The sequence below is a fragment of the Urocampus carinirostris genome, chromosome 2 (genome assembly GCF_059441175.1).
Source record: "Urocampus carinirostris isolate Australia breed hairy pipefish chromosome 2, RoL_Ucar_1.0, whole genome shotgun sequence".
Classification (NCBI taxonomy): domain Eukaryota; kingdom Metazoa; phylum Chordata; class Actinopteri; order Syngnathiformes; family Syngnathidae; genus Urocampus; species Urocampus carinirostris.
Window position 1 is genome coordinate 69493709 of NC_142350.1, and position 144179 is coordinate 69637887.

The 144179-nt window shown below is 42.8% G+C and overlaps 4 protein-coding genes across 12 annotated transcripts in view; 3 read left to right on the forward strand and 1 right to left on the reverse strand.

Moving 5' to 3' along the window:
• Positions 1–697: 697 nt before the first annotated feature.
• Positions 698–66159, reverse strand: LOC148373154 (copine-4-like). Its single transcript, XM_088327653.1, has 16 exons — positions 66012–66159; positions 55685–55875; positions 51916–52098; positions 50298–50369; positions 45856–45930; positions 42966–43049; positions 42805–42894; positions 36272–36370; positions 29377–29463; positions 17736–17795; positions 15772–15905; positions 15630–15684; positions 11921–11972; positions 7948–8081; positions 6108–6344; positions 698–1522 (listed from the first exon to the last, which is right to left on the reverse strand). Exons 2-16 carry the CDS (start codon positions 55856–55858, stop codon positions 1391–1393), a joined length of 1668 nt encoding a protein of 555 aa, XP_088183779.1. The 5' UTR covers positions 55859–55875; positions 66012–66159; the 3' UTR covers positions 698–1390.
• Positions 66160–68405: 2246 nt separating this feature from the next.
• On the forward strand, positions 68406–89961 carry cmtm6 (CKLF-like MARVEL transmembrane domain containing 6). Its single transcript, XM_088327658.1, has 6 exons — positions 68406–68450; positions 72811–72934; positions 80154–80330; positions 82726–82824; positions 84810–84981; positions 88947–89961. Exons 2-6 carry the CDS (start codon positions 72818–72820, stop codon positions 89009–89011), a joined length of 630 nt encoding a protein of 209 aa, XP_088183784.1. The 5' UTR covers positions 68406–68450; positions 72811–72817; the 3' UTR covers positions 89012–89961.
• Positions 89962–97324: 7363 nt separating this feature from the next.
• Positions 97325–125633, forward strand: smarcc1a (SWI/SNF related BAF chromatin remodeling complex subunit C1a). Of its 3 annotated transcripts, none has more exons than XM_088327660.1 (28): positions 97325–97555; positions 99560–99679; positions 99762–99847; positions 99928–100009; positions 100679–100771; positions 100851–100920; positions 101003–101072; positions 101149–101224; positions 102382–102507; positions 103771–103892; positions 104913–105043; positions 105119–105178; positions 105253–105290; positions 106274–106395; positions 106475–106546; positions 107670–107783; positions 108776–108929; positions 109008–109115; positions 110181–110240; positions 110318–110576; positions 110655–110816; positions 113689–113744; positions 114536–114689; positions 115230–115408; positions 116589–116723; positions 119437–119728; positions 121388–121513; positions 123668–125633. In XM_088327660.1, the coding sequence occupies exons 1-28, from the start codon at positions 97382–97384 to the stop codon at positions 123757–123759; spliced, it is 3333 nt and encodes a 1110-aa protein (XP_088183786.1). In that variant the 5' UTR covers positions 97325–97381; the 3' UTR covers positions 123760–125633. The 3 variants fall into 3 exon arrangements, with proteins under 3 accessions (XP_088183786.1, XP_088183787.1, XP_088183788.1); XM_088327661.1 differs by having other exon boundaries at positions 106277–106395; XM_088327662.1 differs by having other exon boundaries at positions 103798–103892.
• Positions 125634–133379: 7746 nt separating this feature from the next.
• Positions 133380–144179, forward strand: part of LOC148373157 (chondroitin sulfate proteoglycan 5-like) — a 63709-nt gene continuing 52909 nt past the window's right edge. For 3 of the 7 annotated variants that reach the window (XM_088327672.1, XM_088327676.1, XM_088327677.1), the window contains exon 1: positions 133381–133715. In XM_088327672.1, the coding sequence (XP_088183798.1) occupies positions 133529–133715 (187 nt within the window). In that variant the 5' untranslated portion in view covers positions 133381–133528. Of the gene's footprint in view, positions 133716–144179 lie in introns of all 7 variants that reach the window. The other 4 variants (XM_088327670.1, XM_088327674.1, XM_088327671.1 and 1 more) reach the window with 3 other exon arrangements.

Here is a 144179-nt window from a genome sequence, read left to right on the forward strand (position 1 = left end):
TTGAATTTGTTGGAGTGAGTAAAGGGGGCGGGGCTTAGCAACAATGTTCCCTGTCATTTTCCGTACGGGTCTGAGTGTTCACACAAAGTCGGTGAGCAACGCTTGAAACAACAGTGAGCAACGGCAATCCCAAGTGTGGCGACTAAGTCATTATCCAACATGTCCAAAACTTGACATCAAGTTACATTTTGCTGAGTTTCCGGCAATGCAAAAAAAAATTCTCTTTTGAATGAATTGATTCATGTATTATTGCAAAGGTTGTACGGCCGACAAACGTCATTTGATTTTACAAGAATTCTTTCACAAGATTTCCTTTTCTTTTTATTTCCTGATATATTTTGTCGCATAATATTAACATTTTGGGGGGCTTATTTAGTCAGTTGTAAGATACAGAACTATACTTAATCACATTTTTGAGTGGAAGTACAATGTTGGCAACAAGATTGACTTGTTATCATTGGAAATGAGTTGAATGCAACACAAACTTTTTCTTCTTTTTTCCGTGTTTTCTTTCTACCTTTTTTAAAATTCCTTTAAAAAAAATCTCATTGTGTTTATTTTTCCCGAGCTGTTACTTTTTTCTTTTTGTCCTCTATTTACTTTTTTTCCTACATTTCTTTCTTTTCTTTTTTTCTGGCTTTTTTCAAAGTTTTTCCTTCTTTTCTTCCCTTCCTTTTGTTTCTTTTTTTCTCAGCTTTTCAATCCTTTTTCATTTTGGTATTTTTTCTTTTTTGTTCTATTCCCCCCTTCCTTTAAGTCAATTTGTGCATCATTTTACTTAATATTTGGTCATGTTGGGATGAAAGAAGCAAAAAACAACAAGAGCCGTTTAGGACCCAAAAGAGCCGGTTCCTTTTAGTGAGCCGCGCCGAAGAAGCCGGTTCTCGACAAACTCTACTAACTTTACTCAACTTCGTTCTACTTTGACTCGACTTCCAAATACCGCATTTAGGACACAACGTCAGGGCAACTCTTGTATTTTGACCTTCATGCACCGTAACATTGACTTAATTGGCTTCTTAATTAGCAATTTGGAGCCCTGATTTTTGTGAGCTGGCTAGATTTTCTTGTGCGCTGAGAACGTGCGGGCAGTGCGCAATTGCGCACGCGCAAAGCTTAGTTGTGAGTGGTTGTTATTCATTTGCAGTCCAGAGAAGTCATGAGTGTTAGCTGTCGCTCAGATAAAAGAAAAAAACGAAACATATTTTCTGTCCATTCGAAGTGTTTAAAAAATGTGCATCACAGGGAGGGGGCGCTACCGTTCTCGACGAGTTAGGCTAACACACAAGCTAACCGATCACATGCTCCACCCTTTTGTTTATAAACATAAACCAAACAACGAAACCAAACAAGTTGTGCTTTTCGGGTACGTGACGTTGAGTCGAGCCACTCAAGGTCCAAAGGTCCTGGAGGTGTGGAACTGGCTGGCCACTTTGGGTTTGATGCCCCTGCTGTTGTAATAGTCCACCACCTGGTTGGGAACCTCCGCCAGCACGCTTTTAGCGAGCGCTGCCGGAGATGCCTAAGGGCGGGAAAAAAGCCGGAGGTTATTATCGCGGACTATTATAAGTGCGCTGCAAAAAAAGGCCTGATGATGACGGTCATTTTGTTCATGGCCCCTGAAAATGGGTCCTCCACCGCATTACTGTGCTTATTGCCATTCTTAGCATCACTTCACAGCGGCATCCAGAGTGATATCATTCCCGTGTGCAGGTCTCTTCCCTTATTCAGGTACTTTGCATGCTGTGATGAATAAAGTATCTATCTATCTATCTATCTAGACATCTATCTATCTATCCATCTATCTAGACATCTATCTATCTAGACATCTATCTGTCCATCTAGACATCTATCTAGACATCTATCTATCTCTATCTAGACATCTATTTAGACATCTCTCTAGACATTTATCTAGAGATTTAACTAGACATTTCTCTAGGCATTTCCCTAGACATCTCCCTAGACATCTATCTAGACATCTATTTAGACATTTCTCTAGACATTTATCTAGACATCTATCTAGGCATTTCCCTAGACATTTCTCTAGACATCTCTCTAGACATCTATCTAGACATCTATCTAGACATTTATCTAGACATCTCTCTAGACATCTCTCTAGAAATCTATTTAGACATTTATCTAGACATCTATCTAGACATCTATCTAGACATCTATCTATCTAGACATCTATCTATCTCTATCTAGACATCTATCTAGACATCTCTCTAGACAACTCTCTATACATCTCTCTAGACATCTATTTAGACATTTATCTAGACATTTATCTAGAGATTTAACTAGACATTTCTCTAGGCATTTCCCTAGACATCTCCCTAGAAATCTATCTAGACATCTATCTAGACATCTATTTAGACATTTCTCTAGACATTTATCTAGACATCTATCTAGGCATTTCCCTAGGCATTTCTCTAGACATCTCTCTAGACATCTATCTAGACATCTATCTAGACATTTATCTAGACATCTCTCTAGACATCTCTCCAGAAATCTATTTAGACATTTATCTAGACATCTATCTAGACATTTATCTAGACATTTATCTAGACATTTATCTAGACATCTCTCTAGAAATCTATTTAGACATTTATCTAGACATCTCTCTAGAAATCTATTTAGACATTTATCTAGACATTTATCTAGCCATTTATCTAGACAATTATCTAGACATTTATCTAGGCATGTATCTAGACATTTATCTAGACATTTATCTAGACATTTATCTAGATATGTATCTAGACATTTATCTAGACATTTATCTAGATATTTATCTAGACATCTATCCAGACATTTATCTAGACATTTATCTAGACATCTATTATCGTGTAAATTATAACTATAACCTTATCCTCCGTTTTATAACCTTATCTTCTCTGTTCCTTTATCTTCTTGTTTTATTTTATCCTCACTGTTAATATGTGGACCTGGAGTGCCATGCCCTATTTCGTTGTCACAATATGTTCAACCCATTTTCTAACAATGACAATAAAGGGATATTCTATTCTATTCTATTCTATTCTATCTAGACATCGATCTAGACCTCTATCTCTTGCGTGGACTGAAATTGTTAGTCTTATTCTAGTCATGCTTGAAGGTCCCGAATGGCACAAACTGTACTTGTTTTTAAATGAAAAGGCAGCTCAATTATAGGTCAAATATTGTGACATCCATTCTTTGATCTCAGTGAGGCAGGCCTCCAAATTCCCACAGTCTAGTGTGGCGGATTCCTCCATCGGAAGATATAGTTGAGTGTCATCTCCATCGCAATGGAAACTGATATAATAATGCATGTAAATGGTGAAAAGAAGGGGGCCAAGTACGGAACCCTGCGGAACACCACAGGTAACACTAAAAGGCTCAGATGTCATTTCACCATATTTAACACAGTGTGTCCTATCTGAGAGGTAGGATCTGAACTATAAGAGGACAGTTCCTGAGAGACCGATCCATTTTTCCAACCGTTCTAGTAAGATATTATGGTCCACAGTGTCAAAGGCCGCACTAAGGTCCAGCAGTAGCAAGAGTGATAAAGCGCCGGAGTCCATTGCCCGTAGAAGATCATTGGTTACCTTAATCAGGGCTGTTTCAGTAGAGTGGTGAGCCCTGAATCCTGATTGCATTGATTCAAAAAGATTGTTCTCGGATATAAAATCATTCAGCTGCTGTGCCACAACTTTTTCAGGTACTTTAGAAAGAAACGGTAAAATGATTAGTAAAATGATTAATACACAGGCAAAACTCCGTTATACCAAAAAAAGTCCATGCAAAAAAAATAGACTGGATTTCTTGCTATTACAATCGCAAATTTTATCGTTCAAGAAGGAGGAATGCGCTAAATCTGAATCCTTAGTCTCACTTTCGCCCTCTGGCATGAGCCAAAATAATTGCGTGCCTCACTATGCCTTTGCAGACGCACAGCGCAGTAATACAGACTAATTGGATTATAATATTCAGAATGTAATAAAAAATTCAGCGATTTTGAAAAAGAAAATTTAATGTCAAGTTAAATGAAAAACAATTTAATACAGTCCTATTGGCTGTTGGACTCTTTTTAAACTCCCATCTTCCGAAAAAAAAAAAAAAACCTCAGACCATCTGCGAACCTATGCTCTCAGCTAGGCAAGCTTTTGTACTCTCCGGCATTATCCTGCCCTGTTTTCCTGCCTGATACCTGTTGCCAACCTTTTTTGGGGACCCGTTTCTGCCTTTGCTCCTCCGTCCCAGCCATCGACCTGTTTTTGCCCTGTATCCTGCCTGATACCTGTTGCAGACCCTTTTCTGGACCCGTTTCTGCTTTTGCTCCTCCGTCCCGGCCATCGACCTGCTTTGCCCTGTTTCATGTCTGATACCTGTTGCCCGCCTTTTTTCTGGACCCGTTTCTGCTTTTGCTCCTTCGTCCCGGCCATCGACCTGTTTTTGCCGTTTCCTGTCCGATACCTGTTGCCGACCTTTTTCGGACCCGTTTCTGCTTTTGCTCCTCCGTCCTGGCCGTTGACCTGTTTTTGCCCTGGATGCAAGCACTGCTCTCTTTCTTAATAAGAACTGAGTAAAACGAACGCTATGAAATACAACCATTTCATATATTTTGAGATTTCGATTGGCATGTCCACTCCATGTCATTGTTGTGGATTTTTAATTGATTGTAAACTTTATTAGAATATTATAATATGTCACTTTATATATGGAGTCATAATTGTATTGAGTTTTCCAGTACTTACTGCCCCTTTCATGACTTTTATATTCCCATTATTATGGTAATTCTTAGGGTCTGGCGCGCCTCTGTCCACCAGAGGGCGCCTAAATGGTTTGTAATTGGGAGGTGTGTCCAATCACCTCACATTTGTCCTTTATTAGCCTGACCCATCATAAACAGGGTTGGGTAGGGTTACTTTAACTTGATTACTTTCAACTACTTTTGGATTACTTATCTTTTTATGAAATTCTTTTTCAGGAAATACAACAAACTAAAACCGAAATTATGGGTTTTTATAAAGCAAATTGTCATGAACCAGAACAGGATCAGGACCCAAACGTGTGACATTTCTCACGCAAACCTATTATTTTACAGGCAATGGGGAGTCATGCATGTTAGGCAGCAGTCTGGTGTGAAATGATAGGAAGCCAGAGACCGACAAGATCGATACCAATTGCCCGAGTTGATATCGGACAGATGGGGTCGATACCAGACAGGACGGGACAGACAGGATAGATAATGAAACAGGATATCGAAAATAAACAGGATAAACTAGACGGGAACAAAAACTGGAGAAAATAATCAACAGGAAAAAAATAGATGGAATAAAAACTAGAAACTGAAATTAAACAGGACAAGAAAAGGACGGGGCGGCAGTAGCTCAGGAGGTAGAGCGCTCGTTTTGGATCAAGGGATCCCAGTTCGAATCCCGGCTCGTCCGTGTTACATGTGGAAGTGTCCTTGGGTAAGACACTGAACCCCTAATACCCCCAATAAGCAGGTTAGCACCTTACATGGCTGCAATACAAGGCCGCTATTGGGAAATGTGAAGCACATTGTAAAGAGCTTTGGGAGGTCATTGACTTAAAAAGCGCTATATTAAAAAAAAAGCAAAAGTAATTGAAAGTAATCAAGTTAAAGTAACCCTACCCAACCCTGATCATAAAGACATATTGGACAGCACCCAGTGTCGGATGGTTTTCGTTTTCCACCATCAGCATTTTCCAGTTGCATCCTGGTTTGTGAGGTTGGTTTTTTAGTGGATAATTTTGTTATTGAATGCCACCTGTTTTTAAACACCTTGGCTTTTCCTGCTTCCTGCATTTGGGTCCATTTATAAATATAGTTATAATTCATGCCTCTTGTCCATATATTAGAAAAAGGTATTTACTTCTTGGTGAAGGGGAGGGATGACGTTTTGAAAGACCACCTCCTAATTCCAGGCGAGCAATAAATAAGGTCGTGGGGACTTTCCACTCATCAGGAGATTTGTTCTTTCCAAACCACACCCATTTCTTATTAATAGTTTGGCCTGCCATCGTCTTACTCGTCTAGTCTCGCAACCCGAATGTCGATTTGAGCATGCGAAGTCTGAGAAAAAGTAGTCGAAACTCACGTGCTTGAAGTTCCTGAAGGGCACAAACTGTACGATGTCTCTGAAGACGGGTTCTCCTCGGGGTGACCTGAGGATCCCGTCGTCCCCGTCCAGCATCTGCATGTCTCCGAAGTCAGCGTTCCCGACGCCGACGATGATGACCGACATGGGAAGGTGGGACGCCTGCACGATGGCCTCGCGAGTGTCCGCCATGTCCGTGATCACGCCGTCCGTCAGGATCAAGAGGATGAAGTATTGCTACCGTGAGAAGGCACAACAAAATACTTCAGAGTAAGGGTGGCCGAACGTTTTGAGTCGCTGGCCACAAGGGGGCCTAGGGAAAATATGGGCTGGTTGATTTAATTTTTAGGGCTAGACTGGAAATTGTCATAAATATGCGGCATTATGGGTATAAAAGACAACTGTCCACAACCTCAGTCAGTCCCACTCCAAACCCAACTGTAGCCAAGAGCTGCCGAAGGACACCAGAGACCAAATTCTAGACCTGAACAAGGCTAGGGAAACTAAATCTACAATAGGTAAAACACTTGGTGTTAAGAAATCAACCGTGGGAGAAATTATTAGAAAAAGCAAGACACGCAAGGCCACTGATCATCTCCCTTGATCTGGGGCTCCATGCAAGATCTCATCCCGTGGTGTCAAAATGAGAAGAAGAACAGTGAGCCACACAGGGGGGACCTAGTAGATGACCTACAAAAAGCTGGGACCTCAGTAACAAATGCTACTATCAGTAACAGAATGTGCCATCAGTGACTCAAATCTTTAAAAGCCAGACGTGTCTCCCTGATGAAGCCAGTACATGTCCAGTCCTGTTCGCGGTTTGCTGGAGACCATTGATGATCCAGAAGAGGATTAGGAGAATGTGTTATAGTTGGATAAAACCAAATTGAAATTTTTCGGTAGAAGCACAGGCTCTTGCTTTTGATGGAGAAAGAATACTGAATTGCATCCGAAGAACACCATACCTACTGTAAAACATGGGGGTGGAAATATCATGTGTTGTGGCTGTTTTTCTGCAATAGGACTAGGACGACTGAACTGCGTAAAGGGGAGAAAGAATGGGGCCATGTATCGAAAGATTTTGAGAGAAAATCTCCTGCCACCAGCAAAGGCATTGAAGATGAGATGTGGCTAGGTCTTTCAGTATGACAGTGAACACAAACAAAAGTCAGGGCAACAAAGGAATGGCTTCATAAGAAGCACTTTTGAGGTCCTGGAGTGATCTAGCCGGTCTCCAGATCTCAACCCTATAGACAATCTGTGGAGTGGGGTTGAAAGTCCATGTTGCTCAACGACAGCTCGAAAGCATTACTCCTCTAAAGGAGACCTGCATGGAGGAATGGGCCAAAATACTGTGTGTGAATAGGTTGTGGAGAGTTACAGAAAAAGTTTGGCTTCTGTTATTGCCAACAATGGATACAGTCTAAGAAAATCTTTTGGAATTGACCTAGTACTTATTTTCCTCTATGATTTGCAAATAATTTTTTTCTTAAATTCTAAACGATTTAAGAGTCTTTAAAAGGCACCCAAACTGCATGTCCGTGACTTCTATTCTAAGTAACATCAGAATATTTCCTCACGTGTTCTCTGGTTGATCAATGCTACTCGGCAAATACAGCATACCTAGCTGTGGCGACGTCCAGTGGACACATTTAAAACTGCAGGTCATGGTTTGATATCAAAGGGTCTTATTTTGCTTTTGGGCTTCTCTCAGGTCTGTGCCAGATTAAATCAGTTGGCGGGCCTGATTCGGATAGCGGGCCGTAGTTTGCCAAATCGAGCTTTAGAGTGAAATATGGGTACGTGTTAGCGGAGTCAGGTTTACAAAAACGATGCGTACCATGGCTTCTTTGGTGTGAACCTCCTGGGAAGCAGAGTTGGCCACTTTGTTTATGATGGGAGCAATATTGGTGGGTCCGTAGAGTTGCAGTTTGGGAAGACAGGCCTGGTAAGCCTCTACCACACCTTGGATTCCTGCAAAAACAGGAAAAAACACATACCGTAAATTCCGGACTATAAACCGCTACTTTTTTCCCAAATGTTCAGCCCCGCGGCTTATTCGGTGAAGCGGCTTATTTAAGTCATTTTTCTAACGCACACCAGCGGCACTCGAGGATAAAAGGTAAGATTTAGTCAGTAACCATGTAAAATATGAATTTGCAACTGTATATTTTTGTCATGTATTTATTTGTATTTATTTTGGACACTTGTTCTGATAAATCTTGCATTGACCAATTAAAAAGAAGGGGCGTAACAGACGCGGGGGATTATGGGAAGTAGGGAACAGTAAAGGTGAGTGTGGACACCGCAGACAAAGGTGCATATATATTTTTCCCACCCTTACCTTTGGAAATATACACTTTTTTTTCCTTGGAGTACTTTTAACGTGCAACTGGACTTTGCAGGTCAGCATCAAATGATAAGCACCGGTATCATTTTCCGTACAATCAGCCCACTGTAACATCCTAGATGTATCGGCATGTGCGGATCAGGTTCAGTCCCATCGCTGAAAACAGGTGTATTAACCTCATGGCTTAGAGGTGTAATATGATACATCTGAAAATTAGCAAGCAGCAGAGAAACAACCTATCTATACAGATTCTCCCATTATAATTGTTTAGTTAAAAAGTACTTCTGTCCTCAATGTGGTTGCATGCGGCTTATATACCTGTGCGGCTTGTGTATGTAATAAATCTGTTTTCCTCCCGAAATGTGGGGGGTGCGGCTTATAATCAGGTGCGCCTTATAATCCGGAATTTACGGTACATTATTTAGCCAACCACTAAAGTTCTCACACCTGAAATTATTACAGAGGTCAGTTATTGTCAACGTGGATAAACCTAAATCATGAGACAGAAAATCACTACGTTTTATTTCTAAAGATTTTTTTTTTTCATCTCAATACTTTGTTATGTACCCTTTGTTGACAATATCACACTGGCAACATATTTCTGTAGCTCTACACAAGTTTTTCACACACTGTATTTTGGCCCATTCCTCCATGCAGATCTCCTTTCGAGCAGTAATGCTTTGGAGCTGTTGTTGAGCAACACGGACATTTATCCCCCCTCCAGAGATTTTCTATAGGGTTGAGATCTGGAGAACCCTCAAAGACCTTGAACTTGCTTCTTATGAAGCCACTCCTTTGCTACCCTGGCTGTGTGTTTGAGATCATTGTCATGCTGAAAGACCCAGCCACGTCTCATCTTCAATGCCCTTGCTGACGGCAGGAGATTTTCTCTTAAAATATTTCGATGCATGGACCCATTCATTCTCCCCTTTACACAGTTCAGTCGTCCTTTTGCAGAAAAACAGCCACAAAACATGATGTTTCCACCCCCATGTTTTACAGTGGGTATGGTGTTCTTTGGATGTGATTCAGTATTCTTTCTCCTCCAAACACGAGAACTTGTGTTTCTACCAAAAAGTTCTATTTTGGTTTTACCAGACCATAAAACATTCTCCCAGTCCTCTTCTGGATCATTCAAATGCTCTTTTATGAAGCGGGCGTGGATTTGTGCTGGCTTCACCTGGGGGACATGTCTGGTAGTGCAGGATTTGAGTCCCTGGCTGCACATTGTTTGACTGATAGTATCTGTTGGTGTTCCCTGCTCTCTGTAGGTCATTCACCAGGTCCCCCCATATGGTTCTGGGATTTTTGCTCACTGTTCTTGTTCTCATTTTGAAACCACGGGATGAGATCTTGCATGGAGCTCCTTATCAAGGGAGATGATCTGTCCTCTTGTGTGTCTTGCTTTTTCTAATACTTGCTCACACTGTTGATTTCTTGACACCAAGTGTTTTACCCACTGCAGATTCAGTCTTCCCAGCCTGGTTTGTTGTGGATTAACTGTAAGGCCTTGTTGTTGTGTGCAAACATCTGGCAGGATGTTATGAGTCATGAGAAAATGTTGATATAAGAAGTTACAAGTTGTTGACTGAGCCAGTCGGGGTTGGAAAAAACACTTTCGATTCCGGGAAAAACAACACGAGAACACAGTGTATAGGCCAGCGTCTCTTGGACGAATTTCGAATGTGGCTTGAATGAATGAACGGATGCAATAAAGTACGTTCCCTTTCCGCCATATTCTGTCTCTGCGTATATTTTGGGACGACGTCGTCCTTCAACAGCTCTTCTCTCTTGGCCATGGTGGAGTTTAGGGTGTGACTGACTGAGTTTGTGAACAGGTATCCTTAACAGTGCTAATGCTAAAACAGGTGCCATTAATACAGGTAAGGTGCAGAGCCTCGTCAGAAGAAGTTAGACCACAGCTGCAATCTTGCTTGTTTGTAGGTGACCGAATTTTTGGAAATCATTTCTTTAAAAAATGTCCGTTTTTCCACATTCTGTCTCTCGGGGTTGAGGTTTACCCATGTTGACAATTTCAGGCCTCTCTAAGGGAGAACTTGCCCAATGGCTGCTTGACCAAATACCGATTTGGCCCACCGTACAAACACCTGAACATCTCCTGGGAAAAATGCTGTTCCTCACTCGTGACCCAGAGAAAGTCAGTGGATGAAAAATTCTGCATTTCCTGTCCGTCACCGAGGGAACGCTCGCTATCTTAATTAGCACATCAGCGCGCGACCTTTAGCGCCAGGACGGCGCTAGCTGTTAGCTTGCGGGCGGTTCTGACAACCTCACATTAGCGCTCGAATCCGTCAACAACTTAACAGGAAATCAGCCTCGGTGGGATTTTTATGTTCACATAAATGATAATTCAATGTAAGAGGGGCGAGTGGTTTGAGGTGTCCTTAAAAATGTTGAACCTTAAAATAAACTCTCGATGGAGTACGTGTTAACGGTGTGTTCACAGAGCCCTTATGTTCTTTTCCACTTCGTCTTTTATCATATTTTTAGCAAAGCTGTCCGAGGGGTGGAACACTGGAGTATGGAAGAAGTGCATTTTATGTACGTTTTATGTGTTTAGGTATGTTTTCGTCCCTTTTACTTCATTTTAGTTAGTTGTAACCTGTTTGTCACAGTTGCCATGGCGCCCAATTGAGTAGATGCTAACACGTCATGCTAATGGCTACATGCTAATGACCACATGCTGATGAAACATGCCAATGGCTGGATGATAACAAACAGATGCTAACGAATCTTTCTAATTATGGTCTTTCAAACCCAAGATCTGGTTCATCTCTGAAGAACGGAATTATGCTTTAGTTTCCTCATTTTTCTTTGCCCTCATGTAGGTTTTAGATCAGGGGATGGTGAATTAACAGTCTGTAGTCTGTACGTCCCTTTGAGACTTCTTGTGATTAAGGGCATCACAAATAAACATGACTTGACATGCTAACAAGTAGATGCTAATGACTCATCCTAACGAGTCATGTCAAGGGCCACATGCTAACAAATAGATACTAACCAGTCATGCTAACGGCTATATGCCAACACGTAGATGCTAACGAGTCATGCTAATGGATACATGCTAATGACTACATGCTGATGAGAGATGCCAACGGCTGGATGATAACAAACAGATGCTAACGAGTCTTGCTAATTATGGTCTTTCAGACGGAAGAACGGAATTATGCTTTATTTTCCTCATGCTGAGGTTTTGAATTTTTCCTTGCCCTCATGTGTGTTTTAGATCAGGGAGGGGATGCTGTCATCATAGTCTGTAGTCTGCACGTCCCTTTGAGACTTCTTGTGATTAAGGGCCAAACAAATAAACATGAGTTGACTTGACGACGAGTAGATGCTAATGACTCACGCTAACGCTAAGTTTATCCTCCTCATCATTGTCATCCCAGCCTTCAGACTTCGCTTTTCGGAAAGGAAGTGAAGCGAACTTCAAGGTACTTACCTGCACACTCGGGGTTCTCCTCGTTAAAATTCACTGCAAAGTCATGCGAGACCTGGAGTGAGGAAAGATGAGATCAAGGAGAAGTAAGGTGATTTGATGGACACTGTGTTTTTGAAGTTCGCTTCAAATAAAAAAAAGGAAATACCCGTATAACACCAATGTCAACGTTCAATTTTTTCATCTCCCCTGTATATATTGCTCTCCTAGTTAATTTCAGTTTAGGATTTCCATAAGTCAGGGGGGTCCGGACTTTTACAAACTGAAAATGTGTGAGGGCCGACTATTCAGCCTGTCTTTGATAAATTCACCCTCTTTGAAAGACTTAGAGTGCTCAAATAGCAGCGTGACCTTGTTGCTCGCCTTTGTCACATTTTCATTCGAATCGCAGGATTCCTTGAAAAAGCGCTGCCTTACAGTTAAAACAGCTTCCAGTCGCTTGACCTTTTCACAGCGTTTGTTTCCAGTTGGCTTTTTGTAGTCGGCATGTTTGGTCTTTTGTTTTGTTTTACTTCGTTTTGTGGTCTATGTAGCTTCCTTATTTTTCTTTTTTCCATTTTTACATGTTGTCATTTTCCGAAATTTTTTGACCATGATCAAAAAGCCTTGCACTGCTTGAAATCCATATTCAGAATAAATAAAAGACAACAACAATATTAGCTCATTTCATCTCATCAGCTGCACCGCTCATCCTCAGTAGGGTCGCGAAGTGCTGGAGCCCATCCCAGCAATCATCGGGCAGTGGGCAGGGGACACCCTGAACTGGTTGCCAGCCAATCGCAGGGCACACGGGGACACTCGCCCAGTCACACCTAGGGACAATTTGGACCGGCCAATCCACCTGACATGCATGTTTTTGGAATGCGGGAGGAAACCAGAGTGCCCGGAGGAAACCCACGCAAGCACGGGGAGAACATACAAACTCCGCACAGGAAGTCCGGTAGCTGGATTTGAACCCACACAGGAGGTTCTCAAGACCTTAGAACTGTGCTGCACACGCGCTAACCACTGCGCCATTAGGTAGAAGCAGTTGTTTCGGATTTTGTTGGGAAAAAAAAAATCAAATTTCCACTTTTACTGGAACCTGTGGTCCTCACAGTCAACTTTCCTTTTTGATGTACAGTCTGCATGTCTGAAATGGGGTGGTGCTAAAATCCTCACAGAGAGTCAAAGGTAACGTTGCCAAAGGGCTACTGCCATCATCTGGTGAAATGGTGAAATATCTTTTAGTAGAAATGTCTTTTATACTGAGGTTAACATTCCTGGCAGGTCGCATATCACTCATTTTAGAGGTTCTGTCATCCTGTTTTGTGAGGTTTGTTTTTTTTGTTTCTGTCTGTTTTATTGTTGTTAGTTTGTTGAGGAGTTTGTTATTAAATGCCATTGGTTTTTGAGCACCTGGCCTTTCCTGCTTTCTGCATTTGGGTTCACAGCATGACTGAAACAAATGCTATCGTTGGAGCGGTTTCTTCACACACAAAGATTTACTCCTGCTTCAAAATAAAACAGCCGTAGACTCAAATACTCGTTTTGAGTCAAGAATTTGCTGTTTTTTAGATTTTTTTAAAGATCTGTAGGGGAGAAATGTGTGTGTCTCAAGCATCAAGGTGTAGTGTTGCTAGGAATATATTTATCTTAAAATTATTTTCCTTTTTTATTTTTCTCTAATAAAGTTGTTATTGCGTGTTTATGGTACATCCTCCTTTTTCATATGATAGATTGAATTTAAGTTCTATTTTCTATTCATGATGACAGATTTGAATCATCTGTGCCCGCAAATTTGGCGCCAACTGCCGCGGGTTTTGATTGGCTCCCTGTCACTATCTGAACCCAGTCCTGTCAGTCCCCTGTTGTCAGTCCGTCTGCAAACCTCTGTGTATACTAGGCAAGCCTTTTTCGACTCTGACTCCCGCCTGTCCCGTTTTTGCTCCTGTTTGTCTCCGACTACGACCTGGTTTGATCCTGACTACGTCTGCTCTCCCGTCCCGGCTTACGACCTTTTTGTCCCCGACTACGTCTACTTTCCCGTTCTGGTTTACAACTCGTTTCCGATCCCGACCACATTTTTTCTCTCTTGTCCCAGCTACCGACCAGTTTTTCCGTCCCTGACAGCGCCATCGATCCACTATCGTGTTCGGATCCCAATCCGAGTACGAGAGCGACTTGTTTCCTGCGTCCAGTGAGGATCGGATCCCGGGCGCTGCCCTTCCTCTTTCTTTCAAGAAAATTGTGAGAAAAGGTTACGCGATTGGGTCTGTGTGCTGGTCCTGACAAAGTTCAAATGTCAGAAGCCACTTCTGTTCGTCGGGGAATGCGTGATACCCTTGAAATGAGTGGGAGAACCTTATTTGATTTAGAGAAGGCCAGCGCTTTATTTTGAAGGTATGGAACACAATTTCTGGTGTTTTATCTATATATTTACCGCGTGAACCACATCCTCCCAAATCCTCCCAAATCCGATCGATGAATGGATTCAAAAAGAGCGGTTCACACAGCCTCATTCCGACACACAAGCTCTTTGTTTTACAGAAACCCCGTGGGTGAGGTCTAGGCCACTTTAAATCAATCCCTTTACACGATACTTGAGGTAATCTGGGACCCGTGTCACTTATCCCGGTTTGCCATGACTAATTCCGTCAACAATCTTTACTACATTGTTATAAATGACAAGAGAGAAGATTGGAATTTTGGTTTTCATTCTAATAACATCCCTGCTAAAACATTAGCCAGTTCAAGTATCCCTTAACCGAGTCAGGACCAGAACGGAAACAGGACCCAGTCGCGTAACATTTACCAGTTTTATTGAAGGAACGAGGAAGGGCTGCACCCACGATATTCGTTCGCTAGGAAGCAAGTCGCTCCCGTACTCAGTTTGTGATCCGAACACAAGTGGATCTTCCGTAGCGGGCAATGGTAGTGTCCAGGATGGAAAAACAGGTCGATAGACAGGACAGGAGAGGAAAAACGTGGTCGGTGTCAGAAATGGGTCGTAAGCTGGGACAGGAGAGCAGACGTGGTCGGGATTGAAAACGGGTCGTAAGTTGGGACGGGAAAGCAGACGTGGTCAGAATTAAAACAGGGTCATAACCGGAGACAGACGGGAAGAAAAAACGGGACAGGTGGGAGTCAGGGTCAAAAAAGGCTTGTCTTGTATGAACAGAGGTTTGCCTACGGACTGACAAAAGGGGACAGATAGACGAGGGTTTGAATAGGGACCGGTAGCCAATCAGAGTCCGAGGCAGTTGGCGCTAAAGGGGCGGGCACAGGTGATTCACATCTGTAATCATGACAATAAGTATAAGAAATGAGACTATAGTCAAAGCGTTATCATGGACCGTTTTGAAGATACAGCCGTTTGAATGACAACCTTCCTGGATGGAAAAACAGGTCGATAGCCGGGACAGGAGAGCAAAAACGTGGTCGGAGTCAGAAACAGGTCGTAAGCCAGGATGGGAGAGCACACATGGTCAGGATTAAAAACGGGTCGAAGCCGGACAGACGGGAGCAAAAAACAGGTGGGAGTCAGGGTCGAAAAAGGCTTGCCTAGTATACACTGAAGTTCGCAGAGGGACTGACAACAGGGGACAGATAGGAGTGGGTTTAAATAGGGACAGGGAGCCAATCAGAGGAGCGGGCACAGGTAAATCATGACAAACCGACGTCCCAGTATCTGGCATTATACGTTAGCATCGAGATAAGACCTTAACTTTACCGTAAAGTCAGGCGGGATGCGAGCTCCGAAGCCAAAAGCCGGAAACATTTTGTCACTGGAGAAAAAAACAGGATCAAATAAGCTCAAATCAGGTTCCCAAACAAAAAGAACTAAAAAGCTCAGGTATGAAGCGGAGGCCTACCTGTCGTAATCCTGGCAGATCTCGCCGACAGCGACGAGCGCCTTTAGATACTCGTTGGGTCGGTACGGGTGGATGTAGTGCAAAGAGCAACTGTTGCGAGGGTCGCCATTGGACGCCGTAAAGTCGATGGCCACCTGATGGAGGGGATAGATGTGTTAGGGTCCGACGCACCTCCTAACACCAGAGGGCCCCGACCGGGGCTCGAACTGAGCATTTCTATTTTTACTGTGTGGACGGCAAAGTAAGAATTTCGTTGTGCGTGGAAATGTGGTTCTTTACTGTGCATATGACCAGGGTTCTTTTGTCTTTTATGAGCATATTTGGTGTTGGAGTAATCCTAAAGTCATTGAAAGTAATCCAGTTAAAGTAACCTCTCCTTTACACTTTAAGCCGACCATATAAGTTATTTTTGGGAGATGCGCTTCAAGAGTTTCTCCTCTGTGGTAAAAAGTGGCTGAAAAAAAAGCATTCTGAGCATTTTCTCAACCGCATCAAGCTTTCTTATTCCACTTTCGTTTCAAAAGAAACGCCTCGCCTCCCCTTTGCACTTTACACCGACCATATAAGTTATTTTTGGGAGATGCGCTTCAAGAGGTTCTCCTCTGTGGTAAAAAGTGGCTGGAAAAAAAAGCATTTTGAGCATTTTCTCAACCGCATCAAGCTTTCTTATTCCACTTTCGTTTCAAAAGAAACGGCTCGCCTCCCCTTTACACTTTACACCGACCATATAAGTTATTTTTGGGAGATGCGCGTCAAGAGGTTCTCCTCCGTGGTAAAAAGTGGCTGAAAGTTTTAGCTTGATGAAGCCCGCGACCCAAAAACTTTGCCCACCCGTGCTTCAACTTACGTTCGAATATTTTCCTGTTTTACTTTGAAAAGCCTTCCCCACGTCAACTGTCATGGTTGCCGTGGATCCCAATTGGCCCCGCCCATGTGTGTCACGGTTGCCATGGTGCCCAATTGGCCCCGCCCGTGTGGCGCCAGCTGCGGCTTGTTGAGAGATTGACTTTCTGTTTATATAAAGCTCAGCACTCTTCGGTTGTCAGCCCGTCAAACGAACTTCTGCCCCACAACACGTGGGTTCTGACTCGGTCCTGTTTTCCTGTGATATCTCCAGTCCAATTTCGGGTTCCAGTTTTGTTTCCACCTGTTTTTGTCCTGTTTGTTAGTTACTTCAGTTTTTGTTCCAGTCTAGTTTCTAGTTTATTTTCGTTATCCTGATTTGTTATCGATCTCGTCTGTCTCTGGCTTCCCGTCTGTCATGTCCTGCACAGTTGTCATGGCGCCCAGCTGGCCCCGCCCCTTGACACCGGCTGAGACATATTGGACTGATTGCTCTTGGAGTACTTAAGCGCGCTCCTTTGTACTGTGCATTGCTGGAACATTTGTTAAACCTGGTTAAACTCCGTGAGACTTCTGTGAGACTTCTGTTAAAACCTGTTCTGTGAATCTGCTCGTATTTGATCCCGTTTGTTTGTTTTTGACAACTTTTCTTTTGTTGGGATTTCTAATCCACTCCACGACTGCTGCCTAACGACTGCTGCCTAACGTGCATGACTCCCCATTTCCCGTAAAATAAAGACTTGTGTGAGAACGTCACGCGATTGGGTCCTGTATCTGTTCAGGTACCTGACAGTCAACCAATTTAACTAATCACGGGCACTTCCTGTTTTGTGCGTTGCCATGACAACGAGCGGCCCCTATCCCGGTCTCACCATCATGGGGACCGGCGGGACCGGGGCGACCGCAAGGAGGGTCCGCCCGCGGTCGCTAAGTGGGACACCGGGGCGGCGGGTTGGTGTTGCCCTGGTTACGGTTACCGTGGCAACATCATCAGGACCACTCGGAGAACCCCGGCCCCGTTTCCTCCTCGATTGAATAAGAAGCAGGACTCTGACCTGGATGCGACTTGAGGTGTGTGTGTGAGGATGTGTGTGTGGGGAGGGGGGGGGGGGGGTCCTCACGGTAAATTGGATCTGGCAGCCCCCCATGATGTAATCCAGGAAGGAATGCATCTTGATGATCTGTGGACACAATTAATATTTCAATTTAAAAGGAACAAAACAACTTTCATCGCTGGCCATTCTTTCATCGATGGACTCGTTTGATGAGGATCTCTGGGGTGAATTCTGGAATTTTTTTGTATCATTTTTTTTTTTACACGTAAAATATTCAAGTGGCGTCTGATCCCTGTGCGTGCCACTTCCATGTAAATTTCATGACAAAACGAGTATGAAAAAGATGGAAATAAGTGGGAGCGGTATCCATAGGGGCGGGTAGGGGAGGGTTTGTTTCTCGGGTGGGGGGGTGGGGGGGGGACCGCAACCCTCCTGACTGCTCTGACATATTTGGCTGGACCGGAGCCGGGAGGAGAGAAAAAAAAAATGAAGAATCACTCGAGCAAATATCATCTCGGAGTCAGAGGAGGAAAAGAATGGAATTTATAGTGGGGCAAATACGTAGCAGAGAAGCCTGTCATTGTCAACCGTGAGAGGCAGAATGTGATATTATTATTGTCACGAACCGGGACAGGAAACAGGAAGCAGAACCCACTCGCGTAACGTTACTCACAGTTTATTGGGGAGAAGAGGAATGACCGCACGCTCCATCCGGGGATCGTTGGTCATGGAAGTAGAATGATCGGAACGAGGAAGTGGTCAAAATCAAACGGATCGGGCGAGAACGAAACAGGAGCAAAACACGGATAAAAATGGAGATTCACAGGGCTTGGTAAAACTAGAGCAAAAACACAGGGAAAACGGGGAATCACAGGGCTTGACGTATCACAACAGAGTTTAGCAGGAGTTTCGCAGACGCTCCGACAAAAGGTGACTCACAGGACAGTGTTTAGGTAGTCAGGGAGCTGGTGTCCATGGGCGGGGCCAATTGGGCGCCACGGCAACCGTGACAATTATTTGATTTCCAAAGAATTGATTTCCAAATTACAGTGGAAAATAAGTATTTGGTCACCTACTCACCACCAAGGTTTCTGGCTGTCTGAGAGATACAACTTCTAACGAGGTCTAACAAAGCTCCACCAGTTACCTGTAATAATGGCACCTGTTTTAACTCGGCATTTGAGGTATTAAAGACACTTGTCCCTCCATCTGGGGCTCCATGCGAGATCTCAACCCGTGGTGTGAAAATGATAACAAGAACTGTGAGCAAAAATCCCACACAGTGGGACTTGAATGACCACTATCAGTAAAATCATGTGTCGCCAGGGTCTTAAAACCTGCACTACGAGACGTGTCCCCCTGCTGAAGCCAGGCACTTCCAGCCTTGTCTGCGGTTCACTAGAGAGCATTTGGATGATTCAGAATAGGACTGGGAGAATGTGTTATGGTCAGATGAGACCACTTTTCACAAAGCGTTTTGCTTGAAACGCAGGTTCTTGTGTATGGAGGAGAAAGAATACCGAATTGCATCCGGAGAACACCCTGCCTAGTGTGAAGCATGGGGGTGTGAAGTCTCTCTATATATATTTTGTGCATTTCTCTGAACATTCCCCTAATATTCACTGTCTATATATCTTTTGCTGTTTTAGTCTCATGACTACCCAACGATGTGTCAGTCTAAAGTCCACCATACTCGTACTGAATAGAACCGGCTGCAGAGTGGAGGAGGAGGAGGACGATTGTGGAGCCGAGAACACATCCGCTGTGTTTCTCCCCGATTCTCCCCCGCTGCAGCGGAACGAAAATGTACATTGTCTCTGCCTGAATTTCCTTTTATATCTGATGACCGGCCACACGGGGTTTACCCACAATTTGGACCCCACAGGGGTGAAAATTTCAGAGCAGACCGTGTATCCGCCTCATTCCAAAAATATGCACAAAAGAGCAGAGAAGTTTGACGGAGAGGGAGACGTCCTTTATTGATATTTGTCAGCGTTCAAACAGCGTTCTCATTCGTCTAAGAGACAATCAGCTTTCTTATACCCTCAGAAGAAACATCACGTCAGCCATATCACGTGTTGTTTTTATCTTACTGGGCGCATACTTCCCGGAATTGACAATGTTTTTCTCAGAATCTTTTCGTCCTCTTTCGATTCTCCAAAATGACGCTACTTCCAAGACAATAGTTGGAGTCACCCTGACCGAGCCAAATGACTGTGAGCTTCGCAAGCTGTTCCAAACCAAGCCAAGTGTTATTGCTTCGCTGACATTTAAAAAAAGCCAGGAATTTCCTGTCCCAACAAGTGTGTCCTCATTATGTCGATAAGCTCTGACTTCATTATTCCACAACAAAAATATCATTTTTTGAGGCTGTTTATCAGCAAAAAGACCAGGACGACTGATCTGTGTAAAGGAAAGAACAAACGGGTTCATGAATCGAAAGATTTTGAGTGAACATGTCCTTCCATCCGCAAGGGCATCGAAGATGAGACGTGGCTGGGTATTTTAGGATGACATTGCTCCCAAACACACAGCTAGGGCAACAAAAGAGTGACTTTATAGGAAATATTTCAAGGTCCTGCAGTGGCCTAACCGGTCTCCAGATCTCAACCCTGTTAAAAATCTGTGGAGGGAGTTGAAAGTCCACGTTGCCGAATGATAGCCCGTTCTGACTCGGTCCTGTTTTCCTGTGACATCTCCAGTCCAGTATTGTTTCCGTTTATTGTTGTCCTGTTTAATTTCGGTTTCCAGTTTTGTTTCCGTCTATTTTTGTCCTGTTTATTATTTTCTCCAGTTTTCTTTCCTGTCTAGTTTCTCCTGTTTATTTTCGATATCCCGATTCATTATCTATCCTGTCTGTCCCGTCCTGTCCGGTATCGACCCCATCTGTCCGATATCAACTCGGGCAATGAGTATAGATCTCTTCAGCCTCTGGTTTCCTATTATTTCTCGCCTGACTGCTGCCTAACGTGGATGACTCCCCATTTCCTGTAAAATAAAGGCTTGTATGAGAACCTCACGCGTTTGGGTCCTGATCCTGTTCTGGTTCTTGACAGTTTTTATTTGGTATTTATCACTTTTTTTTTTTTTTTAGTATTGCTTTAATGTTGTTCGGTATTCTGCGTACAGAGGCTTTGGGTGTCCTGAAAGGCGTTTTGAAGTAGAATGTATTATTGTTATTAGTAGTAGTAGTAGTAGCAGAGGTAGTATTTGTTTATTGTATTATTGTTATTAACACCATAATTACATTATACAGTCATTTAAAGTATACATTTACGAAAACTGATGTCAATAGGGAAAACATGTGGAGTGAAAGAGAAGAGAAACGCAGTAGCCTGGTTTGTAAAAATGAAAAAAGAGACGGACACAAAAAGGAAGGGGGAAAAAAAAGGACTGAATGAATAGGCGGTAATCAAAAAGTAAGCAGGGGGGGAAAGAACAGCAAAAGTCATGAACAAGTAGAAAGAAGAACCAAATTGACGTAAAATGGAACAAGGAGTGAACAGAAATGTGCAGAAGTCTGGGGCAATATTGACAAAAGTTCACTTTGGCCCCTTTTTATCCTCCAAAAACGTGCAATGAGAACCATACACAGGGTAGGATATCGAGATCATACTCATTTTTTATTCCTGCAGTCCCAATTATTAAAATTGGATGATTTAGTCAAATTTTTCACTTCACAACTGCCAGAAAACATCCATCAATTATTCATTCGGAAAGAGGGAAATTATAACTTAAGGGGCTGTGGTAAATGCCTAATCCCAAAGGTGAGAACCACCAGGAAAAGTATGTGTGTGTCTGTGTGCGGGGTCAAACTTTTTTTTTTTTTTTTTTTTTTTTCTGCATTTCTACAGCGCTTTTCAAGTCAATGACTTCCCAAAGCGCTTTACAGTGTGCTTCACATTTCCCAATAGCGGTCTTGCAGCCATGTAAGGCGCTAACCTGCTTATTGGGGGTATTAGGGGTTCAGTGTCTTACCCAAGGACACTTCCACATGTAACACGGACGAGCCGGGATTCGAACTGGGATCCCTTGATCCCAAGACGACCTCCTGAGCTACTGCCGCCCCATCAAACTTCAAACAATTGACAAGACGAGATCAAACAATGTCCATCTATTCACTTGTTCAAATTTAAATACCAAAAAAATGGGGTATGAGTGATACGAGAGACTGGAAATAGTGCGTCTAGTTAACTTTGTGTTATTGTTGCTGTTATATCATAACTGTTATTATTAACATTATTACTATTTTTGTTATTATCATTGGTGTATTTAATAGGGAAAATGAAGGTGTATTTGCTTCTTACTGCCCCTTTTCGAACATATTATGCAACATTATTTTGTTGTTGAGTTCTTGTTTTTGTCCTTTTTTTATTTTAATGTTCGAATAAAGTTTTCATTCATTCATTCTGAAATCGGGGAAATGGATGAGGCGAGAAAAGTGCATCAAAAAAGGCGCTCCGTGTTCTCTATTGGGCGTTTCTGACGGAAGGAAAAGGTGACTCGGGTCAGCGAGCTCCGATAATAACGAGGTAAGATCGGTGTCAGGAGAGATGAAAAAGAGACGGAAGCCGAGAAAATAAAGCCTTAAGAACCCCTTCAGAGTGATTAGGGAGAAAGGATTCGGTCAATCATTCTGAACGCGGCCGATTATACTAATGACTCGAACCTTTAGCAGGAAAGTATATGGATTGTTTATGAAGCTATACGGTCGGCTCTAATGGAATCCCTGACCAAGTTGTTGTCTCCTCGGACTCATTAAGGAGGGCGGTTGCTCTCATTCTGTCTCCCGACTCCGCCCAGCGAGCTCCGGCTCATCCATCATACTTATTTACCTGCTCATTTAGAACAGCGAGCGTTCAGGCTCACATTCACTGTCATGGAACAGAACAAGGACTCGGATCCAATAGCGTCAGTTAAAGGCTTTATTGTGACAAGATTCGGTGGAGCAGGCTTGGGACGTCGAGCCTTGGCAGTGGAAAGCCTCTTGGGACGATATGGCAACTCCGTGGTGATAACGCGTGGCGAAACGTAGCAGGTAAGTCGGTGGCCGGGACGGAAGAGTAGATCGTAAACTTTTAACAGACAGGGGTCAGGCAACGAGAATCAGACTTGGAATATACATGGACTTGTGGTACCTTGAATGTTGGAGGTTAACTCAGGAAATGAGGAAGACACTCGAACGTCCATCTCTGGACGCTGACAGCTTATGTAGTAGACTTCCACCAATCAAGAGATCGCGTTCCAGCACACCAGCTGATTACCTCAGGTGACTCCGGTTAGGTAATCACGACAGAACCCCCCCCTCAAGGGACGGCTCCAGAAGTCCCCCAGGGAAAAATAAAAATAAATCCAAACACGTCACATGGCAACACCAGTAATCCAAGGGAAAAAAAATCACAGGCCAGTTACAAATAATTCCCCAAAACCCAAAATACATCACCAATAATCCAAAAATCGAGGGCCCAGAGGTCGTCCGATGAACCCTCAGAATTCTTCCGAGTGGATAGAGGCCCCTTCGTCCGCATCTGAAGGGGTGGTAGCGGGTGGGTCTGCCGGTGGAAGAGCAGCAGCGTCGGACCTACGACGACGACCACGGCGTGGTGCTGGTTGGTCAGGATGCAGTTGATGGAATTCTGCCACAAGAGATCGGTCCAGGATCTGCCTGCTGGGAATCCATGATCTCTCCTCCGGACCATATCCCTCCCAATCGACCAAGTACTGGAAACCCCGACCCCTGCGTCGGGAGCGGAGCAGGCGGCGCACTGTATAGATAGGCTCCCCGTCCAAGGAGCGTGGAGCTGGGGGAGGAGGTGGAATGGGTGCCAACGGACTCTGGCTGACGGGCTTGATTCGGGAAACATGAAACGTGGGGTGCACTCTCATAGATCTTGGTAGACGGAGACGGACTGCTGAGGAGTTGATAATTTTTACTATAGGAAATGGGCCAAGATACCGAGGAGCCAGTTTCCTCGACTCAACCTTCAGTGGAAGATCAGCTGATGCGAGCCACACCTTCTGGCCCACCTGGTACTTCGGAGCAGGACTCCTCCGTCGGTTAGCCCCAACGGCATGAGTCTTGCTTGCCCGAAGGAGTGTGGCCCGAGCACGAGCCCAAGTTCGCCGACAGCGACGTGCATTCGCCGTAGCTGACGGGCAGTTTACTTCCTCTTCTTGACTAGGGAACATAGGGGGTTGGTACCCATACACACACTGGAAGGGGGACATTCCAGTGGATGAGCTAACCAAGGAATTGTGAGCATATTCCACCCATGCCAATTGCCGAGCCCAGGACAACGGTTCACTAGAGACCATGCAGCGAAGTGCCGTTTCCAAATCTTGGTTCACTCGTTCAGACTGACCATTGGATTGAGGGTGGAACCCTGATGAGAGGCTGACAGAGGCACCCAACAGACGACAGAACTCCTTCCAAAACGCGGATGAGAACTGGGGACCACGGTCAGAAACAATGTCCAGAGGGATGCCATGGAGGCGGAACACATGCTGCTGGACTATCAATGCAGTTTCCTTGGCGGAGGGGAGCTTCGGTAGTGCCACGAAATGGACCATCTTACTGAACCGGTCCACGATAGTTAGTACAGTCGTCATCCCCTCGGATACTGGCAACCCCGTCACAAAGTCCAAGGAGATGTGGGACCATGGGCGGCGGGGAACCGGAAGTGGATGTAACAGACCGGCCGGACGTTGGTGGGATGTTTTGTTCTGGGCGCACACTTGACAGGCGGAGACGTATTCCCTAACGTCCTTGGCCATGGTAGGCCACCAGAAGCGTCGGGACAAGAAACTGTGAGTCCGAGCCGACCCCGGATGGCAAGAAAAGTGAGAATTGTGCCCCCATTGGAGGACCTCGGACCGTAAGGGTTCGGAGACGAATAGTCGACCCTCGGGACAGGAGCTGGGACCCGCCTGATCGGGTATCGCCTCTCTGACTCGGGACTCGATATCCCAGGAGACTGCTGCCACCATACAGGAAGCTGGAAGGACCGTTGCGGGACCCTGAGGTGTGTCATTGGAACTCTGGAATTGTCGGGACAGCGCGTCGGGTTTCACATTCCGAGATCCGGGTCTGTAGGACAGAGTGAAGTTAAAGCGGGTGAAAAACAGGGCCCAACGTGACTGGCGAGGATTGAGCCGCTTGGCCGATCTAATATATTCTAAGTTCTTGTGGTCAGTCCAAACTATGAACGGCACCGTTACCCCCTCCAACCAATGCCGCCATTCCTCCAGGGCTAGCTTGACGGCCAACAACTCACGATCCCCCACGTCGTAGTTGCGTTCGGCCGGGGACAACCGCCGGGAAAAGAAGGCGCACGGGTGCATTTTCTGGTCCTTGTCCGACCGCTGGGACAGGACAGCACCCACTCCCACATCTGAGGCGTCCACCTCCACTACCAGTTGGCGTGCAGGGTCCGGTACCTGGAGTATGGGGGCCGTAGAGAAATGGGTTTTTAGACGGTTGAAAGCTGCATTAGCCTCGGAAGACCACCGAAATGGCTCTCTAGGACTGGTAAGAAGCGTGAGGGGAGCTGCCACCGAACTGTAGTTCCTGATGAACCTCCGGTAGAAATTGGCAAAACCAAGGAATTGTTGGAGTTTTTTCCGAGACTCAGGGACAGGCCAAGAGGTGACTGCTGATACCTTGGCAGGATCCATCTGAAGGGTCCCCTCCGCCACGATGTAGCCCAGGAACGAGACTGTCTTGGCGTGAAACTCGCACTTCTCTGCCTTAACAAATAAAGAGTTCTCTAGGAGACGACGGAGAACCAGCTGGACATGTTTTCGGTGTTCATCGAGGGACTTTGAGAAAATCAAGATATCGTCCAGATACACAAAAACAAAACGATTAAGCACATCTCGTAAAATGTCATTTACCAAAGATTGGAAAACAGCTGGAGCATTGGTTAATCCGAACGGCATTACCAGATACTCGTAGTGACCGTTGGGTGTGTTGAATGCCGTCTTCCATTCATCACCCTCCCGGATTCGGACTAAGTGGTAGGCGTTGCGCAGATCAAGTTTAGTGAAGACCGTGGCCCCCTGTAGAAGCTCAAATGCAGAGGCAAGCAGAGGCAGGGGATAGCGATTTTTAACCGTGATTTCATTAAGGCCCCGATAATCTATACAGGGCCGGAGTGACCCGTCCTTTTTTCCCACAAAGAAGAACCCCGCCCCAGCAGGAGAAGAGGAGGGTCGAATGATACCAGCCGCCAAGGCATCGGAAATGTACTCCTCCATGGCCTTCCTCTCGGGAATGGACAAGGAGTAGAGGCGGCCCCGAGGAGGAGCAGACCCCGGCAGGAGATCAATTGCGCAGTCATAAGGTCTATGAGGGGGCAAGGAAGAGGCCTTAGCTTTACTGAAGACCTCCCGTAGGTGGTGGTAACAGGCTGGGACCTTGGACAGATTGGGTGGAGCCCTCGTGGAAACAGGATGATTTGGGTAAGGAGCGGCTTGCAGACAGGTTTGGTGACAGTCCATGCCCCATTCAAGTATCGACCCAGTGCGCCAGTCGAAATGGGGGTTGTGTTGCACCAACCAAGGATGACCCAGGACAAGGGGTTGGTTAGGGGAGTGGAGTAAGTGAAATCGGATCTTCTCTCTGTGATTTCCAGACAACTGTAGTTCAATGGGTTCCGTTATTTGAGATACGGTGCCTAATAGGTGGCCATCCAAAGCCCGAGCTGATACCGGGTTAGGAAGGGTTTCAACAGGTATCCCCATCTTGTGTGCGAGTGACAAATCCAGGATATTTGTTTCGGCGCCAGAATCGATGAGGGCATGGAAGGGTTGAGATGTACCGGAAATAATGAGATTTGCCCGGAGAACAGGTCTATCAGTCTTGGGGGACGATAATAAAGCCGAGCTCAATCGGATGTCCCCTATATCCGACGAGCGTTGGCTTTTAACGGGCAATTGACCACCCTATGTCCCTGGCCGCCGCAGTAATAACATAGCCGTTCGGTACGCCTTCGCTGGCGTTCTTCGACGGAGAGAAAGGTGCGGTCCACCTCCATCATCTCATGAGGTGCGGTAGAATTGGTTGGGGGGTTCGGTATCTTACTAATGTCTTGACTTTGCCGGGTGATGGGTTGTCTGGGATCTTCTCTCTCTCTGCGTCTTGCCTGAACCCTACGGTCAATCCGGGCGGTCAGTTCGATAGCATTGTCAAGAGTTACCGGAGGAGCGTGGGAAACCAATTCGTCTTTGATATAACCGGACAAGCTATGGAGGTAGGCGTCGACCAGCGCCTCTTCGTTCCAGTGACTCTGGGCTGCTAGTGTGCGAAAGTCAATGGCATAGTCGGCAATGGAGCGTCTCCCCTGGCGAATGTTCAAGATTGAACGAGCAGCATCGACTGATGAGGCTCCAGAATCAAAAACTTTAATCATTTCCTGGCTAAGCAAATTAAAAGAGGTGCATGCTGTCGCCCCTCGTTCGTATTCTGCCGTTCCCCAAAGGCGGGCTCTGCCAGTCAGATGATTTATCACAAAAGCCACCTTCGCCTTTTCGTTCACAAAGGCTCGCGGTTGTAGATCAAAAATTAGTCGGCAATTTATAAGAAAGGGGCGGATCTGGGCGGGCTCTCCACTGAATCTCTCTGGCGAACCTACTCGTGGTTCAACACTGCCGACCTGATCAGAAAGGGGCGGAACTGGATCTCGTGCTCGTGTTGCCGGGGAAGCTTCGTACTGTTCAAAAAAATCTTGGTGACGTTGTACTTGCCGGACTAGTGTGGATACGTCGTGGACGATTTGTTGTATTGCGCCTTCGGTGTGTTGTAGGCGCTGTAGCGCGGATTCCTGTTCGGCATTTCCGCATCTCTCAGAGGTGGGACGAACTGTCGCTGGATCCATGCTTTGGTTCGAGTGTTCTGTCATGGAACAGAACAAGGACTCGGATCCAATAGCGTCAGTTAAAGGCTTTATTGTGACAAGATTCGGTGGAGCAGGCTTGGGACGTCGAGCCTTGGCAGTGGAAAGCCTCTTGGGACGATATGGCAACTCCGTGGTGATAACGCGTGGCGAAACGTAGCAGGTAAGTCGGTGGCCGGGACGGAAGAGTAGATCGTAAACTTTTAACAGACAGGGGTCAGGCAACGAGAATCAGACTTGGAATATACATGGACTTGTGGTACCTTGAATGTTGGAGGTTAACTCAGGAAATGAGGAAGACACTCGAACGTCCATCTCTGGACGCTGACAGCTTATGTAGTAGACTTCCACCAATCAAGAGATCGCGTTCCAGCACACCAGCTGATTACCTCAGGTGACTCCGGTTAGGTAATCACGACATTCACGGTGACTGACACTGGCGTCGATCCGGGGTTACTCAATTATTTTCTCTCATGCCGGACAAAATAACCCTTTGGAAAGACTTTTGTTTATCTCCTTACCCTGTCTTTGTGTCGGCATCCGATGTAAATCTATTTTTTCATGGGGTCACTTGCTGCTACACTTCCCGTCTGTGCGAGCGGCAGCCTTTCCAGCAGCTCCGTGTTATTTTGCGCTTTTTGTGATTTATTGTTTTAAGTGTCTGCTTCTATCTTCAGGGTTTTTGGTCCCGTTTGACAACGACACTTTGGATGACTTTCTATCCTATGGTTATGGGTTTTAACGCACAAAAATGCGTTTATTCGAGGAATCGACTCCTCGCCCTGAAGAATTCTCGTGACCGCGTGATGAGTTGGCCCTATCGTGGATGGAGAGCCGGAGATAGCTAAGCGGCTAGCTGCGTTAGAAGTCTTCTGTACCGTCCATAATCATGGTACCAAATAAGACCGACCAACTAGCTGTGCTAGTGAAAAATATCAAAGCGTACAGGGAGTGCAGTTTGCTGTGTTTTACGTAAACCTGGCTCACGTCTAACGCTATCTGAGCTACCCAGCCTCAGCACTTTTAGGGCAGACAGAGACACACAAGCCTGCGGGAAGCGGAGAGGAGGCACACTCGCTATCTACGTGAACATGAGGTGGTGTAACCCTGGGCAAAAGGATTTCCATCTGCTGTAGGGACGTCGAACTTTTGGCCTAGCGTGTGACGCCATCCACTCCGCTGTTGCTAAACTACAACACAGCACCCCGAGGCCATCCTGTTAATAAACAACAAAGGATACTGCTAGAAGTGTGAAGTTCCCTACGGGGATGAATAAAGTATCTATCTATCTATCTATCGATCGAAAGGTTTACGTTTTCCAGTGTTATGATCACCTGTACCCGCTCCTTTGGCGCCAACTTCCTCAGACTCTGATTGGCTCTCTGTCCCTAATTATACCCTCTCCTATCTGTCCCCTTTTGTCAGTCCATCTGCCTTTTTCGACCCTGACTCCCACCTGTTTTTTTGCTCCCGTTTGTCCCCCGGCTTTGACCCGTTTTTTTTTTATCTTCACCACGTCTGCTCTCCCGTCCCAGCTTACGATCCGTTTTTGACCCCACCGCGTTTTTGCTCTCCTGTCCCGGCTTTCGACCTGTTTTTCTGTCCCTGACACCACCATCGCCCGCTACGGAAGATCGTCTTCCGTATTCGGATCACAATCCGATTGCAAGAGCGACTTGCTTCCCGCGTCTGTCCTTCCTCTTTCTTTCAATAAACTTGTGAAAAACGTTTCGCGATTGGGTCCTGTTTCCGTTCTGGTCCTGACATCCAGAAGAGAAGGAGAAAATAAAACAAGAGGGAAGAGCGTTTCTGACCTTGCACTGGTTGAGGATGACGATCCCGGAGTTCTTGTAACCTTTCTTCTTGACTTTGTACTTGGAGTTGATGCAAGGCCACTGCACCTACACACAAAGCGCAGACACACACACGCTGGTGAGTATATGCAAACCGGAGGAGGCAAACCAATAGCAAGAATAGGAGAAGCGGGAAGAGGCCGGGCGACCAATTGAGAGGGACGGCACAGAGGAGTCAAGTAGAGAAGGAGGGGAGAGAGGTGGAGGAACCGGAGATTTTTATTTGGAGGATTCAATAAATGACAAAAGGAGAGCATGCCTTTATAAAAAGGAAATAACAATCGTTATTATTCTCTTAATGGGACGCGGCCCCTTTAAAAGGGGCGGGGCTCGGACCTCACAGTCGCCTCTCACACAGGAGACACGGAAGAGGGGCCGAGGAGATCTGCGCCTGAAACAGCTCACGGTTAAAACCTTAGTCTGTCAAGATTACCGATGTGAGTCACCGGTTCCTGCTCCTTTGGCGCCAACTGCCTCGGACTCCAAATGGCTCCTGGTCACTACTTAAACCCACTCCTTTCTGTCCTCTTTTGTCCGTCTGTCTGCAAACCTCAGTTAACACTAGGCACGCCTTTTTTCGACCCTGACTCCCACCTGTTTTTGCTCCCGTCCGTCCCCCGACTTCGACCCGTTTTTGTCCCCGACCACGTCTACTCTCCTTTCCTGGCTTACGACTCGTTTCCGACCACGTTTTTGCTCTCCTGTCCCAGAAAACGTGTATTGTCTTTGTCCTTCGACAAGAAGCGTATGAAAACTAAAATATATTTCCCTCGGCCATCGTTTCCAATGCGTAGACATTTTTGAAAAAAGGCCAGGGAGCCCCTCGCATGCCCCAAAGCGTGGTTTAAAGAGCTGTATCGTTACGGGATCCGTTCAGCAGCCATGAAACAATTTATTAGGTTTTAAAGAGCACCCCGGTTATGACACTGTGGTGCTTAGAGGCAATTAAACTACGATTACAGGCAATCAAACCAAGAACCATCACGTTGGGATCATTGAAGGAACCCTGAGACACCGCGCTGCGATGAAACCATAAACGCGAGCGTAATACCGAGACCCCTGCGCTACTCCGTCCTTGGGTTATCGTGGGTTCGCTCCTTCATAGATGTGGATCAAAATTTATTTTGTCTTTGTTGTCCTTGATATCCTTGTATCGTGCATTGTGTTTTGACAGTGTCGTAGAATAGTTGTGGGTCAGAGCTTGCCAACAGAATGAGGACACACTTGTTTAGACAGGAAATTTGCTGAGAGTTTAGAAAAACAAGTGTCATTGAAATAATAACACCTGGCTTGATTTAGAAAAACAAACGTCATTGACAGGGTTGGGTAGGGTTACTTTAACTGGATTACTTTCAATGACTTTTGGATGACTCCATTACCAAATATGCTCATAAAAGACAAAAGAAACTAAATAGGAATAAAATTACTAAATAATGTGCAGGCTTGGGGAGTAACAGAATACATGGAACGGCAAAAATGATGTTGGCAAGCTGTTTGGATTGATTTTCATTTTGTTTCTGACGCATTTGATGTTCGTTTTGCTGGAGATCAAAGAGATCAAAGCCAGGAGAGAAAGCTTACCACGTGTTGTGAGTCATCATTTGATTCCTATTTAGTTTCTTTTGTCTTTTATTAGCATATTTGCTATCGGAGTCATCCAAAAGTCATTGAAAGTAATCCAGTTAAAGGAACCCTACCCAACCCTGCATTTGAGGTTCGTTTTGCTGGAGATCAAAGAGATCAAAGCCAGGAGAGAAAGCTTACCACGTGTTGTGAGTCATCATTTTAATCCTATTTAGTTTATTTTGTCTTTTATAAGCATATTTGGTATTGGAGTCATCCAAAAGTCATTGAAAGTAATCCAGTTCAAGTAACCCTACCCAACCCTGGTCATTGAGGGGATAAGACTGTGGCTTTTACGAAACGGACAGCACGCACAGTTCAGGAAAAACAACACGTGATATTTCTGACAGAGGGTATAAAAACGGATCTGTATCTGTATCTGAGTGAAGAATGAGAAACACTGTGGAGATTCGATGAATGTTAAAAAACGGCTTTCTCCCTTCTTGCCATTATTGTCTGCATATGTTTTGGGGCGAGGCCCGTTTACGTTCTTCTCCAAAAACAGCAGGGACAGATTGGGGCGGGCGCTACGTGTTAGGTGACCTTGATAGGCTGGTGCGTGCCGTCAGTCAAAAATCCGACCTACTGCTAACAGTTTGACGGAAAAATTTCCTGAGCCACGGCTGCAGAGGTAGTATCTCGCCTATGGGTCTGTTAGCCATGAAATGGATGACCTGGAGCGACACCCACTACATTTGGACGGTTGCAGGTTGAAATATGTCCACTTGATGTTGTCAAAGCCAGGTGCCTCCAACAAAGACACTCTACTTGTATTTATTTCTCGCTCTCTGTCTCTTGGTCTCCCTCTCTCTCTCTCTCTCTCTCTCTCTCTCTCTCTCTCTCTCTCTCTCTCTCTCTCTCTCTCTCTCTCTCTCTTTCTTCCACACCTTTTCTCCCGCTCTCTGTCTCTGTCTCTTTCACTCTGTGTATCTCTTTTTCTCTTCCTTTGTTACTCTTTGTCTCTTTCTCTGTGTCTTTTTAACTTCTTTTGCTCTAACTTCTTTTTCTCTCTTTTCTCTTTCTCTCTTCCTACCCTTTGCGCTTTCTTTTCTCTTTTCTCTCCTTCTGTCTTTCTATTTCCCTTTGGATTTCTTCTTTCCTCTCCCTTTATTTCCCCCTCTCTCACGACTTCTCTTTTTATCTCCTTTGTTTTGTCATGCTCTCTCCCTCTCTTTCATTCTTTGTCCCACCCTCTCTCTTCTTTTCCCTCCTTCTTTCTTTCTGCCTGTTTTTCTTTCTCTTGAATCTACCTGTCCGGCCCCCAACAGAATGTTTGTTCTATGGTGTGGCCCCCGAGTTCAAATGAGTCTGACACCCCTGGTGTAGAATAATAGATTTGAAAAACTAAATGTGTTTATTGTATGCGCCATAATACATTATTAATAGTAATATAATGACCAAAACCTGTATATACTTTGCTTTTTCTTTTCTTGTTTTTTTTTTTTGCTCTATTCTCATTTTCTCCCCGTTTTTTTCTCCCTTCTTCTTTTCTTCTTTTGTTTCTTCTTTTCCTAGCCTTTGCTTCTCTTTTTCTCACTGTTTGTTGTTTTTTTTGTTTTCCATTAAGCTTTTTGGGTTTTATTTTTTTCCTGCTTTTTCCCCTATTTTGTTCTCTATTTTCCTTTTCTTTTTTCTTCTTTTGTTTATCTTTTCATTGTTTAACGTTGTGTTTCTTGCTTTTTCCTTTTCTTATTTATTTCCCACTTTTTTGTTTTTGTTTTCAATAGCTTCTTACTTATTTTTGCTCCTTTTATTATAAAATATATATCTATATATATATATATAGATATATATTTATTTTTTTCCTCTTAAGTTGTGTTTTTCCCCTTTGTTTATTTTTTCATAGCTTTTTACGTTGTGTTTCTTACTTGTTCATTTTTTTTCTGCTTTTTTTTCTATTTTAAATTTTTTACTTGCCTTATAGTGATTTTTTTCTTTGATTATCTTTTTGGTTTATTATTTTCTTCTTTTATTTATTGTTTCATTTTTGTCTTTTTTCTGTTTTGCTGTATTTCCTTCATTTTAAATCGTTTTGTGCTTAATGTTACATAACGATTGGCAATATAAGCGTAAAAAAAAAATCTGAAGAGCCCCTTGAAGACGGAATTCCCTTCATAAAGATAAAGAGATTTGCTGGGGAGGGGCTGCTCCCTCCTTGGAGACTGTAGGGGGGCAGGAGAGTCCACGCTAATGTCCGCTGACTTACCCATTCTGAATGAGATGGCATATGCGCAGCCCAGACTGCCGTCAGTACTACATCGACTTATTTTGAGTGGGCCATTCACCTCGAAAACGGAGGGATCTTGGTATAGCCTATTAGGCCGAAGTCTATTAGGTTTATGACCAGTGTTCCCTCTAAGCTGCGCGCGTGCGCAATCGCGCACTGCCAGCACATTCTCAGCGCACAAAAAAATCTAGCCAGTGCACAAAAATCAGGGCTCAAAATTACTAATTAGGAAGCGACTTAAGTCAAAGTTACAGTGCATGAAGGTAAAAATGCACAGGTTCCCCTGACGTTGTGTCCTAAATGCGGTATTTTGAAGTCGAGTCAAAGTAGAACGAAGTTGAGTAAAGTGAGTAAAGTTTTTCGAGAACCGGCTTCTTCGGCTCGGCTCACTAAAAGGAACCGGCTCTTTCGGGTCCTAAACGGCTCTTTGGGTTGTTTTTGCTTCTTTCATCCCAACATGACCAAATATGATGTAAAATGATGCACAAAATGACTTAAAGGAATGGGGGAATAGAACAAAATAGAAAAAAATACCAAAATGAAAAAGTAGTGAAAAGCTGAGAAAAAAAGAAACAAAAGGAAGAGAAAAAATGAAGGAAAAATTTAGAAAAAAGCCAGAAAAAAAGAAAAGAGAGAAACGTAGGAAAAAAGTAAATAGAGAACAAATAGAAAAAAGTAACAGTTCGGAAAAAATAAACACAATGACATTTTTTGATGGAATTAAAAAAAGTGCGGAAAAAAACGAAGAAGAAAGAAAAAGTTTGTGTTGCATTCAAATCATTTCCAATGATACCAAGTCAATCTTGTTGCCAACATTGTACTTCCACTCAAAAATGTGACGAAGTACAGTTCTGTATCTTGCAACCGACTCCATAAGCCCCCAAAAATGTTAGTATTATCCGACAAAAGATACCAGGAAAAAAAAGAAATAAAAATCTTGTGAAAGAATTGTAAGAACAAACGACGTTTGTATCCCGTACAACCTTTACAATCATACATGAGTCAATTCATTCAAAAGTGATTTTTTTTTTTTTTTGCATTCCCGGAAACCCTGCAAAATGTAACTTGATGTCAAGTTTTGGACATGTTTGATAAGGATTTAGTTGCCACACTTGGGATTGCCGTTGCTCACTGTTGTTTCAAGCGTTGCTCACCCACTTTGTGTCAACGCTCAGACCCGTATTATTGTTTATCGTTGAAACGGAGACCCCAAAGCCCCTGGCGGCATCCTCTAATTGTGCTGCGGTTGGGACGTGGCCGTCAGTGTGCAGTTCTGCCACTCCTTCATCCATTAAATTGCTTCGGCCTCGCCGGGATTTTCGGCCTCCTCCCGGAGCTTTTTTGTTTTTGGCGCGCGTCTTTAACGACACGCCAGGAAGTCGGTAAGAAAGGACCTAGAGCGCTCAGAGGAATTCCTCTTTGCTGTTTGGAGACAAAGAACATCTGCTCTTCTTCTTGAGCCAAGTCGCTTTGCTCGCACGTCACGTCTCCTGCTTATACCGAGACTATGTAGGACCCATCCTGCTCTATGTGGGAATGATATATAAGTAAATATATGAATATCTCATCTCATCTCATAAGCGGCACCGCTTATCCTCAGTAGGGTCGCGGGGGTGCCGGAGCCCATCCCAGCATTCATCGGGCAGTGGGCAGGGGACACCCCGAACTGGTTGCCAGCCAATCGCAGGGCACACGGGGACAGACAACTCACTCGCTCAGTCACACCTAGGGACAATTTGGACCTGCCAATTCACCTAAAATGCATGTTTTTGGAATGTGGGAGGAAACCCACGCAAGCACGGGGAGAACATACAAACTCCGCACAGGAAGTCTGGAGCTGGATTTGAACCCACGCAGGAGGTTCCCACGACCTCGGAACTGTGCCGCACACGCGCTAACCACTGCGCCGCCGTGCTATATATGAATATAATATCTAAAATATATAAAATACAGAAAATATATAAAATACATAATATAAATAAAACATTTACATATTTATATATATATATATATATATATATATATATATATATATATATATGCCCCGAAAAAATAAACACAAAGAAATCATCTAACACCTCATGAACTATCTGTGTGTGTTTGCGTTCACATAAAAGAGAGAAATAGGAAAGAAGGAAAAAAGTAAGGAAGAAAGGAAGGGGTGTATGTAGAGAGAGAAAGAAGAAATAAAGAAAAAAAAGGGAGCAAACATAATAAAGGTAAGGGAAGAAAGAAGGGGCGTATAAAGAGAGAGAAAGAATACATTTAAAAAAGGGAACAAACATCATAAAGGTAAGAGAAGAAGGAAGGAAAGAAGAAAGGAAGAAAGAAAGGGGAGTATAAAGAGAGAGGAAGAAGAAATCAAGGAAAAAAGGAAACACACATAATAAAGGTAAGGGAGGAAAGAAGGAAAGGAAAAAAGAAAGGAAGAAAGAGAGGGGTGTATGAAGAGAGAGAAAGAAGAAATAAAGTAAAAAGGGAACAAAAATCATAAAGGTAAGAGAAGAAAGAAGGAAAGGAGAAAGAAAGAAAGAAAGAAAGAAAGGGGTGTATAAAGAGAGAGGAAGAAAAAATAAAGAAAAAGGGAGCAAACATAATAAAGGTAAGGGAAGAAAGGAAGAAAGGAAAGAAGAACGGAAAAAATAAAGGGGTGTGTAAAGAGAGAGAAAGAAGAAATAAAGAAAAAAGGAAACAAACATAATAAAGGTAAGGGAAGAAAGAAGAAAGGAAGAGAGAAAGGGGTGTATAAAGAGAGAGAGAGAGAAAGAAGAATCAAGAAAAAAGGGAACAAACAGACCTCTTTACGCAATCTTCAATCTTTGTCCCGGTGAGTAAAAGGGGGCGGGGCTTATCTCCACCGAGTTTACATTAAAGTAACGACGGATTCGTCGTCGTAAAGCGACGTCCCGGTGTCGTATTTCGAGGACCTCGCGTCGCTCGATTTGCGTGGTGTAGCGTCGTAAGCCGAAGCTTACGCCGTTTGTGTCTCGGAGCGATTGTCGCTACCTGTCTTCCGTCAATGGCGCCGCGCATCTCTTGGAAGGTGGCCTCGAATTCTCCGATGTAGTCGTGTTTCCCGTTGGAGTCCCAGTCCCAAACCGTGCACTGCGGGGTCACACGCGCAAAAAACTCAATTAGCGTATTAAGGCGTGGAGAGCGAGAAGGGAAAAAGAAAGGAAAGATTAGGAAGGGAGGAAAATACCAAGAAGAATGATGAAGAGATGGAAGGGAGGAAAATACAAAGAAGAATGATGAAAAGAAGGAAGGGAAGTGGGGAAATATAAAGAGGATAGATGAAAAGTACAAAGAAGAAAGATAAAAAGATGAAAGAAAGAAAGAAAGAAAGAAAGAAAGAAAGAAAGAAAGAAAGAGAAAGAAAGAAAGGAGGGGCGGAAAAGGAACGAAGGAAGGAACAAGGGAAGGAAAAGAAAGAATCATCCCCCTCCATTCCCCTCCATTCATTTCCATTCTCCTCCATTCCTCTCATTTCCCATCCATTACCCTCCATTCCACTCCTTTTCCCTCCATTCATCTCGAATTCTCTCCATTCTTTTCTTCTCCTCTCCATTCTCCTCCATTCCTCTCCATCCCTCTCATTTCCCCTCCATTACCCTCCATTCCACTCCTTTTCCCTCCATTCATCTCGAATTCTCTCCATTCTTTTCTTCTCCTCTCCATTATCCTCCATTCCTCTCCATCCCTCTCATTTCCCCTCCATTTCCTTCTATTTCCTCTCCATTCCTCCCATTTTCCCTCCATTACCATCCATTCCCTCCATTCCTCTCCTTTCGTCTCCATTCTTCTTGTTTCCGCTCCATTCCTCTCCAGTCCTCTTCATTTCCCCCCATTCATCTACATTCATTTCCATTCCTCTCCATCACCTCAATTCCCTCCATTCCTCTCTATTCATCTCCATTCTTCTTGGTTCCTTTCCATTCCTCTCATTCCCCTCCATTTCTCTTCATTCCCCCCCATTACCAGACATTCCTTGACATTCCTCTCCATTCCCCTTCATTACCCCCCATTTCCCTCCATTCCACCTCTTTCCCCTCCATTCCTCTCCATTTTTTTCCATTCCCCTCCATTCCACTCCATTCCCATCCGTTCCTCTCCATTCTTTTCCATTCTCGTCCATTCCCCTCCATTCCCCTCCATTCCTCTTCATTCTTCTCCATTCCCCTCCATTCCCCTCCATTCCTCTCCATTCCTCTCCATTACTCCCGATTCCGCTCCATTCCTCTCCATTCCTCTCATTCCCCCCATTACCCCCTATTCCTCTCAATTCCCCTCCATTCCTCTCCATTCCTCTCTATTCCTCTACATTTCTCCCTATTCCCATCCATTTCCCCTCCATTCCTCTCCATTCCTCACAATTCCTCTCCTTTTTTCTCCATTCCTCTCCCTTCCCCTCCGTTCCTCTCCATTCCTCTCCATTCATCTCCAGTCCCCTCCACTGGTCCCCCCTCCAGTCCCCTCTCCTGCTCTCCGTCCCCTCTTTCCCCCTCCATTTCTCTCCATTCCTCTCCATTCTCTTCCAGTCTCCTCCATTCCTCTCCATCCCCCTCCATTCCTCTCCATTTCTCCCTATTCCTCTTCATTCCTCTCCCTTCTTCTCAATTTTCCTCAATTCCTCTCCATTCATCTCCATTCCTCCCTATTCCTCTCCATTCCTCTCCATTTCTCCCTATTCCTCTCCATTTGTCTCCACTCCTCTCCATTCTCCTCCATTCTTCTCATTCCTCTCCATTCCTCTCATTTGTTTTCACTGCATTCAATTCCCTTCAATTCTTCTCCAATCCCCTTCATTCCCCCATTCTCCTCCATTCCACTCCATTCTCCTCCATCCCTCTCCATTTTCCTCCAATCCTCTCCATTCCCCTCCATTCCCCCCATTACCCCCCATTCCTCTCAATTCCTCTCAATTCCCCTCCATTCCTCTCCATTTCTCTCTATTCCTCTCCATTTCTCCCTATTCCTATCCATTTCCCCTCCATTCCTCTCCATTCCTCACAATTCCTCTCCTTTTTTCTCCATTCCTCTCCCTTCCCCTCCGTTCCTCTCCATTCCTCTCCATTCATCTCCAGTCCCCTCCACTGCTCCCCCCTCCAGTCCCCTCTCCTGCTCTCCGTTCCCCTCTTTCCCCCTCCATTTCTCTCCATTCCTCTCCATTCTCTTCCAGTCTCCTCCATCCCCCTCCATTCCTCTCCATTTCTCCCTATTCCTCTTCATTCCTCTCCATTCTTCTCAATTTTCCTCAATTCCTCTCCATTCCTCTCCATTTCTCCCTATTCCTCTCCATTTGTCTCCATTCCCCTCCATTCCACTCCATTCTCCTCCATCCCTCTCCATTTTCCTCCAATCCTCTCCATTCCCCTCCATTCCCCTCCATTCCTCTCCATTCCCCTCCATTCCCCTCCATTCCTCTCCATTCCACTCCATTCTCCTCCATCCCTCTCCATTTTCCTCCAATCCTCTCCATTCCCCTCCATTCCCCTCCATTCCTCTCCATTCCTCTCCATTCCCCTCCATTCCCCTCCATTCCTCTCCATTCCACTCCATTCTCCTCCATCCCTCTCCATTTTCCTCCAATCCTCTCCATTCCCCTCCATTCCCCTCCATTCCTCTCCATTCCCCTCCATTCCCCTCCATTCCTCTCCATTCCTCTCCATTCCTCTCCATTACTCACGATTCATCTCCATTCCTCTCCATTCCTCTCAATCCCCCTCCATTCCTCTCCATTCCCCTCCATTCCTCTCCATTCCTCTCCATTCCTCTCCATTACTCACGATTCATCTCCATTCCTCTCCATTCCTCTCAATCCCCCTCCATTCCTCTCCATTCCTCCCTATTCCTCTCCATTCCTCTCCATTCCCCTCCATTCTTCTCATTCCTCTCCATTCCTTTCCGTTCCTCTCATTCCTCTCCATTCCTTTCCGTTCCTCTCCGTTCCTCTCCGTTCCTCTCCGTTCCTCTCTATTTTTCCCTATTCCTCTTCATTCCTCTCCATTCCCCTCTCCTCCTCTCCGTTCTCCTCCTTCCCCCTCCTTTTCTCTCCTTCCCCCTCCTCCTTTTCTCTTTCCTCTCTCCAATCCGCCCGAGTGTCTTCAAACATCAAATTTTCCCACTTCCCCATTTCAGTCACTCCATCGGCTGTCGATCGGCAAAGAGCTAAAAATAAGTGTCGCCGTATCCATGGCAACCACACAAACTCCACCAGGAATTCATTTCTTTCAATAGCAAAAAAACGGGACACCTTTCTTTATTGTCTGCGCCGGTTTTTAGCTAGCGTAGCTTCTGGACTATAAGTCGTAGTTTTTTTTTCACTGTTTGGCCAGGAGGGGGCACTTACCCAGACTTATCTGTGACGTTTTTAACTATTCTTAGCGGGTATATCATTTCACCTTTGATTTTCACATTCAACTACTAGGGGGCGCTCTAGAGCTGTGTCGATCCTTTCAACCTTGCCGTACCGTGTCGAAAAATGTCTTTTTTGACCAATCAGGAGAAGAATGTTCAGAAGATTGTTGTAGAATATAAACTTGCATTTTTAGAATAGATTTGCATACATTTGTTCAGAAGACTTGCTGAAATGTAGAAAGACTCTTGGGAAGGTCTCGGCGGACGAATTAGTATAAACAATCCTCCTTAAGGGAGGACAAGAGATAACGGCAAAGGGCAAACTGACCCAAACTTAAAAAGACTTCCAAATAAGGATGCCGCGTGAAAGGGACGGGACTACAACGTTTACACATGCTGTGTTGAAACTATAAAGACCCACGCATATCTGAGATTCGCTAAGTTTCCGGTTGAAATTGTTGTATCAATGAAAAAGAGCTCCCTCTGACGTCATTTGATTCCTGCATTCTTTGAACAAGTATGAGACGATTTCTCGACCTATCTTCTTCAACAAATTGGTCTTATCTTCATCAAGATGAGGCGTCGTTTCGACAAAGTCAATATTTTCGACTTGCTCAAAGGCACAAGGTGCAAATTCTCTGTGCTTTACGGTTCTATTACCTTTCCCTCGCTATTACCTTTACGTGTGTTTTTCTGAAAGTTTTTCTGCGCGTGTTTATGTATGTTTTTGTTTGTGTTTACATACAGTTTATGTGTTTACGTACGTTGATGTGTGTTTACTTTCATTTTTTGGGTTTACGTACCTTTGTGTGTGTATTTACAGACGGTTAATGTGTTTATGTACGTTTTGAGTGTTTACATACATTTTGTGTATTCGCGTACATTTTTGTGTCTTTATTTACTTATGTTTTATGTGTTTACATATGCTTTATGTGTTTACGTACTTTTTGTGTGTTTTTACGTTTTGTGTGTTTACGTACGTTTTGTGTATTCACGTACGTTTTTGTGTGTATTTACTTACGATTGATGTGTTTATGTACATTTTGTGTGTTTACGTACGTTTTGTGTGTTTACGTAAGTTAGTGTGTATTTAATGACACTTAATGTGTTTGCGTACGTTTTAAGTGTTGACAAATAGTTTGTGTATTTACGTACGTTTTTGTGTGTTTATTTACTTATGTTTTATGTATTTACGTACGCTTTATGTGTTTACCGATACTCTGTGCGTTATGTACGTATTCGTGTGTATTAACTTAGGCTTAGTGTGTTTATGTACGTTTTGTGTATTTACGTACTTTTTTGTGTGTATTTACTTGTGATTGATGTGTTTGCATACGTTTTGGGTGTTTAAGTAAATTTTGTGTTTTTGCCTACGTTTTTGAGTGCGTATTTATATACGTTTTATGTGTCTCCGTACACTTTGCGTGGTACGTTCGCTTTTTGTGTATTTACTTATGCTTAATGTGTTTGTGTACGTTTTGTGTGTTTACGTACGTTTTTGTGTGTTTACATACATTTTTGTGTGTTTACCTACACTTTGTATGTACGTACGTTTTGGGTTGTATTTACTTACGCTTAATGTACTTATGTACATTTTGTGCGTTACGTACGTTTTCGCGAGTATTTCCTTCGGCTTCATGTGTTTATGTACGTTTTGTGTGTTTACGTATGTTTTCAACTGTATTTATGAAAGTGTTTATGTACATGCTGATTGTTCAAAGGGGTTGGGAAAATAAGCATGGGCTTCTGACTAGCCCTTTTCCAACATTTTATGGGACATTATTTTGTTGTTGATTCATTGTTTTTGTCCTGTTTTTATTTTAATGTTCGAAATCAAGTTTTCATTCAATTCATTCATTCAAAAATTGTCATTTATTATATTGTTTACTGTTTATATTTGTTGCACTTAAAGTGTCGGATAAATCTGTTGCTGGTGAAGTGCAATAAAATATGACTACCGTATTTTCCGCACTATAAGGCGCACCTAAAAGCCTTTCTTTTTTTCAAAAGCTGACCATGCGCCTTATATATGGATCAATATTAAGTCTTGCAACTAACTTGCAGCCGCCGACTCGATTTTCCCCCGAACGCCAAGTAGTACGGGGTGTATGCTTGGATTTATTAACGGCGTTTTATTGGCTAACCAATGTGTCAAACATCATTTGAATGGATCACTATTGGCTAAAGTTATTCGGAGGTCAAGGGGAGGATCATTTTTATCATTTTCAGGCTGGCATTGGCTTGAACGGCAAAACAAAGCCTGCAATTGGCCGAAAAAGATGAATGTGTATAGCACGTGGCTGACAGCATACAGAAAGCATTTTTTACTATACTCTATTTGTCAATATTTTATTCTCCTGGATTGACTACACTCACGGATATAGAGGACATTGGCTGCACATTATTATGAACACAACGACTTCGGTGAGCTACTCCGGCTATATATCTTGTTTCAGACTGAACTCGATGTTTCTGTGATAAGCGGTGCAGATAATGGATGGAATGGAGTGTCTATTTTTAGATTAAACTCAATTCCAAGTGTTTATTGTCATATGCACAGTAAAGTTGCGAGCGAAAAAGAAAATAGAAACTAAGGAATGGTTGGCCTTTCTTGAATCCCAAGACTTTAACCTTTCGAATGATATTTGGAAGGATGCATTTGAGTGACATGGTACGGACACCGCATCCGCACGTGTCTACGACACGTATTTGCTTCTTTGCAAGCTTTGGGAATGTTAAGGGGGTAAGAAGTTTGCACGATCTGACTGTTTTGTCCACGTTCCCATTGTAGCGCCTTATAATCCGGTGCGTGTTATGTATGTCAAATCTAGGACCAAAAACTATTTTTTCGGGGTGCGCCCTATAACCCGGTGCGCCTTATAGTGCGGAAAATACGGTACTTGTTTGCTCTTCTCTACTCTATCAACTCTAATGCGGCTCAGAAGATGTCAAATTATTTTTAAAGTAATAAAAATAGTAACTTTCCCCGAAAACTACTTACTCTTATAATCCAGTAATTCAGTGACTAACCTTTTGGAAGAAGTAGCAAGTCATTAGAACTCATTACTCATTACTTTTGACATCAAAAGTGTTCAAAGGTTAATTCGACATTTTTTTGGGGCCCGGTGCGACTTATACTCCAAAGAGATTTCTAGTGCAGAAAATGAAATATATGCATGTACCTGCAGCTTCCGCTCATGGTCTCCATTACAAAGTGAGTTGAGGGAAACTTTGAAGGTTTTCCAAACGGGATTGAGATTATTCATCACCGTCTGTCGGCGACAACACAAAGTGAAACGAATCAGGGAAGACATTTGATGTGACGCCGCTGTTTTCTTCTTGCCTCTGTCCTGTAGACCAACTGCAGCGTGGCGTCCTCATTTAGACGATAGATTTCCAGGAAAGGGTCTGATTTACTGAAGAAGTCCTGGAGGGGATACACACAAACAGGTACACGCATCAATTTTCTATTCTATCGGGAGTGTCGGACTCATTTGAGCAGCGAGAAAAACAGGTCGATGGCCGGGGCGGAGGAGCAAAAGCAGAAACGGGTCCAGAAAATAGGTCGGCAAAAGGTATCAGGCAGGAAGACAGGGCAAAAACAGGTCAATGGCCGGGACAGAGGAGTAAAAGCAGAAACAGGTCCAGAAAAGAGGTTGGCAACAGTTATCCGGCAGAAAACAGGGAAAAAAACAGGTCGATGGCCGGGACAGAGGAGCAAAAGCAGAAACGGGTCCAGAAAATAGGTCGGCAAAAGGTATCAGGCAGAAAGACAGGGCAAAAACAGGTCAATGGCCGGGACAGAGGAGTAAAAGCAGAAACAGGTCCAGAAAAGAGGTTGGCAACAGATATCCGGCAGAAAACAGGGAAAAAAACAGGTCGATGGCCGGGACAGAGGAGCAAAAACAGAAACAAGTCCAGAAAAGAGGTCGGCAACAGGTATTAGGCAGGAAACAGGGCAAAAACAGGTCGATGGCCGGGACGGTGAAGCAAAAGCAGAAACGGGTCCAGAAAAAAGGTTGGCAACAGGTATCAGGCAGGAAACAGGGCAACAACAGGTCGATGGCCGGGACGTAGGAGCAAAAGCAGAAACGGGTCCAAAAAAGGTCGGCAATAAGTATCACCAAGGAAACAGGGCAACAACAGGTCGATGGCCAGGACGGTAAAGCAAAAGCAGAAACGGGTCCAGAAAAAAGGTTGGCAACAGGTATCAGACAGGAAAACAGGGCAGGTTAGTGTTGGAGAGTAAAAAAGCTTGCCTAGCTGAGAGCATAGGTTCGCAGACAGTCTGGCGGGTTTCTTTCGGAAGAAGGGAGATTAAAAAGAGTCCAACAGCCAATATGCTCCCGTGGCTGTTGGCCCCGAATCAGTAATCATGACAAGCAGTCTGAGAACCAGCTAAGTATCGGTCTCAAATTGCATTTCGGTTGCGTCTTGAGAGCAATTTCGTGGTGAACAAGATTTCAAAAAGAATTCTGGGAGTTTCCATTATGTATAAGGACGGGGAACAAATCGGTAATATATGTGAGAGCCCTCCAGCAGTCTGAGAACGAGTATCCGTCTCAAATTGCATTTCGGTCGGGTCTCGAGAGCATTTACTGTCGTGTTTATGAGGTTTTTTTTATTATTATCTCGTGTGCATGAGACTTGTCTTCATGTATGTGATAGGGTCTGACACACTTCCTTGTCATGAACCACAACAGGATCAGGACCCAAACGCGGGACCTTCTCACACAAGCTCATTATTTTACAGGAAATGGGCAGTCATGCACGTTAGGCAGCAGTCGGGCGAGAATTAATAGGAAGCCAGAGGCTGAAGAGATCGACACCAATTGCCCGAGTTGATATCGTACGGATGGGGTTGATTCCGGACAGAACGGGACAGACAAGATAGATAATGAAACAGGATATCGAAAATAAACAGGCCAAACGAGACGGGAACGAAAACTGGAGAAAATAACAAACAGGACAAAACCCGACGGAAACAAAACTGGAACCCGAAATGAAACAGGACAAAAATAAAAGGGAACAATACCGGACTGGAAATACCAACAGGAAAACAGGACCGAGTCAGAACCCACGTCTTGTGGGGCAGATGTTTGTTTGACGGGCTGACAAAGGAAGCAAGTGAGCACTGAGCCTAAATAGACAGAAAGCTAATTTCTCAACAAGCTGCTGCTGGTGCCAGACGGGCGGGGCCAATTGGGCACCATGCAATGGTGACACACACGGGCGCAGCCAAAATACAACTACAAGAATGCTAAAAAAATACTACAGCTATACTACAACAAATCTACTATGGAAATACCAGAAAAATACCACAGCGAAAATACTAGAAAAATTCATGAGCACGCCCAGAAACAGGCTGGTTGCGCCCATGTTTGGTGCCTTGTTTATGTATCCTTCGGTTTTAACGTGAGCGTACATATTTAATTTTCTTCTTCTATTTCTTCCCCAAAGTTTGCCCGGCTTTGTGAATACCCCAAGGACGTGGATCAAAAATTGCGGCTAGATAGGGAATCAAGTGCTGTATTTTGTTAGCGGTAGCCGTCCCTGTGGGAACATCAATTTTCAGGCTACATGCTAACTAGTAGATGCTAACTCGTAAATTTTCACAAGTCATGTCAACGGCTACATGTTACTGGATAAGGCTAACGGCTCCATGCTAACTAGTAAATGCTAATGAGTCATGCCAACGGCCGGATACTAACGAGTAAATACTTACGGCTACATGCTAACTAGTATATGAAAACCAGCAGATGCTAACGAGTCATGCCAACAACTACATGCTAACAAGGCAGGCTAATGGCTTCATGCTAACTAGTAAATGGTAACGGGTCATGCCAACAGCTACATGTTAATGAGTCAGGCAAACAGCAACATACTAACGAGTAAATACTTACAGCTACATGCTAACTAGTAGATGCAAACTAGTTGATGCGAACCAGTCATGCCAACGGCAACATGCTAACGAGTCATACGAACAGCTACATGCTGATTACTACATGCTACCGCTTTCATGCTAACAGCAACATTGCTATCGAGTCATACAAACAGCTACATGCTGATGACTACATGCTACTGCTTCCAGGTTAACGACCGCATGCTAACATCTGCTGGAGCCAAGCCCCGAATCTGACCATTGTTGCGGGAATTGTGTAGTTTTCGCGCTTATACTCGCGTGAGGGCGTGTTTGCGTGTTTGTGTGCGCAGGTACGTGTTTGCGTCATCACCTTGTCGTCCAGCTTCCTGGCACTGAAAGAAAGCTCGATGTAGTCGTCGTTCCCGGTCAGTTCCTCTGCCGTGATCTGAAAAAGTGACATAAAACCACCTTTAATCTTCAGTTCTGATGGCAGCTTATGGTCCTCTTAAGCATTGGCAACGTTAGCATCGTTAGCATTGCCCTCTGATCCTTTTTTCAAAATGAATACGTTGGGTCTGGCTTTACAGCGCTGTCAGCAACGCGTTGGGATGGCTAACGAATGAACGGTAACGAGTAGATGCTAACGTTCACAGGCTAACGACTACTGTACACACTAACGAGTCATGCTTCCGGCCACATGCTTACGACTAATGCTAACGGTTACATGCTAACAAATAGATGCTAACCAGTCATGCTAAGGCTCCATGCATATGAGTCATGCTAACGACTGAATGCTAATGAGTCATGCTAACAGCTACATGCTCACGATTTATGCTTCTGGCCACATGCTCACGAGTCTTGCTAACGGTTACATGCTAACAAATAGATTCTAACCAGTCATGCTAAGGCTCCATGCATATGAGTCATGCTAAAGACTGAATGCTAATGAGTCATGCTAACAGCTACATGCTCACGAGTCATGCTTCCGGCCACATGCTCTAGAGTCTTGCTAACAGCTACATGCTAACAAATAGATGCTAACCAGTCATACTAAGGCCCCATGCATATGAGTCATGCTAACAGCTTCATGCTCATGAGTTATGCGTCCTTCGACATACTTACGAGTCATGCTAAGGCTAAATGCTAACAAAGAGATGCCAACCAGTCATGCTAAGGTTCCTTGCATATGAGTCATGCTAAGGCTACATGCTAACAAAGAGATGCTAACCAGTCATGCTAAGGTTCCATGCATATGAGTCACGCTGAGGACTGAATGCTAACGGGTCATGCTAACAGCTACATGCTCACGAGTCATGCTTCCGACCACATGCTTACGAGTCATGCTAACGGCTACATGCTAACAAATAGATGCTCACAAGTTGTGGTATCTGCCATATGTTAACGATTTAGGCTACATGCTAACAGGTAGATGCTAAAAACTGCATGCCAGAGCCAAGCCCCAACTCTCACATTCTCCGCGGGAACTTTCGAGGCATCGTTATCAATGCCTTCCCCATAATCATCATTAACATCGCCTCCACTAAGCTAATCTTAACGATCGTCTTTCTCACCATCATCATCATCAACGCCATCATCTCATCATCTTTGACACTGTTGCCGTTATCATCCCTATGATTATCCGGATCATCATTAATCTTATTTTCATCATCGTAGCTGGCAATGTTTCCATGGTTATCACTTTAGTAGGATAGGACAACAATTAATCATTTATCTAGTGCAAGGGTACTTTTTGTCACTGAATAGCGCAAAGGGCACCCACTTTCATTTAAAATTCTAAAGTAGCAACTTGCTAAATAGATAAAAAGGTAGCTTGATAGTTAGCTAGAAAGGTTACAAAAACAAAAAGGAAGCTAGCTGAAAGAGTGAAAAGCCGTCAGATTGAAAGCTAAAACCAAGCTAGATAGAAAGGAGGCCAAAGTGTTGCTTGATAACAAGCCAAGAAGTGTAAAATATTAGGAAGATGGCATGCAAAAATTGTAAAAAGCTAACTCCAGCTAGTCAGATAGAAAGCTAAAAAAACTGGGTAGATAGATAGCTAGAAAAAAAGCCCAAATTTTAGCTTTATAACTAGCAAAAAAAAGATAATATGTTAGCCAAATAGCAAGCAAAATATTTTTTTAAAAAGCTAGCTTGATAGCTTGCTACATAGCTAAAAAGGTAGCTTGATAATTAGCTAGAAAGGTAAACGGGTAAAAAAAAACTAGACTAGACTATTATGACACCATCCCCTGATCTAAAACTTACATGAGGGCAAGGAAAAACCTGGATAGAACGCTAAAAACAAAGCTAGCTAGCTAGCTAGAAAGGAGCCTAAACTTTAGCTTAGTAATAACCAAAAAAAGTGTAAAATGTTAGCTAGATATTTTGCAAAAAAATGGCTAGATATGTCGCTATATATCTAAAAAGTCAGCTTGGGAGTTAGTTAGAAAAGTGAATAGGTATAAAATTAAAATGAAGTTTGATAGCCAGCTAAAAGTTAAAATCTGTCAAAATAGCAGGATAGAAAGCTAAAAACAAAGCTAAACAGTTAGAAGAAAAACCCAGAATTATAACTAGCACAAAAAGGTAAAATGTTAGCTAAATAGCATGCAAAAAATTTTATCAAAAGCTAGCTAGATAGCTTGCTAAATAGCTAAAAAAATAGCTTGATAATGAGCTAGAAATCGGGTAAAAAAAAAAAAAAACTAATAGGGAGCTAGTTAGCCTGCTAAATAGCTAAGAGGGTAGCTTGATAGTTAGCTCGAAAGGTTAAAAGACACTAAAAGGAAGCTAGATAGCTAGCTGAAAGAGTAACAATACATCCAATAGAAAGCTAATAACAAAGCTGGATAGTTAGCTAGAAAATAGCCCAAATTTTAGCTTTATAACTTGCAAAAAAAGATAATACTGTTAGCTAAATAGAATGCAAAATATTTTTTAAAAGCTAGCTAGAAAGCTTGCTAAATAGCTAAAAAAGGTAGCTAGATAATTAGCTCAAAAGGTAAACGGAGAGCTAAATAGCTAGGAGGATGGCCAGCTAAAAGCTAAATAGGTAGCCAGATAGCTAGCTAGTGTTTTGCTCATTCGTTTTATAAAACCCATGAATTGAAATTGAGTTTCTTGTATTTCCTGTAAATGAAATCAATCAAAACATGAATAAATCAATCTGTTCAATACACAAATGGATTCTAATGATATGCTTTTAATGAATTGCTTGAAAATAATCATCAATACTTGAAAAGATTTACTTTTGTTCATGAAGCTGAAAACTGTATTTGAATTTCGTCACGGTTTCCATGGCGCCCAATTACTTACTCGTGTATAAAGTATCGATCCCGTCTGTTACGTCCTGTCCGGTATCTGCTAGTGTATCTGGTATCGAGCCAGTCTGTCTCATCCTGTCCGATATCTTGCTCCCGTCTCCGGTATCGATCCCATCTATCTCGTCCTGTCCAGGATCTTGCGCCAGTCTCCAGTATCCGTTATCGATCCCATCTATCTTGTCCTCTCCGGTATCTTTCTCCAGTATCTGGTATCGATCCCATCTGTCTCGTCCTGTTCAGTATCTTGCTCCAGTATCCGGTATCGACCCTGCCTGTCTTGTCCTGTCCGGTATCTTGCTCCAGTCTCCAGTATCCGTTATTGATCCCATCTATCTTGTCCTGTCCGGTATCTTGCTCCAGTATCTGGTATCGATCCCATCCGTCTCGTCCTGTTCAGTATCTTGCTCCAGTATCCGGTATCGATCCCATCTGTCCCATCCTGTCCGGTATCTTGCTCCAGTATCCGGTATCAATCCCATCTGTCCCATCCTGTTCGGTATCTTATTTGTGTATCTAGTAACTGGTATCGATTCCATCTCTCCTACCCTGTCCGGTATCTTGCTCGTGTATAAGGTATTGATCCCATCTGTTCCGTCCTGTCCGGTATCTGCTCGTGTATCTGGTATCGAGCCTGTCTGTCCCGTCCTGTCCTCTATCTTGCTCCAGTTTCCGGTATCGATCCTTCCTGTCTCGTCCTGTCTGGTATCTTGCTCCAGTCTCCAGTATCCGGTATTGATCCTGTCTGTCTCGTCCTGTCCAGTATCTTGCCCCAGTCTCTAGTATCAGGTATCTATCCGGTATGTTTCATCCTGTCCAGTATCTTGCGCCAGTCTCCAGTATATAGTATCGACCCTGCCTGTCTTGTCCTGTCCGGTATCTTCCTCCAGTCTTCAGTATCCAGTATGGATCCCATTTGTCTCATCCTGTCCGGTATCTTGCTCCAGTATCCTGTATCGATCCTGTCTGTCCTGTCCGGTACCTCGCTTCTGTATCCGGTTTCGGTCCTGTCTGTCCCGTCTTATTCGGTATCTTGCTCGTGTATCGATTCCGTCTGTTCCATCTTGTGTGGTACCTACTCGTGTGTCCTGTATCGATCCCATCTGTCCTGTCCGGTTGCCTGCCTCTGACTTCTCTGCCTTACTTCATCCGCCCAGCGATCGCCGAATCACTGGCTTTTTTTGTCTACCCGCATGACTGCCCCATTCCCGAAAAAAAAAAACTTGTGTGAAAACGTTACGCGTCTGGGTCCACCGTCTGTTCGGCTTCTGACAAATTTCTCAAATGACAATGTATTAGAGATAGATAGATGTCTAGATAGATACTTTATTCACACTTCCAGCAGTATCCTTGTGTTCTTTATTAACAGAGTAACAGGATGGCCTCGGGGTGCTGTGTTGTAGTTAGCATTATTATTTGGTTTATACTGTGTTATTACGATGTTATTACCAGGGTGCTCATTTTAAAGAATAGGGTCCCGATGTCCACTCACCGTCACGATGGTCTTCCCCACGTTGCCTCCAGGCCTCAGCAAGGCTTTGGACAGTTTCCTCTGAGAAATGATCTTTAAGTACACACCAACACGTATTAGCCGACGTTAGCCGATAGTCGTGGGTCTAAACCGGGGGTGGGGGGCCGTATCGGGCACGAAAGACTAGGCCGAGGGGCAGATCCCGTTTTTCGTTCCGGTCAAGTCTTGTATTCTAGTTGTATTTAGGCCGTAAAATTTATGTAATTGTATTTTTGTAGTATTTTTGTCATCATATTTCTGCAGTGATAGTATTACTTAAGTGGTATTTTTGTAGTATTTCTGTAAAAATATTTTTGTTGTATTTCTTTAATATTTCGTAATATTATTAAAGTATTTCTATAGTATTTTTGTAGTATTTCCATTGTATGTCTTAGTGATATATTTGTACTATTTTGTAGGTTTCTTGTAATTGTATTTTTGTAGTATTTTTTTTGTCATAATATTTCTGCAGTAATAATATTACTGCAGTAGTAATTTTGTTTTTATAGTATTACTGTAAAAGTATTGTTGTTGTATTTCTTTAATGTTTTGTCATAATAATATTTCTATAGTATTTTTGTGGTATTTTCAATGTATATTTTAGTGGTATATCTGTAGTATTTTGTAGTTTTATTGGAGTTTTATTTTTGTAGTATTTCTGTCATAATATTTCTGCAGTAATAGTATTACTGTAGTGGTATTTTTTTATTATAGTATTACTGTAGTGGTATTTTTGTAGTATTTATGCCATAATATTACTGTAATTGTATTTTTGTAGTATTTTGTCATAACATTTCTGCAGTGATAGTATTACTGACGTGGTATTTTTGTAGTATTTCTGTAAAAGTATTTTTGTTGTATTTCTTTGATATTTTGTAATATTGATAGAGAATTTCTATGGTATTTTTGTAGTATTTTAGTGGTACATATGTTGTATTTTGTAGTTTTATTGTAGTATTGTTTTTGTCGTATCGTTTTGTAATATTTCTGTCGGAGTGTTTTCGTATAATAGTATAACTTTAAGGGTATTTTTGCAGTATTTGGGAATATTTACATCGTAGTATTCGTCAAACATTTCTGTGGTATTTTTATCATATTCTAATTGTAGATTTCTGTCGTATTTTTCTAGTATTTCCATTGTAGTATCTTTTTAGTATTACTGTTCTTTTTCTGTATTTCTATTGTAATATTTAATAGTATTTTTACTATAAATTTACAGCAGTAGCATTTTTGAAGTATTTCTATAGTATTTTCTTCTTTTCAGAATAAAAGCAAAAAATTATTAGGTCCCTGTTTTAAGGACTCAATGGGATACTAGGTTTTGTAGTAAATGTGTAGTATTTCTGTAGTATTACTGTCGTAGTATATTTTGTAGGATTTTTGAAGTATATCTATAGTGGTATATTTGTTGTAGATACAGAAATGGACCACCAAAAGAAAGACTTTATTTACCGTGCTATCGTATAGAAAATCATGATATTTCGGTCATTTTATTTTGGCGGGCCGGATAACGAATGTGGCCCGTGGCCCAGGTTCGCCCACCCTCGGTCTAAAGCCGGTTTCAAACGGTCACGGTAGACGGGCGGGAATCGAACGTCACCTGTCCCAGCGTGCACTCCACCGCGCCCAAAAAGTCGGCGTCCTTCAGGCCGTTGAAGTTGCTGTTGTTGATGTCGTAGAGCTCGAAGCGCAAACGCTGCACCTCTTCAAAATAAAAGTCTAGAGTGAAGACTTTGGAGTAGCTCGGGTTGACGCAACTGCGCATCACCTCCGTGCGGTCCACCTGTGGTGGGAGCAGCAAGCCATAAGGTTTATTACTTCTCTGCGTGATTACTGTCGTGTATTACTCTCTGGTCCCCCGTGTGGAGCATTGAATTTTTGCAGCTGCCTTTGAGATCTTTGACTTAAGACAAGAAAGTTTGATCATATCACTCCTGTATTAGCTAACGTTTATGTCACGGTTGCCGTGGCGCCCAATTGGCCCCTTGTTGACAGATTGGCTCCCCGTCAGTAAACTCTGTCCTGTCAGTCCCCTTTTGGTCGGTCCGTCTGCAAATCTCTGTTTTTACACAGTGAAGGATTTTGTACATCTGACTAAAAAGATTTGATACGATCGAATGCAAATGACATTTAATGCAAAAGATATCCACTGGCTGGTCTGTGGTGCGATGTCAGGGCACCCTGGTGGAAAATGTTGTTTACAGGAACGGCAGGAACGGGACGTAAGGCTGATAAGATAATCAGGACATCCAGACGCAGAAAGGCCCTGATGACGTAGAAACGCTCGGTGTTGTTTTGAGTATTCCGGACATGGCGACGCTCCTCGACGAGATGGTGAAGCCCAGGGGGGCTTCCTTGGCACGCCCATGGGAGGAGTTGGCACACCATTATGCAGGGAGATGATGGTCAATAGGAGAGAGCTAAAGGACTTGAGAAAAAGGCTTCCCACGGACGCCAACGACACTAATTCGTCTGTTATCGATGGAGTACACTTAGTTAAACTGTTAACGTAATTAAATCTGCCCCCGTGTGAAAATGTCGGCTTTTCTATCAAGAAACGAGCGCGCATAAATTGTTGGGTGAATGTAGATTGTGTTTGGTTAATGGAGTCAGATAACTCATTCGAACAATTTGGTAAACGCTACATTTTGATATTTCATTCCCAACAATGGCAAGCCCTTTTTCACCTGTCCCGTTTTTTACTCCTGTTTGTCTCCCGCTACGATCTGTTTTGATCTCGACCACGTCTGTTCCCCCGTCCTGAATTATGACCTGTTTTTGATCTCGACCACGTCTACTCTCCTCTCCTGGCTTTGGAATTGTTTCCAATCCCGACCACATTTTTGCTCTCCTATCCCAGCTACTGACCTGGTTTTTCCGTGGAAGTCCCACTTCCGCGTTTAGATCGACTTGCTTCCCGCGTCCAGCGATCCCCGGATCGTGAGCGCAACCCTTTCCCTTTCTTCTAATAAAACTTGTAAGAAACGCTATGCAAGTGGGTCCTGTTTCCGTTCTGGGCCTGACAGTTTAAGGTTGTTTTACGAACATACGGATGTTTGCATGGAGATGCCTGTCAATCCCCTGTTGTCAGTCCGTCTGCGAACCTCTGTGTATACAAGGCCAGCCTTTTTCGACCTTGACTTCCACCTGTCCCATTTTTTGCTCCTGTTTGTCTCCAGCAACGACCTGTTTTGATCCCGACCATGTGTGCTCTCCTGTTCCGGCTCCTCCTATTTTTATTCCGACCACCCTGGTCATGACTATTCTAACCCAGTCCTGTCAATCCCCTGTTGTCAGCCTGTCTGTGAACCTCAGTGTATGCTAGGCAAGCATTTTTCCACCCTGACTCCCACCTGTCCTGTTTTTTGCTCCCGTTTGTCTCCGGTTACGACCTGTTTTGATTCCGACCACGTGTGCTCTCCCGTTCCGGCTCCTCCTATTTTCATTCCGACCACCCTGGTCATGTCATGACTATTTAAACCCAGTCCTGTCAATCCCCTGTTGTCAGCCTGTCTGTGAACCTTTGGGTATACAAGGCTAGCCTTTTTTGACCCTGACTTCCACCTGTCCCATTATTTTGCTCCCGTTTGTCTCCAGCTACGACCTGTTTTGATCCCAACCACGTCTGCTCTCCCGTTCCGGCTACAACCTGTTTTGATTCCGACCACCCTGGTCATGTCATGACTATTTGAACCCAGTCCTGTCAATCCCCTGTTTTCAGCCTGTCTGTGAACCTCAGTGTGTACTAGGCAAGCCTTTTTCAACCCTGACTCCCACCTGTCCCTTTTTTTGCTCCCGTTTGTTTCCTGCTACGACCTGTTTTGATCCCGACAACGTGTGCTCTCCTGTTACGGCTACAATCTGTTTTGATTCTGACCACCTGGTCATGTCATGACTATTTGAACCCAGTCCTGTCAATCCCCTGTTGTCAGCCTGTCTGTGAACCTCAGTGTATACTAGGCAAGCCTTTTTCAACCCTGACTCCCACCTGTCCCATTTTTTTGCTCCTGTTTGTCTCCAGCTACGACCTGTTTTGATCCCAACCACGTGTGCTCTTCCGTTCCGGCTACGACCTGTTTTGATCCCGACCACGTCTGCTCTCCCGTCCCGGCTTACGACCCATTTTTGATCCCGACTACATCTACTCTCCCGTCCCGGCTTACGACTCGTTTCCGATCCCAACCACATTTTTGTTCTCCTGTCCAGGCTATCGACCTGTTTTTCCGTCCCTGACACCGACATCTCCCGCTATGTAAGATCCACTTCCGTATTCGGATCACAATCCGATTGCGAGAGCGACTCGCTTCCCGGATCGCCAAACAAATAAAGATGACTTGGCGATTAGCATGTAGTCATAAGCATGTAGCCGTTAGCATGTAGTTGTTAGCATCTACTTGTTAGCTTGCAGTCATTAGCTACAAGATAAACACTGTGTAATGACACAGTAATAACACGGTAATAACACAGTCATAATAAAATGAACGGAAAGGATTTAGCATGTCGTCATTAGCATGTAGTCGTTGGCATGTTGTTGTCATTAGCATGTCATGTGCGGCCCCCGTCTCTTATTTTCCTCATGCTGAGGTTTTTGAGTTTTCCCTTGCCCTCGTGTCGGTTTTAGATCAGGGGATGCTGTCATAATAGTCTGTCAAGCTCTTGCTACTTCTTGTGATTAAGGGCCAAACAAATAAAGATGACTTGACTTACAATTAGCATGTAGTCATAAGCATGTAGCCGTTAGCATGTAGTTGTTAGCATCTACGTGTTAGCTTGCAGTCATTAGCTACAAGATAAACACTGTGTAATGACACAGTAATAATGAAATGAATGGAAACGAGTGGGCCCGCTCATTTTCAATTAGCATGTAGTTGTTAGCATGTTGTTCTCATTAGCATACCATGTTCGGCCCCCGTCGCTTATTTTACTCATGCTGGGGTTTTTGAATTTTTCCTTGCCCTCATGTCGCTTTTAGATCAGGGGATGCTGTCATAATAGTCCCTAGTCTGTACAGCCCTTTGAGACTCTTTGTGATTAAGGGCGTCACAAACAAACAGGACTTGACTTGAGGTTTTTGAGTTTTTCCTTGCCCTCATGTGGGTTTTAGATCATGGGATGGTGTCCTCATAGTCCGTTCAGCTCTTGAGACTTCTTGTGTTTAGGGACTAACAAATACAAATGGCTTGACTTGACTAATTGTTAGCATGTCATGCTCTGTCCCTTCTCAAGGTTTCTTATTTTCCTCATGTTGAGGTTTTTTCAGTTTTTCCTTGCCGTTATGTAGGTTTTAGATCAGGGGATGGCGTCATAATAGTCTGTTGTTTGCAATAATCGGTGGTCTAGCGTGTGATGCGGTTGCCACGGCGACGCACCTCCATCCACTGTCCGTGCGACTGCATGTTGAGCACGACGCAAGGGTCGGGTTTGGATAAAGCGTCCCGGTCGCTGATCCCTTTACACGTCAGCCTCAGCTCCACTTTGGTCAGGCAGGGCGAATCCAGCAGACCCAACGAGTCGCACGCCGAGTCGTAGATGTCGCTCATCATGATCGCGCCGCCGAAGTCTGCCGAGAAAAGGCACGAGTGGGGTCAGCTGCTTATACGCAGAGACAGAAATATGGCGGAAAGGGAACCTCCTTTAGTCAGCAACATTCAAGCCACGTTCAAAATTCGTCTAAGAGATGCTGGGCTTTATACTATAGATCACGTGATGTTTTTCTCGGAATCCAAAGTATTTTTTCTCAGAATCGGCTCGCTTGGTCAACAACTTGTGATTTCTTGTATCAACATTATCTCATAACCTCCTGCCAGATGTCTGTTGTCAGCTCAAAGGCTGCTGACTTACAGTTAATCCACAACACTGCTGCTTCTGTTGTAATGAGATTGCAGATGGGCGCTTTTGACCCCAGACAACTTTTTAACTTTCCGAAGAATCGAGTGCAATTGCACCTCCACTACACAAGGGGGCAGTGGCGCTCTCCTTGGCAGTGTTTTAACCACCAGGCTGTGCATTAAGCAAAAAGTAGAAACATTGAGTATGACGTGAAGATACCCTCAAGTGACCCCATGAAGAAAATAATTACCCAGGATGTGTCATGAACCGGATCAGGACCCAAACGCGTGACGTTTCTCACACAAGCCTTTTATTTTACGGGAAATGGGGAGTCATGCACGTTAGGCAACAGTCAGGGGTGGAATGATAGGAGGCTAGAGGCCGACAAGATCGATACCAATTGCCCGAGCAGATATCGGACAGATGGGGTCGATACCGGACAGAACGGGACAGAAAGGGTTGATATCAAAACAGGATATCGAAAATAAACAGGACAAACTAGAGGGGAACGAAACTGGAAACCGATATTAAACAACAGGACGGACAGGATTGAAATGAAATGAAATGAAATGATCTGCATTTCTATAGCGCTTTTCAAGTCAATGACTTCCCAAAGCTCTTTACAATGTGCTTCACATTTCCCAATAGCGGCCGTGCAGCCATGTAAGGCGCTAACCTGCTTATTGGGGGTAATTGGGGGTTCAATGTCTTACCCAAGGACACTTCGACATGTAACACGGACAAGCCGGGATTCGAACTGGGATCCCTTAATCCTAAAACGATCGCTCTACCTCCTGAGCAACTTCCGCCCCCTGCTGCCGGATTGATATCAAAACAGGATATAGAAATTAAACAGGACAAACTAGACGGGACAAAACTGGAAAGCGATATAACAATGGGACGGACAGGATTGATATCAAAACAGGATATGGAAATTAAACATGACAAACTAGACGGGACAAAACTGGAAAGCGATATAACAATGGGACGGACAGGATTGATATCAAAACAGGATATCGAAATTAAACAGGACAAACTAGACGGGAACGAAACTGGAAAGCAATATTAAACAACGGGACAGACAGGAATGATATCAAAACAGGATATCGAAATTAAACAGGACAAACTAGACGGGACAAAACTGGAAAGCGATATAACAATGGGACGGACAGGATTGATATCAAAACAGGATATCGAAATTAAACAGGACAAACTAGACGGGAACGAAACTGGAAAGCAATATTAAACAACGGGACAGACAGGATTGATATCAAAACAGGATATCGAAATTAAACAGGACAAACTAGACGGGACAAAACTGGAAAGCGATATAACAATGGGACGGACAGGATGGATATCAAAACAGGATATCGAAATTAAACAGGACAAACTAGACGGGAACGAAACTGGAAAGCAATATTAAACAACGGGACAGACAGGATTGATATCAAAACAGGATATCGAAATTAAACAGGACAAACTAGACGGGACAAAACTGGAAAGCGATATAACAATGGGACGGACAGGATTGATATCAAAACAGGATATCGAAATTAAACAGGACAAACTAGACGGGAACGAAACTGGAAAGCAATATTAAACAACGGGACAGACAGGATTGATATCAAAACAGGATATCGAAATGAAACAGGACAAACTAGACGGGACAAAACTGGAAACCGATATAACAATGGGACGGACAGGATTGATATCAAAACAGGATATCGAAATTAAACAGGACAAACTAGACGGGAACGAAACTGGAAAGCAATATTAAACAACGGGACAGACAGGATTGATATCAAAACAGGATATAGAAATTAAACAGGACAAACTAGACGGGACAAAACTGGAAACCGATATTAAACAACAGGACGGACAGGATTGATATCAAAACAGGATATCGAAATTAAACAGGACAAACTAGACGGGACAAAACTGGAAAGCGATATAACAATGGGACGGACAGGATTGATATCAAAGCAGGATATCGAAATTAAACAGGAAAAACTAAACGGGAATGAAACTAGAAACCGATATTAAACAGGAGAAAATAAACGGGAACAATACCGGACAGGAAATACCAACAGGAAACAGGACCGAGTCAAAACCCACGTCTTGCGAGGCAGAGGTTCGTTGACGGACTGACAAAGGAAGAGTAAGAGCACTGAGCTTAAATAGACGGAAAGCCAATCAGTCAACGAGCCGCAGCTGGCGCCACACGGGCGGGGCCAATTGGGCGCCATGGCAACTGTGACAGGATGAGAAGAAATCTGTCAACCGGAAACGAGTGCCGGAAAGCACTATGTAAAATACAAACTACGGAGACTCGAAAAGAACAAAATTTCACATTAGATTTTTTTTTTTGTTCAGCCTCTTTGAGGATTTTGAGTACCCGTAGCAGCAAGACAAAATCAGAATCCTAGATGTGAGACACATGTTATGTAATAGAATACAAATTTCAAAACCTCTGAATATTTTTTGAAAAAATCCATTTTGCAACTTTTTGATTTTCCGTCGCCATCTCCTGGCTTATGTCATCATTGCAGCCTGGGTTGGTTCGTTCATGATGCGCGTGCAAGTACATCCATATTTTAGACCCACTCTTCTTTTTTTATCTTTCTCAGGGTTTGGTTTGGTGTTTGGACTCTAAGTCGGCCTTTATTTATTTTCACCATTTTCATACTACAAACAAATAAAAAAATCCCAGGGAAGAGCATAATGTCTACTCAAACTTAACTGTCCACCCCCATTCATCCGACCAAAGGTTGCCCGCCCCAAACAGCTTTCCTAAAAGCAAGGTAAAAGCAGATGGGCACAGTATGTTGGGGTTCGACAGACTTCCTACCACCAGATGGCCCCAACCGGGTTTTGAACTGGGCACAGGTCACTGTGCCCAATTATCCAGAAAAGGACATTTTGGACCTTGCTCGTTGTTGAGTGGTTAACACTAGGAAAGCCTTTTTTGACCCTGACTCCAGCTTCTTTTTGCTCATGTCTGTCCCCCGGCTTCGACCCGTTTTAGATACTAACCACGTCTACTCTCCCGTCCCCGTTTTTGACCTCTATTTGTCCCCGACCACGTTTATTCTCCTTTACTGGCTTACGACTCGCTTCCGACCCTGACGACGTTATGCTCTCCTGTCCCGGCGACTGACCCGTTTTTCTGTTTCTGACACTGCCATCGCTCGTCACGGAAGATCCACTTCCGAGTTCAGAGCGACCTGCTTCCTGTGTCCAGCAATCACGGGATCGTGGGCGCAACCCTTTCTCTCTCTTCCAATAAAACTTGTGAGAACCGAAACGCAAGTGGGTCCTGTCTTTGTTCCGGTCTTGACATTTCCACCAGCACCTTTGGTTTGTTTGACTTCTTTTCTGGTTGCTTTGTGACTTTAATCCTTGCATTTTATTCCTCGGGTTTTGGTCTTTTGTTTCCCGTTTGGACTCGGTCAGGTTTGGTTTGGACATTTCCATTTTTTGTTTGTTTTTCACTTTGTCCCTCCTTTTGTTTTGAAATGAACTTCCTCTTTTTGAGCACCCCTGCCTCCAGTTCCTGCTTCCCCCGCATGGGTCCTTGATCTTCTTAAACTTAACACAGTAGGAAAAAAGCATCTTTGAACTCAGATGACCATCGTTAAGACATATTTAATAGAGAAAATATTGAACTTTGGTAGGACACCTCCAACGACGCACCCCACCTTTAATTATTTTTATTTATTTATTTTACCAGTAGGGAGCGCTAATAATGCAAAATGTCTCTTTTATGATTTAAATGATGAAAAACTCAACCGTAACCTACGATAAAAAAAAATTAAAGTTGAGGTTTTCATGATTACTGATGCAGGGCACCTGAGGCTGCCCTGTTGGCGCCAACAGCCTCGGACCCTGATTGGCTGTCGGACTCTTTTTAAACCCCCGCCTTCCTGACAACATTCGTCGGATCGTCTGCAAACCAACGCTCCCAGCTAGGCAAGCTTTTGTGACTCTCCGACTGTATCTTGCCCTGTTTTCCTGCCTGATACCTGTTGCCGACCTCTTTTTTGGACCCGTTCATGTTTTTGCTTCTCCGTCCCGGCCATCGACCTGTATTTTTCTCCCTCTCGACATTGCCTTCGCTCGACACGGAAGTGCCACTTCCGCGTTCCTGTTATCTGCTACCCGTGACCGACAATCATTGGATTGTGGGTGCAAGTCTTCTTTTCTCTTCTAGTTAATGGACGCAATTGGGTCTTGTCTCCGTTCCTGGTCTGTGACAGAGGTGCATTGTTTGAGGTGTTCGTAAAAAGTTTGAAGGGAAATATATACTCAATTCATTATGCGTTAACAATGCCCAACTGAGTTCAAAGAGCCTTTTTTTCCTACTGCGCCTATCTGCTTTTATCTTACTTTTATCATCAGTGTTCTGACCCAAAGCTCATGAGGGGAAGGGAAGGAGGCGGGGAGGACAGACACTCTAAATAGCGATTGTCAGGACCAGAACGGAGACAGGACCCACTTGCGTAGCATCTCTCACAAGTTTTATTGGAAGATAGAGGAAGGGTTGCACCCACGATCTGGTGATCGCTGGGCACAGGAAGCAGGTTGCTCTGAACGCGGAAGTGGCGAGCGATAGCGGTGTCGGGAACGGAAAAACGGGTCAGTAGCCGGGACAGGAGAGCAAAAACGGAAACGAGTCGTAAGCCAGTAAAGGAGAGTAGACGTGGTCAGGATCAAAAACGGGTCGAAACCGGGGGACAGACGGGAGCAAAAAACAGGTAGGAGTCAGGGTCGAAAAAAGGCTTGCCTAGTGTAAACTCAGGTTGGGAGACGGACTGACAAAAGGGGACAGATAGATATGCGTTTAAATAGGGGGGACAGACAAGGAGCGGGCACAGGTGATTCACATTGGTAATCATGACAGTGATTGGTGAATGGTCTGCATTTATATAGCGCGCAAGACCTCCCAAAGTGCTTTACGACGCGCTTCACACTCACATGGTGGTCATTTTCTTTTATTCCAGGATGAAAATGGTGAAAGTGAGAAAAGGACTGTTTGAAATACCCTAAAAAGATGAAAAGGAAGGGGTTTATTCACGCGCGTCAAAGCATTCCACACATTTTCACGTGCAATTGGAGCTGCGATGACGATTTCAGCCAGAAGGTGGCGCCAGCGAGTCGAAGATTTCGATGTGGCATACCTTTAAATGAGCAAAAGAGTCAAAAAGTTCAAGCGGGTTTTAGGTCGCTAAAGGACGTCCTGGAAAGAAGGCGAATTTATGGTCCTCAAGGTGAGTCTGGGGGACACAATCTGTTCATGTTGTGAGGCCTTCAGGAACCGCGTGTCGCCGTGTGATGCGTTCAGGTGCATGCTCGTAGTGTCGAGCGGCGGATGAACGCTCCCGCGGGCGCGCCGTGCCGACATCCTGCGGCGGATTAAAGAGCGCCGGTGACTTCATGCGCGACACGACTAATTATTTTTGTCGTTAGACACCTCCCCAAAGGATTGTGGGTAAATGTTTCAATTTGTGGCATGCAGACTCTATGTTGGGGTTTGAAATCTAGAGGGAGAACGTAAAAGTGCGGCGACAGAATGTAATCTAATGTTTAGCTCCGTTTCTTCAGGGAAAACGCTCGTGTTTCCCCACTAGAGTCATGGTTTGGTACCTGCAATCCCTTTCCTTTTCCAAGAGATGGCAGCAATATCCCATTTTCCAGTCCCCTTCACCTTTACTCTGCCAAGGTGATCCCCAGGTGCTTTCAATCAGACAATTCACCACCTCGACCGTAAATATCTGGGCTCCCACCTCACGTTGCTGCTTCGTTTTTGATTCCCGATGACATTCACTCGCCTAGACATCCAAGCTTCTCCTTCCTCTTCACTTCCCTCCGCGTTCCGAGATCATCTACTCCAAGATCTTTCCCTCCAGTCATCTTTTTAAAGGTACTGGTAAATCTCTCTTTCAAGATTCTCGCCACCCTAAGACAGGGGGGTCTTGTTCGACACCTCCCCAAAGCATTGTGGGTAAATGTTTCAACTCGTGGCGTCGGGGTTCGAAATCTAGAGGACAGACGTAAAAGTACGGCGACAGAATGTAATCTAATGATTAGCTCCGTTCAGGGAAAATGCTTGAGTTTTGAAGTCGTAAATGCTTGAAATTGTTGTCGTGTTTCCCCACTAGAGTCATGGTTTGGTACCTGCAATCCCTTTCCTTTTCCAAGAGATGGCAGCAATATCCCATTTTCCAGTCCCCTTCACCTTTACTTTGCCAAGGTGATCCCCAGGTGCTTTCAATCAGACAATTCACCACCTCGACCAAAAATACTCTGGGCTCCCACCTCACGTTGCTGCTTCGTTTGAACTTGTCGCATGCAGACTCTTCGTCTGGGTATAAAATCTGGAGGACGGATGTGAAAATGTGGCAAAGAAATGTAAACTAATGATTTAAAAGTGCTTGAATTTTAGGTGAAGTGCTTGTAAATGCTTGAAATTGTTGCCATGTTTCTCCACAAGTCTGTTTTTAAAAAATGACGGCAACATTGCTCTTTTTGGCTTCGTTTTGCCATTGCATTTCTTCTCCCCTCATGATTAACGGCAGCAGGTATTAGTTTGTATGGCATTGTCCTATAAAGTGTCCAAAGAGACGCATGCTAACCTAAACAGGGCACTATGTGTATTAATGCAAAATTCATGTTATAATTCTGGACATTTATTATAGGCCATGTAATATAGTGTTTCCCAGGGGAGATCTGCATGGAAGAATGGTCCAAATTACCAGCAACAGTGTGTGAAGAGTTGCAGAAAACGTTAGTGGTTGACTAAATACCTTTTTGCCCCACTGTATAGGAATTGTTCATGATGCTAGAGAGAGAGAGCGAAATAAAGAAAAAAAGACTACTATGGTTGCTTTGCGAGTGGTGCCTGGCTTGAGTGACACCAAGTGGACATAGTTAAAACTGCAGCTCTTTTTTCTCTTGCGCTTCCTTCATTGTTGTCTTAAAGGCAGGCTAAAACCTTTGGTGGGCCTGATCCAACCTGCGGGCAGCCGTAGTCTATTGTGTTGGGGTCTAGTGCACCTTTGTCCACCAGAGGGCGCCCAATGATGACTTTTGTTATTCATTTCGTAACGTAATGTTAAGTTGTGATTTGTGGTGGACCCAAACGCGGGAAGCAGGGAGCGTTGCCAGATACTCAAAAATGATGGTATTTAATCACAAAATAATCAACAAAGTACCAAAGAAATTGTCAAAACAATAATAAAACTGTTTGAAAAAGAAAACAAAAAACAAAAAAAAACAAAAAAGCAGGTTGTTTTGTTTTTCCAAACGATTGCATGCACTTGAATTGAGCCAAAAATGGACCTGCGTTTTTCTTCTTTTGTTCTTTATTTTGTCTTTTGTCTTTTTCCTAGCTTGATACTTCCTCATTCCTTTTTTCCATTATTTTTTAAATTTTCTCTCTTTCCCTTTATTCTCTTCTTTTTATATTTTTCGTTCTATGCTTTTTTTTCTCCTTGTTTTCTATATTTTGTTATGATGTTTTCCTCTTGTGTTTCCTTTTTAATTCTCGTCTTTTGTTTCTACTTGATTTTGACCTTATTTTCCCTTTTAATTGTTAGATCCTAAATAGTAAAACCTGGTTTGAGGCAACAACGAAATTCAGAAGAGCGGCGGAGCGAGCTGAGCCGAAAAAGAGACACAATTTTCAGCATTACGTGTTGCCGTGATGCAGACACCTCCCACGGCAACTGGCATCATGTGCGCTGTATTGGGCAGGAGGGTCCACTCTAGTGGCATCCGACTTACACCGTAGGAATGAAATCGCTTACGCGTCGCCCAGACTGCCCTCGTTACTACATCCGCTTTTCTTTTGGGAAGGCAGTGAGTGTCGTACGAAAGGAAAAGGAAAAAGTCGATATTCTTGGAGAGATACTGTACATTGTCGGACCTCTGGAGTAAACAAAGCAACCCGCCGGGGATAAATACATTCATTTTGAACTAGAAGGATTTTGATGTTACAAGCATTAGCCAGAAGGTTATAGTTTTAGTCAAGCGTAGTGGGATTTCATTTGATGTTTGTGAGAGAGAGACAGAGAGAGAGAGAGAGAGAGAGAGAGAGAGAGAGAGAGAGAGAGAGAGAGAGAGAGAGAGAGACAGAGGGGAGTGAAAGAGAAAAGGGGAACGATAAAGTGAGAAAAAGGAAAAATGAGGTAAAAGGAGAGTTATATATACATATAAAGAGAGAGAGAGAGAGAGAGAGAGAGAGAGAGAGAGAGAGCAAGAGACAGAGGGAAGTGAAAGAGAGAGGGGGAACGATAAAGTGAGAAAAAGGAAAAATGAGGTAAAAGGAGAGTTAGATATACATATAAGAGAGAGAGAGAGAGAGAGAGAGAGAGAGAGAGAGAGAGAGAGAGAGAGAGAGAGAGAGAGAGCAAGAGACAGAGGGAAGTGAAAGAGAGAGGGGGAACGATAAAGTGAGAAAAAGGAAAAATGAGGTAAAGGGAGAGTTAGATATACATATAAAGAGAGAGAGAGAGAGAGAGAGAGAGAGAGAGAGAGAGAGAGAAAAAGAGTGATAAAGTGAGAAAAAGGAAAAATGACGTAAAGGGAGAGTTAGATATACATATAAAGAGAGAGAAAGAGAGAGAGAGAGAGAGAGAGAGAGAGAGAGAGAGAGAGAGCAAGAGACAGAGGGAAGTGAAAGAGAGAGGGGGAACGATAAAGTGAGAAAAAGGAAAAATGAGGTAAAGGGAGAGTTAGATATACATATAAAGAGAGAGAGAGAGAGAGAGAGAGAGAGAGAGAGAGAGAGAGAGAGAGAAAAAGAGTGATAAAGTGAGAAAAAGGAAAAATGACGTAAAGGGAGAGTTAGATATACATATAAAGAGGGAGAAAGAGAGAGAGAGAGAGAGAGAGAGAGAGAGAGAGAGAGAGAGAGAGAGAGAGAGAGAGTGAGGAAAAGACTGAAAAAGTGAGAAAAAGGAAAAATGAGCAAAAGGGAGAATTAGATATACATATAAAGAGAGAGAGAGAGAGAGAGAGAGAGAGAGAGAGGAAAAGAGTGAGAAAGTGAGAAAAAGGAAAAATGAGGTAAAGGGAGAGTTAGATATACATATAAAGAGGGAGAAAGAGAGAGAGAGAGAGAGAGAGAGAGAGAGAGAGAGAGGGGGGGGGGGAGTGAGAGAAAGCGAGAGAGCGAGAGAGAGAGAGAGAGAGAGAAAGAGTGATGAGAAGAGTGGTAAATTGAGAAAAAAAAAGGAAAAATGAGCAAAAGGGAGAGTTAGATATACATATAAAGAGGGGGAGAGAGAGAGAGAAAGAGAGAGAGTGAGTTGTAGAGGAACAAGAGAAAGGGGAAGAGAGAAAAGGGAAGAGACATGAAGAGAAAGGGATAAAGAAAGATCCAAAAAAGAGAACGAGTAACGAATGAAGAAAGAGATATAGAGAGAGGGAGACAAAAAAAGAGAAGAAAAAACGAGAAACAGAGAAACAGAGCTGCAGTCGCTTAGAGAGTAGCTCAGGCGACATCAAGCGGACATATCTCCAACTGCAGCTCAATTTTCTCCCGCGCTTCCGTCGGCGGCGTCGCGACGTCCCGTTTCGAACCCTCGGCGGGCCTGGTGCGGCCACGCCAGCCGCATGTTTCCCACCCGCAAACTCTTGAAGGCATCCAATGTTCTTCTCGCAAAATCTGAAGAGCTTCTTGTGCACGCGCAACGGAAGGAATCATCCAAACACGCACGCATTCCCATTCACGTCTTCACCCCTTCGCGTCACGCCCAAAAGCAACCAAAGGACCAGCGAGAAGAAGGAGGAGAAGATGGAGAAGATGGAGAAGATGGTGCGAGTGGAGGAATGTCATAGAGAGTTTGGGGCGGGAGGTCTTCTTACCTGGAGTGGATCTCAGGTGCGCGCGTCCGAAAATGAGAGAAGGCGTGAGAAAGTTTGTGCTTTTGGGGGGATCTCAACCGACAACCTCCATCCTCTCGGTGGTCTTCTTCCTCTTCTATTGGCTGGCAGCGACGCGCGCGCGCGCGGGGAAAGCCCAGACACGCGCGCCCGCCTGCGCACGCCTGCCGCTCCTGTTGCGGTGCCTGGACGCCCTCTAGCAGGTGGTGACGGGAACTGCACCTGACGGACGCGTCTTCCGAGCAGGCCGACTGCCCGAAATATTCGCTTGACATTTCTTTTGGTGCTTTTGGGTTTGTTTTGGGGGTTTTGTGGGGGTTGGTGGGCAAAATGCGTCGTGACTGTTGATTGGCGGGAACGAATGCATTTATTTATTCACTTATTTATGTTGTTGTTGTTGTTTGTTGTGGCGGTTGTTTCAGATGTGGTTGTTGTACAAATGATGTTTGTTCTTGTGGTTGCTGCGGTGATGATCGAATGTTGTTGGTTGTTTTTCTTGTTGACTTGTTGTTGTGTTTATGTTAGTGGTTATCTTCATTATCGTTGTTGTGTATGTTGTTGTGCTTGTTGGTTGTTTTGATTGTTGTTGTTTTAGTGCTTGTTGTTGTTTTATTATTGTTCTGTTGTTGTTGGTTGTGGTCGTTGGTTAGTTGTTGTTGACGGAAATAGAGCGGAGCCTCCACAGACTTTGCCGCTATGGCGCAAGTGACACTAGCCGAGCAAAAACAAAGCAGAGAGGGGGGGCAAGAGGAATCATGAGGACTGAACCATTTCAAAATAGTGGAGTATTTCTGACACTGCGTTGTTTACATTTTTGATTTACTTCTTTTTTTAATCTCATGTTTTTTAAGCCTATCCTGTCCTTTATTCATGAAAACAAAGTTTCTAAAAATGCTATAATTTTCGAGGGGTGCATGGGTTGATTTTGGGGGTGCTTAAGCACCCCACAAAAGCGGACTGGTTACACCCCTGATCCTGATCCTGATCTTCTATTCTATTCTATCCAGCCATTAGCTGCGCCGCTTATCCTCAGTAGGGTCGCGGGGGTGCTGGAGCCCATCCCAGCTATCTCCGGGCAGTAGGCAGGGGACACAGAGACAGACAATTCCCACCTAGGGACAATTTGGACCGGCCAATTCACCTGACATGCATGTTTTTGAAAGGAAACCGGAGAGCCCGGAGGAAACCCACGCAAGCACGGGGAGAACATGCAAACTCTGCACAGGAAGGCTGGTAGCTGGATTTGAACCCATGACCTCAGATCTGTGCAAACCACTGTGCCGCCGCGCTGCCCCTATTCTATTCCATTCTATTCTATTCTATTCTACTCGATGTAAGACACAGGCCTTCGAGTCATCTTGAAAAATGTGTTTGATTTGAATAAAATGGTTTGAACTTTGTGCTTTGTCGAGAAGTTAGCGGTAATAACAGGTAAAGAAGACCACCATCGTGTAGGGCAGGGGTGTCCAACTCATTTGAACTCGGGGGCCACACCATAGAACAAACATTCTGTCGGGGGCCGGACTAGTAGATTAAAGAGAAAGAAAAAGAGAGATTAAGAAATAAGAGAAAGACAGAGGAAAAGGAGAGAGGGCGGGACAAAGAAAGAAAAAGAGAGATGGGGAAAAGAAAGGGAGAGAAAGGAAAGAAATCCAAAGAGAAATAGAAAGACAGATGGAGAGAAAAGAGAAAAGAAAGTGCGAAGGGTAGGAAGAGAGAAAGAGAAAAGAGAGAAAAGGAAAAAAGGAAGTTAGAGCAAAAGAAGTCAAAAAGACAGAGAGAGAGAGAAAGAGACAAAGAGGATCAAAGGAAGAGAAAATGAGAGACAGAAAGAAAGGGAGTGGAAAAGAGAGAGAGAGAGAGAGAGAGAGAGAGAGAGAGAGAGAGAGAGAGAGAGAGAGAGAGAGAGAGAGAGAGAGAGAGAGAGAGAGAGAAATAAATACATACAGGCTTTGGCAACATCAAGTTGACATATTTCAACCTGCAGCTTGTTTTTCTCTTGCGCTTCTCTGAGTGTTGTCTCGCGGGCCGGATTCAATCCCTTAGTGGGCCGGTTCTGGCCCGTGGGCCGTCTGTTTGACACCTGTGGTGTAAGGGGAGGGAATGACTTCAAAATAAAAGTTATCAAAACAATATATGACCATTTGTCTTAAAATGTCACTCTTTTGGTGTCGGTGCTCACAATTTTTGATGAGGAAGACACTACTCGTGAAATTGAAACATTTTTTACTTTCAAAAATACAATTTAATGTCAACCGATCACGACTTTTAGGATATGAAATAATAGGCTGCCGGAAATGTGGTTTGTATTTCCGCCATTAGGATTTTCAACTTTGAGCAAACTAAAAAGGCAACACGGAAGTCATTTATTGTTGCTTATTTTTGCAGGAAAGCTGCGCGACGATCGAATAAACTCAAGCGGTGAGTCGGAATCTTTTAGTAACTTCAACTTTTGTTTATTTGAATTACTTTTAAAAAGACGTCGACCCGATGTCGTAAATCCAACGTAGTTGAGTGAGCAACCGATGGAGGCGGAAACTTTCCCGCAGATTGTTTGAAGTTGAATTAAGTTCATTTTTAACGATATCTTTCATTTTCCACTCATTTAACAAACGCCCAAAAGTGTAATTATTTGTGAACAACGTCAATATTGACCGGATTCAAATGCGATGCAATATGATGTCATTCAATGACGTCCAGTAATTCTTAATGACCTTTGCAGTTTTCGTGCAAGGAAATTTCAAATGCTTTTAACAGCTTGTGACTTTCAGTTTATTGCTCTAAGACATTTTAAAATGCGTCACATACAAAAGTGTGCTTTCATTAAGTTCATTTTTGTTGCTTGTAAATCGGCAAGTGGTCTGAAAGGAGAAAGAATATAATCAGTGCTGAAGTTGCTCCGTTTTCTTGCTGAAAGTGGTTGAAATTCATTCGAATTCAATATAACTTGCCCATCGATATTTTTTTTTTAACTCAAACGAAGTACCGGTAAATCATATTCTTGCATCAGTGTCTGAAACTGATGAGAAAAAGTTAGCAGACACCGCCGACAACTCTGAAAAGTAAAAAAAAAAAATCCACCTAAAAGCATGTCTGCATCATTGAACGTTCCTTCTTATAATCCATTCTTTTCGCCACATCACTTACATTTTTAAATAAACTTACTCGTTAAATTATTCCCAATGAGGCCATTATCAGTGTCTGAAACCCCTGACAAAAAATTAGCGGACAGCAGGGCACAAAGTTGCCTGCCCCATTTTTCACAACTTGAAACACAATAAGACGACTAATAGCAAAAAACAAAAAAAAAAAAACAATATGATTCAAAATAGGATGACCATTTTAAAGTATACTTATCACAGTATCATCACCATCAGTCTGAAACAAGATACCCAAAAACTAATAATGCTCACAGATTAAAAAAAAAAAAAAAATCCACCTAAAAGCATGTCTGCATCATTGAACGTTCCTTGTTATAATCCATTTTTTTCGCCGCATCACTTACATTTTTAAATATACTTACTCGTTAAATTATTCTCAATAAGGCCATTATCAGACAAGATACCCAAAAACGAATAATGCCCACGGATTAAAAAATATCCACCTAAAAGCATGTCTGCATCATTGAACGTTCCTTGTTATAATCCATTCTTTTCGCCACATCACTTACATTTTTAAATATACCTACTCGTTAAATTATTCTCAATAAGGCCATTATCGGTGTCTGAAACCCTGACAAAAAGTTAGCGGACAGCAGGGCAGACAACTCTGAAAAGTTGCCTGCCCAGCCACAAAGTTGCCTGCCCCATTTTTCACAACTTGAAACACATTAAGGCGACTAATAGCAAAAAAAAAACCCAAAAACATTTTGATTATGATTCTAAATAGGATGACCATTTTAAAGTATACTTATCACAGTATCATCACCATCAGTCTGAAACAAGATACCCAAAAACTAATAATGCTCACAGATTAAAAAAAAAATCCACCTAAAAGCATGTCTGCATCATTGAACATAACATAACATAATCCATTCTTTTCGTCACATCACTTACATTTTTAAATAAACTTACTCGTTAAATTATTCCCAATAAAGCCATTATCAGTGTCTGAAACCCCTGACAAAAAGTTAGCGGACAGCCACAAAGTTGCCTGCCCCATTTTTCACAACTTGAAACACATTAAGGCGACTAATAGCAAAAAAAAACAAAAAACATTTTGATTATGATTCTAAATAGGATGACCATTTCAAAGTATACTTATCACAGTACAGTGGGACCTCGCTACTTCGCGGTTCGACGTTCGCGGCTTCAGAGCTTCGCGGTCTGTAATCGTTAAAAAGCGCTCACTCCCGGGCCGCGCGACGGAGCGAGTTCGGCGGACGCGGCGTCGCACGGCGCGACGCGAGAAAAGGCGGCGGGCGTGATCGGGCTCCCCCCGGTTACGACCCTAATAAGGATAAGCGGTGCAGATAATGAGATGAGATTTTTATTTTTTATTTATTTTTATTTTTTTGAAGGGGTTGCAAAATGAAGACTTTTAGGTGCGCCTTATAGTGCGGAAAATACGGTAATTCTATTTGCATGTATTTTTTCCTTCTACAGTGAAGGTCCAAGCGACTTCATTTTTGAACTTTTTTAATAATAAACCTCATTCATGTCGAGCAACGCAGTGTCTCACAACAAAATGTTCATCAACACTATATATGATATAAGGAAACACATGTAGAATATAACATGTTAAACTACATCAATAAACACGTTTGAAAAAAAGATTTTTTTGTATTTTGTAAGGGAAAATACGACAGTTTGTAACGGCATGGAGCCCAAAGTTTATATTCTTGCCTGAATTCTGACGAGTGGGCGTCTTAGCTGGAAACCAAGTGACACCATAGCTTGAAGCCTTACCTGGTCCCAGGTCAAATTTGAACACTATTTAATTTTGGCTCTCATTTGAATACAAAATCAGGTTGAACTTTCATTGGCTAGCCAATGTGTCAATCATTATTTGAATCGTTTACTATTGGTTTAAGATTTTTGAAGCAGAAGTAGGTCATGTGTTTTTTTTCTTAAATACAAGCCCTTTAATACAGAATACGGAACGTTAAAAAAAAAGCTCGCAATTGGCTGAGAGTGGTGTCAATCATTAGGTCAGAGACTAACGGCCATATTGGAAATCATCAGACGAGTCTGCGTTTATTTTTAAAATGGAGTAATAAAGCTAAAAAAGCGAATTACAACAAAGATCGTCAAACGATGCAGGAATGCTTTAAGGCGAATTTTTATATTTGTCAGCATTATTGTGTGTATTGGAGTAAATATGATACATTGTTGGATTCACTGGATGGTTCTGGATCTAAGGACTGCATGTGGATTCTTAAAAGCAGCGGAGTACCAGGGAATTCACTCAAATTGACTGGGCCATTATTTTTCAAAAAGGATCGACAGTAAATCGACTTATGCATATTTGTATTTGTTGTCTTTAATTAGGACGTATGAAACTGATTAAAAAAAAATAGTATACTGATTTATAGAAGTGCGTCTGTTCCAAATATTTTCACAATTCGTGCATACCGCACCAATATGTACATTTGTTTCATGCACCCGATGTTGATTTATTCTGTAAAGACATTCATAATCTTAATTTGCTACAAAACAGTTCCACGTTGTATTATAACAACAATAATTTGAAAAAGGTAAAGGTGGACCGATTATTAACCAGGCTGATTATCGGCACAGATATTTGAGAATTTGACGGATATTGGTATCGGTGTATTTTTTCATTCGACGGGCCACTTGTTTAGGCAGTCGAGCTCTCTCTCTCTGTCGTTCCCACTCTGTCCTTCCCCCGGCTTAACTACCCACCTGCGCCTTCTGATTGGATAAGTGACCGGGGGCGGAGCCATTGAAGCATAAGCTTTTCTGAATCCACACACTGTAAACATCGGCAGTGTGACTCAAGACCGCTGAGAATATTGAGATTTTGAAAAGTCCGTGCCGTGGTAGAAAAGCGCGTGTGTTTGTGTGTGGGATTAAGAGATAGCATTAAAAGTTTAGTACACTTGTTTTAGGGAAAAATAAATATTTAAATAAATAATAAATGATTCATTCGGAAAAAGGGAAATTATAACTTAAGGGGCTGTAGTCAATTCATGATCCCAAAGTTGAGAACCACCAGGAAAAGTATGTGCGTGTCTGTGTGCGGAGTCAAACTTTGGAACAATTTACAAGAGGAGATCAAACAATGTCCAACTCTTCACTTGTTCAAATTTAAATACAAAAAAAATGGGGTATGAGTGATACGAGAGATTGGGAATTGTGCGTCTACAATTATGGTTAATTTTGTTGTTATTGTTGCTATTGTTGTATCATAACTGTTGTTATTAATATTATTACTATTGTTGTTATTATGATTGGTGTATTTAATTAGGGAAGATGAAGGGGGAGGGAAAATAAGCATCTGCTTCTTACGACCTCTTTTCGAACATATTTTGTAATATTATTTTTCTTGTCTAGTTATTGTTTTTGTTCTGTTTTTATTTCAATGTTTCATTCATTCATTCAACATGGTGGAGACTGATATATTAGCTCTTATCATAACATTGGATCGTCAATCAAGCGTGAGTCTTTGTGATTTAGGAAAAAGGGTAAAAAGCAGGCTCAAGCGGAAGTTCTGAGTGATTAGCTGTTAGCGTTACATTAGTTAATCAATCTGGCTCTAAAACGGGAGTGCCCACACTTTTAAGTATTGATGACTCGACTAATTGTGCGTGTCTTTTCAGTTTCACGATGGCCGGAGAAGAAGTTTATTCCGCGACCACGGTGCCGAATCCGAACAGCGGCTGTTGCCTGGTTCCTTCAGAATATCTGGACAAATTGCGATTCGTCATCAAGGTCTTGGAAGTGGTGAGTCGGCTCAGGTGTTACCACTGGAAGGGTATCGCTTTAGAGCAGGGCTTGGGAACCTATGGCTGGCGAGCAAGATATGGCTCTGTTCATGAGTATGTATGGCTTGCAGATAAAATGCTACACTTGCAAATTTCCTCCGTGTCGTTTGATAAAATCGAGTTTGGTGCGTGCATAGCCGAATATACAAGATGTATCGCACCAAAACACCTTGTTCGGGCTGTACGTCGCGAAGAAATCCTTTATATAGAAGCTCATCAAATAATGTATGGTCACTGTTGAGACACTTATGATAAAACCCCACAGAACCAAACGTAAACCCCCAAAACGCCAACCGACCACACAGAGCTTAGAGATTAGGTGAGGATGGGCAGAGCTACAAACAGGGCGCACTTCCCGCTCCCCAGCGGTGTTTGCCCTGAAAGTCAATTTTTTTGGTATGCAGTATTTTGTTACATTTTTACATAGGAACTCTGCTTGCACCTTGTTTTAAAACAATAAAAAAAATAAAAAAATGAATCCTTAAAAATCTTAATTAACTGTGGAAGGGAGACAAATTTTAGGTGGTATATTTGTTGATACGGGGCACAGTCTCTGGTCTTATTATTATTATTTTAGAAATTGTATCAAATCATCTCATGCCAAACGACGAAATAAAATGCATTCAAAAATGAGCTTTTGTCTGGAGAGCAGGCGAGGCAGTTTTGCTGAATTTAAAATACATAGAGTAAGGCTCTCCCCCGAATGAAAAAAAAATCCACAGATATTTAGAATGATAAACCCCAATATTTTGAGATTTTCAGATCCAACCAACCAAAACCATGCACTGTGGAATTAGGACTTCCAGAAAGTTTTAGTTTTGGTGGAGTATTTGAGGGTTGTGAGGGAATCCGACGTCTAAATTCCAATATTCAGATATGGTTTCTGGTGATAGGGTTGTTGGTGATAGGAATGAGCGGAGGGGTGTTGTGAAAGGATAGTGGGCTGTTTAGACGTGTCTATGATACGGCAGGGGTAAACCAGTGAAAGCTATCGGGCTGTTGAACAGAAGAGTGTGTTGTGTCACCCTGACCCGAGTGACATGTCCGCTTTCTGGTGTCCCGTTTCATCTGGAGGGAGGAAAGCATGACCGACTTAGGTGCCTAATCTTTTTGGGTGTTCGGGCATTTGGGTTGGCCATGGTCCAAAAATTTTTGTGTGGGTTTCTCTTTCCAAATGTGCTTTGTCACTCGTTCGGATCTGCATGAGGTTCAGTGAAGTGTTTGAGGTGTTTCAAAAGATTCCATGCTGTGTGCATCCACTTGTAGGAACTTCTTTGTAGCGTCTAAGAACGTTTAGTGTCGTGTGTAGCCGTCTTCAAAGTTCAGGGTACTATCTCGGGGAATACGACCGGGTTTTCGGAGAATAAGTCGGGTTCTTTTTTATAGATTGGCCAGGCGTATCTATACATCTATCTATCTATCTATCTATCTATCTATCTATCTATCTCTATCTATCCCTATCAATCTATCTCTCTCTCTCTCTCTATCCAGACATCTATCTATCTATCTAAACATCTATCCATCTATCTAGACATCTATCTATCTAGACATCTATCTAGACATATCTATCCCTCCAGACATATATCTATGAAATGAAATGATCTGCATTTCTATAGCGCTTTCCAAGTCAATGACTTCCCAAAGCGCTTCACAATGTGCTCCACATTTCCCAATAGCGGCCTTGCAGCCATGTAAGGCGCTATCCTGCTTATTAGGGGTTCAGTGTCTTACCCAAGGACACTTCCACATGTAACACGGACCAGCCGGGATTCGAACTGGGATCCCTTGATCCCAAGACGAGCGCTCTACCTCCCGAGCCTACTGTCTATCTATCTATCCATCCATCTAGACATCTATCGATCTATCTAGATATCTGTCTGTCTAGATATCTATCTATCTAGCCATCCATCCATCTATCTATCTTATCTTTGAAATTATCAATACATATCATCTTTCACATTCTCATTTCAGGTATAATGTGTTATTTTCACACTTTGGGCGGCAATAGCTTAGTAAGTAGAGCGCTTGGGACCGAGAGGTTGCAGGTTTGATTCCCGGCTCCTCAGAGTTTAATGTCGACCAGCCGGCAGCGATGGGAACCCGCGATGTTGCATTCATGCAGTTTCTAGACAGATTTTTACATAGTACTCATGTCTTTCTTATTGCTGTTCAGCATGTTGTGTGTACTGTTACGCAATTCTAAATCTATTGCACCCTGGTCGTCCTGGAAGGGGGATTACCACTCGTGAGGCCCCTTCTCAAGGTTTCTTATTTTTGAGTCTTTCCTTGTCTGCATGCCAGTTTCAGATCAGGGGATGCAGTCCGTTATTTATATTTTTCTTTTGAAATAGCCGTTCAAGATGACATGTATGTTATTTGTGTGTGGTTGTATCAAAAGATAGGTGCCTCCTGGAGCCTTCCATGTCCTTTGAGAACCTTAAAGAAGGTTGATTGTCCTTGAAACGTTTAACTTGTGTTAACAATGCCGTACTAAGTTTAAAGAGCCTTTATTTTATTTTTTTCACTGCGCCTACCTGCTTTTATCATCAATATTCTGGCCACAGTGGATTAGGCGGGAGGGAGGATTGTAGGGTAGGAGAGCGATTTAATGCTCGAGGTTTTGTTTTATCCTAATAAGAAAATGGTGAAAGTAAGAAAAGGACCGTTTCATATACAATCAAAACGCCTTGAGTGTCGTTTGTAAGGAGCTGCAAACAATTGAGTCGGTCGAGCCGACAGAAAATACTGGTTTCGGTGGACCTGGCCGCGACTCGCCCTTCCTCCTGCGGCCTCTTGACAGGAAGTGACCAGCAGGAACCGAAAGCGCTGTTGTTAGCACAAAATCCTTGTTAGCTAAAACCCGCGTTAGCACATCGAGCTCGGAATATTGCAACGATTTTTTTTAAAAAGGTGGGAAAACACATAAGGGTGTCCTCTGTGATTACATTTTGCAATGATCACATTTCTTACCATGTTAGATAGATAAAAAGATACTTTATTCATTTCATTCAGACTTCCAGCATTCTCCTTGTGTCGAAAAATAAAATAATAAAATAAAGACATAGAATACAAAAATACCCAATATAACGCGTTGATATAGAGTATAAATAAAATGCACACTGTAATAAAAATAGGGTAATAAGCAAATGTAGGGGTGGAGTTTATTGTGGGATTTTACTCCCCCGGGTGGAGTTCATGAGCCTCATGGCATGAGGAAGAATGATGAAAGATGTTATTGGTAAAGAGCTGTTTTTTTTTTACATCTCCAGCACCAAAGCACTTATTTTTACGCGTTTTAAATTGTTGTTTTTGTTTTTTCATTACTTCAAATTTCAACCTAGAATCTTTTTTACACGACGACCATAACTTGTCAATGCCTCACGTGCAGCTTCTTCTCAAAGTTTCGTATTTTTCGTGGTGCTGAGGTTTATAGATTTTTCATTGCCCTCATGTAGGTTTCAGATCAGGGGATGTTGTAATGGCGTTTCGTGCAGACCTTTGAGACGATATGTGATTGAGGAAGGTTCCTTCACTCAGGAGATGAAGCAACGCTTAGGGCAGGGGTGTGCAGACTTCTAAGAAAGCGGGCCAGATTTGGTATTCTTTAAGAAATTCACCCTCCGTCAAAGGTTTGCAGTGCTTGGAGATCAGACCTGGTAGCTCACCTTTGTAGCATCTTCATTTGACTCACGGCGTCTCATGCAAAAGCGCTGCTGTGCTGTTAAAACAGCTTCCAGTTGCTACACCTTTTCACAGCGTTTGTTTCCGGTTAGCTTTTTGTAGTCAGAATGGTTTGTCTTGATATTATATTATTTGAAAACATCCACAGTCTCTTGGCAATGTTTACTAATTTCGGATTTCTGTTAAAAATACTCAATTTTCCACTCGTAATAATAAATAATAGTATTAATAATAATGATAATGATACATTTGACTTCAGAGCGCCTTTCATGACACCCAAAATTATTGTACAGAAAACATAAATCGACAAAATAACAAGACTGAAATAAAAAAGTAAAATTAAAAAAACGGGGAGGGGTATGTGAAGCAGATGATTATCAAACAGTCAGAAATATAAAACGGCAAGCCAAATTTGTCACAAATGAAGCACTTTGAGACTCTTTGTGATTAAGGGGTGTCATAAATAAACTTGACTCGACAAGTCTAAAGAGGTGGGTTTTGAGTCCGGATTTGAAAGTGGACAGGGTGGCAAAATTCCGGAGGTCAGATGGAAATGAGTTCCAGGGCTGGGGGGGCAGAGCGGCTGAAAGCAATGCTCCACACGGAGCTGAGACGGGCAGTGGGTACAGTGAGACGGAGGGAGGAGGAAGAAACGAAGGTCCGAGATGGCATGGCAATGTGAAGGAGGTCGGAGAGGGAGAGAGGAGCAAGGTTATGGGTGGGGGTTTTAGTGATGATTGTCCTGGAAGCGGTGGCCCTCACAGTCAACTTTCCTTGTTTTATTTGCAGTTGCTATGTGAGAAATGGGGTTGGCTAAAACTCTTAAAAGCCAAGGGCAAGGTAACCAAAGGGCTACTGCTATCTTCTGGTGAAATAGTGATATTTTTTTTAATTTATTCTTTTTCTTATGTAAAAACTGGCAGGCCACATATTAATAATTTTGTGGCAGGCTGCGAGCCGGTAAAATCTGATCATGGACGGTAACTGGTCCCTGTCCCGGACTTTGGACTTGCCTAAGTTAGGGTAAAAACGTTTTATTTGGATTTCTTTTCCAAGACCAAGCACATTTTATCAGTCTACGTACAATACACAACTTGGGACAGAGACCTTTACTTTGGACCATGCCCGGAAATTGGACATTTCATGATTTGGACCGAGCAGCACGGCGGCGCAGTGGTTAGCGCTTGTGCGGCACAGTTCATGTCATGGGAACCTGTCGTGGGTTCAAATCCAGCTCCAGACTTTCTGTGCGGAGTTTGTATGTTCTCCCCGTGCTTGCGTGGGTTTCCTCCGGGCACTCCGGTTTCCTCCCACATTCCAAAAACATGCATTTCAGGTGAATTGGCCGGTCCAAATTGTCCCTAGGTGTGAATGAGCGAATGAGTTGTCTGTCCCCGTGTGCCCTGCAATTGGCTGGCAACCAGTTCAGGGTGTCCCCTGCCCACTGCCCGAAGATGGCTGGGATGGGCTCCAGCCCCCCCGCGACCCTAATGAGGATAAGCGGTACGGCTAATGAGATGAGATGAGATGATTTGGACCATAGCTAAAAATTCTGCCAGGTAATGTGTATTGTGTGCAAAAAATATTTGTGTTTTTAAGTTTTGTTTGTAATATGTTTATTTTTTTTATTTAAATTAGTTCTCAAAAGACATTTACTATTTAATACTATTTAATAGTCTTGAAATAACTTGCCTTAAGCTGTGGGAACCCTAAAAAAATACTATTGCACGAAACCATGAATTACATTGCTTTATTTAGGAGACTGCTTTTATAGGCTATTGTACTTATTTTTATTGCAATTTTGTTACAAAGCACCTTTTTCTCTCATTGTATTATTATTATAACTTAGGCCAGTTTTTTTGCTTATTTATCCTGATAGACTTTTATCCTTTTTCTCTTCTAAGTCTCAAGTCATGTTTATTTGTGACTCCTTTAATTACAAGGAGTCTCAAAAGGATTATTGCAAGCCACAGACTATTATGACACCGTCCCCTGATCTAAAACCTAAATGAGGGCAAGGAAAAACTCAAAAACCTCAAGTCAAGTCGTGTTTATTTGTTTAGCCCTGAATCACAAGGAGTCTTAAAGGGCTGCACAGACTATTGCAAACCACAGACAATTATGACAGCATCCCCTGATCTAAAACCTACATGAGGGCAAATAATACACATTATCAACATAAAATATAGGTTATTCGTATGCTATAGAGTAGAAGTGTGTTTTAAGCTTCGATTGAAACATTTCCACTGAGGTTGCAGATCAAATCTCAGGGGAAAGAGCATTCCACAGCACCGGGGCCCCTAATGGAAAACACTGTCGGATTTCTTCTTGGCTCTTGGGATCACAAGTAGACCAGCGTTTTCAGAGGGAAGGCTCCGGACCGGAACTTAGATATGAGGGAGAAAGTCCATGCCTGATTTTGTATTCTACCAACAGAACCTTAAAATCACATCTTAAGCTAACAGGGAGCTAATGCAGGTTAGCTAAAATCAGGTTCATGTGATCAAACTTTGTCTTAGTTAAAAGCCTGGCTGCAGCATTTTGGACCGGCTGAAGGCTCTTGATTTTGGACTTCGGGAGACCGGAGAGTAGTGCGTTACAGTCATCGAGATGGGAGGTAATAAACACATGAATTATAATAACAGAATCGAACTGGGACATCGTGGGGCGAATTTTAGCAATGTTGCGAAGATGGAAAAAAGCTGTTCTAGTCATATTCTTAACGTGTGTTTAGAAGGACTTAATGGGGTCAAATAGGACACCTCAATTTTTAACTGAGTCACTCTGGGTGATATTACATTTGTCAATGTTCAGAGCAATTTTTGAGTCACGGCATTTAGATGGACCAATAACTAACATTTCGGTCTTTTCTGAGTTAAGGCGCAAGAAATTGAGTGACATCCACTCTTTTATCTCGGTGAGGCAGGCCTCCAAATTTCCCAAAAAATTTAGTGTGACAGATTCCTCCATCGGAAGATATAGTTGAGTGTCATTATACTTGCGAATAATAACACCTAATGGAAGCATGTAAATGCTGAAAAGAAGGGGGCCAAGTACGGAACCCTGCGGAACACCACAGGTAACACTAAAGGGCTCAGATGTCATTTTACCCTATTTAACACAGTGTGTCCTATCTGAGAGGTAGGATCTGAACCATGAGAGGACGGTTCCTGAGAGACCAATCTATTTTTCCAACCGTTCTAGGAAGATATTATGGTCCACAGTGTCAAAGGCAGCAGCAAGAGTGATAAAGCGTCGGAGTCCATTGCCAGTAGAAGATCATTGGTTACGTTAATCAGTTCTGTCTCAGTAGAGTGGTTAGCCCTGAATCCTGATTGCATCGATTCAAAAAGATTGTTCTCGGATATGAAATTATTCAGCTGCTGTTTCACGTCTAAACTCGTTGCATACAATGTTTCCCAACGTCGATGTAAATGACAATAAAGGCAATGTATTTAATCTCGTGTCCAACTCCCGTCCGGGCATTCTCTTTGCAGTTCCTGTCGCTGGTGGCTTTTATCCTGGAAGAAGTGGTGCCCGTGTGCCTGAACTGCACGGCCCTGGAGTTCTTTGAGTTTGTCAGCTGCACGGCCTTCCTCTTCACCTTCCTGCTTCTCGTCCTTCTCTCCACTCGGCTGCATCGTCGAGTGGGAATCGCCTGCTGGCCCCAGATGGTAAGCTCCGCACCGATGCCATAGGGGAAGTCACTTTTTTTAGATGATTAGAGATTTTAAGGGATCATAAAAGACCATTTTTTGACCAATTGGCAACAGGACATGTAGTGTTCCTCCCCAGAATCATGCAGACATGTTGCAAATTATCCTCAGGTGAATACAAGACTCTCTCTTGAAAATCAGAGGGGGATTGTAGTTATTAGCGTATGCGTAGCGCTCAGTTCTGATTGGAGATATTGGAACTTTGCTTACCGTGTCCCTGGGGGACTTGTGACGGTTTTACCTACACTTTCTACGCTATCTCTTAATACCAATAACGTTTTTTAACCACGGACACAGGTTCTGTTGAAACTTCGACCGCACTTTTTGTTTGAAGTTAATTGTTGATGTTGGTGTATTAACATTTTTATTAATTGTGAAAAAAAAATAATCTGGGAGCTATTTAAGTTATTATGTACCTTTTTATACGAGTTGCTGTTAAGTCTAATTTTATTTCCTGTACTGTTAGTTTTTGGTTCAAGTAATGTAAATGTAATATGATGTACACAGTGAAGCCTTGTTACGGGGGTTACGTTCCAAAAACCTAATTTGGCATATACGTGTACATAGTAAAGCACAATATTATTGACACTGTCACGATCCTGCACCCATGTTGTTTTTTGCGGCTCTCTCTCTTGTCCTCCTACCTTTTATTAATATCCCTTCCCCTTGGTTCCTTGCTAGTTCCTTGTCTTCTTTACATCCCAAGCATCCTTCATTTGACAGGATGACGAGATTCCTAAATTTATTTAGTGTTAAAAGCTCCAGAGAGCTATTCAAGTTTTATTTTGATTCATAACAATTTGTTTTTGTTTTTGCATTATCAAACACTTCTTATGGGAATTTGGATGCTTGGTGTTTGTTATCGGCCTCCTCTTAAGGTTTTTAAAAAAATAAAAAAATGATGTCCATATCTTGTCAAATAATGTCAAACCCCTGTCAAGAATTGTGAAGCCTTTCCAACGTCACGTGAACAAAAGGAGGGCCTCCGTGTCCGGACAGGAAGTCTTATAAAAAATGCTGAGTTGGCATCTTCCTGATAAAACATATTCTTGTACCCTCATTTTTTTTCTTTTTTTGCGTGCCGTCTATGTAAATGACACAAAATGCATACATTTTGTAAATATGAAGTACAAACGGTCAGTTCGGCAGCACGGCGGCGCAGTGGTTAGCGCGTGTGCGGCACAGTTCTAAGGTCTTGGGAACCTCCTGTGTGGGTTCGAATCCAGCTACCGGACTTCCTGTGCGGAGTTTGTATGTTCTCCCCGTGCTTGCGTGGGTTTCCTCCGGGCACTCCGGTTTCCTCCCACATTCCAAAGACATGCATTTCAGGTGGATTGGCCGGTCCAAATTGTCCCTAGGTGCGAATGAGCGAGCGAGTTGTCTGTTCCTGTGTGCCCTGCGATTGGCTGGCAACCAGTTCAGGGTGTCCCCTGCCCACTGCCTGATGATTGCTGGGGTGGGCTCCAGCACCCCCGTGACCCTACTGAGGATAAGCGGTGCAGCTAATGAGATGAGACGAGACAAGGTCAGTTCACATTAAGTGCAAAGTAATATATCCAGTGAGAGTAAGAAGTCTTGAAACCCTTGCTGATTTTGTTGGTTTGCCCACGAATGAGGACATGACGATTCAAAACTGTATTCTAATGTTGTCAAGGAAGAATGGGCCAAAATACTCCCTGGTATGTGTGCTAACGTCTGACTGCATGATGGAAGAGTCTGTCCTTGAGCCTGCTGCTTCTGTATTTGAGACGACAGCAGGTTGAAGATGCTTGGCTTACCGGAAGCTTAGACATACACTGTATGTGGATGGATACAACTGTGGTATCCACCATGAAGGGAGTTTTCACTATTGCTGCATGAAAGGTTTACCCATTGACAGCAGTGCTTTTGGCTAGCGGGATCAAAAACTTGCTTCCCTTAATGATATCCAAATTGATTAAAAGATAATATTTAAAGCTATATTCTGGATTTTGTTTTTGACGTTTTGTCTCCATCAGGGCGGCAACAACTAATCTATCCGATTGATTCAAGTCAATTATTAAAAGTGTTGGCAGCTATTTGGATCATCAATCATTGTTTTTTACATGATAGAACATTCTGTTGTTCTGTGCACTAGTTTTCTATCCGTCCAAAACCCCAATATTTGAATAAAGAGGAGGAAATTCAAAATGATTTTGTAAAATCCAATTGAAGATTTGAAAAATGAATCGACTGGTCAATCGATTACGAAAGTAATCGTGAGTTGCAGCCCTGCTCTCCGTGTTACAAAACCGGCAAGGGATCGATTGTGTTTGACTCTGGCTGTATATGAATGATAACACCGCAATGATGGTTTACCCTTGTCGCGTCGCAGGACTTTGTGTACACGCTGGCGATGGCCATTTTCTTCTTCGTGGCCTCCATCGTGTTCGGTGCCATCAACTCTGGCACTCCTCTAGAGAAAAGTGCTGTGGTAAGGATATCTCTCTTTGTTAAGTTGCTGTTTTTTTTTATCTTTCCTGTATTTTTATGAATTCTTTTGTCCTTCTGCACCTCCTCATTCCCTGACTTGATTTTCTCCTTTCTACCTGTTTTTTTCTTTATTTCTGTTTTTCCTGATGTGGGATGACGTTGTTGCAAGAGGGCACAAGCTGAAATGCTGAGGGAGCCGTGTCTCTGTCTGCCCTAACGGCGCTGAAGACGGGTAGCTCCTTGTTAGCATCCGGGATGCTAGCCAAGTTTCCGTAAAACACAACAAACTGCACTCCCTGTACACTTTCGCAAGGAGTCGATTCCTCGAATAAACGCATTTTTGTGCGTTAAAACGATAGGATAGAAAGTACCGTAAATTCCGGACTATAGAGTGCACCTGATTATAAGCCGCACCCACCACATTTTAAGAGGAAAACCGATTTTGTACTTACACAAGCCGCACCTGTATATAAGCCGCATGCGAACCCAAACCCGACTTTAAGTCCTGCGATTGAAACTAAATGTCCTTCATTAAAGTACACGGTCCAAAAATCACAGCCGGCAAAATAAACGGAAAATGATACCGGTACTTAAGGTTTGATGCAGGCCTGCAGAGTCCGGGTCCCGTTGAAAGTAATCCAAGGAAAAAAGTGTACATTTCCAAAGGTAAGGGTGGGAAAAATATACATCCACTATTATCCGCCGCCTCCACAAACAGGTCTGTCTGTTCCTCACCTTTACCCCACTTCCCGTCACCCCCCGTTTGTTCCGCCCCTCCTTTTTCATTCACCCGTGCAAAACATATCAGAATAAGTGTCTCAAATAAAAAACAAATAAATACATTACAGAAATATACAGATGCAAATACATATTATACATGGGTTACACATATTTACAAAGAAAGACGGTACACCGAGAGAGTTTTCAGAGCGTTAATAATAATAATATAACTTTCATCCCAAACGCTGCCTGTGACAGGGCAGTTAATGGTAGCAACATGCTTGCAACACGCTAGGAACACAGTAAACAGGTCAGGTAAAAAAAAACATTCCGCACTTGTAAAAATCACGGTAAACCGTCCTCATCTTCCTCCTTAGAACTGAAGCCATCAAAGTCGTCTTCCTCAGTGTCGGAAAGAAACTTTGTCATATAGACGTCGTCCCACGCTCCCTTATTCCAAAACACGCTAGCAACACGCTCGCAACACAGTAAACAGGTCTGGTAAAAAAAACATACCGTACTTGTAAAAATCACGGTAAACCGTCTGGACTGCTCGATTGCTTTTAGCTTGAAAGCTGCGTCATGTGCCTTTCTTTTTGCATTTTGCATGATGAGGGTATGTTTACGCTTATTTAATTTATGCACAAGCCAAGAAGTTGCAGTCTTCCTCGGCGCATATATTCCACCGGTCTAAATCTTACCTGTACTCGAGCGCCGCTGGCGGCCTTTAGAAAAATGACATAAATTGGCTGCATTACTGAATAAGCCGCAGGGTTGAAAGTTTGGGAAGAAAGTACCGGCTTATCGTCCGGAATTTACGGTAATCCAAAGTGTAGTTGTCAAACGGAACGAAAAACACTGAAGATAGAAGCAAACACTTAAAACAATAAATCACAAAAAGAGCGAAATAACACTGAGCTGCTGGAAAGGCTGCCGCTCGCGGCGGCGCCTATGATGCCATCCATATACGGCTTGCGGGCCATAGGTTCCTGTTAAAGTTAAAACTTATATAAACTCTATGTTGGCAGAATTACTCAAATAAAAACAAGCATTAAGGTAAATAAATTTCCCAAGCGGAAGAGCCACGACCTTGGCAGCACCGGCCCCTCTTGTGTGTGTAGTTAACTTTATTCACACAGGAAACAGAAAAATACTCCGGAAATGTGACTTCAAAATAAAAGAGTACAAGACTGATAAACGTACAAGAGATGCAATTCGACTGATTATTGAAACGTTCTTTTGAAATGTATTTTTTTTTCCCGTCAGGCGTTCGGCTTCCTGGCGTCTTTCGCTTTCATGGCAGACCTTTTCCTATTTTGGAGAAGCCGCGGACTTCCTTTCAGCAAAGGAGAAAAGGAACAGCCGACCAACAGCTTCCCGCGTTCAGAAACCGACCGGGAAGCTCCCGCCGAGACGGCCAAACTCACCACGGAACCCGGTGCTGCAGAATGATTTTTTTGGGGGGTTTTTGTTTCTGTCTTTTGTGTGAAAGGTCAAACATTTGAGACTTTTGGGGGGGGGGGTCTTCTTGTTTTCTTGCCTTACTTTGTAGTAGTGAGGCCAGCCACTCAGGAAATAAACCATTCACCATTCCACTGAAAGAAGGAAGGTCCGCCATTTTCTTTTCCTCCAAATTGAAGAAGGTGTTCCACCTTTGTTGCGTTGCGTTATTGCTGTTTTTTGTTCCTACCTTGTTCAAGTTCAGTTCTTCTTTATGGTCTGTCACGTGTTAAGTTTAGCTGTCCAATTGTTGGCTAGTGGAGAAATTCGAAAAGGTTGACTTGATTTAACCCTTTAATGTTCTGGCAGGCCGACCGACTGTTGATGAACAAAATCGTGTCTTCACGATGCCACAAGGCACCGTTGGAAATTCAATATCAAAATGTAGCCTTGACCAAATTGTTTAAATGAGTTATCTGACAAACACGACCTACATTTGCTCGTTTCTTGACGGAAAAGACGAACATGAAGCCGACATTTTCACATGGGGAAAGATTTCATTTCATTATCAATTTAACTACCTAAGGTCACCCCTCTTGAGGGATATGACCATGGTAGATAGTTAAATTGATCTCTCTATCTATTTACTCTAAGTGTACTCCATCAAAAATGGACAAATTAGTGTTGTTGGAGTCTCATGGAAGCACTCTTCTGAAGTCCTCCCTCTTATTGGCCATCTTCTCCCCGCATAATGGCGTGCCGACTCCTCCCATGGGCGTGCCAAAGAAGCCTCCTGTTAGGTTTAAGTCCCCAACATTTATGTTAAAACGCTCTGAAATAAATAGACAATAGAGAATCTGATCAGTTTAGATAATATCTTGCAAAGAGAGCGATCGAAGATTGTATACCGCCAATCTCCCAAATAACTCTGAAGAAATCTTCGATCTCACTCCTCTTTTTATTAGGGTTCGCCCTATCGTACATAAGTCTCAACTTCTCTAAAGGGAGGGGTTCTATCTAACTGGTTGAGACTGCATTCTAACTGTTGCTACGCAGAGTTAATGAATCTTCTTTCGCACGCCTTGCTTTTCGCCCGATGATCACAATTGGTTTCTGTTTGGACACCTCCTTTCTTCTAAGGCTTTCAGTGAAAAACAACTTGAGTTATTGCATGCATAAAAGGAATATTATTACACAGATTATTCCAGGGCAAGTTGCACCCATTGGTATGTGAGATAAAGAGACAGACTGTACAAAAAACAACTCATGGCCAACTCTACAAAAAGGGCTGAGAAGACTTATAACATATTAATGTCAACTGTAGGATAAATATATGTATATCATTCCAACACCTCCCCCCTGGGCTTCACCATCCCGGAGAAGAGTCCCGATGTCTGGGGTATTCAAAACAACACCAAGCGTTTCTACATCATCAGGGCCTTTCTGCGTCTGGATGTGCTGATTATCTTATCAGCCTTACGTCCCATTCCCGCCGTTCCTGTAAACAACATTTTCCACCAGGTAGCCCTGACTTCGTACCACAGCCCAGTCAGTGAATATCTTTTGCATTAAATGTAATTTGTATTTAATCGTATAAAATCCTTTATAGTCCAATGTATAAAATCTTTCAGCACTGAAATCCGCCGCGCCGCATATCATTGGAAAGCGCCAACTCTTCAAATTCAAGATAGGATTTCAAAAATTTCCTCATCACAGAAACGATCATTAATCTTAAACGAGATACCCAAAAACTCTAAAGCCGTTATAACTCACCCACAAAGGGCTGTGATAGTCCACTCATATCACGATTCCCCGCAAAATTGGTCTGGTTACAATCAGGACTGTCCAGTGATTCCAACTATGTAAAATATTTACTCCAAAACACTCGAAAAATATAAAAACCCGCCTAAAAGCATTCCTGCATCAATTACGATCCTTTTGTTAATCAGTTCGTTTGGATCCATAATTCCCCTTTAAAAATAAACACACTCGTCAGATCATTTCCATTATGGCCGTTAACTTCTGACATTTTGATTGACTCTTGAGCTTTTTTTTCACAATCCTTTGCCTGCGATAGCCTATGAGGGCTTGTATTTATAAAATCCGACATGACAACTTTGGCCTCAAATACTGACTAATTCAAATGTTGATTGACACGGTGAGTCAAAATAAGCGTGTACTAATGCAACCGTGTGATTTCCAATTTTGCACAACCAGTGATTGACTTCTGGGCAAAGAAGGCAAACATTTACAACTCTTTCGCAATGTCTAAAAATTGGCCAAAATAACATACACGGTTTTAAAAACTTTAGTGTCGTCAACAGGGTTGGGTAGGGTTACTTTAACTGGATTACTTTCAATGACTTTTGGATGACTCCAATACCAAATATGCTAATAAAAGACAAAAGAAACTAAATAGGAATAAAATGACTCAATTCTGTGCAGGCTTGGGGAGTAACGGAATAAATGGAACGGCCAAAATGATGTTGGCAAGCTGTTTGGATTTATTTTCATTTTTTTCTGTCGCATTTTATATTTGTTTTGCTGGAGATCAAAGAGATCAAAGCCAGGAGAGAAAGCTTACCATGTGTTGTGAGTCATCATTTTATTCCTATTGAGTTTCTTTTGTCTTTTATTAGCATATTTGCTATTGGAGTCATCCAAAAGTAATTGAAAGTAATCCAGTTAAAGTAACCCTACCCAACCCTGGCTATTAGTGACCGATTCAAATGTTGATTGACGCGGTGAGTCAAAATAAACGTGGTATCCATTTTTACCTGTAATTTCCATGCACAAGTGTGCACCACCAGGGATAGACTTCTGGAAAGAGAAGTCAAACATTTACAGCTTTTTCGCAATGTCTAAAAATTGGCCAAAATAACATACACTGTTTTGAAAACTTTAGTGTCTTCAACTGGTGTTCTCCAAATGGCCACTTTTGCAAACGCATAGACATACCTTTAGAAAACAGGTCGATGGCCGGGACGGAGGAGAAAAAAACAAACGCGTACAGAAAAGAGGTCGGCAACGGGTATCAGGCCGGAAGTGGGGCAGGATCGTGTCGGAGAGTACAAAAGCTTGCCCAGCTGAGAGCATAGGTTCGCAGACAGTCCGACGGGTTCCTTTCGGAAGACGGGATTTTAAAAAGAGTCCAACAGCCAATCAGGGGCCCGAATCAGTAATCATGACAGTTTCCAGTGTCCTATCCATCACACAATCAAACGCTATCCAGCATCGATGTTAGGTTAACCCCAACACTTATAATAAAACCTGCACTCAAAAAGACGCAGAGACGTGAGTATCACTAACTTGCAAGGAGAAATGACCATAGACTGCCTGTTACAGTTTACTAGACACTCTGAAAAAGTCTATTTTTTCCCTTGCCTTTTTATTGTATAAGGAACGCCCTAGTTTACGTAATGTTTCTTCTGCTTAAGGTAGGGGGAGTGACAAAAAAACAGTTTGAGATCTGTTTTCACAACAACATCTTATCGTATCAACACCTGTTTAAACTTACAACAACATGTTATTGTATCAACAATATTACTACTATTGAACTAGGCGAGAATGGTACACTAAGCAAGAATAGAACACAATATGCAACAGTAGAATAACTTATTTCCAGTTTAAATCCATCAATCGACAAGCAAAACTAATTTTTTTGACCAAAAGCATCGTACTTCAAGATGTTCTCCATGTAAGCCGGGACTGATGAAAAAGGAGAGTGACTGTTAAAGTGATAAATCGATAACAATTACTAACTGATGAATCCAGAATATTCTTTCCCTATCAATTGTCAAGGCTTTAGGTACTCGAAACTGTTGGAAAATTTGCTTTCTTTCTTAAAACACTTGAATCTTTCTGTGTAGATAGATAGATAGATACTTTATTCATCCCGTAGGGAAATTCACACTTCCAGCAGTCTACCCCGTTGTTTATTAACAGATGAACATGATGCCCTAGGGGTGCTTGTAGCGGAGTGGATGACGTCACACGCTAGTCCAAAAGTTCGACATCCCTGCGGCTGATGGAAATCTTTTCTTTGTGAAAATCCAGGGATACACCACCTCGTGTTAGCAAGTCCGCCTACTCTACGATTCCCCCCGGCTTTCGTGTCTCTGTATAGCGGCGTTGAAGCCGGGTAGCTCCGGGTGGCTACACGTTAGCGTCCGGAATGCTAAACGTGAGCCAGGCCACGTACAACTGCTGTAATGTCTTACTCCTTTGTTTTCTATCATTAGAATGCATACCAGTTTAGGAATAATCACGTCTTTCTATTGTTAAATGGTTAACCTCATACTCAGGGTTGGGTAGGGTTACTTGAACTGGATTACTTTCAATGACTTTTGGATGACTCCAATACCAAATATGCTAAGAAAAGACAAAAGAAACGAAATAGGAATAAAATTACTCCATTTTGCGCAGGCTTGGGGAGTAACGGAATACATGGAAGGGCAAAAATGATGTTTAGATTTATTTTTATTTTGTTTCTGTCGCATTTTATGTTATTTTTGCCGGAGACCAAAGAGATCAAAGCCAGGAGAGAAAGCTTACCACGTGTTGTGAGTCATCATCTTATTCCTATTTAGTTTCTTTTGTCTTTTATTAGCATCTTTGCTATTGGAGTAATCCAAAAGCAATTGAAAGTAATCCAGTTAAAGTAACCCTACCCAACCCTGTGAGTCATACTTGAACCATCTTGGAAATTACAAATAATGAAATGTTTATATTTTGTTTGGAAATATATTGTACATGTATTGATTTGCATGCCCCCAAAAGAATGTGGACTTAAAATGATGAAACCCCAATTAGAAAGCATTGATGATCAATTTGAACCTTTAAAAAATTCTTAATATTCAATTCTTAATCTCTGTATAGGTAGGAATCCTGCAAACATCATATTGTATGGATAAAATGTCAGCTGACTTGACTGTATTATCATTGCATTTATTTTTGCTGGTGTCTCAGAATTAAAATTGATTATCTGGTCCTTGTATTATTCTTGTCTAAGTAATTCACAGGGTTCGTACGGGTGCTTAAAATCCGTGAATCTGCTTGAATTTTAATGTTTTCAAAGTCAGGGAAATGGGTGAATTATCGCTGAAGCACTTGAAAATTCTTGAAATTGTGTCAAGTAGCGGAGCGGGAAGCAGAAAATAAGGACCCGTTCGCGTAGACGTACTCACACAATTTATTGGGGAAAGCAAAGTTGTCCAAAGAACAAACGGACCAGACCAAAAACAAAGCAGGATCAAATTGGGGCGGCAGTAGCTCAGGAGGTAGAGCGATCGTTTTAGGATTAAGGGATCCCAGTTCGAATCCCGGCTTGTCCCTGTTACATGTCGTAGTGTCCTTGGGTAAGACACTGAACCCTAAATACCCCCAATAAGCAGGTTAGCGCCTTAGATGGCAGCACGGATCACGGCCGCTATTGGGAAATGTGAAGCACAATGTAAAGCGCTTTGGGAAGTCATTGACTTGAAAAGCGCTATAGAAATGCAGATCATTTCATTTTCGTCTGGGGATCATAAGATCGCAGGTTCGAATCCCGGCTCCTCCGTGTTACATGTCGAAGTGTCCTTGGGTAAGACACTGAACCCCTAATGCCCCCAATATGCAGGTTAGCGCCTTAGATGGCTGCACCGCCGCTATTGGGAAATGTGAAGCACACTTTAAAGCGCTTTGGGAAGTCATTGACTTGAAAAGCGCTATAGAAATGCAGATCATTTCATTTCATAACGCAGGCAGATTTACAGACGAGGCATTTCTCAAAATTAAGAACTTGCAGGAATCTCACAGAAGGTTTCACTTAAGTTTAACAAGTATAACAAATGCTACAGCAAAGCACAGTTCAAAGGAACGCATTTAAGTACTACCAGAAGCAATCAGTCAAATGCGTCTCAGCCGGTGTCCATGGGCGGGGCCAACTGGGAGCCGAGGCAACCGCGCCAGAATCCGGCGCTACCCGGATGGAACCAGCTGGGCGCCACGGCAATCGCGCCAGACATGACAAATTATTGCCAATGTCACGTTTCATGGCAGTCTGTGTCAGGGACCATAAACGGAGACAGATCTCACTTGCGTTCGTTTTTTCTTAGCTTTATTTCGAAGGAGGAAATTGCTTGTGCTAGCAGCAGGATAGCGACTTTAGTCATCAAAGTCAACCAAAAAGAAAACATTTAGATCGGAGCTGGATTCTTTCCTTTGAACGTACTAGAAAAAATGGTCTTGAAATTGCTTGCAAAGTGCTTGAATTTGTCAAAACCAGAACGGAAACAGGACTCACTCACGTAACGTTACAGTTTTATTGGGAAGAAAGGAAAGGATTGCACAAACGATCCAGTGATCGCTGGTCGCGGGGAGCAGGTCGCTTCGAACGTGGAAGTGGGACTTCCGTGGCGAGCGATGGTGGTGTCGGGAACGTAAAAAAACAGGTCAGTCGCCAGGATAGAAGAGCAAAAACGTGACCGGGATCAGAAACAAGTCGAAAGCCAGGAGAGGAGAGTAGATGTCGTCAAGATCAAAGAACAGATCGTTATTCGGGACGGGAGAAAAAACGTGGTCGAGATCAAAACAGGTCGTAATTCGGGACGGGAGAACAAACGTGGTCGAGATCAAACAGATCGTAGTGGGAGACAAACAGGAGCAAAAACACGGGATAGGCGAAAAAGGACTTGCCGTGTAAAAACAGAGATTCGCAGACGGACCAACAAAAGGGGAACGACAGGACAGAGTCCAAATACTGACAGGGAGCTAATCCGTCAACAAGCTGCAGCTGGCGCCACACGGGCGGGGCCAATTGGGCGCCAGGGCAACCGTGACAGAATTTGGCCATGAAAGAGGTCTGCGAACTCTGTATTCAGCCCTTTCATAGGTTTAAAAATATGGTCTCAATTTCTATAACATATCGATATAAATGCTTGAGGATTATTCCGAGAATAATCTCACCCTTTCGGGAATACAGTCCCAGTTTTTGTATATTGGCACGAAGATCATGTATGGTATTTTTCTTGACTTTTTTCCCTTAAGTAGCGTTTGACAGTTTCTGGCTTTTGTATAATAATCCTCGGCATTCCTGGGTGTGCACCCCACTCCGAGAAATTGCTACGTGAACTGTCATAACATGTTTATCATGGTTATTCGTATAGAGCAGAAGTTTCCAACCCTTTTCAAGCAAAAATCTACTTTTCCATTGAATTAGCGCTGAGGGCACTCAGTTTGATGTGCAGCTCTAGAATTACTTATCATGTTATTACTATACCGTTACTGTTAGTTAGATGTCTAGATAGATAGAGAGAGAGAGAGAGAGAGGTAGAGAGAGAGAGGTAGAGAGAGAGAGGTAGAGAGATAGAGAGATAGATACCATAGATAGATAGATAGATGTCTAGATAGATGTCTAGATAGGTGTCTAGATAGAGAGAGAGAGAGAGGTAGACAGATAGATACCATAGTTAGATAGATGTCTAGATAGGTGTCTAGATAGATAGATAGATAGATATATAGATAGGTGTCTAGATAGATAGATAGATGTCTAGATAGATAGATAGAGAGAGAGAGAGAGAGAGAGAGAGAGAGGTAGATGTCTAGATAGGTGTCTAGATAGATAGATAGATGTCTAGATAGATAGATAGAGAGAGAGGTAGATGTCTAGATAGATGTCTAGATAGATAGATAGATAGATAGATAGATGGATACCATAGATAGATATATAGATAGGTGTCTAGATAGGTGTCTAGATAGATAGATAGATGTCTAGATAGATAGATAAAGAGAGAGAGAGAGAGAGAGAGAGAGAGAGAGAGAGAGAGAGAGAGAGAGAGAGAGATGTCTAGATAGATGTCTAGATAGATGGATGGAGATAGATAGATAGATAGATAGATGCCTAGATAGATGTCTAGATAGATAGATAGATAGATGCCTAGATAGATGTCTAGATAGATAGATAGATAGATGCCTAGATAGATGTCTAGATAGATAGATAGATAGATGCCTAGATAGATGTCTAGATAGATAGATAGATAGATGCCTAGATAGATAGTTGATAGATAGATAGATGCCGCATGCGGCTCTTGGCCAATAAGAATGCGTCATAATTTCTATATACTGCGGCTCTTTGCCTCGTTTCATGTTTAGTTTTTTTTCCCCCTCTTAAAACACACTTGGAGTTAATAACAAATAATAAATAATATTTTGAAATTAATTTGGCAGAATTGTTGTTTTTATGCTGCTCCGGACACATAACTGACTGCCAATCATCTGCGTAGGTTGCGTCTAATGACGGTCAGTGTGTGGTGTGGCTCTTTGAGTCTCACAGTTAAAAATTTCGGCTCTTTGTGTCAAACTTGTTTGCCACCTTTGGTTTCGTAGCAGGCATGTTGAAATACATACTGTCAGGACCAGAACGGTGACAGGACCCACTTGCGTTATGTTGCTCTCAGTTTTTTGGGAAGAAGGGAAAGGATTCCACCAACGGGTTCAATGTATCCGACTGTAGCAGAGTAAGAGTACACTTTCTTCTTCACAAATCTACTCAAATAAAAGTGAAATGTATTGTGATTTAAAGAACATACTCAAGTAAATGTACAGGGTAAATGTAACTCCTTACCACCCACCTGTCAAGACCAGAACAGAGGCAGGACCCACTCGCGTAGCGTTTCTCACAAGTTTTAAGGGAAAGGGTTGCGCCCATGACCCGGTGATCGCTGGTCGCGGGAAGCAGGTCGCTCTGAACACGGAAGTGGCACTTCTGTGGCGAGCGATGGCGGTGTCAGGAACAGAAAAAACGGGTCTTTCGCTGGGACAGGAGAGCAAAAAAACGTGGTCCAGATCGGAAACGAGTGCCAGGAGAGGAGAGTAAGCGTGGTCGAGATCAAGAAACGGGTTGAAGCCGGGGAACAGACGGGAGCAAAAACAGGAGTGAGTCGGGGTCGAAAAAGCCTGCCTAGCATTAAATGAGGTTCGCAGACGGACTGACAACAGGTGACGGATAGACATGGGTTTAAATAGTGACAGGGAGCCAATCAGAGTCCGAGGCAGTTGGTGCCAAAGGAGCGGGCACAGCTATGTCACATTCAGGGTTGGGTAGGGTTACTTTAACTGGATTACTTTCAATGACTTTTGGATGACTCCAATACCAAATATGCTAATAAGAGACAAAATAAACTAAATATGAATCAAATGATGCCTCACAACACGTGGTAAGCTTTCTCTCCTGGCATTGATCTCTTTGATCTCCGGCAAAACGAACATCAATTGCGACAGAAACAAAATGGAAATACACACGGCAGTTTGCGATCGAAACGTCGCCCGCAGCGAATCCACGGAGACCACCAACTGAGCATCGCGCTCGCATACTAACACGAGCGTATGCTGCCTGCGCTCAATTTCAATCCGATGCCACTGGACGGACTCTGACGGAGGACGGCAGGCGTTGTTTTGAGAAACGCTCAGTGTTGTATTGAGTGCCCCAGACATCGGGACGCTCGTCTACGAGATGGTGAAGCCCAGGGGGCTTCCTTGGCACGCCCATGGGAGGAGCCGACACACCATTATGCGGGGAGAAGATGGCCAATAAGCGAAAGCTAAAGGACTTCAGAAGAAGGCTTCCCACAGACGCCAACGTCACTAATCCTGCCGTTTTCGCTGGAGTACACTTAGTTAAATTGTTAGGGAAAATAAATATACCCCTGTGTGGGGAAAAAAATAAACTAAATAAATCCAAACAGCTTGCCAACATCATTTTTGCCGTTCCATGTATTCCGTTACTCCCCAAGCCTGCACAAAATGGAGTCATTTTATTCCTATTTCGTTTCTTTTGTCTTTTATGAGCATATTTGCTATTGGAGTCATCCAAAAGTAATGGAAAGTAATCCAGTTCAAGTAACCCTTCCCAACCCTGGTCACATCAGTAATCATGACACATACTAGCCCACACCGTTTCCAATATTTTTCTTCTTGGCTTCCTTGCAAACATTCCGAATGACTTCCCTGTGCAATCTCATGCATGAATACAACGCAGGCTTTTCATGCAAATTTGATAAGCTACTGCGTGGAGTATCATTTATCGCCAATATCTTACACAGTACTTCACCGTGACTACAATACCTCGCCTTTGCATCAGCGATGGCATCATTTACCTATATTGGAACGCCTCGGGATCCTGTCGGATGAGCTGAACGAAGCGGCTGGGGGTAGGGAGGTTCGGGCTTCCCGGTTGAGACCGCTTCGCTCGCAACCTGATGGATGGACCGGAGGCTACATGTATTATTTATGAGTTGCCGTGATTCAATAGGAACACCAATAAGATATATCTGCTTTTTTTCCTGTTTGTGTCAGGAGGGGACCGGACCAGAACGGAGGCAGGAAGGGAGAAGTCAACTGCGTTGACGATCAAAACTTCTATTTAGCAAAATAAAAGTCGTCCAAAACTCCGGGACAAAACAGAACAAAAACAGTCTTTTACTCAAAACTTGAAAACACAGGTTTCCTCCGAATCAAACAAAACAGGACAGAGCAAAACAGAACGGAAAATGCAGACAGAAAATCCAAATGAACCAGCACCCGCAAAACCTAAAACCCCCCTTAAGAAGCAAACGTGCAAATTAGGCGATCTGCTTCAGCTGTTGCCCAGGGGGCGGGGCCAGCCGGTTGCCACGGCGACCATGCTGGACACAACAGTTTGCTGTCGCTCGGATGGTCATTTTTCATGGGTCTAGCTCCAGGGTGGGCAAACTATGGCCCGTGGACCTCATGCGGCCCATCAGGCTTATTGACAATATAATGACTATAAGGGGTGTTGTCACGGTTGCCAAGGCGCCCAATTGGCCCCGCCCGTGTGGCGCCAGCTGCAGCTTGTTGACAGTTTGAGTTCAATTCATCTTGTTGCGTTACATCCTTGCTGCACTTCACCATTCAACAATGTCACCAAAAACAAATTAAAATTGGTAACTATGAATACAATTAATGAAGAGAGAGGGAGTAAGAAAAAAAGAAGAAAATCTTAAATGGAAGAAAGACAGAAATAAGGAAAATACATACATTAAAATTGTGCAAAAACTCGGTTGTCAGTATTTAAACTCGGTCCTGTCAGTCCCCTTTGGTCAGTCTGTCTGCGAATCTCTGTTTTTACACGACAAGCCCTTTTTCGCCTGTCCCGTTTTTTGCTCCTGTTTGTCTCCCGCTACGATCTGTTTTGATCTCGACCACGTCTCCTCTCCCATCCCGAATTACGATCCGTTTTGATCTCGACCGCGTCTGTTCTCCCGTCCCGAATGACGATCTGTTTTTGATCTCAACCACGTCTACTCTCCTGGCTTTCGACCTGTTTCCGATCCCAACCACGTTTTTGCTCTTCTATCCCGACTACTGCCCCGTTTTTTTCCGTTCCCGAAACGCCATCGCTCGCCACGGAAGTCCCACTTCCGCGTTCAGAGCGTCCTGCTTCCCGCATCCAGCAATCCCCGGGTCATGGGCGCGACCCTTTCCTTTTCTTCTAATAAAACTTGTGAGAAACGCTACGCGAGTGGGTCCTGCCTCTGTTCTGGTCTTGACAGGTGGGGGTAAGGTGTTACATTTACTCTGTACATTTACTTGATTATTTTTTTTAAATCACAATACATTTTACTTTTACTTAAATATATTTGTGAAGAAGAAAGTGCACTCTTACTCTGCTACATTCGGATACATTGAACCCGTTACCTAAATTCCTTTCACATCAGTATGTGTCTTTCTGTCACTTCTAAGGTGCATTTTTTTGTCAGATACCTCATTTCTTTTATTTAAATTTGACCAAAAACATCAACAGCCATCAGTTGGCAATTGTGAGCAGGGATATGAATGATCTTTTTTTTTTACTCGACTGCTTGTTCAAAAAAAAGCAAAAAAAAAAATGTTGCTACAGTTTTTCAGTGCTTGGGTCGTTTTCTACTTTATCTCAAGTAATCATTTGAATTACTACTTTTTAATTCTACTTGAGTCATATAATTCTTAAGTATTTGAGTAAAAAAAAAATTGGCTACTCTACCCACATTTCATGACAATACATATGATAGTAAAGATTTTACTACTCTACTATTGAATTGTTCTTGGTGTTTTGGTGCAACTCTTATCCCCAGGCATTGGCAAGCCAAAATTTTGAAAGCACCAAAAAAATTAACATTTTTGGAGCTGTAAAATTTCCAAAGTTTTATATAGACCTTATAATGAATGCAACATACCTACGATTATATCTTTATTTATATCTAGGTAAAAAAAACTACATTAGCCACAACCCATCAAATCTCGCGCCTCGCGAGAGTTGAAAGGAAACACATCTGCGCCTGCGCAGTAACGGCAAAGCGGCTGCGAGGAAGCAAGGCAGCGGAGGTGGAAGACAAACGCAGCGAACAAAAACACTCACAATGGCGACGGCGGCGACCACGGCGAGCGGTCCGACCCCTGGCCCCGTCAGCGGTGGCGGGGCCTCGGTGGGGCGCAAGAAAGACGGTGGCCCTTCCGCCAAATTCTGGGAAAGTTCTGAGACCATAGCCCAATTGGAGACGGTTCGTATGTGGATCGGCAAACACTACAAGAAGGTGAGCTAGCTTAGCATTAGCTTAGCATTAGCTTGTTGCTCCGTTGACTACAATGAAGGGCCGCGGCGCGCTGACAATGAAAGACCGACGCGAGCTTTCTCAAAAATTCTCACATTTTTTGTATCAACTGTCATTTATTTGTGATTTGGAAACGAAAGCTTCTTTAACATTATCATTTGCTCTGCTCACTTCCTCTTAACATGGCGTTGAATTGTATATCTTAAAACGATCAATTGACTCACTTTGTGAAGCTAATCCGCTAGCATAGACGAGCTAATGTTAGAAACTTTGAACATTAGAATCCTATTAAACTGTATGTCTATTACAAGTTGTAGATGTGCCATTGTCTGTTTTGTCTTTGGCTTCATACTCGGGCACAGCTTAAATAAATCATCGATCGTTGTTTATCAAAAGGACAGCTATCCACACTTGAAACAGCTGTACAACATAACAATACATCAAATTGTTGTCGACGTTAGACTAGACTATTTTTTTCCCTTGCAGGGAAAACATTCCAAATCAGAATAAGAAAAAGTAAACCTTATAAACCAATTTATCTACATTTTAAACTTACACCATCCCCTGATCTGCAACCTACATGAGGGCAAGGAAAAACTCAAAAACCTCAACATGAGGAAAATGAAGAAACCTTGAGAAGGGGCCGCACATGAGGTAGTCCCCCTTCCAGGATGATCAGGCTGCAATGGATGTTTCAATAGCAAATAATACACAGCTATTGTCAACATTAAAAATAGGTTATTTATATGCAATAGAAGTGTGTTTTAAGCCTAGATTTAAACATTTCCTCTGAGGTTGCACATCGAATCTCAGGAGGAAGAGCATTCCACAGCAGCGGGGCCCGGATGTAGAACGCTCTCCGACCTGCGGATCTCCCCTTATAGTCTGTGGTTTGCAATAATCTGTGGTCTGTGCTGCCCTTGATTAAGCGCTATACAAATAAACATGACTTGACTTATAATATATTAGACCCAAACAAACTCTTGATATATATCATCTTCTTTAGTATGACTATCTTAAATATGTCTAATGCATTTATATAGCCTTTTTCAAGTCACTGAAGACCTCAGTGCTTTACAATGTACTTCACACTTACCTGTTTACACATACTCGCAAATTGATAGGGAATCAGCTGTGCAAGACCTGCTTATCTTGGGCACTAGGGGTTCTGGGTCTTGACTAAGGACACTTGGTCCACAGACTAGGAATTATAATTGAACTTTTCCATGATTAAATATAATCTTAACAAGACTGGCATTTTGGGGGATAAGTCATCAAAATGAAATGTGGACTGATTTTGTTCAAAAGAAAAGACACGAGACATTTCAGAACTAAACTGCACCACTCGTCTGTCAAGATCTATATCCTAGGACCTGTTGCTCATTTGTTATTATGTTATTAAATGATTAAAAACTAGGGACAATTGTACCCATCAAAACCATTCCATAAATGAATAGCTTTTCGGGTAGCACTGTGGCTTTTCAATGTTTTGTGATAATGTTTTGGAATATTGAGATGATGACATTAAATAATTTGATTACGAAACTCAAAATTGACTCTGATTTATTATCCGAATATTATACATGCTCTTTTGAGTATTGCGCCAGTCACCTTCAAAATAATTGTTGTTCTCTTTAAAAAAACACTTTAAAACCATTTTCAAAGAAAGGTTTTCTTTTTTTTTTAGCTATTTCATATACTTGCATGCAATCTCTATTTGCACTATTGTTCTGACTCACTTATCACATAGGGCAGTCTCCTACACTACCATGTAAATATGTATGCCTATTTGACTTGTTTTAATCTTATTTTCTCCTTTAATCTTTGTTATATGATTATCCTGTCGCCTCTTATCTCTTTGTTCACGGTGTTTACCGCGTTATCAATCACAATGAAAAAACATTCAAAATTCAATTTTTAAAGTACTCCACAAGGTTGCGCATCCTGAGTTTTATGTCGAATGTGTGTGTGTGTGTGTGTTGTTAGTACGTTCAGAATGACTCGCCCTCTAGCAAGTCTCTGGCTGGCCTGGTGGTACAGCTGCTTCAGTTCCAAGAGGACTCTTTTGGACGCAAAGTCAACAATCCTGCTCTCACCAAGTTGCCGGTATCACATATTTTCCTTTTGCATTTTCTGTGCAAGATATTTGCCCCTTATTTTTGTTCTCACGTTTTATTTTTCCTCTCAGACCAAATGCTTTCTGGATATGAAGGCAGGAGGTGCCCTCTGCCACATCCTGGGCTCCGTCTACAAGTTCAAGAGTGAACAGGGCTGGTGAGTGCATGCTTTGAAATGTTCCGTGGCAGTCATATGCCAACTTTCTCTTCACATATTATCACAACTGTCATTCACAGGCGCCGCTTTGACCTGCAGAACCCTTCCCGTATGGACAGAAATGTGGAGATGTTCTTAAACGTAGAGAAAAACTTGGTGCAGGTATGTCACTTTTATAGGACTTTGCAATTAAGTATTTGACACAAATAATTTTCTATTAGTTTGACCCTTAAGTCATTGTTCATTTATTTCAAACCCACTAGAAGACAGGCGATAAGCTAATAGAAAATGCCAAGGTGGTCCATTTATGGATAGCATCGACAGTTGTTTATCCTTGTTTGTATCTTGTTGTTTTTAACGATATCAAAATCAGTTTACGTCAAATGAACTGCAATTGTACATCACTTTTAGTCAGACACTGAAGACCTCCAAAGCACTTCACAATGTACTTCACACTTTAGCCATTTACAAACGCCACCGATCGCAAAGACGCCGACCTGCTTATCGGTGGGGTTCAGTGTCTTGCCCAAGGAGACTTTGACATTTAACTCGGAGGAGCAGGGAATCGAACTTGCAACCTTTCGGTCCCAAGAAGACCACTCTACTGCCGCTCTCATGCATAACAGCAAGTGAAATAGGTCTTATCCTACAAACACAACCTGTTTTACTTTATCAGCATTTTTCTCCCTGACAAGCACAGCAAAAAGTTCACTTTTCTTAACATTTTGCTTCAATTTACAGGGTGCAAAAGTTAGCCGTAGCTAACTTTTCAATGGAATAATTTAAACCGCTTGATTTTTAATGGCAGTCCGACTTAACATCTGTTTTCAGAACAACTGCCTGACGCGACCCACCGTTTTTTTATCTCCTGACATTGACGCCAAGCAGGCTGGTAAACTCAAAGATGCCATCAAGAGGCATCAGGTAAGCATCATATGACGTCATAACATCCATACTGTAACTTTTTAGCCAGTTTTCAACTCAGTTCTTTACCCCCCTTAAGGGTGCCATTACCGAGGACAAATCCAAGGCTACACACCTCATCTACCCCACTCCGTCTCAGCAGGACGAAGGTTAATGAGCTCCAAGCAGTCTTTTTAATTGGTTTCCTGTGGGGGTTCCCCGGGTGTTATATTTTGATATTTTGTCGTTTAGAGGAATGGATGCGACCTGTGATGAGGAAGGACAAGCAAGTTCTGGTCCACTGGGGTCTTTACCCAGACAGGTGAACATTATGTGGGGCCTGTTGATGCTTGTTTCCATCGACCAGAAGTTCTGACTCTTGAATGTCTTTTCGGCAGCTATGACACCTGGATGGCAGCCAGTGAGGTGGACGGTGATGTGGAGGACCCCCCTAATACTGACCAACCGTGGAAGGTGAGTGTGAAACCAAATGCCAAAAAGAAAAGAAAATTGACTGCCACCATAAATGTGTATACTAGGGTTGCACGATTTAAAAAAATAGATTTTCAGACCTGCATTGCAATTTTGATGTGATTTTTGAGTTTAATAGAAAAGTGAATTCTCTGTGCCAGTTTTTTGGGGGGATGGGGGATAAAACATAGTGACCTGAAACGTAGCTCAATATGACAATATTACCAACTAAAAGTATACAACTAACAAATGACAGATTTACATATAAAAATAGAATTGCAGTTGAATAAATAGTCTGTATTGTATGAAATACAACAAAATTAGATGGCCTCTCCTTTCAGTGCAAGAAAGGGATTTAGAGAGCATCCGGCTAGCTGCACACTAGCATTGGGTAACGTGACTTCTGCGAGGTCTGCGCGATGATTGAAATACAAAAATCACAATTACGCGGTTTTCCGCTAATATTAGCTCCAAGTTGTACGTTTCATTGGTAATGGATCTGGCTTTGGTGGCTAGACACATTCAGCAGTGGTGGCTTAAGAAGTGTTAGCCCAACTGTTGGCTTTCCCTTCCGACGCCGCCTCTGTCGAATTCCACTCGTGATAACAATCCACGGAGCACCTGCTGATCAGCTCTTCTGACTGTCTTCAGAGTCCGGTATAATCGATGAATTTCTTTTTGGCTCTAACGCGTTAGTTTTGATGGCTGTTTTTTTAAGGGCTGTTTGACTGACAGCTTATACCAGCCTATCACTGCCGCACATACACTGCTTGCAAACTTTGCCTCGCCTTTATTGGGGAGTGCCATTAGAACTTGCCTCTGGCCGGCGATGTTTTTACCCAAACTGAAAATCATTTTTGGCCTAGCGCTCATCACTTAAATAACAAAATGAAATTATAAATCCTTGGGAAAAAAAACGCAATTGCACTCCGACACAGCGATATTGTGTCAATAGATTTCAGTTAATCGTCCAGCCCTGTTTTATACTATATTAAACCGTACAGTGAGAAACCTCAAGTAGTACGGCAAATTGAATTTAATGGATATATTCTGCTTTTTTTTTTTTTTACATTTCGTTCCGACACCTTGTTATAACTAAACATTCAGTTAAATAAAAAGAAATCCTGCTAAGCATAATGCAACTGTGTCCACTGCCTCAGGTCAATGCCAGGTGGGTGTTGGACACGGACGCCTTCAACGAGTGGATGAACGAGGAAGACTACGAGGTAGACGACAACAAAAAACCCATCACTTTCCGCCAGAAGGTCTTCCTAAGAGAAGAGGAGGTACATAAAGACAATGTCGTCTTCTTAATTTGTGTCCCGTGTGGGACGCTTGTGAAACTTCTTGCTCGAAGCTGCCCCGTCTGGATTGTCTGTCGTCATCCTTCCTCACACCTTCTCTTCTTCTAAAACGTAACACTTCATGGCTTCTGTTCATGTCAGACTAAAAGCTTTTCCATAAGCCCGTGCACTTCTCAGTCAGAAGACTAAGAATTCTTGAGGGTACAGTCAATGTTCCGATTCATGTTAATTGAGGCCAGATGAAAAACCCTCTATTCAAATAAACATATTTCATTATCAATTAATTGCAATTAAATCAAATGATAGTGTTATAAATTGTAAACGACCGATATAAACAAAAATAGTTTATCAATGTTTTAACACGAGGCAAATAAAAAAACCTTTACCTATAAATCGATAAACTATGTAGCGTTAGATATCTTTACAGCAAAAAAATTAAAAAAAATACCAGGTCGAATAGACAAATTGTCTTGATTTTGTTTTTAAGACTGTAGTTCAAGCATTGTTAATGAATTCTCTTAAGCCCCAATGTTGAGTCGAGATATGTCGTTGAAATATTGTAACATATAATTTTTTATTTCCTGTTAGTTCGTTAAATGGATTTAAGTTACATCATATGATACAATGGGGCTATATTCCTTGTAGTTATTCTACTGTTTAGTTAATTATAAAATTGTTAATCAATTTTCTGAAACCATTTTGCCAACTCCTAAACATCTACCTTTCAAATTTATTTCATTATAAGATTATTAATATATATTTTTTTTTCAATTTAAAGCCCAAAATAAGTTTCTGTATGGTTATGTGATATTTTTTGGCTTAATCATTTTTGTTTACTTTTATAGTTGCTTACTTTCTTAAAGTAAAATAATTGCAAATTTGTTAGTGCATGCACTATGTATTTAATAGATGTATCTGAAATTATTGAAAATATTTATTATATTTAAAAATCTTGTTTGATTTTCCTTTATTTGTTAATCATACATGTGTTTTAAGTTAAAAAAAAAAACACTGGTAGAAACACAAATCGGTTATTACCGGCGCTATTCAATTTTTGATTTGTTTTCGCAAAATTGTGACAAGAAACCTTGCTTTTAGATCATCGCTGCATCCCCTCCCTCCTTCCCGTCTGTTACTCCCCCCTTCCCGGTGTGTGCGAACGGTCCATCCTCTCATTCTGCCACTCTTTTATCTCATCCTCCATCCCTCGCTCCTCCCGCGCCGCACGGGCCTTTGTTTGATCAGTCGTCTTCCCGTACGCCCGATCGCAAGGAGCGCAAGGCAAACTCGGCCGGCAAGAAGAGGAGGCGCTCTCCCTCGCCGCCCAGCACGCCCGCCGAGTCCCGGAAGAAAGGCGGAAAGAAGGGGTAAGGAAAAGGCTGAGCAGCACCTCCCATTTCTGACAAATAGAGATGAATCCTATTTTGGGGCAGAATACAATATTTATTCACAGAGAAAGTAGGTCATGGCAAGATGACAAAAACAAAAAATGTCTTATGGGCCATATCAAGATTTATCGCGGTAATAATCACATCTCTTTTTCCTTTCACATTTGAAGTCTAATTTTTGAGGGAAAGTTGACAAAATCCGATGCTGCGTTAACCAATCTTCAATGTCAGATGTTGTATAAAAGAAGAAAATGAAAAAAAGACAGGTTTGTGGTTATCCCTTTAATCGGTATATTAATCGGTAACAATAATTTGATGCAGAAAATGAATTAATAATTTGATGATTAAAACTGAATGAATATATAGAGTTTTATTATATATTTGTCTCCGATTTACAATTTCAACCTGAATAACACTAAATTTTGAGGAGCCATAGATCTCTGTTGAAACCCATAGATTTTTGAGCATGCGAGTCCCCGGGACTCATCACTTTTCAGAGGTAAAATTAACACTGATGATGACAAACTATTACACAGCATTTCACAAATATTAGGGACATTAAACATGTGAATGCCTTCTCGGAGGGGAAGCTGGTTGCAGGGATACACCTGTAGTGATTTGCTAGCTGGCTTGCTTGTGGGCATTTTTTTTAAGGGGCCCTGTGTTTGTTGAACATCCGCTAGCACTCGCTTGGGGTTTATTTGTTTTTCCTTCAGCATATTCTGCCGAGCGATACTCTTAAACCCTTATCGTTCCGACGGCCCGCTGCGATACAATTGGCTGGTCCTCCTCACTTTTTCGTCTCTTGAATGTTAGTCTGGAACTTGCGTTTTCTTTGAATTAGTGCCCCCAATTTCTCCAGTGGTCGGTGGTAATTACAGTTTAAATGATCGACTTTCATCGAATGTTTTCATAATTGTGGCAGAAATGATTTTGTTGCCCAAGCCTGTCTCACATGATCAATTTATCAAAGATACTTAATTCCACCTCCTGTTTCAGGGCCCAGGGACATTACTGGAAGCGGCGGGGGCACCGTGGCGAAGAGGAGGACACAGAGGACGATGTCACCAAGGACTTAGACGACTCGTCGGCCGGTGCTAGCATCGAAGACGGGAGCGTTTCAAAGAGTGGTACGTTTTAACCGAGAGAAGAGAGGTTGTAGGTGTTGTCACTGTGTTCTCGACACACTGCTTGTGTCATTGCAGCTCATTCAAAGAAGGACACTGACAGCACAACTCTAAAAGGGGATAATGGAGCTGACATTGGTATGTGACAACAACAGAATACAGTCCTTTATGATTATGGCAATGATGTTATGTGTGATGTTTTGTGTTTTCAGATGACATGGAGGATGACTCTGTGATGTCTGGCGGGAAGGTAAACCTGAAACCACTCCATGCTAACTACTATTTTCCGGACCATAAGTGACAGATTTTTTTTTTATAGTTTGGCCGGGGTGTAACCTGTACTCCAGTAAGACTTGGTTGTGACGTTTTTAACTCATTTTTACCGAGTATCTAATTTAATTTGTTATTTTTACACTAAATTCCAAGAGAGTTCTTTAGGCCTGTGTTGGTAATTAGAACCTTGCTGTATTGCGCCGATAAATGTCCCGGCTTTTTTACCAAACGGGACACAAAGTTCAGAAGATAAGACGTCATTTTGCCAAAGTAAATATTCTCACCTTGCTTAAAAGTGGTTTATTTACAGGGTGCAAATACTCTGTTCTTTACTGTTGGATTACATTTTCCCCAAAAAGAGATACAAAGTTGTAAATTGTGAACTATGCAGCCAAAAACGGTAATCGCGAAGCAGAAAGGAAGTTTGGGGTTAACGAGAAACCTGTGAGAGACTGGCGGAAATCAGTGGTGACGACGAGTCTAACGTAAGCGATGTAGAAGCTGAAAGAGGAAACGAACGACGGATCGTCTAACCTAAAACCCAGGATTAAAAAAATTTAGTGATTTGGAGAGAAAATGATGGTTTGGTTAGCATGTTCTTTATGCTAGAGTTATCTAATTAACTCATAATATCTAACCTCGTTACTGAAATGCAAAGGCATGTCAATCATGTAACGTTCATATACCGCACAAACGTATTAAGTCTGTTCTCTATTTATTTTAGGTGGCTTTTCAAGATGACATGTATGTTTTTGGTGTTGGATTTGATCAGATAAATCTCCAAAAATGCAACTCATATTCCAGTGCAACCTATATACGTCTTTTTCCTTTTTGAGTGTGTATTTTGGGCTGGTGTGACTTATATTTTGGAGCGACTTAGTCTGTAAAATACAACACTTATAGTAAAATGTAATTTATATTCCCCAATTGTCATGACCAAAATGATCACATTGCATTCAGGAGGACGAGGACCAGAACAAAGCAGACATGAGCCGCCTGATGGACGCCAGCGAGGACAACGTGACGGAGCAGACGCACCACATTATAATACCCAGCTACAGCGCTTGGTTCGACTACAATTGGTGAGTTTGCGACTTTCACAGGCCTCGCAAATCTTGGACCTCTCCGAAATGCATCACAATTTCTCTCGCACCTTTTCAGCATCCACGAGATTGAGAGGAGAGCCCTACCAGAGTTCTTCAATGGGAAAAATAAGTCGAAAACTCCGGAAATGTAAGTACATTATACACGAAGTAAAATTGTGTTGGATCTTGAGGCTATTTGTTCTGTTTTCTTAAGGTAAAACAAATACAAGGAAAATTTGATTTGGGGATACGGTTGAAGTTCACTTTAAGATTTTTAGCAATGATTGCTCAGATTTTACGGAACATTTTACAAAAATATCACCAATTGAGAGAAAAACTGCTTTATTTTTTGGAAAAAAAAGAGTAAATACAGGCAGTTATTTTGGTACAATTGATATATTTTTTATATATTTCTGCATGAAATACAGGCCACGTTTTAAAACGTATATACAAATCTATGAAAATATTTTTATTTAAGCATTGGATACACCTGAACTGTTCTTAATACCTTGCACTAGATTTAGAAAATGAAATTAAAATAGAGCCACTGTAGTATTCAGTTTGAACACTTTAAATATGTTTTACACTAAAACGGTTTGAGTAAAAAAGTAATTCAAGATGAAATGCCTCATGAATGTAGCAGAGATGTTCTATTGTTTTCTATGACTAAAACTTTGGTGCGTGCTTTTTCCAGATGGAAAGTTTTCGACTGGACCAAAACGGGATTTCACATTTTTTTTAAAAAACAATTGTTTAATTTGCCCATACTTTATGTTTATTTTGTTTTTCCTGTCGACACGGTCTTAAATTTGATTTCAAATGTATTCAGAAAGTCTTAAAAAGACTTGAATTGAACTTTCCTTAGACATGTAGGAACCGTTTTCATATGTGATCTGTATCACTAGCGGTCAGGTTTCGGCGTTCTCACTTAGGTTCAATTTCCGTTGCTTACGATGTACTACGATTCTTGCGATGTTTTTCAACTGATCAATCACTGCTCTAATATGTAACATAAGTACATAAAATGTGCAACAATTATGCATGAATAATTACAGTAGCTCTTACTGTAGTTTTATTTTCATGATCCTTAACGTCCAATGTGCCTTATATATGAAAACTAAATGGCAAAGACTATTGTTTGGGGAATGCATCTTATAATCCAGTGGGCTTTATTGGGTGGAAAATTCAGTAAATATTTTCCCATTATGGAACGAGCTGTAATATAGGTGAAACGTGTATGCTCAGCTTTTTCTTCTCATTCTCCTAAAAAGATACCTGGCGTACCGCAACTTTATGATCGACACATACCGCCTCAACCCCCAGGAGTACTTGACATCCACCTCCTGCCGCAGGAACCTGACTGGAGACGTTTGTGCCATCATGAGGTGATTTTAATGTCATTTTTTTCATTATTCGAGGTTCGTACAGGTGCTAAAAACACGTGAAAATGCTTCCGTTTCAATGTTGTGTTTTCAAGCTTTAACAAAGTGCTTGAATTTTGGGTGAAGTGCTTGAAAATGTTTGAAATGATTGCCACGTTTCCTGGCAGTCTGATTTGATAGACCAAGCATTAAATGAAGAATAATAATAAAGTGTGCGTAAAAAGGACGCTGATGGTAGCTCCTCATTATCCAGTTGATATGTGTAGCGTCAGTGCCCTCTTCTGGTCGCATCCAAGAGGACAGGTGCATCAGACTAGTCATGGGAAATCAGTCTTTTGAGAAGCATCTATTTTTGCTCCCAAACAGACCCACAAATTAAAGGTGTATAATTTTTCCTATATTATATCAGCAATTTACAGTGAACTTTTAGCCTACTTAAAGTCATTCAAACTTTCAATTTCCTACTACCCAGCAACTTCAAAGTCAAGCAACACGGAATCCCTAAAAACACACCAAAAAATATAAGTAAAACAACAAACACATTAGGCTATGGGATACAAAAATGCACTTTATTTCAACAGTTAACGGCTCTCTTTGGTCCTTCATTGTGAACCCAAATTATTACCCAACACCTATAGAGCCCTTTAGATATTTGTAAACAAGTGTGATGTAGCCAAGCTTCACGTCCATTGTTGAGGCAGAAAAAATATCAGTTTATAGCACCCCATTGACATATAAAGATCTTTAATAGGAACAGCTCAAAATGGCACAATGCACGCGCTAGCAGCGAGATAGCAACTTTGATTTAGTAATCCACAAAAAGCGTTCTCTTGATGGGCGTTGAATTTATTTCTTTGAGTGTACTGGGAAATATAAAAAAAAATGGCCTTGAAAGTGCTTAAAATGTCCTGAATTTGGCCATGAAAACGGTGTACGAGGCCCGATTGTCCTTAATATTTGTTTCTAAACGCCACCACGCTTCATATTGTTCGCAGAGTTCATGCTTTCCTAGAGCAGTGGGGCTTGGTCAACTACCAGGTGGACTCAGACAGTAGACCTTTGCCCATGGGACCCCCACCTACCCCCCACTTCACCGTGTTGGCCGACACACCCTCTGGTCTCATGCCCCTCAACCACAGACCCCAGCCAGTAAGACACTGAAGCGGCCGGTAGCTTGAGACGGCACCGGTGTGACATTCTGCGTGCACGTGTCCTTCGATTTTGCAGATTCCGCCGGCGCAACAGATGGCCAACTTTGCTGACAAGATGAAGGACAAAGCCATCGACCTCCAAAACTTTGGCCTTCGTACTGACCAGTACAAGAAGAACTCAAAGGTGTGGCATATATTTACATTCCTTGCATGCTATACCGTAGGGGTCGGGAACATTTTCGACCCGAGAGCCATAAAAGCAAAAGTATTGTGATTTTGTTTTTGGAGAACTATATATACACTATATATTTTAAGAGAAAATTCAACTAAAGAGACACACCCGCTCCACAAGGAATAAGGACATTCTTCAGCACATTTTATTTCACTGTTTGATGACATTTATAAAATGACAACGCCAAAGCTTGTGTGCGATATGAAAATAAATATACCACGTAAAATTTGTCTCCCTCCCGCAGTTGCTCATTTTTTCTTCCATATAATCTTTTCAAAACCAGGTGCGAGCAAAGTTAGTTTGTATAAATGTCACAAAACAATGCAAACGAGGAATCAGTGCTTACGATGCTGAACGAGGAGGAGTGCACGTGCCCTGTTTATAGCGACGCCCATTCCCACTGCTCACCCAATCAAACTGCTTTTGCAAGGGCTTCTGGGTGTTTAAACATGTTATGTGGCTTTTCATCATAAAATATCTTAAAAATGTACATAGATTGTTTAATGAGCTTCCATAGAAAGGTTTATTTAGTGATGTATAGCCAAAACGGGGTCTGTTGGCATGACACTTCGACTCTAAACTTCAGTTGAAATTGTGTCCCATATATAATGGACCGAACCCATTTAGCAGTCAGTTTCGTCTTGATGAAAAGAGCCATCCATATATGGCTCCTGAGACCTAGGTTTCTGACCCTTGCTCTTCAAGTTTTGTACAAGTGCTTTGTTTTTGGGCAAAGTGCTTGTAAATGCTTGAATTTGTCGACATGTTTCTTAGGTTAGGTGTTGGGCTAGGCTTAGGTTGCTTATCCAATCAGAAGTCACGGTATGGGTAGCGTCTGAGGAGAGGATTAGGAGAGCGGCAGAGCAAGACTCTGCTGCATCTGAGCCTCAAATAACCCAGTTTGAAATATATTTAATCGTCCCGCCGATAAAATAAAAATGCAGATACCGGTACTTGTCAAATTCTCACATGAAAAGGTTAGCGTTGATCATCTGTCCTTTTTTTTGATGTATTCAGGGGAAGTCAGTCGTCTCCTCTCGAGATTGGACCGAGCAGGAAACTTTGCTCCTTCTAGAGGTTTGTCTCTCACCATTTCCAACTTTAACAATTCCTTCCAAGCGCTCCTCAAGACCTTGACTTTCGCTCCCCGACAGGCTCTGGAAATGTACAAAGACGACTGGAATAAAGTGTCGGAACATGTGGGCTCGCGCACACAAGATGAATGCATCCTTCACTTTCTGCGCCTGCCTATCGAGGACCCTTACTTGGAAAGCTCCGAGTCGTCGCTAGGCCCGTTGGCCTACCAGCCCATTCCTTTCAGTCAGTCAGGAAACCCCGTCATGAGCACAGTTGCCTTCCTGGCCTCCGTGGTTGACCCCAGGGTGGCATCCGCCGCTGCCAGGGCTGCTCTAGGTAACGATATACATTTAGAAGAAAATGCACAATGTAAGCTCCGTGTAAAAATTTAAATATTGAACACGTCACGTGCAGAGGAGTTCTCACGCGTACGTGAGGAAGTTCCTGCCGAGCTCGTTGAAGCCCACGTGAAGAAAGTGCAGGATGCGGCCAGAAACACAGGGAAAGTGGACCCCGCTTTTGGATTAGAGAGCAGCGGCATTGCTGGCACTGCCCCTGAGGAGCCGGAGAAGACGGGTGAGTGAATATTTTGTGTCATCTTATCAAGATTATTGCTGAAGAGGAAAAAATGGCACGTACAGAACAAGGCCTAGCTTTTTGCTTAAGTATGGCTATCCAAGATTCAAAATGATGTTCTTGCTCACAAAATCCCAAAGTACATAGTCATAAATTGTACTGTTTTTCCTTTAAACAAAGGGTTGGCCACACGAAATGTTGAAAGAGCCATATTGAACCCAAATAAATTATAGATAAACATATATATATAGTTGCAAAAATTCGAAGCTGCTATAAGCCTCATAAAGAGCACAGCAGCACATTGAGCTCTTGAACTGTTCAAGAGAGATTGCTGTACAGAGGACAAAACAAGACACAAAGGAGGAAAATTATCCTTGTATGGACTCATTTTAATAATATTTATGGCTCCAAAACATTGTGCATTTTCTATCACTGACAGAAGAATCTGAATCAGTTCCTCAATGCTTAGCACTCTCTGTTCCTAAATGCCAATATTCAGTAGACTATTTTTAATTTATATTTTTGCATGTTTTTAGAGGCTCTATGTCGTTACAGTCAACGTTGGTTTGTTGCTGAAATGTAGTTAAAAGTTCTTGTATTTGATCATTTTTTTATATATAGCACTAAGGGGTTAACATTTTTTATTTTGTTGTGAAGTTTGTTTTTCAGGGATTCTGTCTTGCTTGACTTTAAAGTTACTTGGTATAAAAAAGTTTAAATCAGCTAAACGTTCACTGCAAAGGCTAGTATAATATAGTAGTATGATACACCTGCTCATTCGCTTCATGCATAATACATTATTATTGGTAGTATATCAGTTAAAGCCACAAAATAATCTGAAGCGTCGTTTGGGTGCTGAGCTGAAAGGGCCAGTTCTCTAAAAAGTGGAATTCCCATCGCTAGTAGGTTGCGCGTTACAATAACATACCTGTCAACTTAAACAGTTTCCCCATATTTTAGACTTTTTTTGATCATTTCAAATTGTGTACACCCCATAACAATTTTTGTCAGTGAAATTTCTTTTTAATAACTCGTTTTTTGGGTTCCATTCGCGGGCACGCTCCCGGGCATCTGGGTCTCACAGAATTCTATGGGAAACATTGGATTCATTAAAAGAACCCGAAGCTATTTGATCTGAAACGTTTAACAAAATCTGCATTTTTCCAATTGGATATGTGCAACCACTAGAGGGCTGCAGATGAGAGTTTTGCGGGTTTTGTCGAATTTGTGTGTGTGTGTTTACGTTCCGCACAAGTTAACCAGTGGATTAAAACTACACAGAACAGATGGGGTAAGAGAACACGTGGGGGGGAGGGACCGCGAGAAAATGGGTCATCGCACATCGTGTTTTTCCCCCCCAATGCTATCATCTTCATCATCACTGTCATATGTTATTTTCGATTAAATCTCACTTTAGATGTTTTGCTCTCGGCCACATCCTGTTATTCCTGATTATGGGTCACATGGCATCAGGGTGCTTCTCCCATGTTTGTGCCCTCTAAATGTGTCCACACCACACTATTCCTTTCATTTATTGATCCATTTCAGGCATATACTTTCCTTTTGAACACATTTTAATGTAACTTCAATCATAAAAGAATGCCTGAAAGGGAGTGGAACAGAGAAAACTTCTTAAATCCCGCATGTTATCTCGTAGACACAAAACCCAAAGCAGATTTCCTGCAACCACCTTGAGACTAACATTCACAGCATGTACAAAACAGGCTGCACAGTTCAAAATCAACTCCTAGACAAAAACTAATCCTTTTGTAACAAAGAAAATACCAATAGGTAATAGGCTGATCCTACATAATAACACGTGTGTGTGCACGTATATAAATATACACACACATTATATATCTCCCCAACAGTGGTAGCTGAAAAATATACTACTACAGGCCAAAAGGACAAATGGACAATTTAATTACAATAATATAGCAACGGTGTAAAGACAAGTACGGACAATGGTAAGGACAAAAGCAACATGTCAGGAGAACAGACATACATTACAGAGCACCCTTGCAGTGCATACTGTGACCAGACCAGCTGTTTGTAGATTCATTTAAACCTGTGAATATTTTTGCAATGCTTCACATAGTATATCGATGAATTCTAAATGTTTACATTTTTCTTAAAATCGGATACACTTCTTTTATTTTTTATACATACGTTTTTTTTCGAGTCAATGTTCTGATTTTAATCAATTTTGAGTGTTGTTTGAACAGTGATGCTGATACCATGTTTATTGGTAACATCTTTACTCATGACAGCAGCATTTAGCATTATCGGTTGTTATTTCGGTTTTAAGGATCAGGACTAAATAGTATTTTACTAGTAATAGAAAATTGCAATAGTTTCTTTTAAATTGTCTTTATGTAACGGTAAGACTTTTTGTAATTGTAAATAAATGTGACTTGGCCTTAGAATTGTTTAATAATAATTTATATGCTATATATATATATATATATATATATATAGTATTTGTTAAAAATCATTTGTTTAAAAAAAAATTAAACTATTTTTTTAGTATTTTTATGTACAAAAAATCTTGAATGCCCGTAAAGTAAAACATCTCTAATCATTTTTTGAAAGGAAAAAAATGCCTTACTTTGACTCTAAAATATATTTTTAATTTTTCACACAAATTATTTCACAATTTTTTTCCTTATTCAACATGTTTTGTGGAAAGAACGGTAAAAAAGAATTTTGCAATGATTCTGAATCCTATTTTTTTTAGAAATGGTCGATTCATGTCTATCTGTATAGCCCTTATTTGTTTTCACAAAATCCATCCCAGTAATGCATTTATAAGATCTGCAACTATTCGATTGTCTGTTTTTAATGTGACAGTTTTATTTCCCTTTCCTTCCAGAGGTCACAGAGGGCGAGAAGATGGAGACGGACACAGACTCCCAGCAGGGGGACAAGGTGACCACATAACACACAGCAGCCAATCTATTGGCATCCCATTTTTATCCGTGGAAAAAACAAAAACAAACTAGCATCATAACGAGTCCAATGAAACTCACTTTTTCATGATTTGACCAAGAATCCAAATGATTGGATGTTCAGCCTACCGTATTTTCCAGATTTTAAGTGGCTCCAGAGTACATTTCGCTCCAGCCCAAAAAATGCAGAATTAAGATGGAAGAAACCTTCCGTAAAATTCGTACTACAAGGCTCACCTGATTATGAGCTGCGCCCAGTACATTTTTAATGGACAAACATTGTGTACATACATAAGCCGCTCCTGACTATAAGCCGCATGTGCCCACAGTGAAACATGAGATATTTCCAAAGAAAGACTTAACACAGAAAGCGTTTTAATAATGTACGGTACCAGAACCTCAAGTGGTGGCGTATTAGAGCTGCCTGTGTATAATTGAAGCAGAATGGCAGAATTCATCTCAGTTTATAGAGGCTAATTGATACAAAAAGATCATAGATAGGTACAGCTCAACATAGCACAAAGTATGTGATAGCGGCAAGATAGCAACTTGATTTTAGTCAACAAATTGATTTTTCGATCAGTGCTGGTATTTCTTCCTGCGAAGGTACTGGAAATTTTGAAAAATTGGCCATTAAAGTGCTTGAATTTGGCCTTAAAAACAATGTACGAACCCTGTATTTTGTTTGACAGCAGTTCTGGCAGATTAAAGTGTGCTTACATAAGTGGTGAATATTTGATGGTGTGTAAAATGTTTCTCTTGCTGCCTCAGGCGGAGTCCAAGGATGAGGCGGAGAAGCCCAGCGAGTCTGCTGAAAAGGGTGACAAAGTGGAGCCTCCCGAGAAGATGAAAAAAGAGGCTGGGGAGTTGTCTGAGCGCGAGGACGAAGGAGAAGACGGACTTGAAGACAAACCCACCCCTGCTGGTTGGTCGTCCTTATGTTTATAAATTGACGATGATAATAATGAATTCCGTACTGATCAAAGCCCTGCAAAAAAAATCAAAGAGAGAAAGAGAGAGCAAAGGATTTGGCATGACAAAGGAGAAGAACACACTGTTAACGAGATTCAGAAGGAACGCAGAGCAGGTGTCCAGTCACAGTACAGTATATAAGAGGCTATGATGTGAACTGGCATCGAGGGGTGCCGGCCAATCGACGAGAATCTTGTCTCTAACTCAATTATATAAATAAAAATTACTGTAAATTCAGACTATAAGCCGCAATTTTTTTCCCTGGGTTATGGAGTGATGCAGCTCATTTATGCATATTTCTTTTTCTAACGGCGGCCAGGGGCGCCTGAGCAGTGATAAGTGGGGCTTACAATCAGGTGTGGTGTCTTGTCCGAATTTAGATATTGGATTTATTTTTCTTTCTTTTTTTCTAACTTTGAAATTCACTGATATTGTACCGTGAGGCCTCATGCGTCTGCTGTCACTTGACGGTCCGACTGTCACCCCCCACCAGATAAGGACGAAGACGAGTCCATGGAGACGTCTTCCTCCGAACAGGAGAAGGACAAAGATGAGAAAGCGGCCTCCGAGGAAGGCGACGAGAAGAGGAAAAAGATGGAAAAGGAAATGGGCGAAGGAAACATCGCAACAGCCGCTGCTGCCGCTCTGGCGTCTGCTGCCACCAAAGCCAAGGTGACGCATCACTTCAGAGATACATGTAGAGGTCGAACGATTACCGGGGCGGCGGATTATCGGCACCGACGTTTTGGAATTTGACGGATGTCGGTATCTGCCTTTTTCTGCATTCGACGGGACGATTATTAAGTCTCAGATGCAGCTGATATTCTTTCCTTACTCCTCCTTTCTCCTGGCTACCCACCCCGCACTTTCCGATTCGATAGGCGACTGGGGGCAGAGCCAATGAAGCAAGAACAGTAACGTGAAAGCAGCAGCTCTGTTAACTCATCCTGACCTGCTCCATGATAGAAAAGCGTGTCTGTAATTAAGAGATAGCCAAAAAAATCGTGGTTAACGTGTTTAAGAGCGGCACGGTCAGGTGGAGACTGATAAATTAGCTCTTGTCATAACATTAGTAGGTAAATCAACCATGTGTGTTTGTGAATGAGAGAGCATGAATAGCATGCTTAGATGAAAGGATCAGTGATTAGTTGTTACCATAACATTAGTTCCTTAATCTGGCAATTGTATTCATTGAAAACAGCCACAGTCTCTTTGCAAATTAGGCAAGTTGTTTTGAATTTTGTTAAAAAAATAAATACTTGTCCTGGAAGCGGCTGCCCTAACAGGCAACTTTCCTTTTTTTATTTACAGTCGTCATATTGAAAATGGGATGGGCTAAAATTCTCACAAATAGCCATGGGTAAGGTGGCAAAAAGGCTACTGCCATCATCTGGTGGAATGGTGAATGATTTTTTTGGGGTACAAATTGTTTTTATACTGCCTTCAACATTACTGGCGGGCCACATATTATTATGACAGAGGCTGTGGGCCAGTAAAATTTTGATCCTGGTCTGTAACTGGGACCCAGCCCGGACTTACATGCCTGGAAGTAAAAATTTGTGATGTTGCATTAGAATTCAATTTTTTTCAGAGAGCTATAAAATATTTAATTGAATTCATCACAAATTTTCATTGTTTCTTTTTTGCATTATTAAAAAAATGTACGCCAATTTTTAAGCTTTTACCGCAAATGAATATCTGCTCCTATCATCGGTTATCGGCCTCCTCGTCATCATCATCATACAAATAATTGCTATCGGCCCTGAAAACCCCATATCGGTCCATCCCCTGACACGTGACCAATCGTGTCCCGCTTTCAATTGTGTCAATATTTTCTTTGTGTCGTGATCAGCACCTGGCGGCGGTTGAGGAGAGGAAGATCAAGTCTTTGGTGGCCCTGCTGGTGGAGACTCAGATGAAGAAGTTGGAGATCAAGCTGAGACACTTTGAGGAGCTCGAAACCATTATGGATCGCGAAAAGGAGGCCGTAAGTTTGTTGAACTTCCGTGTGTATGCTCGCTTGTTGCCGAATTCCTGTCTCATGTTCTCCTGAGTCAAGGCAGTAAAAGGTTCTTCTTGAGCATTTGTTTACATTCCATCCTGCACTGCCAGAGCAGATCCACAGTCCTAGCAAAGCGCTCCCTCTCAACAAAATGAAATGAAATGCAATGGCAAAGCAAGCAAGTAACACCCACAAAGCATGGTAAACATGCGAAAGATCAGCTCGTTATCTAATCAGACTAAAATTACCTAGCGTTCTTCCGATGCTGTACAATTTTAAGCTATCATATCGGCGAGTAAACTAACCAAATTACCAATAGGGGTTTAAAATTCAATTGACTGCAATGCTTGTTTCGGTGATTTGGGATTTGCAGTATTAAATATCAGTATTAGATATTAGAACAGTATGCTGGTTCTTCTACGCTTTAAGGTATGTTATTGTAACACACAACTTGTGAGCTAGAGCTTTTACGTTTCTAATTTTGAGCATACCACATTTGCATATTTTTATTACAGTGTCTTTTTTTCGGAACACTATTTAAATGTTCATTATTCCACACGTTATTGGGTATTTTTTATTCTATATCTCTTTTATTTTATTAACACATGGATGCTGCTGGAAATGTGAATTTCCCTACAAGGATGAATAAAGTATCTCTGTATCTATCACTCTATCTCTCTCTCTATCTCTATTTATCTATCTCTCTAGCTATCGCCTATCTATTATTCTATCTCTCTAGCTATCTCTCTCTCTCTCTATCCATGTATTTCTATCTATATGTCTCTTATTAGCGCAAAGAGAACCCACTTTGGTAAATGGTCTGGATTTATACAGCGCAAGTCACTAGAGACCCTCCAAAGCACTTTACAATGTGCTTCACGCTTAGCCATTTACAAACACGTATGCGCTGATAGCGGCGCCTACCTGCTTATCGGGGGCATTAGTTGTTCTGTGTCTTGCCCAAGGACACTTTGACATTTAAAACGGAACCTGTGACCTCTCTGTCCCAAGATGACCACTCTCTCCTGAGCTACTGCCATGTTTGATGTGCATTTGTAAAACAAAAACTTAACTAGGTTCATTATTGGAAAAAGGGTTAAATGGACTTAGTCAACCTCCAAAAACAGAATTTTACTAGAGAATCACAATGACCCATCACTGATGAGCTATTTCAAGAACAGGTTCGTGGGCACCCCAGCTGTCCTAAGGGGGCATCCTTACGTTAGAGACCCCTAAGCTAGAGTTAGGGGCTGTATCCACAAAATTGTTTTCCTTATCCAAGGTAATTTTTTGAATTACTTGCAATGGCACACGCTTGGTTGAAAAGGCGACAAGACGCAGGGCATGATTTCCCAACGAAACCCTCTGCGCTAAACCTTTTCTTCTGGTAGCCGAGAGTTAAAAATGAGATGCTCCTTAATCTTCATTGTCAAATTTTACCCAGCCATCACAGTGCAGGTGGGGCAGGACCAACACCCGAATGTTAGCGTGTGTCAGTGAGTGAGCGAGGGGCTAACTGACTAAGATTCCTTCTGACTGACGGCAATATTTAGCACAAATGCACACTATGGTGTTTGTTAAAGTTTATTTAGATTGACATTACATTTGTATGTAGTAAAAGTGTGATAATATTCTTTAATAATACAGGTTTATGAGACTCTGGCGGGACCAATTACCACCGGGGCAGAATGCCAGAATCTTCCTATGAGAGGAAAACACTGAAAGAACTAAAATGTCAGTTGTCAAAACATTAAATGAGAAATGTCTGTTCAAACTGTTTGATTTAGTACCTTTAATAACTTTTGGAAATCGTTAATTGCTTTTGTTACGGACTTTGCAGATGAACCCTGAGTGTCCTTTACAAAATGCGCACATTTGTTTTATACAAGCATACTGGCCCAGCATTGGTGGGCATTCTACTTGAGTGGGGTTGTCGGGGCCGTGGTTTGTTAAGCGCCAGGTAGCCACTAGGGAAGGCCGAATGGCAGTATGACAGCATGCAGCTCCAGAGGCGCTTGTGTACAAAAGCAGACTTGTATCGATTTCTTTTTTTGTATTTCTTAGGTCTGCCTTGACAAAAAAAACTAAAGTCACTCCAAGATGCATGAAGGGCTACTGTGTAAATTCTTACAAAAATTTGGTCAGCCGTTTTGTAGCCTATAAGCCACATACAAACACATGCAAATCGGATTTTTTTTTTAATAGTCTATGGCAGGGGTGTTAAACTCATTTGGGCTTGGGGGCCACATGGTAGAAAAAAATACTTTCTAGGGGGCCTGGACTAATAGATTAATGAGAGAAATGGAGAAAAGACAGCGAGTGAAGGACTGAGAAAGAGAGAGGGGGGGTATTGGGGGTGTTGGAGAGAGAGAGTGATGTGAATAAATAAAGAGAGGGATTGAGAAAGAGAGTGATGGAGAGCGAGAAAGAGCAAAAGAATGAGTAATATTGCTACAGTTTCTTTGCAAGTGACGCTTGGCTTTGTCAACATCAAGTGGACATATTTCAAACTGCAGCTCATTTTTCTCCTGTGATTCTCTGGGTGTCGTCTCACGGGCTGGATTAAAACCTGTTTTGGCCCGCAAGTCGCATTTTTGACAACGGGGGATCTAGGGTCTCCTCTTCCGACATTTCTATGATCTGCTTCGCAGCCTCAGACGATAGTCGTGTTGAGTTTTTCATGGTTTTCTATTTGTAGTTGGAACTCCAGCGGCAGCAACTTCTGACGGAGCGTCAAGCGTTCCACATGGAGCAGCTCAAGTACGCCGAGATGAAGGCCCGCCAGCAGATGGAGCAACAGGCGGCGGCAGCTGCCGCGGCCGCCTCCCAGGGCCACGCCCCCGCTGCCGCCGCCCACCCCGGACCGCCGAGCGTGCACCCCGGAGGCCCCCCTCCGCATCACGGGGGACCCCCGCCGGGCGCCGCCGTTCACCCCGGTTTCCCCCCGATAGCCCACCACGCCTTGGTTCCCCACCACCCGGGTCAAACGGGTAAGACTGACCGACGGTTGCGTCGGCAGACCTATTCGAATGTTCCCTCTAAGCTGCCCGGACATTTTCCGTGTACAAGAAAATCTATCTCTAGCTATTTATCTACCTTGGTCATATTCCTCAAGCGGGGTGACTGATAGCAAGACAAACACGTATACAAAAACAAGGAAAAGGAAAAAGTAGCAAAACACAAAAGAATGTACCATGGCCAACCTAATTGCCCAAATACCCAAACAAGTTAAGCACCTTGACACCCAAGTCGGTCATGCTTTCGTCCCTCTAGATGAAACGGGACATGAGAATGCGGTCATGTCACTCGGGTCAGGGTGACACAACACACTCTTCTGTTCAACTGCAGGGCCTGACAGCTTTCGCTGGTTTACCCCTGCCGCATCATACAGGTGCCCTGCCTGTCCCTTAGAACTGCGCATAAAAATCAGGAATCCAAGTTGATAATTTAGTTGCAGATTCATCCAAAATATATTTACATCATTATAATGTTACCATTTGCACAAAATGATCCAGGGGTGGGGTAAATCGAAAAGAAGTAAAAAGCTAAGAAAAAGGAAACAAAGGGAAAAGAGAATACAATAGAAGCAGGAAAAATTAAGAATACGGGGTAAAAAGCAAGAAAAAGAAAAAACGGAGAAATGTAAATGAGCCGCATTTCTATAGCGCTTTTCAAGTCAATGAAGACCTCCCAAATAGCTTTACAATCTGCTTCACATTTTTCCCTTTTACACACTAACTAATCGATAGCAGCTATCAAGTTGTTCTTGTTGCTAACATTCCACTGAAAAGTGTGACCATTTACAGTTCTTTTGCAAAAGATGGTTTGCGTCCCCTCAATCGACGGGTTTTAGGGCCATCATTTTCTTGTGGTGTATCTTGGGCAAGTACAGCCTGGTGGCGCCCATACCTCTCCATGTACGTTATTCAAAAACAAATCTCTTCCATTAGTTGTTGTGTCTGTACAACCTTTTCAATAGTACGCGAGTCAATTCCTTCAAAGGTGAAAAATCATTTAAATGGTAGCTGGTCTGCATTTCTATAGCGCTTTTCAAGTCAATGAAGACTTCCCAAAGCACTTTACAATGTGCTTTACACTTACATTCTCCCACTCATTCACACACCAATAGCAGCCATGCAAGGCTGCTGCTTATTGGGGGGCATTTAAAAAAGAAAGCTAAAGAAAAAAACAGATTTTAATCAATAAATGATCAATGTTTTTTTAAAGCAACAACAATAAAAATAATAAAACATAAAATAATATAAAAATATTAGATTCAGCGACTCAAACTATGCAAAAATTAAATTCACACATAAAAAAATAACACCGGATTGAAAAAATGTCAAATCTCTTAAATAACTTATAATATTTAGATGTTTGAAACAAAATTTGTATAAAAATTCTCAAGAACGTACACATCTACAGAAATGGAAGAAAAATAAATAAGATAGAGATAAATAGTTAGATGGATACTTTATTCATCCCGCCGGGAAATTCAAACTTCCCGCAAATGAATACAATATTTAGCGTTTAACATGTTTGCTAAGGATTTGGTCGCCACACTTGGGATTGATGTTGCTCGCCGTAGACTTTGTGTGAATTCTCAGACCCTTGGAAGATTGCTTACGAGACTTTTTCTTTTTCCCTAGCTGCATTGGTCCCAGGACAGCCCCTGCCCGGCCGTATGATGCCAGGCCCCCCTTCTGCCGGACCGCCCCCTGGTGGGATGCCTCCCATGATGCCCCCGCGTCACCCGGGAGCCCCCAATGGCATGTGTAAGTAATATACAAGATATACAGTGGCCTCCCTACAAACGAGATCAACTCGTTACCGGACCTAGCTCATATCGAGAATCTCTTGTCTTGAGCAAATTTACTCAATAAGAAATATCCTAAAACGAATGAATTGGTTGTAAGCCTCTCCAATTCGTCCAAGTAAACCCGAAATAGCTGTAAAACCCATTTTCCTGATCACTCAAAACACATTGAAATATTAATTGATATTGATAATGAAATAATATTTGAGTTTATTCTGTGTTTCCCACAGAATTCTGTGAGACTGTGGCGGGTTGACACTGGACAGTCTAAGTTGGCCTGGGGGGGGGAAATTTTGAATTCAAAAGCATCTATGGGTTTCGTTTTCAGAGCAAAATCAAGAATCTAGATCTATGATGAATGTATGTCCTTGTAAACTATTGAATTATAAATAGTTATGGAAGGCAATGATACAGCAAACATGTCACACCCACAAAGCACGCTAAACAAGACAGGGATTTCACAGTGTTCATTTTACCTCTGAAATTGATGGTGATAATAGATTTTTAAGGGACACTGCGTAGGGTTGGGTGTGTCCTTAGAAAGTTGAATATTTGCAAAGTAGGTGTTAACGCAGCAGTGTTCATTTGAGCTGTGAAAAGCGATGGGTCCCAACAGAGATCTATGGCTCCCCAAAATTTAGTCTTATTGGTTATACAAAGCAAGTTATCACTTCAGATTTTTCAGTTCATATATTCTTCGTGGTTTGCACAGTTGTAATGCCTTCTTAAGGTCCAATCCATTATCATCCTCCTCATATAATTGAGTCCGTTTTGGCAGAAAAGTCCTTTTCTTGCTAGGAGTATTCTTTTTATTTTCTTTCGTCGAATCGTTCGCTTCAACACACGTGTTTTCCTTGCCGTTTTTTTGTGCCGGAATTATTGCCGTTGATATCACTTTCTGCATTACGCTTCGACTTATTATTGACACCAAAGAAATGACCAATTTTGTGTTGATTTTCACCTCAGCAAAAGAACTGCTGTTAAAGAGACTACGAAAGAGGAACCTTTTGACGGCAGTTCTAATTTTGGGGGGGGGCTAACTTGCATCTGCGTTTTGCTCAAGTCTTCCGTTTTGGCTTCCATTTCCCTTGCGTCATCTCCGTCCACTTCTGCGTTTTCCCTCTCTAGCCGCTGGGCCATCTCTGTCTCGTCATCTAATTAGTCAAAAAATTAAATTCCGATGACAATGCTGTATTATTTTAAAGAATTGTATTTGCCAATATGAGTTTTATATTGAATTCGATGTAATACAATTTGGTAAATGACAGTCATAAATATCTATCGTTGCTTTTGTGATTGCTGCTAAGACAAGGGGCGGTTCTTCTTCAATGGTTTACAGGAGGTTATTGTGATGCACAACTTACGACCTAAAGTTAGCACCCGTGTCCACCGAAGCGTTTTTCTGCTTTGAGCAAATCTTTCTCATTGCTTGGTTTTACATTCTGTTGAAAATTAAATGAAACAAAATTGGAGGGCTTTTCCTTCCAAGGTTAAGAAAGCAATTTAGAAAGCGGCCGGCTAGCGGAGCGCTAGCAAGGGATGTCCTCAACTCGAGCCCAATCTTCGCGATAAGAAAAAAAAAAGTCCCCAATGCAGCAGTGTCCCACGAATTGTACCTCCAGTTCATCTATTTCATGGCTAATGGACCTCAAGTTTGCAAGATACAGGGTCCGCTGCGGTGGCTTAGGAGATTTGTTAGCCTAGTTGTCAGGATAAGGCTAGACCAGCGCCTGAGTCGTTTCCTGAACCCAATTATAATCCACGTAGCGCACCCTCTGGCGATCAGCATTCGGTTGCGCTCTTCTGACTTACTCTGAGTTTGTTTTAATTGATGAATTTGTTTTCAACATCATGAGTGGCTATGCTTCCCTCCCTAATCTTTCCCAGCTCTGCTGTCTAACAGAACACAATGCACGATTCAGTGATATCAATGACATTTGACAAAAGCCATTCAATTCAAAATCCGCAAACGAGTGACAACCGAAGCGTATATTGAAAAATATGAAGTTAATGAGACCACTTTAACCCTGGCAGCCCGTCGCGATCTTCCTATGTATGGAAACACCGCTCGTTGTGCGAAAATCTCTACTCACTGCATGTTTTTTCCCCTTAGACCCAGGACCGGCCCCCGCACAGCCTGAAGCCGTGCCCCAACACCCCGTCGGCCCTCCAGCGCCCACTGGTGTCCGTGCGCCAGACAACTGAACACACACTTCATTGCTTCTTTTAATGGCCCTTGCTCCTTAACAGTGCTACCACTTGAGATCTTTTTGGGACAGGCGTACACTCAGGGCTCTGTGTCGTAGTGGCATATATATATTATACACACACATATATAAATACTCACATTCTATACACTGTTTCTGCTGTGTCGGGCCTGTTGGAGACTAACACTGTACAAAGTTAGCACCTCCAACCTCGCGAGAGTCTCCCTCGCATCCAAATTACACTGAATGTTTGTGTGTGGAAGTGGACTGAACATGTGTGAGAGGCCATTTGAGAAGTCAATCATACTTGCGCTCACGTTTAACATCGTACCCTCACACATGCACAACTATACTCTTGTGCAGACATTGTCATACGCGTGCACAAATACTACTATACTCTCTCAAACATACCATTACACTCTCACTCATACACTCACACATGACTACATTCTCACATATGATACTCTTATTTGTGGTGCTGTGTTGGACACGAATGTGTATGCCAGAATTAAGAGGATACTCTCATTACGACACGACTCTTTCACACATAATACATTACTCTGGTCACACACTACTATACTCTCACACACATATTTCTATACACTCATACAAGCACCACCATACTTTCTCACATATCCAACCATACTCTCATACACACACACCACTATACTCTTTCACACATATTATACTCTTATACAAGCACCACCATACTTTCTCACATATATAACCATACTCTCATACACACACACACACACCACTATACTCTCACACATACTATTATTCTCTTATATACACACTATTCAAGTCTCACTCACATATTTTATTTATGCGTACACAGACTAATATGCTGTCACGCAAATACTACGATAATGGGAGCAACCCCAGTTCGACGTTGAACTGTACATAATATACACACTGATCAGTGTGCATCAAACTAAAAATACCCCAAGTAGAATCAAATTGAGATGTGTGAGAGGACAATATATGTGTGCGTGTGAGAGGGTATTGTAATACGTGTGTGAACGCGTAGTAGTGTGTGTTTGAGAAGTTATTGTAGTGTCTGTTCATGGGGTTATGACTGTGTGTATAAGAATATATTTGTTTTTGTGTGAGACTATGAAGTTATACATGAGAGCAAGTCTGATTTTCTTCTGAAAGGGGATCTCTTAATTGCCCGCCTGGGTGGACGCATCATGTGCCTGCCTGTGTCATGCTCCACACTGAAAGAATGTGAGGAGAGTCTGGTAAGCTTCTACATTTCAGCTTTTTTCCGTGCTTAGCCACACCCATTTCTCCAAGACGCGCACCAAAAAGTCGAGGTCGACACTGGAAACAAACGCCCCGGCTGCCTTTCCTCAGCCTGTCTGTTATTCGGCTCAAAGACCCGCCCTCTGCTTCCTAACGCTGCCTACCTCGCTAGCCCCCTTTGCCACTTGGTCGCGCTTTGGTTGGTTGTTTGTAGAGTACGCCCGTGTAGGCTGACATTGGGTATACTGATGTACATTTTTAAACTTTTTCAAGTAATAGCATACATGAGTTAAGTGACTGAACAGCTTAGCACTGTTAGCGTCCCTGCTACCTCCTTCTCCTTGGCTGGCTACCTCTTCTAGAACCCTCTCTGTGAACCCTTAGCCCCCTGCTACCTCCCTTTCCCTTTTCTTTGGGTTTTTCCTCATGCTCTCAGGCTAGCAATCCTGTTTGTTTCACCACTGTCGCGTGTAAAATCTTTAATGGGCTACTATCTGTATTTTTAACGAGGTTTTGTGTGTAGATGGACTTGTTTTTTTTTGTAGCATTTCTTTTGGATTTTGTACCCGGTCTGGTGACTACACGGACCGACACGCTCGTCAATAAAATGTTTTTCTACAAAAAGTCTTTCCTCAGTTTTGTTTTTTTACGTCTCGTCATTTACCTAATCATTTTCAACTTTTGACGTCAATAAAAAAAAAAGACAATGGGTTGAAAACCTGCAAGGAGGACAGGGAGGGAAGCCTTCGGATAAGGAATTTCAACCTGTTGGAGAGGCCTTTTTTATTTGATATCATAGTTTGCAAAAGCATTGTTTCCCATACAGTTGGTACGGGTGCTTGAAATCCTTAGAAATGTTTGAATTTGTATGTTGTGTTTTCAAGGACAGGAAAATGCTTGAATTTTGGGTGAAGTGCTTGAAACGATTGCCATTTTTCTCGGCGGTCAGGATCTACAGAGTAAAAAAGTGTGAAAATGACGACGGCACGCCCTTTCTGTCATGTATACAAATTTCTTTGATATGATACGACTGTCAAGAATGAAATAGCTACATTTTTACATTTGCTCTTAACTAATTATAGTTCAAATGAATTAGTGTCTTGGTGAGTATATCATTGAATTCAAATTCCTGTGGTAGTTTTTTGTAATATAATCATGTTTTACTCAACTCAACTTTATAAAGCCCTTAAAAACAGCCACCGCTGAAGATGAAGTGCTGTACCTAAAGTATAAAACCAAAAGCCAAGGATTAAAAAATGTAAATTAAGACTGTTTTATGTTTTTTCTATCTACATCAGGGGTGTCAAACAGGCAGGCCGCGGGCCAGATCAGGCCCGCTTAGGGGTTGAATTCACGAGACATTGCCGAGGGAAGCACAGGAGAAAAACGAGCTGCAGGTTGAAATATGTCCACTTGATGTTGCCAAAGCTGGGTGCCTCTCACAAACGCTGTATTTTTCTCTCTCTCCCTCCCTTTCTCCTCTCACTCTTTCACTCTTTCTTTTTTTTGTTCCTCTTTGTCTCTTTCTCACTCTGTCTTTTTACCTTTTCCTCTCTTTTTCCTTTTCTCTTTCTCCCCCTTTTCTCTCACTCTATCTCTCTTTCACCCTGTCTTTTTCTTTCTTTGTTCCTCTTTTTCTCTGTCTTTACTTTCTTTGACTCCCTTTTTTCCTTTATCTCCTATCTTTTTCTCTAGCTTCCACCTTCTCTTTCTCTCCAATTTTCTCTCCTCTCTCTTGATTTCATTTGGATTTCTTTTTCTCCTATCTTTTTCTCTCTAGCCTCCCCCATCTTTTTCTTTCCTCTCTCCTTTCATTTGGATTTATTTTTCTCTTTCTTTCCCCTTCTCACTATTTCTCTTTTTATCTGTTTTGTTTCCCACATTCTCTCTCTCGCTCTTTTTTCTCTTTCTCCCTCTCTCTTTGTCCCATCCTCTTTTTCTCTCCCTCTCTTTCTCTTATTTCTTTCCCTCTTTTTCTTTCTCTATAATGTACTAGTCCGGCTTCAAGACCCTGATCTACATTATATAAGTATATTTTAACCATATATATATATATATATATATATATATAATGTGTGTGTATGTAAAATCCATCTATCTATTTTCTGCACCGCTTATCCTCAGTAGGGTCGCGGGGGTGCTGGAGCCCAACCCAGCTATCTTCAGGCAGTGGGCAGTGTCACCCTCAACTGGTGTCCTGACAGTCGCAGGGCACAAATAATTAACCTGACCTGCATGTTTTTTGGATTGTGGGAGGAAACCCACACAAGCACGGGGAGAACATGCAAACTCCGCACAGGAAGGTTTGATTTCATGACGTCGGAACTGTGCCGCTCACGCGCTAATCACTGTGCTGCCATGCTTCCCATGATGATGTATCTGTATGAATATATGAGATATAGGCAATTATCAAACAGAAGAATTTCAGGTCCAGTGCTCGACAACTATTGTTTGAATCTGAGGCGTTCGTGGCCAGTCGTTCTTCCGGATGTCGGATTGATGGCAACAATGTTTTGGGGGCCGAATGGGGTTAATCGTATTCAGGGTGTTCATGCTGGATTAACATTATGTTTTCATTTGGGTGTGATACTACCTGTCACGGGCTGGGCAAATTGTGACCTGGGGCGTCCCGTATGGCCACTGAGCTCATTCTTTGTGTTCACGATTGTTCTTGTAGTTTTCATTTGATTCTGCAGCAAAAGTATTCCTTGGAAACAATTCTTCATCGTACTGAACTTTACGGACTTTAAGAAAGACCTATAAAAGTAGCCTGGTGTGAAATATTTCCGTATATTGACCCTTTACATACCATTACGGATGTCATGAATAGCATTAGCAATGCTAGCTAGCGAGCGATACATTCTCCCTCCTGATATATTCACCCATCCAGCCAAATGGTTCAGTCTGCCCGACTTCAGTCCCCACCATCTGAACCACTATATTAGGGGCGGCAGTGGCTCAGGAGGTAGAGCGCTCGTCTTGGGATCAAGAGATCGCAATTCGAATCCCGGCTCCTTCGTGTTACATGTTGAAGTGTCCTTGGGTAAGACACTGAACCCCTAATACCCCCAATATGCAGGTTAGCGCCTTACATGGCTGCATGGCCGCTATTGGGAAATGTGAAGCACAATGTAAAGCGCTTTGGGAAGTCTTGACTTGAAAAGCACTATATAAATGCAGCTCATATATTATAAATGGAGTTTCCCCATACACCCGTGCTGATCAAAAAGCTTATAAAAGTCTGAACGCTTCCCAGTTCTTCGTTGCTTTGTTGTGCTGAAAAATGTCTCACTGCCCCCAAATATACAATGAGTGCTGGAATATTTGTATATGAAATGATAAAAAGGAATAGATGATTTAGAATGAGACCCATACAATGTGTAGTAAGCTCCATTACATATACAAAAATATCCAAATGAATAGACATTCAAATGAAGTACAGTATGCAAATCACGTGTTCGAAGCGTGTGCATGTTGTGTTTTTTTGTTTTTAGGAGTGGGCGGGGGCAGCAGGAAGGGAGGGGGGGCATTACTTCTGCTCTGGTTAGCAAACACAACACCAAAGAAATAACACAAAGTAACAGAGTAACACACGACGCAAGAAATACACACCCCCACGTCAACGGGTGTGTATTTTTTTGTTATCGTTTTGATTCGTATTTGGGTGTGTCTATTTACTACAATGGTTCCCAAAGTGTGGTCCACGGACTCCCAGGGGGTCCGCGACACAATGTCACATCCTATCTATCCCCTTCTAACCCAAATGAGTGATTCAGGCAGTCTTACAGTGCTGGTAGCTTAAAATAGAGTGACTCAGTCAAAAATGTAGGTGTCCTATTTGACCCTGATCTGTCCTTTGTATGTAAAGAAAATGAGTAGAACCGCTTTTTTCCATCTTCGTAACATTGCTAAAATTCGTTCTATACTGTCTCAGTCGGATGCGGAAATTATAATTCATGCGTTTGTTACCTCCCGCAAAATGCCGCAGCCAGGCTTTTAACTAGGACAAAAAAGTACGATCACATCACACCGATTTTGGCTAACCTGCATTGGCTCCCAGTTAACCTTAGATGTGATTTCAAGGTTCTCTTGGTATTTTATAAAATCATACATGGACCTGCTCCCTCTTATCTTTCAGATCTGATTTGCCCCTACGTCCCGGTCCGAAGCCTACGATCTGAGAGTGCCGGTCTTCTGGTGATACAAAGAGCAAAGAAGTGTTCCACAGGTTCGAGAGCGTTCTCCATCCGGGCACCGGTACTGTGGAATGCTCTTCCCCCTGAGATCCGATCTGCAACCTCAGTGGAAATGTTTCAATTTAAGCTTAAAACTTCTACTCCATAGGATACGGATAACCTACTCTTCTCATCGACTCCAGAGCAGGGGAATGTATAATAATATTCTGAAAAATAGTCTGTGTAATATAGTGTAATAATCTGTGAAGCCCTTTGAGACTCTTTGTGATTTAGGGCGTCACAAATAAAAATGACTTGACTTAAAAGGAGAGAGAAGACTCATGGCCCAAGAGGCAGGAGAGGACTTGACTTTGATTGTGGTTGGCACTGTACGTATCGTTTTGAAGTCTCCAAGTGATCCAAGAAGTGAAGTCGAAGAGAAGACTGGTCATTTAACATTATGTACGATGTTTAATGCATAGCCCGAAATCACACGTAGTCTCAAAGGGCTGTACAGACAACACACTACTATTACACCGTCCCCTGATCCAACACCTACAGGAGAGCAAGGGAAGACTCAAAACCTCAGTATGAGGAGAACGAAGACACCTTGAGAAGGGACTTATGGTCCCTGTTCCAACCAGAAAGGACAAGGCCCCTTAACCACACCCAAGCCCTGTACTGGCAACGGTAGACAGGTCCCTCAGCCGCTTCTATCCACTTTTCGGAAAGAAGGACTAGGTTTCTCTGTTGCACACTTCTCTTGTTTGGTGGCAAAGGACTGTGGGAATGGAATGACTGCCGCAACTGTTCCCTGTCCCGGCAGCAAAAGGGTCCCTCGGCCGCTTCTATCCACTTTTCGGAAAGAAGGACTAGGTTTCTCGTTTGCACACTTCTCTTGTTTCGGTGGCAAAGGACTGTGGGAATGGACTGACAGCCGCAAATGTTCCCTGTCCCGGCAGCAAAAGGGTCCCTCAGCCGCTTTTATCCTCTTTTCGGAAAGAAGGACTAGGTTTCCCGGACGCACACTTCGCTTTTTTCGGTGGCAAAGGACTGTGGAAATGGACTGACTGCTGCACCCGTTCCCTGTCTCGGCAGCAAAAGGGTCCCTCGGCCGCTTCTATCCACTTTTCGGAAAGAAGGACTAGGTTTCTCGGACGCACACTTCCCTTTTTTCGGTGGCAAGGGACTGTGGGAATTGACTGACTGCTACACCCGTTCCCTGTCTCGGCAGCAAAAGGGTCCCTTCTATCCACTTCTCGGAAAGAAGGACTAGGTTTCTCGGTCGCACACTTCTCTTGTTTTGGTGGCAAAGGAGTGTGGGAATGGACTGACTGCCGCAACTGTTCCCTGTCCCGGCAGCAAAAGGGTCCTTCATCTGCTTCTTCACCCTGTTCCAGCAGGGTCGCTCATGGTCCCTCAACCGCACCAATCCCCTGTTTTGGCAGCGAAGGACTGTCTGCCGCTGCCTTGCCCTGCCCCAATGGCAAGACAGTCCTTTGACCACTTCTGGTTCCCTGTCCCGGATGCGAAGTGTAGGTCCTTCGGCTGTTTGTGGTCACTGTTCCAGCCAGGAAGGACAAGGTGCCTCGGCCGCACCCATTCCCTGTCTCGGCGGTAAGGAGAGGCTTCCTGTTCCGGTGGCAAGGAGAAGGTCCCTCAGACGCTTCCGGTCCCTGTTTCGGCGGGGAATGACAAGGATCTGGAACACCACCTTCCCCAAGAGGGCGCCAACCGTGGACTGTGGAACTCGGCACACCAGCTTCTCCTTGTTCTCGACCGGCATATTGACTGCTTGGACATCAGAGCGGGTAGGGACATTGTTTTCCATTTGCATCGTCATTTCCGTATTACCTTCTACTTCTACATACTTCTACTTAGGCTTTTTATTTGATTTGTGACCACTTCTGTGTTTCTTACTTTGTTCCTGATTTTGTTATGTAATACCACATTTTACCAGTAACCCAGCAAGCTGCCGTATGATAGTTTGTGGCCCCTCGTCTTAAAATAAATAAAATATTCATTCTTTTCAAATATGTTGAAAGGCGTTTTTCAGTCATTTTTGTTGTCTTTTTTGTCCGTTTTTGTTGTTGTTGCCGTGTTTCTTTTTTGTGTGTTCGTTTTGAGATTTGTTTTTTTCGTCATTGTTGAACTGGGATTTTTTGGGGGGGCAGGCCTTTTGCAAAGAAAGAAAAAAAGGGAAAAAAACATGGGAATGGAAAATAAAAAGGGGAAAAAAGGAAATAAAAAAGGATAAGGTAAAAAAGACAAAGAAGGAAGATCAACACCGGTGTATGGGGATACTCCATTTATAACATAGATGCTCATCTAAGTGAAGCTAACGTTAGGTAAAATAAATCAAACTAGCTCTACCTATGAGTATTTCAAAACATGGATGTTTATTTCATAGTTCATGCATTTTTGCTTATTTTTGGGATGGGCACCGCCAGGCTGTACTTGCCCAAGACACACCACAGGGAATGGTGCTATTACGACCTGTCTGCTTCGGGGAACCAAGCAATAAAACGGAACAACATTAGATTTTTTTAGTGGATTGTATTAGCTCAGGAGGTGGAGCGCTCGTCTTGGGATCAAGAGATCGTAGGTTCGATTTTTGGCTCTTCTGTGTTGTATGTCGAAGTGTCCTTGGGCAAGACACTGAATCCTCAATGCCCCCAATAAGCAAACTCACACTGTACTTGTATTTCTTTCTCTCGCGCTCTCTCTTCCTCCCCTTTTCTTTCACTCTGTTTTTTTCTTTTTTGGTTCATCTTTGTCTCTTTCTCATGCTCTCGTTTTACCTTTTGCTCTCTTTTCCTTTTTTTCTCTTTTTCTCTCTTTTCCTTTTCTCTCTCTCTTTCTTTCACCCTTTCTTTTTCTTTCTTTGTCTCTTTCTCTCTGTGTCTTTCTACCTTCTTTTGCTCCCTCTTCCTTTTCCCTTTCTTTCCTCTTTTTCTCTCTTGCTAACTTCCCCCTTCTCTTTCTCCCCTTCACTTTTCTCTTCTCCCTTTCTATTTCATTTGGATTTCTTTTTCTCTTTCTTTCCCCCTCTCTCACTAATTCTCTTTTTATCTCTTTTGTGCCTCACATTCACGCTTGCTCTTTTTTTCTCTCTTTCCCCCTCTCTTTGTCCCACCCTCTCTCTTTTTCGCTCCCCCTCTTTCTCTTATTTCTTGCTGACGCCCCCAATACGCAGGTCGGCGCCTTGCATGGCCGTTATTGGTGTGTGAGTGTGTGTGTGAATGGGTAAGTGTGAAGCACATTGTAAAGCGCTTTGGGAGCTCTTCATTGACTTGAAAAGCGCTAGAGAAATGCAGACCATTTACCATTTAGCATCTTGATTATCCTCAAAACGTTTGGAGGCTGATTCCCTATGTGTGTGTGTGTGTGTGTGGTGTGTGTGTGTGTGTGTGTGTGTGTGTGTGTGTGAATGGGTAAGTGTGAAGCACATTGTAAAGCGCTTTGGAAGCTCTTCATTGACTTGAAAAGCGCTAGAGAAATGCAGACCATTTACCGTTTAGCATCTTGATTATCCTCAAAACGTTTGGAGGCTGATTCCCTATTGGTGTGTGAGTGTGTGTGTGAATGGGTAAGTGTGAAGCACATTGTGAAGCGCTATAGAAATACAGACCATTTAGCATCTTGATTATCCTCAAAACTTTTGGAGGCTGATTCCCTATTGGTGTGTGAGTGTGTGTGTGAATGGGTGGGTGTGAAGCACATTGGAAAGCGCTTTGGGAGCTCTTCATTGACTTAAAAAGCGCTGGAGAAATGCAGTACATTTACCATCATCATGAGATTGAACCTCCTGTGTGGAGTTTGCATGTTCTCCCCGTGTGTGGGTTTCCTCCAGGCACTCCGGTTTTCCTCCCACATTCCAAAAACATGCATGTCAGGTCAATTGGACGGTCCAAAGTGTCCCTAATGAGCGAGCAAATTCTACACACTGTCGCTTTAAACTTTGATCTTAAGGTGGGGCTTCAAACTATCACCCCGGTTCAAATGTGTCACGTGAGATGCAAGGGATGAAGCGATCATTCATGTTTTGGAAGTTTTGAAATGGGGAGGAGGGAGGATGGGAAGGAGTAAAAAGGGGGGGGGGGGGGTCAAGCATACCCCCCCAATCCCATCCTCACCCGCCCACCCTCATTGATCCCGCTCCCTCTCTCTGCCCTGCCTCTCTCTCTTTTTCTCCTCTCTCCGCTCGTCTTCTTCTTCTTTCATTCCAGCCACCGTGAGCGAGTCCTACCGAGTCGGACGCATCGCGGCGCGCGGCCGAGGGACGATGGAGCCGTAAAGCGAAGCCACCGTAAGCCGGACCCAACCGAAGCCGACCGAGGGGCGATGCTGCGAAGTGAAAACGACTCCTCTTCCTCTCCTTTTCCTTCTTCTTCGCGCGCACGCTCCGGTGCCGTGTGCCGCGCGTGCACACCCAGCATGGAGACGATCCGGTGCTGCCGACGCACGCGGACGCCGCGCGCGCTCCCGCCGACCCTTCTTCTGCTGCTGTTGCACTTCATCTCCGTGCACGGTAAGGAGACTCGCGCGCGTGCACGAGGAAATGGAAGTCACGTGACCGGGCAGATGTTCACTTATTAAAACACTCGGAATCAGGTCAGCGCAAAGTGTGAGCGCGTGCGCGGTAGCCGCGGGACGCATATGGGCGTCTGCGCGCACGCGGGCGGCACAAAGAGGCGAGGCGCAGATTAGCGTGAGCATGAATAATGCATGAGGGGAGGGGGGAGGCGGTTGCGCGCGCCCACGCGCACGCGCGTGCGGACATTCTGATACACACAAAAAGCGCGAGCGCGGGCTCTTTGTCTGCCGTCCAATAAGCACGTGCGCGTGCACGAGGCCGCCACAGTTTCTGCACGCTGAACTTGTTTACTGTGATTTCAGTGGAAGTGAGCAAAATGGAATCTCCTTCGGTGGTTTATTCAGGAAACTCGTTCGACAATTCCGTTTTTTTTCTCACTTACTCCACGAATCACGTGACTCAAAACACTTCTGTGATCTGGTGGTGAGTGATTCAACTGGAGTGAGTCTTTTTACATTCAAACGGTAAAATTGGCCTCAAATCCCAATCCAAGACCCAAAGTCAATTGAATGCTGTTCTTGAACCATTAGAACAAACTCAAAAATGACTGTGAGCAACATGTGGAAAAGCCTGTAGACATCCATGACTTCAACAATTCTTCATCCACAAAGAACTACAATCAAAATCAAGTGATATGGACAGCTACCATACCATTTATCCATAAAATCTTATTTCAGAAACTATCAAAACTTGAAACACACACACACCTTTAATATATTCGCCATCAGTAAATGGGTTTCCATGCTTTGCCATGCAGTGAGCAATGTGATAGCTTGCTTCAGTGGTGGTGTTTGTAGCAGTGACAAATGTTTTCAGGGTCTGTGTTTGTTTGCCGTACATGGACACAACGCGTTTTAATGTCTCCGCCTTGAATTCATGTTCATGTTTCATCTCGTAATGACGTTTAACACTTGATGCGCGAGGAACAACGCTCTCGAGGCATAATGCATAAACAGCGCAGTCATTTTTTGCACAAAGCCTCAGTCATCTGTCCAAGATGGCTGAAAAGAACGCAATTTTTTCGCTGGAGGAGCTGTTGTGATTCGATCTTTTATCGCGCGCCGGTGTTTCTGTGGCGGGGTTCAAACACAGATCTCTCCTCTGCGAGGCGCGGCGCAGACACGCTCACACACAGAGTAGAGGAGGGGCGCTACTGTAAAGCCTCTAAATAACATGGTGTGCAACTAAAAATGTCTAGATCTCAGGTAAAAATGCGCATTTTGAAAATATAATCATTATTATTTTGCCGTGCGCTCGCGTGCCACTGGTGGCACGCGTGCCATAGATTGCCGACCACTGATAGACACTTTTGGTCCCCACTCGAAATAATCACAATACTAAAATTGCGTCGTCTAAGTTGGAACGCGCAGAAATAGAAGGTTTTCATTCTGACCTGATTTTAATTTTTGTGGGCAATCATATGCCTGCAGGAGAGTGTAGCATCAGCAACTTAGCTGGAAAACAGCTGGTACGATAGCATGAAGCCTCACCTGGTACCGGGTCAAATTTGATAGCCATCAGAAAAACGAACCATTGTACTTTGCATATTTTTCTAAAGGTATATCAAGGCGTTTCCAAAAGTGGCTATTTGGAGACCACAAATGTACCACTATCGTGTATTTGGCTTCGGCCAATTTTTAGACATTGTGAAAGAGTTGTAAATGTTTGACTTCTCTTTCCAGATGTCTATCCCTGGTTGTGCACACTTGCACGCGGTAATCACACTTAAAAATGGATCACGAGTTGCATTATATTTATTCCCAGCTCTAATTTTTGAAATCCAAGTGACTCAGTATTCTGAATGTGACCAAAGACTTAATATGTATGTACTATGTACAGTTTGTGACTCTGAAAACGATTCACCATGTGACTCCCAGTGATCATGACATTGGGATTTTTGACTCAATATGCAAGTGTGGGAGCGACTTAGCAGTGACTCAACAAGTAAGTCATTGCTTTTCTGCAAGTAACTCAACATCTAACTCAGTATTGAGTCTGATCTAGTATGTGATTGAGTAAGCAAGATACTCATCATGTAAACGTGACCAAAGACTTAATAAGTGACTAACTCTGCGACTCTGAAATCAAGTCACTATATTCTGACTCCGTATGTAACTCTGGGAGTGAATTCGTCGTGACTCAATGAGTCACTCTAACGGTGATTCTGGTTTTTAAAGGATGACCTTTTTTGTATGTGACTCAATATTGAGTCTGATGTAGTATGTGAAACAGGAATAGGAATTAAAAGTATCTCAGTATATGAAGATTATTTGGTGACTAACTCTTTCTAACTCTGAAAATGATTCACTATGTTGCTTCCAGAAAATGATTCACTTTGTGTTTCCCGGTGATGATGATGATGAGGTTAACATTTAGATTTTGACTCAGGATGTAACCCTGGGAGCGACTTAGTAGTGACTAAATGTGTAAGAGAATTTTCATCAAAAAGATGACCTTTTTTTGTCAAACTCAATATTGAGGCCGATGTAGTGCGAGTCAGTATGCGAATATGACCGAAGAGTTAATATGTGACTCACTCTATACTTTATAGGACTCAGAAAAGGATTCACTCTGTGACTCCCAGAATTTGGCACCTTGATTCCGACTCCGTATGTAACTCCGAAGTGCCTTAGTCGTGACGGAAAGAGTAAGCGACTCTGCAAATTACCGTCTTCATTAATAGACTGACTCAACTTCTAACTCAGTATTGAGTCTGATGACTGAGAAAGCAGAAGTCGAAGTGACTCAGTGTGTGAATAGAACCAAATATTTGTATAGCTGACTCAGCATGTAACCCTGGGAGTGAGTCTGAAAGTGACTCAGTTCATCGGAAGATAAGTGTTTTTGAATGTGACTCAACATCTGACTCTGGCCGATTTATAAGGTTGAATCTGCGACTAACTCGAGAAGCGACTCCCAGAAAATGATTCACTTTGTGGCTCCCAGTGGTGATGATAACGATGGCATATCGATTCTAACTCAGTATGTAACTCTGGAAGTGACTTAATAGTGACTTGATGAGTAAGTAAGTCACTCAATATCTAATTATTCTATGACTTATTTGACTCAGTAAGTAACTCCGGGAGTGACTCCGAAAGTGACTTTGTTCATCGGAAGATGAGTGTTTTTGTATGTGACTCAACATCTGACTCTGGCCGATTTATAAGGTTGAATCTGCGACTAACTCCAGAAGCGACTCCCAGAAAATGATTCACTTTGTGGCTCCCAGTGGTGATGATAACGTTGGCATAACGATTCTAACTCAGTATGTAACTCTGGAAGTGACTTAATAGTGACTTAATGAGTAAGTAAGTCACTCAATATGTAATTATTTTATGGCTTATTTGACTCAGTAAGTAACTCCGGGAGTGACTCCGAAAGTGACTCTGTTCATCGGAAGATGAGTGTTTTTGTATAGAATAGAATAGAATAGAATATGTGACTCAACATCTGACTCTGGCCGATTTATAAGGTTGAATATGCGACTAACTCGATAAGCGACTCCCAGAAAATGTAAGTAACTCTGGGAGTGACTCCAAAAGTGACTCTGTTCATCAAAAGATAAGTGTTTTTGTATGTGACTCAACATCCGACTCAATTTGTGATCGATATAAGGTTGAATCTGCGACTAACTCCAGAAGCGACTCCCAGAAAATGATTCACTTTGTGGCTCCCAGTGGTGATGATAACGTTGGCATTTTGATTCTAACTCGGTATCTAACTCTGGAAGTGACTTAATGAGTAAGGAAGTAACTCAATATGTAATTATTCTATGACTTATTTGACTCAGTAAGTAACTCTGGGATGGACTCTGAAAGTGACTCTGTTCATCGGAAGATGAGTGTTTTTGAATGTGACTCAACATCTGACTCTGGACGATTTATAAGGTTGAATCTGCGACTAACTCAAGAAGCGACTCCCAGAAAATGATTCACTTTGTGGCTCCCAGTGGTGATGATAACGTTGGCATATCGATTCTAACTCAGTATCTAACTCTGGAAGTGACTTAATAGTGACTTAATGAGTAAGTAAGTCACTCAATATCTAATTATTTTATGACTTATTTGACTCAGTAAGTAACTCTGGGAGTGACTCAGCATATGACTCAATAGTGATAAATAAAGCATGGGACTTACTCTTTGTAGTACTTTTTATAAGTGACTCAGTAGCTGAGTCGTTTCCATTGACTTAGTTTTTAGCATAAGACTTAGTTTGCGAGTTACACCATTTTCTGTTACTGTGAGTTTCAAGTGTTTAACTCATTTAACTCTTTGATTCATTTTAGTCAGTGACTCAATCTTGGAACCGGATCAGTGTTTGAATCTGGTTTTGGACGACATCGTTGATGTAGTGACTCGACAAAAATGATTCATGATGTAAAGGTGATTCCGTTTTTGACATAGGATTCCAACCTGACTGACTCACGCTGAGTGTGTTTGACTTCAAGAGCTTTTTTTTTTTAACTTTCTCAGAATAAAGTGCAATTGCACCTCCACTACACTGGGGGCAGTGGGGTTTTTAGTGTTCTGGTTAAGAACAGAGTTTAAGTTGAGAGTACGATGTGTAGATACAAAGTGTAACAAACCCTCAAGTGACCCTAGAAAAAATATTTAACACAGATGCGGGGATAGGCAAAGACAGATGTGTCACCATTGCCATGGCGCCCAATTGGCCCCGCCCGTGTGGCCTCAGCTGCAGCTTGTTGACGGATTGGCTTTCTGTCTATTTAAGCTCAGTGGTCTCATTCTTTGAAAGTCCGTCAACGAACTTCTGCCCCACAAGATGAGGGTTTCGACTCGGTCCTGTTCCCTGTTGGTATTCCCTGTCCTGTATTGTTCCCGTTTATTTTGTCCTGTTAAATATCGGTTTCCAGTTTTGTTCCTGTCTATTTTTGTCCTGTTTACTATTGATCTCCAGTTTCTGATCCCGTCTAGTTGGTCCTGTTTATTTTCGATATCCTGATTCATTAAAGATCCTGTCCGTCCTGTCTGGTATCGACCCCATCTGTCTGATATCTGCTTGGGCAATTGGAATCGATCTTCTCAGCCGCCTATCCTTTCACTCCAGACTGCTGCCTCACGCGCATGACTCCCCATTTCCCTTAAAATAAAAGGCTTGTGTGAGAACATCACGCGTTTGGGTCCTGATCCGGTTCTGGTTCACGACAATATGAGGTAAAGAGATAAACAAAACGAAAATGTGCTGACAAGTGTCGATTTGGTATGAATGGAGATAGCATATTATGTGATCACTTCAAAAAACAAAGAGAGGATTTCTTCTTTCTTGGGGGGTCGGGGGGGCGTCACAGAAAATAATTGAGAAGCAGTACCGAATGGGAATAATACGGATGATTAAGAGCATGCTAATCTCTTTAGCTTCTAAATGAACCCGACGAACTCGAAAGGGGCCCTACCCGCATCCCGCCGCAGGAAGCGGGCCGTTGCCGTGGAAACTGCATCCCTCGTCGGTGATGGAGCCTCCGTTACGTGACCAAACTCGAAAGAGACGAGTGCTCTTGACTCAAGAGCGCCCCCACGGACACGTTTTCCGAGTGATCCCTTATACCGGGGGTGTCGAACTCATTTTAACTCGAGGGCCACACGATAGAACAAACATTCTCTCGGGGGCCGGACTAGTAGATGAGAAGGAAAGAAAAAGAAAGAGAAAGAAATAAGAGAAAGAGAGGAAGCTGAAACAGAGCGGATGGGACAAAGAAAGAGAGAGGAACGAGAGAGTGAGAGAGAGAGAGAGAATGTGAGAAACAAAAGAGATAAAAAGAAATAGAGAGTGAGGGGGAAAAAGAGAGTGAAGAAAATACAAAGAAAAATAGTAAGAGAGGAGAGAAAAGAGGAAGAGAGGAGAGAAAGAAAAAGAGAAGGGAAAAACAAAAGAGATAAAAAGAAATAGTGAGAGAGGGGGGAAAAGAGAGTGAAGGAAATCCAAAGAAAAATAGTAAGAGAAAGAGAGGAGAGAAAAGAGAAAGAGGGGAAAGAAAGAAAGGGAGAAAAAGAGAAGGGGAAAAACAAAAGAGATCAAAAGAAATAGTGAGAGAGGGGGGGAAAGAGAGTGAAGGAAATCCAAAGAAAAATAGTAAGAGAGGAGAGAAGAGAGAAAGAGAGAAGAGCGAAAGAAAGGGAGGGAAAGAGAGTGAAGGAAATCCAAAGAAAAATAGTAAGAGAGGAGAGAAGAGCGAAAGAAAGGGAGGAAAAGAGAAGAGACAAACAAATGAGGGAGAGAGAAAATGAAAAAGGAAGAGAGAGCAAAATAAAGTAAAAAGACACACGGAGAGAAAGAGACAGAGGAACAAAGAAAAAGACAGAGAAAGTGAAAGAGAGAGAGATAGAGAGAAAAAAAGAGAAGAGAGAAAGAAAGGGAGAAAAAGAGAAGGGAAACCCAAATGAGAGAGAGAGAAAAGGAAAAAGGAAGAGAGAGCAAAATAAGGTGAAAAGACACACAGAGAGAAAGAGACAGAAAAAACAAAGAAAGAGACAGAGAGAGTGAAAGAGAGAGAGAGAGAGAGAGAAAAGGAGAGGAGAGAGATAAAAGGAGAGAAAAGAAAGAGAAAGACAGAGTACAAGTACAGCGTTGGTGAGAGGCACCTGTCTTTGGCAACATCACATGGACCTATTTCAACTCGCAGCTCATTTTTATCTTGCGCTTCCCTCAGCGTTACCTCGTGGTCCAGATACCATCCCTGAGCGGGCCTGATCTGGCCCGCGGGCCACCTGTTTGACACCCGTGCCTTATACAGTCTTGTATTTTTCAGTAACTGGTTCTGGTGACTGACAATGATGTCATCACAGTTAAGGTGAGATGATATACACACTGTCCCTTTAAATGTAGCCATTGTGGATTATGGATGAATTTATCACTGATTGATTGGTTTTCATTGACATCTTATTTTCTGCCCCAAAGTAAATGCAGGTTTAGACCCCTGATTTCAAGTCAAAACTGTACCTCACCGGGATATTGTGTCAAGAACTAGAACAGGATCAGGACCCAAACGCGTGACGTTTCTCACACAAGCCTTTCATTTTACGGGCCGGACTTTGGACATGGCTGATCTAGGATCTTTCCTTCAGTTGGTAGCATCTCATGTCCAAAACTTAGGAAGGTCCCTCTTGTAATTCAGTTCAGTTTTCTGTTGCATGGATTCATTTAAATTGATTCGTCAAAATGAGTTTCATTGCAGATTTTCTACGTATCAAAATGAAAAACAGAACAGAATGATTCCTATTTTCTTATGAGAGCAGCAAGATTGGCCCGTTTTTGCTCCCGATTGTCTCCGGCTACGACCTGTTTTGATCCCGACCACGTCTGCTCCCCTGTACCGGCTAACGACCCATTTTTTATCCCGACTACGTCTACTCTCCCGTCCTGGCTTACGACTCGTTTCCGGGTTTGTCATGATTACTGATGTAAATCAGCTGTGCCCGCTCTTTTGGTGCCAACTGCCTAGGACTCTGATTGGCTCCCTGTCCCAATTTAAACCCAGTCCAGTCAATCCCGTTGTCAGTCTGTCTGCGAACCTCTGTTTTTCAAGGCAAGCCTTTTTTTGACCCTGACTCCCGCCTGTCCCGATTTTGCTCCCGATTGTCTCCGGCTACAACCTGTTTTGATCCCGCCCACGTCTGCTCCCCAGTCCAGTCAATCCCCTGTTGTCAGTCCGTCTGCGAACCTCTGTTCCATACAGGGCAAGCCGTTTTTGACCCTGACCCCCACCGGTCCCGTTTTTTCTCCTGTCTGTCTCCAGCTATGACCTGTTTTGATCCCAACTACGTCTACTCTCCCGTCCTGGCTTACGACTCGTTTCCGGGTTTGTCATGATTACGTATGTGAATCAGCTGTGCCCGTTCATTTGGCGCCAACTGCCTTGTACTCTGATTGGCTCCCTGTCCCTATTTATACCCACTCCTATCCGTCACCTGTTGTCAGTTCGTCTGCGAACCTCAGTTTACTCTCGGCAAGCTTTACGACCCTGACTCCTGTTTTTGCTCATGTCTGTTTCTCGGCTTCGACCCATTTTTGATCCCGACCACGTCTACTCTCTCGTCCTGGCTTACGACTCGTTTCCGACTCGCTCTCCGTCCCTCACTACGGAAAATCCTCTTTCGTATTCAGATTTCTTTCAATAATACCGATGGTAAACGTTACGCAATTGGGTCCTGATTCCGTTCTGGTCGTGACAGAGAAGCACTAGTGTAGCCTACAAATTCCGTACAGGCAAATCTCTGGCCGGAATGCGTGTTTCCGTCTGCTTTGTGCGCCCAAGATAATGAGGGTGTCCTCGCTAATCTTTAATCTGGACAGTCGAGTGTCGGGAGTGCATTAGTCAACTACTCCTTTAATCCATCCCATAATGCCTCACGTGTCATGTCGGTGGAAGGGTGTGCGGCCCAACTCCATTTTTTCGTAACGCTTTCGATGTATCCGATGCGGGCAGCACGGTGGCGCGCTGCTTAGTGTATGGCACAGTTCTGAGGTCACGAGATCGAACCTCCTGTGCGGAGTTTGCATGTTCTCCCCGTCCTTTCAAAAACATGCATGTCAGGTGAATTGGACGGTCCAAATTGTCGCTAGGTGGGCCAATGAGCCAATGAGTCTGTGATTGGCTGGAAACCAGTGGAGGGTGTCCCCTGCCCACTGCCTGAAGATAGCTGGGATGGGCTCCGGCACCCCCGCGACCCTACTGAGGATAAGCGCTGCAGATGATGGATGTATCCAATGTAAAATAATGAATAAATAGGATTTCACTCCATCAAACCGGTTCCAAGGTTTATTTATGTTGGAAAGGTTAGCAATGAAGCTGGCACGGCGGATGAGTGGTTCAGGGTTCACAGTTCTGAGGTCATAGGTTCAAATCCAGATACCGACTTCCCTGTGCGTTGTTTGCATGTTCACCCTGTGTCTGTGTGGGTGTCCTATGATAAAGGGTTCCAACAATGCGTGACAACAATATGTAAGCTAGTTAGGAATGGCAAATTGCAGAGTTTGTCACGGTTGCCATGGCGCCCAATGGGCCCCGCCCGTGTGGCGCCAGCTGCAGCTTGTTGACAGATTGGCTCCCTGTCAGTATTTAAACTCCGTCCTGTGAGTCCCCTTTGGTCGGTCCGTCTGCGAATATTTGTTTTTACACGGCAAGCTCTTTTTCGACAGTCCTGTTTTTTTGCTCCTGTTTGTCTCCCGCTACCATCTGTTTTGATCTTGACCACGTCTGTTCTCCCGTCCCGAATTACAACCTGTTTTAATCTCGACCACGTCTGTTCTCCCGTCCCAAATAACGATCCGTTTTTTTATCTCGTCCACGTCTAGTCTCCTCTCCTGGCTTTTTTTCCGATCCTGACCATATTTTTGGTCTTCTGTCCCAGCTACTGACCCGTTTTTTTCCGTTCCTGACAACGCCATCGCTCGCCACAGAAGTTCAACTTCCACGTTCAGAGCGACCTGCAATCCCCGGATCGTAGGCGCAACCCTTTCCCTTTCTTCTAATAAAATTTGTAAGAAGCGTTACGCGAGTGGGTCCTGTTTCCGTTCTGGTCTTGACAGAGTTATGTAAAAATAATAGAAAAATATGAGTTACAGAGAAGCAGATATTTTCAATACCTATAGTTGAAGGACAACTTTAATAATGAGGTCCAACTGGTGATCAGACAAAAGGTCCTGAACATTTTTGAAAGTTCCTGATAAGGAAAATTTCAGATGTTTATGAATGTTTGATGGCATGTAGTGGGCATTTAGCACTCTATATTGAAAGAAAATGGGAAACAGAAGGTATATATTTGTAAAATCCAGAAATTGGAAATTGGAAAATAATTCAATTAGAAGAACGTGGTCGGATTTTTTACGAACCCCAATGTTTCGAAAGAATTATGAAGGGTTTAGCAGCCATGCTGGAGAGCGTGTGGACGTATAGTTTGGCTTGGTCATGGCATGCTTCTGTCAGGACCAGAACGGAAACAGGAACCCAAATGGGTTACGTTTCTCACAACTTTTATCAAAGGGAAGAGGAAGGGCTGCGCCCACGATCCGGTGTTCGCTAGGCGTGGGAGGCAAGTCGCTCTGAACGCGGAAGTGGATCTTCCATGGCGAGCAATGGCGGTGTCAGAAACAGAAAAACAGGTCAGTAGCCGGGACAGGAGAGGAATAACGTGGTCGGAAGTGAGTCGTAAGCCAGGAAAGGAGAGTAGACATGGTCGGGGACAAAAGAGTTTGAAAGCCAGGACGGGAGAGTAGACGTGGTCTAAATAAAAAAACAGGTCGGAGAGCAAAAACGTGGTCGGGGTCAGAAACGGGTTGTAAGTCGCAACAGGAGAGCAGCCGTAGTTGGGATCAAAAACAGGGCGTAAGTCAGGACGGGAGAGCAGACGTGGTCGGGATCCAAACGGGTCGTAGCTGGAA

What these genes read in the sequence shown, in the direction of transcription:
- LOC148373154 (XM_088327653.1), bottom strand. Translation starts at nt 55,858, where the DNA reads ATGATGAGCGACATCTACGACTCGGCGTGCGACTCGTTGGGTCTGCTG. An exon ending in CCAGGAAGCTGGACGACAAG is followed by an intron (nt 43,050 to 45,855) that starts GTGATGACGCAA and finishes TATCCCCTCCAG; the next exon opens with GACTTCTTCAGTAAATCAGA. An exon ending in ATCTGCCAGGATTACGACAG is followed by an intron (nt 15,685 to 15,771) that starts GTAGGCCTCCGC and finishes TTTTTTCTCCAG; the next exon opens with TGACAAAATGTTTCCGGCTT.
- cmtm6 (XM_088327658.1), top strand. Translation starts at nt 72,818, where the DNA reads ATGGCCGGAGAAGAAGTTTATTCCGCGACCACGGTGCCGAATCCGAAC. An exon ending in TCGCCTGCTGGCCCCAGATG is followed by an intron (nt 80,331 to 82,725) that starts GTAAGCTCCGCA and finishes GTCGCGTCGCAG; the next exon opens with GACTTTGTGTACACGCTGGC. An exon ending in CAAACTCACCACGGAACCCG is followed by an intron (nt 84,982 to 88,946) that starts GTGCTGCAGAAT and finishes ATGATGCCCTAG; the next exon opens with GGGTGCTTGTAGCGGAGTGG.
- smarcc1a (XM_088327660.1), top strand. Translation starts at nt 97,382, where the DNA reads ATGGCGACGGCGGCGACCACGGCGAGCGGTCCGACCCCTGGCCCCGTC. An exon ending in GGATAATGGAGCTGACATTG is followed by an intron (nt 105,179 to 105,252) that starts GTATGTGACAAC and finishes TTGTGTTTTCAG; the next exon opens with ATGACATGGAGGATGACTCT. An exon ending in TGAGGAGCCGGAGAAGACGG is followed by an intron (nt 110,817 to 113,688) that starts GTGAGTGAATAT and finishes CTTTCCTTCCAG; the next exon opens with AGGTCACAGAGGGCGAGAAG.